The sequence below is a fragment of the Xiphophorus couchianus genome, chromosome 20 (assembly GCF_001444195.1).
Source record: "Xiphophorus couchianus chromosome 20, X_couchianus-1.0, whole genome shotgun sequence".
NCBI lineage: Eukaryota > Metazoa > Chordata > Actinopteri > Cyprinodontiformes > Poeciliidae > Xiphophorus > Xiphophorus couchianus.
Genome location: NC_040247.1, coordinates 8,251,188 through 8,379,389, shown reverse-complemented (window position 1 = coordinate 8,379,389; position 128,202 = coordinate 8,251,188). Strand labels below are relative to the sequence as shown.

Here is a 128,202-nt window from a genome sequence, read left to right as displayed (position 1 = left end):
ATCACACAGCTATTCGATTTCATTGCTGTATATAAATGAGTCTGAAAGGCCAACTTATAAAAAGAATTGTGTTTATGGGCATTAGTTTTCATAACACTAATGCTTTTAAGTAGTTATGATATGGTGTCTCTTGTATCGTACTTCCATACACGTTTGGTTTACAACTAGAGTATATTTTATATTGCACATATTGACCAAGTCAATCTAATAATAATTATTATCTTTTGTATAAAATTCAATTAGTGCATTAGTTGGTTTGTTGACTTAAAAACTTATTTTCCCAATTGAAAGAAATGTATGTTAACTATTATACTGCTAACGTGTAGTTTTTATTTCTGAAGATAAGTACAATTTAAAGCAACAAAAAATGGCACTTTGTATTCCCTAATTTTATAAAGATAGTTGATGAATAAATCAATGACATAGCCAGGCAGGATTCCAGGCTAAGCACTCCAGCTGATTCTTCCATCAGTCAAACTACCATTGTTGTTTTCAGAGTATCTTTATATTTTGAAATATCTGACAATTACCTGATTTTGGGTCAATCATTTAATCAGCTTGGATAGATCAGAAAATATGACAAATAGCTATACTGCATTCAGTAAGAACCTGTTGAAATTATCTTGAACTTGTATAATATCCTGATTGTCTTGGACTTTTTTATAGTGAGTTTAAAATGTGTGAATTGTGTTTTTCACTGTAGAGCTGATCAAGAAACATGAACTGGAGAAAGATGAGCTGCGGCCCCTCTACATGGACTTCCAGGCTACTACTCCTATGGTAACTGTTTCCTGTCAATTATTCAACAAGTTATGATGAGTTGTTTTGCCTTGTATTTGCATTTATAATTTAGTTCTGTATTTTGAAGCTCAATAGTCATGACTTCTGTTCATGTGGCAACAGCTTCAAAGTGCTAATGAGCAAAGAAGCTCTTAAAAAAAATCAGCTTCTCCAGCTAACATATCCCGGTAAGGTTTTCTTTGTGTGACCTTAACTTCCTAAACTTCTTCTTTGTAGTTGATTTATCTGATCATGTGGAAATCCTGTCCATCTTTACTAGGAACAAATTCACAGTTTTATCATTTGAAAGAGACTTGTGTTTCTATTAAAACCTCTCATTAAGATCATTTTTGAAGCAGGCTCAGCACACCATGCAGCTTCCTAAACTAATGGATTATGTGTGTGTTTAACAAGTTATTTTTGGTATATTTAGGATCCTCGAGTCCTGGACGCCATGTTGCCATTCCAGGTGAATTACTATGGAAACCCTCACTCTAGGACACATGCCTATGGTTGGGAGAGCGAGACTGCCATGGAGACTGCCAGGAAGGTATAAAGACTCTCACTCAGGGAGAAAGTAGGAAACAACTTGTAGTATGCAAATACTTCGATAAGAGCTCCCCTACCTTCTACAACAGAAAATTAATTTGGGGTACAACTTTGTACTTTTGTGACTATTCTTGTGCCCCTATCAAAATCTGCCACTGGATGGGCTGCAGGTCTGCTTGACATCTCTAAATGGTTTACTTTTAGCAAACCCTTTCTGCTAAATGCAGATTTTCCCTCTGTTGCTTTAGTATTATATCATGTTGTCATGTGAATAAATTGGAATACATTTATGCAGTCATTGGGAAAGCTGAGGAAACTCAGGACCATGTTGTGGAAAGTGGTACAAAAATATTGAAAATAGCCACTGACTTTGTGTGTTTTTCCATGAGCAGCAGGTGGCCGATCTTATTGGAGCCGATCCCAGAGAAATCATCTTCACCAGTGGAGCCACAGAGTCCAACAACATGGCCATCAAGGTCCAGTCTTTTTACTTTATTATTTTTACACACACAGACAACCTGAACTCACTTCTGACATGTAGTTTTGTTTTATAGTAAGGAAAAATAATTTTAAAAATTTTTATAACAAAATAATTGCTGCACACATATTAGCATGTACTCTGTTGTGTTCTCTTATGGTTGCAAAATGCTTGAATAGTATGGAAATAATTGATTAATAAGTCAAACTTAAAAATGATGAGATAAAATTAAAGCACACCAAAACCAAGCAAAAATAAAAAAAACATTTTACAAATTAAAATGCAAATTTTAATTAAATTAAATTTTACAAATTAAGACACGGCACCTCACTCGGTGTTGATCTTTTGTATTCCTCCCTGAAGGGCGTGGCCAGGTTCTACCAGGCCAAGAAGCGACATGTGATCACAACACAGACTGAACATAAATGTGTTCTGGACTCCTGTCGGATCTTGGAGGCTGAAGGATTTGAGGTCACCTACCTGCCTGTCCAGAATAATGGACTTCTGGACCTGCAGGTACACCACAACAGTGTTCACACTGACAATGTCTACAGTGGCTCTCAAATGTGCATACCCATGTTAAATGTCAAGGTTTAGTGTTGGTAAAATGTGAGTCTTTGAGAAGACTTTTTACATATTATATGAAATATATCCATGTGCAATTGAACTGAAAGGAAAAAATAGTCCAAAATAGATAAAAGGAAAAGACTAAAACTTCCCAGGTGGACCCTGAAGAAGAGTCTAGGAATTTCCAACTGCTTTTTTACAAATAACAGCACATACAAATGACAACACATACTCAGGGCAGGGAGAAAGTAGGAAACAACTTTGTGTTTGAAGTTATCTATGTTTTTTTCTTATGTACTAGCCAGCTTTGGTCCAATAAAAATAATGACATCTCGAGAGAAAAATTAGAAAAACTTTAGAACTAAATCTGACCATTTTTGTCAAAAACTAAAGACAGTAAATGTTATCACACTCTGATAGATCTGAAGAATCTTTAGAAGTCAAGAGGTAAGATGCTGTCAGGCTGCTCCAATAAAGACTGAATGCTAAAAATCAATCAGAAGCAATTTCAAAGGTTTACAAACTTATACAAAGGTAAATTAACCTTTTTTTTAGTTTTCTAACAGATCTCTTTGCTTTAGTTAACTTTTATATCACATTCATGTCACAGTATAAGTTTAAAAAGTGTTTAAATGATTTCTCATAGTGTCATGTTTTTACATCACTAGAATTTCTCTTGGTAACAGAGCGTTTGTAGAATTTTGATAGAGACTGTAGAACTAACTATAAAACCTGTGTGTGTCATTGCAGTTACTGGAGGCCTCCATCCGTCCGGAAACCTCACTGGTGTCCGTGATGACCGTCAACAATGAAATTGGAGTCAAGCAGCCCATCAAGGAAATCGGTAGATGTGGCAGCATATAATAAATGCTTGTTACCACAAAGTAAATCAGCTAACTGTCGTTGCTTGGCAAATGTTATTGGTCTGATCAAGGTTTACTCTTCATCCTGTTTTCAGGTCAGATTTGCCGATCCAAGGGAGTCTTCTTGCACACTGATGCTGCGCAGGCTGTTGGAAAGATTCCTATCAGTGTCTCTGACTGGAAGGTCGATTTGATGTCAATTAGTGGTCACAAGATCTACGGACCCAAAGGTTAGCATAATTAGCATTAGTTGGTTAAGATAATAATGTAAACAACCTGCTTCCATTTCATACCTGTAACAAACCCTTTTGTACCCATATACTTAAACCAAATACAAGTAAAGTATTTGTTTACTTCTCTTGTTCATTATGGGTTTTGATGAATTATGAGAGAGTAAATTGGTAACGTGCGTGTTTGTTTGCAGGTGTGGGCGCTTTGTATGTGCAACGCCGACCTCGAGTTCGTTTGGAGCCGCTGCAGAATGGGGGCGGCCAAGAGAGAGGTCTTCGCTCTGGGACGGTGCCCACTCCGCTGGCCGTCGGACTGGGAGCCGCCTGCAGCATATCTCAGAAGGAGATGGAGGTAAAATCAGGAAGAAAAACTGAGTGTTCAGACCTGATGATTACCTAATATTTGCTTATGTGTTTAGTATGATCATCAAAGAGTGTCCATGCTAGCTAACCGTCTGGTCCAGAAAATCATGTCTGAGATTCCTGACGTTGTCATGAATGGAGACCCAGAACAGCGCTACCCTGGTAATTTTTTTGCTACCCTCACTCTTCCCTTCTTTAATTCTTGTTATCTAGTTAGTCTTTTTTTCTAAACTTAAAACCAACTTTAAAGTTTTGCTCTTAAATTCGACCTAAAAGCCTCCGTTCAGAAAGTTTGAAAGAGGAGCATAAAAGACAGTTTTGAACTTAGAGCTTGTTTACTAAAAAAACTGAATGTGTGTGTTTACAGGATGCATTAATCTTTCATTTGCCTATGTGGAAGGAGAAAGTCTGTTGATGGCGCTGAAGGATGTTGCTTTGTCATCTGGAAGGTCAGACTGCACAAATATGAGTTTAAAACTGTATAATGTTGTTACTTTTTTAAAAGAGAATAGTGTTTGTGTGATTGCAGTGCATGTACATCAGCTTCTCTGGAGCCATCATACGTTCTCAGAGCCATTGGAGCAGATGAAGATCTTGCTCACTCTTCCATCAGGTATAAATACTAGACAAAGGAGATCTCCTTTTTTTTTGGTTATGGGACCTCTATATTTTAATTTCATTTGGGTTATTTATCTAGTGTCAATTCACCAAAAATCTATTAAGAGTCCTGATAAAAACCAGTCCTGTTTTTTATCAGATCCTGGTGTATAGAATCATTTATTATAGTCCAGTCATATAAACAGACCCAGACTTATAACTGTAGATGATAAGATTGGATTGGAATGAATTAATTCTGTATATTTACAGATAAATTGCACTGGTTAATCTTGTGAGAAGTCTTGGAATGAAACTGTGTTCATAAGATCAAATAGAATCCCTTTGCTGCAGGTTTGGTATCGGCAGGTTCACCACAGAACAAGAAGTCGATTACACAGCGGAGAAATGCATCCAGCACGTCCGCAGACTCAGAGAGATGAGGTGACCAACTCTTACTTTTCATCTGATTATTTCTTATTGTTGACTGTAACATATTTTTAAATAATTCTGGCTTTCCTAACCTTCCTCCGTCTCCTCTCTTTTCAGTCCTCTCTGGGAGATGGTTCAGGAAGGCATTGACCTGAAGAGCATCAAGTGGACGCAGCACTAGACCCCACCCACTGCTTGCCGATAACGATTACGGTTCCTAAGAAATTCTTGGGATGGTCCAGCTATTTTATCCTCTAAGCAAACACGCACAAACTTCCTGTCCAACTTGAAGTCTGTTTGTAACTGTAGCTCTTTGTTTTTGTACAAGTTCCTCAAGTTGGTCTCTTAGGAGACATTAAGCAACAACACTGCTGTGTCTGATAGTTGTATTCTACAAGGAGGCTTCCACAAAATGTGCAACTTTATATGATCTGAGATACAGCTTGAAAGCTGAGTAAGCTGAATCCTACAAATCATGATAAGGGATAGAACAATAGAGTACAATGGACAGAATATGTAGTTTGTGCCATTTTTGAGTAAGATGCAAGGAGAGGAAAAATCTATTACGTCATTTAAAATGAATAGAAGCAAAAGGAAAAACTGGCATATTATGCCAGCTGTTCTTATTTATTTTAATGTACTACAGTGAACATGCATCTACTACCGTTTTATATATAGATGCAGTCATGCTGCTTCAGTATGTATCAGTTAAAATTTTTTGATATAATATTGATGTAATATTAAAAAAACATCTGCCTTCAACTATGAGCAGTTTCACTGACCCTGTGGATGAAACGCATGCCCACCACATGACGCTGCCTCCTGTCAAGGTGAAGCGTTAATTAGGCTGCCCTTGATCAAATCGAAAAGGGATGAAAAGAAATGAATTTTTGTAAATGTTGATTTCAGTTACATCTGAAAGCAGGTATTTGTATGGGAGTGTTTGCACTCTTTAATTTAACTTTTTTTGTTTTTGATAAAGTAAGTGTTACATGAAAATGGCATATGAATAGAATAGAATTCAACTTTATTGTCATTGCACTGTCACGGTCCACTTCATGGGCAAAAAACATACAGTGTGAATCTAAACACAAGTGTCAGTTTGTCTCATCTCTTTTCTATGATCCATCTGAAGGATTATTCAGTTTTCCCATCAAATAAGCAAGTTGAACCTTCATCATTGGTTGTCATTTAAAATATCCACTTCATTAGTTAATGTGGAACATTCTTAAGACTGTAATTCTTAATAAATCAACAACTGTGATGAAATAACTTCCAAACAGAAATTTGACAAACATCCATATGAGATGATTAAAGAAATCCAGAAAATTGTTTTCCAAATCAACGTTAGGAAAGCAAATGTAAACATCTCTTTAAGAGATGTATTTTATTCCCAGGCTCCTCCAGCTGTTGTATTTCATTACTCCACAGTTTCTGTTGCTACACAGTGCTTGCTAGTACCCAATAAAATCACTGCTTTATGTTTATGCAATCAAGACTTTTACCAATTTGTGTTTTCTTTTATGCTATTTACACAGGAGGTCATATCACTCGTTCATGTTTAACTCTGTTAAAGAGTTAAAGGCTAATTCGAAAGGTCCAACCAGCTCAACTTTTAGCACCAGTACTTCACTTCCACCTGGCTGGTGTTTGAGTTGAAGTGGAACTGCAAAATATGCCAAAAAATGAGTATATTGTCAACGGCGCACTTGTTTAATAGCTTTAAAACCAAATGACCGATCAAATGACAACATTGAATATTTTAACACATACACTGTAGGTTAATGCACAGTTTATGATTAAAGGATTCAAAAGAAAAAAAATCAGCTTGTTAAAGAAGATGAAAAAACATTTTTTTTCAGTAAAAAATAAGTTTTTTATTGAAAAAAACTCAAGAAAGGGAAAACATCCATTGCTGTATTCACATTCTCCTATCTTTACCTATCCTTTTCTTTATCTGAAATAATTAAATATTTCACTTTCTAACACCATGCTGAGATACATGTTCACATTCCATATCATGCTCCAATATATCCACTATCTTTAGGGTGTTTTCTCAGGTTTTTTGTGTGATGAGATCAACATAAGGTAAAGGCAAAGTGCAAGGACATTTTTTAAAAGAATTGCAAATCTTCTTCATTGTCTCTACCAGTCTAGAGAATTAAATGTTTATCCATTCTTCTTTGTAAAACAGTTCAAGCTCAGTGACCTTGGGTGGAGATTATTTGTGAAAAATCAATATTTATATTTAGATGTATTCTCTATTGGTTTGGGTGTAGGCTTTGACTAGACCACTCTAACACTGTATTTCTGGCTCCTGTTTGTAGCTGAACCTTTGCTTCAGTCTCAAGTCCCAGTCTTTCCCCCAAAATTCAGACAAGCTTCACTCTCCTTGCAGAGAGCATATTTTTTATGTTCTATACAAAAAAAATAACATGCATTGAAATTTAAAACAGTTAAAGGAGTCTGAATACATACAATCTGGATTAAAGTGCAGTGAAATGCCTGTAAATTAAACAGTTTTACTGATGAATTGTACTATTTTCTGACACAAATTAATATTTTAGTTAATTGGCATGGTTTTAAATTTTTCAATAAATTAGAATTTATTTATTGGACGAAGTGAGTTTGCCTTAATATCAATATCTATAATCTAAATATTATAAATGAAATCCTTATGAACCACACTCCACTTATGGTGGCAGTAATGCCTACCCGATGTTTTTTTCTTCTTTTTTCTTGCCAGCCGCCAATAAAAATTAAGAAGAGTTTGCTTTAACCAGATTCAACCGGCAGGGGGCGGAGGCTGCACACTCTCGCGTCATTATTGCTTTTATCGCGGTGTTTGCGCCGACATTTCGTGCAGAACCACCCTGCAGAGAGAAGAAAAGACTCCCGTGTATGACTTAAACGTCAGTGTGTAAATTGACAAAATTCCTCGGTAAGAATCCACATTCGACAGGCCGCTTAATGACACTGTCCAGGCGGCTCGGAAAGCCCGCGTACTGCTCGGTTTTCAGCTCTAAAACACTCATTAACAGGTTTCACAAGCAGCTATAGCTGCTAATGGGAGGTTAGCCTCAATGGATGCTAATACAAATGAAACACGCTGGTTGGAATTAGTCGATAACGAGTTTTAGAAAATGTGTGCAGAGGATATGTGTCAAAGCTTTGATCAGTTTATACAGCATTGACTAAATATTTAGCATGGTTTTGCTCGAAATCTCGTATTTTTTGGTTGCCATTTACCGTTAGCTAGCTAGCCGAAATTCATTATTTTCTTCACGGTACAGCTCACAATGAGGTTAGCTGATTAACGTTTGATTCATTGTGTTTACAGCTGCATACAGGAAGCTGTAAACGCAAGCAAAATATTTTAAAAGTATTTTATTCCAAAGTACTTTCATTCAAGAATCCAGTTTGATTAAAATAAAAGTAAACTGGAGCAATGATACTGCGACAGACTGGCGACCTGTCCAGTTTGTACCCCGCCTCTCGCCCGGAACGTTAGCTGGAGATGGGCACCAACCCCTCCCGATCCCTCTAAGGGACAAGGGTGTACAGAAAATGGATGGAGCAATGATAATGGCATGTCTTGACTTAATTCATTACTTGAACTCAGACCAATTCTCTCAAGTAATTTATTTCATGTCGTATATGTACATGTAGATTATATAGGGGTTGTGGCAACATTTTCGAAACAAATTAGCATAGGGCTTCTAAACTAAGACTGTGTGTGTAGCCGAAGTCATTGTTTTAAAAGCTTGAATTCTGGGATAATGTATGTTCCCCCATTTCCATTGAGTTCTGTGAAAACGTGAGATCCTAAATCGCAGTTTAATAGATACTGGTTTATTTCTCTCTATTTACAAGATTTATCTGTTTGCCCTGAAAGTGCATATATTGCTTCTCATTAATATAGTTTTTTTCTAAAGCAGGACAAGTGCTCAATGCAGTGCAAAAAATACAGTTTGTTATTTTACAGTAAAATAACACATTTGCCACACATGCATTTTGAGTATGATGATACTTTAGCTGAAGAAAGTGGCCCTTGTGGTTCTGCATTCTTTTTGCTCATTTGTGGTGTGTTTGATGATTAATGTTTACTTGAAAGTACTCTTGTTGGAGAACATAATGCAGGTTCTGAATGGCTTTATATCTTGTATGCATGATTTCAGTTTTGTTTGTAAAGGGACTGAATTACTGAAGATTATTAAATATAACAATTATTTTTATGAAATCCTGTTCAGAATGTGGATGCCAGTGGAGCTTTGTACGAGCAGAGTCAGAAATGATCAGTGACTGCAATAATAGCAAGAGGTTGGAAAAGGCATGTTGATTTGACCTCAGATTTTTTTTGATGCTGTCTTATTGTTTTGTCAGAGATTTGGTCTTCTCCATGTTGCGTTGGCATGTCCCTCCTAATGATTTAGTTACTTTAAAAAACATGGGGAGTATTGTTTGTTTTGTTCTCTGATTCTGAATTTGCTGTTTAAAAATAAAAATCTGCATTTTTTTCTTCTTTTTGCAGGAAGTGGTTTTCTGAATCTTTCCAGCTTCATTTTGCATCGCTATTCCTTGAGTATCCAGGGTTGGTTGGATGGTTTCTTCTCCTGGTTTCTACTGTACTCTGGTCTTATTTCTCCTCTTTATGCTGCCTGTTTAGGTACATTGACACCAATGTGAGAGGATCATTGCAACTTCAATGAAGATTACTTTTCAAAGCATTCAAAGAATTGTTCTTCACCTCTGTTGTCTTTTGTGTAATCTGCAGTGTAGCACTTGGTTCTCTGGGGATGATGATGTTGAGCATCATGTTGTGTAGTACACTGCAGGCATGAAGCCATTTTGTATTTTCAACAATTTTAGCTTTGCTTGAGTTACGGAGGGCAGTTGCCCCTCAATCTTGAATGGCAATGCAGAGGATCTTACAAGTGGCAAGTTTACTCCATCTTCTGTTGCTCTGCGTGTTTTATTGGTCTTAGCTGCCATATTGCTCTGCTCTTTTCCACTATTTTTCTGTTCATCAGCTGCTATCTTTTGTTCTTTGCTGATAATCAGTTGTGAACGTTGCTGTGGTTTATATGATGCTTATGTTGCTCTGGTTGGCATGATGCTAATGCTGCTCTCAATAAATGTTCCTAAGATTTCTTTTTAAAAATTAACGATAATGCTTCTGTTGTCTACAGAGTTTCTCCTGCTGTCATAATATTAATGTTTGGTTGATATCATAATGTTTGCTGATTAAGATGGTCATTCTGATGTGTTGTACAAGGAGGAGCTAAAGTGCTGTTTGCTGACTCAGATGTATGAAGATGCATATCTGTCATATCTGTAAGATTTTGCTGAGTGCCTGACTGTGAGATAACTCCAGGGGATTTTTTGGTGTTGAGATCTGGTTTCATCAGAACTTTGCTGAGTCCTATGGATTTCTGGGGTAACTTTGTCTGTTGCTGTGATTATTTCATCCTTTACAAGTGTTTTAGTTCTTCCAGGTTGGGAGGCTTGTGTCATTAGTTGATTCTCAAAGTTCAGTTTTGATAAATCTTAGTATGTTTGTTCAGTTAAAATGTTTAGGCAATCATACATTAATATGGTATTTTTCACATTTTGAGTCTGATACAGAGTTAGCTGTTGACACTGATTAAATTATAAAATACATTTTGCAAGTTACAGAAACACACCTTTCACTTTTTTGCCCTTCATGTCATTTTGCTGTATGAACAATGTTTTGAACAGGAATGTTTGTTTCTCTGACCCTTTCACCAGGTTTCAGTGTCCTGCAGAAATCCTGTAACTCAGTGAAAGTATACACACTGCTTAGTTGCATTGGTGAGTTTGAACTGCATGAGATTTATTTTTGCACCACATTTGACTAGTTTGAGCAAACAAAGCCGATTTCTCTGCATTCCAAGGTAAACCCCCCCCCCCCCCCAAAAAACTTTCTCTTAAGAAGAAACAGTTAAGAGTTATTTTTTTAACTGAAGTCAGTAGTAGGGTTCAGAAACATCAAAAATGTTTAAAACTTTGATAAACCAATTTATCTTAGCTTGCTTTGCTGTATGAACTCTAATTATCAGCAATAAAAATAGATTTTTAGCACACTTTTCTTGAGTTCAGTTAGTCATTATTTATCAGAAGCAGAGGTAGCATCACACCATGTCTGTAAGAGGAGTTAATTTAAAAAACATACTATTTAAAAAAAGATACAGACAATATTATGTAGTTGATCTTTTAAGATGTCTTGAATGTTATATTGATAATCAGTTCTGCTAGAATGACTATTAAGCTACGCCTTCCTGGTATCTGTTGAATTTGGCTCAAGACTGTCTTCCACCTTTTGCTAGTTAAACTAAAAGTTTTCCAAGGTGGTTACAAATTGGTATCTTTTGGCAGAGGGCTGTTTCTCCTACCCAAAAAGGTTAAGTACCAAATCAAACAGCAAAAAAAGAAATGTTGAGCAAAATGCACAATAGGAGCTGTCTGTTGTAGCACTCTGACTGAACAGCCAATATGAATGCATACAGAGTACATTGTTCTTTTAAATTTGCTTTTGTGCTTCTGACTTAATTTCGGAACATCTCATTGATACTGTAAATGGTTAACTTGGAATCTTGCAGTAACATCTTGCACAACAAGTGTGGTTCTCAAAATCTGCTAGTTCATCAATATGAAGATTTTATAGATTGGAAAAAGAATGGACTTTTAAGTTTTGGATTGGTCAATGTTTCATTTTGGTCACTAGCTGATTCTCGGTACATCTCTAGTACAGATGTGTTCTCCTTTTCAGATGACTTAGTTCTCTATACACTGGTTTTGTAGCAGGTTTACAATCTGGAAGCAGCTATCTATTCTGGACTTAAAGGTAGGACTGGGCAATTTGACCTCAAAAATGATATCTCAATGTAATTGGGTTAAATCTCAATATACAGTACAGTATTTGGCCATGATGCCTCTTCTCACCTGAAACAGACACACTTGGTTTTCCAGATGAGCTGGTAGAGAAACATGTGAATGGTACCTTCAGGAGTGTATGCTTCCAGTGGCTTGTATGCAGAAGGGAAAATATTTAGAGCCATTTGAATAGCTCACTTGAAATTAATGTTTTTGAGTTATTGCCCAGCCCCACTCAAGACTTTTTAAAAAAAGTCAAGAACCAACAGTAGGCCAGATTGTTATTTTAATTTATTTTCACAACTGTCCGGTAGACTCAGTTCAGTTGGGGTCCGAAATCACAATACTTGTTACATTTTCATCTGGTGCAGTTCGATTTCACACTGCATTGTGTCAAACGAACCAAACCCTTTGAAAAACCTGTTCCCCCCTCGCCTGTGGTGACGCTGCACAAATAATCACTGAAGGAAACTGCACAAAAACCTCTGAAGAAGATACTGAGCACAACTTCCTTCTTCACCAAATGTAAATAAAAATGTAACGGTGTCAAATTTTAGTGGATGTAGTATTTGTCTTGTCTTTGATAAAAGGTCCCGAGCAATTTCTTCTACTACCCTAGATTTGTGCATTTGTTTTGGTTGTATTTACTCAGAATGCCTTGCACCACAGTGTGCTTCCTGCTTTTGGAGTGGTCTCCAGTCCGCTTGGCAATCGTATTTGAACTGTGCCTGTTCACGTCAACAAAAATGAGATCTACGTTTTTAGGCCAGCCATAGTTCACTCAGAATTCAATGGTGCATTCACCTCCCCCAAAATGAACCAGACTTTCTAAGCAAATGTACTACAGTTTGATTAGAGCTGACCAAACTGGGCTTGTGTCAATGCATCCTAAATGGACTAAGATAAGAAGACTTTTTAAAAAGTGTTTTATGGAGCTGAATGGTTGCTTTACAATGTTGAAAATAAGTTGTTTTTTTTAAAGGTGTCCAAGAAATTGATCCAGCTTCAGTTTAACTTTAGTACTTGAGGTGTAAAAATGTGTGTTTATTAGCAAAGTGTGACTATATCCTTCTGTTAATGAAATTGCGATTAAATGAGAAAATCTTACTTTGAAAGTAAGTTTGTCATTATTCGATGACCCATGAAACTCTTGAGTAAAATAGTACTATAGGTTTTTTCCCCCATTGTCACCAAAAAGTAATCTGTTTATGCCGCATATCACTTTGAGTTACTTTATTTTTGTAGTGTAAGCATCAGAGTAATTTGACATCAGAATTTTAATTTGTATGCTTTAGGTTTTCTAAAACACATTTACTGGATTAAACAGAAGGTACTTATTATCCAAACTGTCTTAAGATGATTTGTATTGTATGAAATGGCTTGTATACCTGTTTCTTAATATCAATTGATCACGGGTATTTGGCCTTTTTGTCTTAGTGTCTAGCCCCTGAACAATTCTAAACATGGCAACATTTTGGACTTTATTTTTAGCTTTTAAATTATTGATTTGATTCAGTTATTTGTTGGCATGAAACTACAGTGTGAAATCAGAGTCTTCTGAATATTGGCTTTTTTGAGTTTCTTTTTTCATGCTCATAGCCTCCATTTGTTTTAAAGAGCAAAAAAAAAATCTAATTTGCTTCTTAATTTGATTGTTTTTTTTTTCTGAATCAAGATTACCAAACTTGCGAGAGGTTGGCCTTTTAGTTTTTTTCATTTTTAAAGATTTTTTCAAAGTGATGCGTTTTTTTTAAAATTCAAAACACCTCTAGTTTCCAATATGAGAGGCCAAAATAACTTTGCAAAGTTTGAAAAAAAAAAAAAAAATGGTTTCTACATTATCAAAAATTTAATGTTACTTGCCTGCATAGTTTGAAGTCTGAAACATTTAGAAACTTCTCTGCTTCCCTCTGTTTTTCATCTGATGGTAGTATTGCTTTCTCCCCAGGTTGTAGGGCTGTTGTTAAACAGTCAATATGGCTGTAGTCATCAGGCTGCAGGGTCTGCCCATAGTGGCTGGGACCATGGACATCAGACACTTCTTCTCCGGCCTAACCATTCCTGATGGGGGAGTTCACATCGTGGGTGGGGAACATGGTGAAGCCTTCATTGTGTTCGCCACAGATGAGGATGCTCGACTAGGGATGATGCGTACAGGCGGGTCCATTAAAGGCTCTAAAGTGTCACTGTTACTCAGTAGCAAGACAGAAATGCAGAACATGATTGAACTTAGCCGCCGTAGATTTGAAGCTGGAGCAGGGCCAGTAGAGATAACAGCACCCACACCTGGAAATGCAAACCGTCAAGCACCGACAGCCTCCATACCCACGGTGCAAAGTGGGGCAGGAGGGAGATCTAGTAGCCATGGGAATCAGGGTTTTACAAACACCCCAGCTTCAGTGACTGCTGTAAGCTCATCACAAGACCAACCAACTAACAAAGCATCAGCAACCATGGCCAATGTGGTACCAAGCTTCCCCAATAACTATAGTTCAACTCCCACAATTTCCACAGCTCTATCATCACTCAATGCTGGTCCTCCACCCATCTCTGTTCTTGCCAACATGCCCTCCATGCCCCCAATGCCCACGCTGCCCACTATTTCAGTTCCTCCTCCAGTGTCCACCCTTCCGCCCGTTCCTTCTGTTACACCTTTATCCCAAGGTCCCCCAGTGCCACCTATAGCCCACCTTCCTCATATGCCCTCTCTACCTCCCTTCAACCCCTCTTTACCTCCCCCAGCAGGACTAGGCTCAGGTCTGCCTCTTGGAACCCCTAATCCCATGTTGTTCAATCCTCTTTCTCCATTGGCCTCACTTGGCCTTCAAGCTCATATGAAAGCTGCAGCAGTTGTTGCCACTGGAGCAGGGGGATCAAACCCTGATGAATTGTATGTTCTCCTCCAAAATCTCCCATTCTCCTGCTCGGAGATGGAAGTCAGGGACTTCTTTCGAGGTCTTGGAGTAGAAGGGGTTCGCCTACAGAGGGATGGGCAGGGTCGACCAAATGGAAGGGCATTTGTCAAATTCTTCTTGCCCCAGGATAGTTTTGAAGCTTTGAAGCGAGGTGGTGGCATGATGGGCCAAAGATTCATAGACATCAGTCCGGGCTCTGAGCATCAGTGGGCCAGCCTCAGTGACGGCAGGATGAGCCATGTGTCTCATAATATTAGTAAATTACATAATGAGCCCCATGATCATCAGAACCGTCGCATCAATGTTGGTCCTGGAGGCAGAGATCAACGAGAGAGGTCACGATCTCCTCACAGGCAGGAGTTTTGTGTCTATCTGAAAGGTCTGCCTTATGAGGCCAACAAGAGACAAATTAAGGAGTTTTTCAACAATTTGGCTATTGTAGAAGATAGTGTCTTTATTTCTTATGGCCCAAATGGGCGGGCTACAGGGGAGGGCTTCCTTGAATTTAAGTCAGAACAGGACTACAAGACTGGGCTTGGAGCTCACATGCAATACATGGGCTCCCGCTTTATCCAGGTCCATCCAATCAGCCGAAAAGGAATGCTAGAAAAGATTGATGCTATCCGCAAACGTGAAGCAGGACAAGGTGATGGCAAGAACCCAGATGGCATGAAAACACCAAGGAATTGTGTACACATTAGCAACATTCCCTACAACATTTCCAAGAAGGATGTCCGTGCCTTTTTTGATGGTATAGGCATATATGAGGAAACGCTGAAAGTCCTGACAGATAGTAATGGCAATGGTTTGGGGCAGGCCATCCTACAGCTGAGAACTGAGGAGGATGCTCGCAAAACTGAAAGGCTACACCGCCAAAAACTCAATGGCCGTGATGCCTTTGTCCATCTGGTGACCTTTGAACAAATGAAGGAGATTGAGAGAAATCCTCCACCTCAAAACAAGCGAGGTCAACGCAACCAAAGCCATCAGAACCAAAACCAGCACCAGCAGGCACCACCTAATCCCCAGCAGCCCCAGATTAATCCTTTTGCAGCCATGAGTGGTGATGAATTTACCTTTCTTAGAAACACGATGGGCAACCTCAACAGTAACCCTTTTGTTACGCCATTCTCTGCCCCAGGTAACGGGCTTGCAGGTCCTCCTCCCATGCCTCCTTTGGCAGCAGGGTTAGGGGAAGTAAATCTAGGTGTCGCTCCTCCTCTGGTTCCAGGAATACCTGGCACTCCTATCTTGGAGCCACCTGGTTTTCGCCCTGGAGCTACCGGAGGTGCTCCTTTTGGCCAGGATGGGCTTCGAGGCCTAGTACCTTTTGACAATGCCAATAGAAAGGGAGGTGGAGGAGGACAGAACCGGGGTGGAGGGCCTAACACCACCACCAATAACCAGGGACTTCCAAGTGGTGGAGCAGCAGGTGGACAGCAAGTGTTTACTCCTGGGAACGAAGCCCTCCGGAACCCTTCAGCCCCTGGAGGATCCAACAACCCCAACAATCAGCGTAGTGCTGCTGGTCCAACAATCGTAAAGCTTCAGAACATGCCATTCACTGTAACTGTGGATGAGATAATGGACTTTTTCTATGGTTACCAGGTAGTACCAGGCTCAGTCTGCTTACAGTTCAATGATAAAGGCATGCCAAATGGTGAAGCAATGGTGGCTTTCCAGAGCCAAGATGAGGCTACTGCTGCAGTAATGGAACTTAATGACAGGCCTATTGGAGCACGTAAAGTTAAAATAAACCTGGTTTAAATATTATTAATAAATGACTGTAAATAAGATTTTACATTCGTCTGGATCAACAACTCTGACTAAACCACAACCATGATTGATTCTGAAGTAAGCCAATTGTCAAGAACCTTGTTGAGACCTTCAGCTCAGTGACTGTCATTATCAAAACTCCTCCTTTGTGTAGATACCTACAGGTAAGCCCTGCCATTTGCAGGCTGTCCATAAAGGACTGTAATCCATATATTTTTTTGGTTATTTTTCTGCATTTGCTCCACTGACTTTGCTTCTACAAACCCGCAATGGTTGCGAATATGATGGTTATAATGATGTTGGCAGGATTTTGGTCCTTCCATATTATTTTCACTGAGAGTGTAGCTTTTTTTTTCTCGTCATGTTGTCTACAGTCATCTGTCTTTCTTTGCTATGATAACCTTATTGTAAAGTGTCAAACATTGTTGCTGTATGTGCTTAATGCTCTGCTGCTGTGGTTTGAAATATACATGCTCTGTTGCTTGGTAAGATGAACAACCACAGTATGATGCTGTGATAAAATGTTTGTTTTTTTGATATGGTAAAAAATTTACATGCACTGTCGCTGCATTCAAATCTTTACATCCTATGTTGCTTTGTTGAAATCTGCCGCTGCGTTGAACTCATAATCATGTTTAAATTTTGAAATTATGAGAAGCTTTTTTGCTGCGATCAAATGTCTGATCTGTTGCAATGGTGATTATGCTTACATCCCCTATTGTTTATTAAAATAATGCTGATTAAAACTGATGCATTGGTCAGTGTTACCACATAGAGGATGTGGGATGGCAAGACAGTGGAGTTGTGTTTTTCTTTTTTAACAGAGCTGCTAATTTTTTTTCTGTCACATTTATGATGATGCATTTTTTGAATTATGCTTCCCTGAATACCCCCAATCCCATTTTTGCAGAAAATGTTTTGTAGGTGTTTGGACTGTAGAGTGCTGAGATGAAGTCTGTAGTGTTTTTAGTTTCTTAGAATTATGTTGCTTGTAAGTTCTATCATGATTCTGATGTTTCCACCTTAAAGCTCCTATTTGTTTCTGATATTGCTGTGAACAAATTTGTATGATCGTATTACCATACCTGATGTGGAGTCTCCTTTGCTTTGGCTAATAAATGGACATTCTTCACCTGCATTGATCTCTTCCAACTGTCTGCTCTTCACTTTCTGATTATGGGAACTTGATTTAGCTTCTACTTGTCTGTCTTGAAATACTTAACACAATTCAATATTTTTACCATTTTAAGTCTTTGTTTTTATAGCTTAGTATTGTGTTCCTCCATTCAAAATACTTGCACCTCCTACCCTGGATGTAAACCTTGATTCAGTAAGCTTATCCAATAGATGCTTCTTGTCCTTTGGCTTTACTTTTCACCTGTTGCTTTAAATACTTCACAGCTATACTGCATTATAGTTGACATCTGAAAGTATAGAAAGTTAAATAGCACAGTTTATATCTGTGCAATTGAAGGAGTACTATACTAAACCTTACATTTGTTGGACACTTCATTAGGTTCCCCTGCACTAGTTTGCAATGAGTTCGTCCTTAAGGTCATGGATTCAGCATCGTCTTTGTTCTTTTTGGCTGCACATCCATAGCACAAATCTGCTGTTCACCACATTCCAACAGGTGGTGTATTGCTTCAAAATCTGTTGACAATGGGGGCCATTGGTATAGAGCAGGGGTGCATAACATAAACTTGTGGGCCATATCCTGCATACTTTAAATGTGTTCCTGCTCCAGCACAGCTCAAATGCTTGGACTGCCCTTTTAGTATGTCCTCAGGTTCTGCAGAAGCCTGGTAATGGACCTACGTTTCATACAGGTATGTTGAATCAGGCAGAGATCTAAAATGCGAGAAATCACCGCTAAAGGACAAACTAAATACCACTGGCATATAGGGCTGAAGATTAATTGAGTTTATTGTGATTAATCAATTATTGCTATAATTGTCAGTTTACTAATCGAATAATTAAGATACAGCCTCTAAAACATCCCATTTGCTGAAAGAACAGCACCTTCATAACAGTAAGCCAAAATAGTACAAAAATATATACATTTAAGATTAAACACCTTTGTCTTTAAATATTTTACCCAGAACTTCTGAAATGGCATAGTTTTAGCTTTACCATTTTGTAAAACAAACAAAAAAATAGCCCAACATTGTAATAAGTAGAAAGGGCTGAGCTTTTCACATGTTGGAATTTTCTTAGATACTGTTGCACACCTTGCCACAATTTATCAAGTGTATGCAAATGGATTTATATATTGCATGTTGGGCAAAAAGTTGTTCTCATGTTAAAGAGAAATTTATTTATTTTCATTTTTCTTATGCACTAATAGTGCATAAGTGCAATAGTGCATTTTCTAATAGTGCATTAAATAAACTTAAGCTATGAAAATTCTGCAGAATGTACAATTTTTTATCCAGTTAATCTATAAATATAAAAATAGCCAATAGAATAACTGATTACTGGTTGTTGGCTGCACATAGGCTGTTTTTTCCCCCCTGCGTTTGTGTTAGTTGTGATTTTCTTGCTGTTAATAAAAACATTATTTAAAATGAGATTACATCAAACCAAAATAAAATGTTTTATAGCACAGAAAAGTGGGTTTAATGGAAAACATGCTTAACACCAGCAGTATGTAACATTTACAAAACATATTTACTTTAATACTATCAAGATATTGTGATGGTATGGTGTGAGACAGATGATCTGTAAAAAAATAAATGGAGCTCCTCCCAGTGCTACTATATTACCAGCGCCGTCGGTATGCGCTGCTAAATGTGCTAATGCTGTTCTAGCCAGGAAAACTGGTTAACTGCTGTGATCAGTGGCCTTGCTAACTAACTCTGGCATTTGTGGCAAACTCCATTGTGGTGAACCAGCTGTTGTATAATAAAAAGGGAAAAGCTGTGAACAGCATGTTCATCAGGATGATTGACAGTGCTAAGACCTTCCTCTTGGCTGTGATTGGTTGTTTCTGACGACCAATCAGAAACAACCAGAAAGTATTTGTAAAAACATTTTTTTTTACAAAAGTTACATACTGCAGTTGTAAAAGCTATGTGAATCCCAGTAGAAGCATTACTGGAAATAGTTTGGTCTGGAGAAGACTCAAGGAGTGTTGAACCTTTAAAAAGATACAAGAGCCATGTCCAACTGACTATACAGTAGATGTGTGCATGGATTATTATTTTTTTTAATCTGTTTAATAAAAGTGAAATGTGGGGGTACAGATGATGCTCTGCTGCTGTTGTGGAAAGAGCAGAGTTTGTGTATTATAGTAAATCCAGCTGGTGGACTTTCAGGATATGACTAAGCGGTGAGTGAGCTTTATTTTTTTTAATGGGACCAGCGAGCTGTTGATCATGCAACTATTGAGATTTAACAGAAGGCATATCTTACAGGTGAGTGATGGATACATGAATTATTGAACAGCATTATGATGGTTCTCTTCAGTTGTCAAAGGAAAATTCACAAACAACGTTGAACTTGATCTTGTAAGTGGCAGCCCTGCTAATGTGATAAACAAGCAAATAGGGAATTTGACTGGATGGGACTTAAAAAAGGTGATCTGTAGTTGGCACCCTTGATGTGTTAAAAGTGGAATATGGATTTTAATACTTGTTGACAACTTAAGATCTGCTTACAACCAATGAGAGCTGTTATTGGTTGCTACAAATAAAAACATACCTTCAAATTTATAATGGGAACTGTCAAAAATGCATTTAATGTGAATGAAAAGTTTAACTATACTTTAGAAAGTTAGCTATTAAGTTTAAGTTTGCTATATATTTTAATACCTGGAAAGTATCAAAAAGTTAAAATTATCAGAGGAAAATTATTTTATTTTTCAATTGGACTGCTAATAAACATATAAATATAATTAGATTCAAAGTAATTTTCTGTATTGGATTAGAAGTGTAGAGTTTCAGTTATTAGAAATAATTGAGGAGAAACGGATGTATTTTAAATCATGCTTCATGCTTGGATCAAATTTTCTTATTTTGACAACTCATCAGTGCTATGCTCTTACTTGTCATTTTGAACTTAAACTACAATGCCTTGCAAAGATATTCATAATTATTTAACACATTTATTCTACATGTATTTTTGGGGGGGAGTTATACAATAGATCTGGACCAAGTAGTGCATAATTGTGAAGTTAAAGGCATAGAATAAATTGTATTTAGGTCTGAGCATTTTTAACATGTGGGTATGGTTTGATCTGAAGCATTTTTGTTGATTTGTATTTTAAGGTGAGCTCTCATTCTATTTCCAAGTTTTTGAAGTCTAAAATGGGTTTTCTTACAGGAGTGTCCTGTATTTAGCACAATGCACCTTCTCCTCAACTTTGACCAGCTTCCCTGTGCCTGTTGAGGAAAATTGTCCACATGGCATAATGCTGCAACAAGAAGATATTCTAACATGGGTGTGGTGTGTTCAGGGAGATGGAGATTAGTTTTTCTTCACACATAGCTTTTTGTAAGCAAATCTAAATAAATTACTCAAAAATTTAATTATGGTGTCAATCGAACACATTGTTCCAGGTGTTTGCTGTGTCAGTTGAATGTTAGGTTCAAACTTACTTGTGATTTTCAATAATAGTTTTCTCCATTCCACTTTTCCACAAAGGGTAGATTTGTGAATTGCGCAACTAATTGCTGCCCTGTCCACATAAGTATATATATTATTATATATATTATATATATTAGTGGAGTCACTGCAGCTTCTCCAGAGATACCATGGGCCTCTTGCCTGCTTCTCTGAATAATATTCTCTATTAGCTGACAGCCATGTCTTGCTAGGTTTGGATTTGTGCCTTATTTCTTTTTTAGGTGATTGAACAGTGCTTTGTGAGATTTTGAAAGCTTAGGATATTGTTACATAACCTATCTCTGCTTCACAAAAACACTAATAACTTTTCCCCTGACTTTTGTACTGTGTTACTTGGTCTTCATGATGCTGTTTGCAGATTAATGTTCAATAAAGTCCTACATCTGTTTCCCACCACTTTCCTATTATGCTCTACTTCATGGCATAACAAGTACATTAAAATGCATTGAATCTTGTGGTTGTAATGTGACACAATGTGGGCAATGAAAATATCAAATACACCTCTCAATTTAATATTCGCAAATATATTTCTATGATTAATGATTAGCCTGTTGTTAGGTATGGTGCAATAATGATGTTATGAAAGTATGGAACTGACTTTGAATCTGTTTATATGATTGGATTGATTTGTCTGTATATATATAAACTGGATTTGTTTGTTTTTTGAAGTGCCATAAGACAATAAATAAATGAGCTGGATTGAATTAATTGGAAAAAGACATGTGTTTGATTATATTTTGTAGGCTGGCTGTTGTAATTGGTAAAGATGGTTTCCAGCAGATGGTTTTTAAAAATGAATAGTGAGTCACTATGGCTAAATGTTAACATGCAACTGAAAACAGCATCAGCTAGGAGGTAGTGTTTACAGGAAGTGGCATGCAGATTGAGGTATTCATAGTGGGTAACTGGCACGCGTAGCTTTTTCTTAAGCAAAGATTTTGTACTTTTGTCTATAAATTAGATAATCTCCTAATTTATTTTTTTTAAAAAGATAAATGTCATCATTTGTCAAAATCATTGTATTCAGGTGCAATTGTGATGATGGCCTGTTGGATGTAAAAGTTTTGAGATTCTCATGTTTAATAAGGCAGATGATGCTACAAGTCTTTTGTGTGTCTTTTGTTGCTGATATGTTGTTCAAAGTGATTTTAAAACGCAGAATGATTTAACCCTTTGAATGAGCTTGGTTGGTGCTATGGTAAGACATATTTTCCATCGACATGTGCTTTTATTGTTCTGTATTATCAGCCAATGGACTAAGTATGGTTTTTTGTTTAAAAGCTTATATTGTTAAGATAATTGTGTAAAATGAAAGGTAAGGTAGCTGTGACTTCTTGTGCTGGAAAAGAAAATGAGCAAAACTTTGCTTGTGGAGTAACTTGAGGTTATGTTGAAAATATTTCACTATGATCTTGATTCTATAACCTTACATTAGGACTACTGCAGCGAGTGAATGTTTAATAATTCAGATCATTAATTGCATTGAAGGGGGATGTAAATTTGTAATGTTATGTTGCAGATCATTGATCATTTCAACCTGCTACTTTTTTTTTTTTAGATATCTTACATGTTTTGTCTGTATGCTGTGATGGACAGTTTTCTAATTAGGTGGTTTATGCAAATTAAGTAAAGGATTTTGTGCTTAATTTGTAAAGTGTGTCGCCACTTTTATTGTGAAAGACTGTGACCGTCTTCTCTTACATTCTAACTGACAAACAGTTTGTCCAATCAGAGCACCGCTTTGCATCAGACTGACCAATCAGAGAGACTCGTGTTTTTTAATAAAGCATTAGCTTAACTTGCTGGAAGTTGAGAGCAGAGCTAGCTGTCTTGTAAGTCTAATATTTGCAGCAAAATAATAAAAAAAAAAATCTCTCGTCTGCAAATATTTAAGTGACTGCTCTAGTAGAGAGGTTGGTTAACTTTTAGTGGTATTAAGGCAGCTGCAACAGCGGCGCTGTGGGTGTGGTTCTTTCATCCGCCTTGGTGTTTGTTCCTGTGGTTTGGAAGAAAAAAAAAGCGCCCTGAAAAGGTGATTACTTTTAGATTTACTTCACTTTGTGTTTCTATTTCTGAATTGGTGTGTTTGTGTAGCTATAGTTCCTGCTTATTCAACTGGCGAGGTAATTTTTTTTTTTTTACTATATGTGATTAATTATTCTTTATCATGCCGTGCTTCCTTGTTCTCCAAAAGAGTGTGAAAGAGGGTATAGTGTAACAAATACTCATGCATAACAGATAGTAGAAATTGTATTTATTTAGTTAAATGACACAGAGTCCGTCTATAGTTGTGCAGCAGATGGAGAAAACTGTGCAGTGACTCATCAGAGAATATCGTCGTAAAACCGGTTTAGCGTGCTTTGTAGATACTTCGAGTTGTGTAATTGCTATATGAAGTTTAAAGAATCGTACAATATATATTTTTGGGGTCTTTATAGTCGGACCACAGTGAAGCTGCATATCTGGGTTGATTTGCATGTCTTTGCCTTCTTGGACGGCTTTTCCTCATCATGGTGAAGATATCAGATTATAAAACGCAAAGCTTGAGGTTTAAGTGAATTTTTTTTTTATATATGGATGACAAGTTTATTTGTATAACACCAGTAATCCATAATGTAATTCTAAGTGTGTTACAGGAAAATAAAATAACAAGTAAAGAAATTTACAATGAAGGCAAGAGAGTGTAAGAGGCATTATATAGTTTAGGACAAGTGAAGTCTATATTTGACCAGCAATTTTGAAATGCAATTTGGCAAAAATCTATTTAGTGCTTTATAGAGTATTAACACAATTTTAAAATTCAATTCTATCTTTTTATAAGGAGTAATATACATATGAACAATATGATTTGATCCTTTTGCTTGTGTTAGTACTCTTAACACCAGTAAGGGGACTTGGGATGAGCTGCAGCTGCTTGATTTATCGATTTTTCCCCACTTAGGTACCAATACAATAATCTAACCCTCTGAGGCTAAAAACATGTAGTTCCTGATGTGACAGCAAGCCCTTTATTATGAGTGTTGTTTACATAGAAAGCTTATTTAGCAATTCTTTATGTTAATGTTGAAATTTAGGCCAGTATCCCTAACTCTACGTAACACCTTTCTGGCATGACATCTGGTCTTTTTTCCTAGATATAGTTTAAAGACAAGCTCTAATCTTGTGTTTTTTGTGCATTAAGCTTGAGAAAATTCTTACCCATCTACTTATTAATATTTTGGACACTCTTATTTGATGACTTTGGTCATAGCAGAAATATAAATGTCAGCCATCATTATGTACGGGAGATTATGATGCGGTATAATTTCAGCGAGGGGGATCAAATAGATGTTGAATAAAATTTTCCTGAAAGTGAAGTCTCGAGAAACACCATATGTTTACACATGAGCTGAAATTACATTTCATGCTCTCATTTTGTAGTGTTACAGTAGTGTAGTAGTGCTTCTTTTACTGGTATTAAAGTTGTACTTCACTTTTGTAACTTTGGCTGTAATAACTTATTTGATTGTATTAAGTGTATTTTTTGTGGTTTGGTTGACCTTAAAGAAATATGCATATAACTTGCGTAAATGTATGCTCCAACTTTTGCAGAGGAGCACTATCATTAATTTAAAGCTATATTGCTGATTTATGCGACCTTGTTCAAATCTTTTTCCTAAATGACCAATTTATCTGCCACTTTACATTTTCTACTTGTCATTTGAAATATAATTACACTATGTTGAATGTAATAGCCTCTAAACATTTAATGTTTGGTGGAAAAAATGATGTTCAGGTATTTAAAAAAAAATTTTCTTTTATTAATTACAAATTCAACCGGAGATGTTTTATTTTCTGGACTAATCAACACACTCCTATTTGCTCTTTTTCAGATGGCAGACTGTGTCTCTAAGGTTGAGCTGACGGTTTCCTGCGCGAACCTGCTGGATAAAGATGTTGGTTCAAAATCAGACCCTCTTTGTGTACTGCTGCAGAAAACAGGAGACCAATGGACAGAGGTAATAGCTCTTTGCTCGTTACATTTAGTTTTTCCCCAGATTCAATTCATATTTGAGGTAAACCCACTGCACCTATCTCTTCCTGTCGCTTTGCGCTTTGTCAGCTGTGTCGCACTGAACGTCTGAACAACACCTCAAGTCCATCCTTCAGTCAGCGCCTGAGGGTGGATTATCACTTCGAGATGGTTCAGAATCTGAAGTTTGGGGTCTACGACATTGATAACTCCACTTCTAATCTTGCCGATGATGATTACCTCGGAGGGACAGAGCTGACGCTGGGACAGGTAACCACCATACAAGGCAGATCTTTTACCTGTTTTAGTGGTAAAAGATCTGAAAATGTTAAAGTTTTAAGCATGGCCTTGCATCGTTGTTTATGCCAACATTCAGTTATTGGTTCATGAGAATCAAGCCACCCTTTTCAGGCCAATTTTTGGTTTCATAAAAGCTTTAGATTGAATATCAATGAGTGATGTCAGTAATGAAAGAATTACTTTTCATTACTGGTTTTCTTTAGCTAGCACACCGATACTGAATTTTTGTGTCACAGAGTAGAGAATATCAGGAATATTATAAACTTCTTAGCAATAAAAAGCTAAGTTAAAGCTCATGATTTCTTTGTGTTTCTGTGTGTTCAGATAGTTTCCAGCAAAACTATAACCAGACCTCTTCAGCTGAAGAAAGACAAGCCAGCTGGGAAAGGAAGCATCACAGTAAGTAGCCTGAATTTTATTGAGCAAAGCATCTCATTGTACAGTTTGTCCTTAAGGAATCGGTGATGATGAAGCATTATTAATGTCACTGTCTGTAGATCACTGCAGAGGAAATAAAAGACAACAGAGCCATTGTGTTTGAGATGGAAGCTAAAAAGCTTGACAAGAAGGTAACAGCTAAAACTCTACTAAGATTGCTGAAAAGTTCAATTTTATTAAATCAGAGCAAGAGCAACATGGTCTTATTGCTTTGCTGTGATAAATGAACAAACCTGTTGCTTCCATAAACATTCAATTTTGTCTTCTTTGTTCTTCAAAACAAACTTGTTGAGAAAACGGATTTTTTTTCTGCAGGATACATTTGGGAAGTCTGATCCATTCTTGGAGATTTTTAAACAAGGAGAAGATGGGAAATGGCAGCTGGTTCACAGAACAGAGGTAAAGATTTTTATTCATGTTTCTGCAGCTTTCATGGGCAAAGTTATCATAATTTCCTCTACATCCACCCATTTCTGGTCTTCTATGGTAAAAAAAGATGTGATGTGTGTTTTTGTGTGCAGGTGGTGCAGAACAACCTGAACCCCAGCTGGAAAAAGTTCACCGTTCCACTGCAGACCTTCTGCTCCTGCGATATGGAAAAACCTTTGAAGGTTTCACCAATCATGATTTAAGTTCCCCCATAACAACCAATCAAATCTTCATTGGTTTCATTAAATCCTTTTCCTCCTCTGCAGATGGATTGTTCAGACCACGACAATGACGGGTCTCATGATTTGATTGGTTCTTTCACAACAAAAGCCTCGGAATTGATGAAAGCTGATGGTGGCTCACCAGTGAGTTCAGTAAAAGTAAAACTTGGAAGTTCATTTGTTTCTGTTTGCCAGTGGTCATTAAGTTGTCCACTTTGCAATCGTTTAGGTGGAATTTGACTGCATCCACCCAGAGAAACAGAAGAAGAAGAAAAGCTACAAGAATTCTGGGGTTGTGTCAGTGAAGAGCTGTAAGGTACGGACTGCAAGAGCTCAGGATTGTTTTTATTAGGTTCTATAAGAATATTTGTGATTGTATAAGCATTGAAAACTGTGTTGTGTTTATTTCTTAGAATTAGATTTTAAGTTTTCAATCATCTGACTTTTGGTTCCCCTACAGCTGATGACTCAGTACACATTCCTGGACTTTGTGATGGGTGGCTGCCAGATCAACTTCACTGTATGTCCATATACACTAATGCACAGATTAAATTTAATATTTGATTTTGACCAGTTTCAATTACATCACCTCTGAATTACTAACTTCTTGGGATTTAATTTTTTATTGAAATAAATCAATGTTTGTCGACACATTAGGTTGGCATCGACTTCACTGGCTCAAATGGTGATCCTCGCTCGCCCAACTCTCTTCACTACATGAGTCCGGATGGGCTGAACCAGTACCTGTCTGCTCTGTGGTCTGTGGGGCAGGTGGTCCAGGACTACGACACGTTAGTACACAACGATCCACAAACTATACCCGTACAGAGTCAGGACGTGAAACAGACTAATCTCAGCAAATTAAAACATCATTAAGTTTATGTCTCCATTGATTCATCTAAAAGAAACCCCAGGTGTTAAGTGCAAATATTAAATAGTACATGGATATACTTTCAGTAGGCTATCATTCTGTTGTTAAAATCCTTTTTATTTTATAATTAAGTATTATAACTTTCCGAGAAACAGAAACTGTGTCTATGATTGAATTATTCATACAGCCTAATTCATCAAAAATAACAGAAATACAATGATAAAATTAACTTTTGATATTTTGATTTATCTCCATCCATCTTTTTACTACCTAATTGTTTCTGCTTTAGAACCTTTCTAATATCATTGTTAGAACAGCTGCTTTATTTATTCACATTTCCAAACCTCTGTAGGAAAGCATAATAATTAACGTACATTCAGATCTTTTGCATACAGCTCCAAGTTTACCTGGATGATAATCTAAAACCGACACCTAGACTAAGCTTTCAATCTACACCTGCATCCTGAACTCAACGGTCTGCAGCTTTTTCATAGTCTTCTAGATCCAGTATTTCTTTGTTCAAAATTTCTGTTTGGAAATACTATTTCCCCTTTCTAGTCCTGTTGGTTGCAGATTTTCATCTACAACCAATTCAACTTCCCCATATTGCACATTTGCTTTCATTATTATAATTTCTGCTTGTTCAAAAAAATTCCCAGTTAGAACTGTTTGAAATTATTGAGGCCGGTTGTAATTTTTTTATTTTTATTTTTTTCAACATATGTGACTCTAACAGCAGGTGTGTATTCTGTTGCAGTGATAAACTCTTCCCAGCATTCGGGTTTGGAGCCAAACTGCCTCCAGACTTTCAGGTCAGCTTTTATAACCAACCTGTTAGCTAGAATCTAAAGTACAGCCTCATGCATGACAAACCTGCATAGATTGTAATCAGCAATAGGAACAATTGTGGCAGCATTAACAAGCTAATATTAGCAGTGTTTTATTAATGATTTATATTTATTTTATTGTTGTGCAATCACTGAACTGTTGTATTGTTGGTTTCACAGGCGGCCCATCATGAGTTCGCTCTCAACTTCAACCCCACTAATCCATACTGTCAAGGTAAAGTAACACAGATGCAACATAAAGCCAGGGGATAACATGGAGGGCTGCTGAACACTAATCCTAAGTATAATACTAATATAGGGTTGGCAGAAATGAAGCCATTTCAAATCACAGGTTATTTTCTAAGCTTTGTTTGTCTGCATTGATTGATTACTTCCTCCTCTGCTCTGCCTCTGTGTCTCCCAGGCATTCAGGGGATTGTGGATGCTTACAGAGCGGTTTTGCCTCAAATTAAACTGTCCGGACCCACAAACTTCTCTCCCATCATCAACCACGTCGCTTCCATCGCCTCCAGTGGCGCTCAGGCTCCCACCGCCTCTGTGAGGAGCCGCAAACATCTTAAGTACACAAAAATCTAATCTAACGAGCGCAATCCTGTAGAGTCTGATCTTGTTTTGTTTCTGCAGCAATACTTCGTTCTCCTCATCCTCACTGATGGCGAAATCACCGACTTGGACCAGACCAGGGATGCTATAGTTCGGGCATCCCGGCTGCCCTTGTCGATTATTATTGTGGGGGTGGGGCCGGCTGATTTTAAGGCCATGGAGCTTCTGGATGGAGACAATGGCGTCCTCAAGTCCACTGTTGGCGAGGCCGTATCCAGAGACATCGTCCAGTTTGTCCCATTCAGAAATTTCAAAGATGTAAGTCTCTTGATAAATGATGGATGCACATTTTCTCAATTTTGCCATATAAAACAAAAACAGTGAAACTTCTTTTGATTCTCAGTCTCATTAAGTGGAAATGACAAACATCACTTTATACAGGAGTGCCTTGTCGCTGTGGTTCTCAAGCTGTGGTACACATACCAATGGTGGTACTTGGGTTTCCTTTAGTAGTACTGAGAACATATTTCATCAGTTTTTGCAATATAAATAGATTAGCACTGATGTAGAACTGAGTTGTTTGCGCATGTCGATCTTTGCATCATCAGAAATTTCTCAAAAGAAAGGTCAAGTGGAGAATATTTTGCAAATTCTAATTTCTGAGTAAAAGTAATGCACATTATTCAATAGTTTCCTTTAACTAAATCATAAATGTCCAGTTGGTGACAACAAACTAAAAAAAGTAAATAAACCATCTTGTGTTAATACTGCTTTTACATGTCAATATCGTGGAAAGTTTTAGTATTTATGGAGATAATCCAGGTTCTTGAGAACTATAGCATTTTGTGAAGTTTAGGTTGCTGCTTCTTCACAATATACTCAGTTTAACTTGCCTTGACATTAACAATCTTTACACTGACTAAAGTTAGGAAAAATAACTATTTTCTGAAAACTATATGTTGAAATTAATACTCCTATTGAGTGTTTTTAAGGAGACTGGTTTACTGGGCTTCCTTAGTTTTTCTTTCATGGATGTCTACAAATCTGTTTTAATTTGACATGTTTTTTAAAAAAAGCTTTAATGTTTCATTAATATTGAATGGAACTTGTACACAAATAGAAATTGTTGCACAAATATTTGCATCAAGTCTAAAACCCTATAGTCATGGTTAATAAACATCATATTTGTTTTTTCTTTTTGTTTGTGCAATGTATTCCCTTATGTCAAAGTACTGCAGAAACACAATTTTAGATCTGAAAGACTTGTGTTATGCTTTAAGAACTTTTACAATTCAAGATAGGGAGAGTTTTTATTTTGTTTGTGCCAGAAAAAGATGAATCATGCACTGTTATAAAAAAGTTATTCCAGTGCATGATTGGAATAACTTTTTTTGATTAAAAAAAACAGACTTGCTATACATTGACATCTGTCTCTTTTTGCCCAGGCTCCCATAGCGACGCTGGCTCAGGCTGTTCTCGCTGAGGTCCCCAACCAGCTTGTGTCTTACTTCAAAATGAGAGGCCTCGAACCACAGAAACAAGCTGCTCCCAAATCCTAAATGTCACCTGCGTTCCCCAAGCCTACACATCAAACTTCAGTCTAATCTCATTCCACATCACAATAATGTAGTTATATGCGTCACACAATCAACCAGTCATTGATGAGTAGCATGAAGTATCTACCAATTGCAAAGCAGTACTTAATCTACAAGCCTTTTACAATAATTCTGGGTAAATCCCCTTTTAAAATAGCTTTATTACTACATACTTTACATATTTATCTCTCTAGCACCTAAATGATAATAAGATAGATTAGGACTTTTGCTTCTTTATAGCTAACTATGCATGTTTCGTGTCAAGTGTGAAACACTGAGCCACACACAGGAAAATTTTATCACTCTCTCTAGTGGACATATGTGGAACTACAGTAGCAGGTATCTCACCACTCTCAGTATTTTCATTCCCAGTTATTACCAGAACTTTTGCACTTCAACCAGCTGTGTTTTTGTGGTCTCTGATGAGCTTTATTGATTAGGTGCCAACACTTTGCACTTTGCCTTTGCCTAAAATGCTGGAAAACTAGAATAGAATGAAAGATGCAATCAGCTTTGCACCTGAAGCCTTACTCAAAACATTCTTGTTGCCTTATTTTTGCAATGCAGCCGTGCCTGTAGGATGCTTCTCAGCCATTATAGCCTGAGGTTAGCAACATAGCTAACATTAGCTTGTTGATGACGCCATGATTATTCCTATTGCTGCATATTTTACTTTGTTGGTTACCAGGTCATAAATCGTTAAGTCTACTATATTTGTGCAGTTGTAAACCTTCGTTGTTGCCTCCATCATGATGGTCATCTCAGTGCTTTTTTTTTTACTTTAAATGAGACCAAAGCATATGGTCAGAATTATTACATTCTGAAAATGCAGTGTAAAAATCACATTATCCGTAATAACACAATAGAACCAGAACGGAAAATGTTCTTAAATTGTCAAAACCCACATTTATTGTCATTAAATACATTTATTATCTGTAAAGTGCACTGTTGCCAACATTTCCAACAGTAATCACTTAACTAGTACTTGTGCATTTATTCCCAGTGATGGTCACTTAAAATCACATTTAACCACTTTAAATCACCACTTAAAAAAACTTTCTTTACATTTTGGGATAAAAATTTAAAAAAAAATTAAAAAAAACTTTCTTTACATTTTGGGATAAAAAGAATAATGTATTTTTTGTCTTTTGTTTTCTATAGTTTACTTTTGAACTTGTGCAGAGGAGAGTTGATCATGTTTGGGAACAGTTTAAATAAATGCCACATTTGCACAAAATGTGTTTGCTGAAAGTCTTTGGGATGGTGCGGAAAGTGCTAAAAATAGCTTGAAACGCACACTGATAGTTATTGTCTCCTCTTTGAGCAAAACTGCTACATCACATCATTCTCACATCAAAGATAATTCTTTGCATAGTGTGCCTTTTTAGTTTATAAAACTGTTTTAGTCAGGAGAAAAGAGGTAGCTGCATATAATCCTCTTAAACAATCTTTATCTTTAGCATATTCTATATCAGCATCATGAAACAAATCTTTCGTTTACTTTCAACGGAAGCTATTTTTATGCTTTCATTTGGTTCTTTCACCTTTTGTCGTGGTTTAAATATGCGCTGACGTTCATCTTTGGGATTAGTGGTTAATTTCCTTGTCTAACCTCTTGAAAAATGCCTGGTGTCTAGTAAAGGGACCTTCAGTAGCTTCTAAAAGTAAACATTTGCTTTTTAAAATAAAATAACATATCTGCTAAAGGAATAAAAGCAAGCATTTTTGATATCTTTTTTTGTTACCTATTCGACTGCAAATCCAGATTTTTTAGTTTTCATGCCAAATTGCAGTTTAAAATTTAGTTTAGCTTCTCTCAGGTTTTAAACCCTTTTGGTTTAATTGATGAATTGGTCTTGAAATAGTTTTCTTTAAAATACCTTTTAAAGTAAACTCTAACTCTGTTAAATTATGCAAGCTGTTTTTCTCTTGTCTTTTCATTGTAATCTTGCCAACATGTCATGTGATATGATGCTGGATTCTCATTAAGTAAAGTCATTCCTGCTACATCATTTATAACCTGCAATTATTTGTTTTTAACATCTGAACAAATGCTCCAGTATCTATCATGGTAAAACCAGTATATCAAATAACATGTCTCTTCCAATAGTGCATGTTTGAATCAAAAAATAAAGCAAGTTTGGTAAACAAAGATTTCTTCATGTGTGCATTAATTGACTAAAGTGAGTTATTCTGGTTCCCTTTGTGCCATGAAATTCCATCTTCAGATACTTACAATAATTCAGTGGAGGTTTTGAAAAACATAACACTAAAATGTGCAAAGGTTTCCATGACGGGTAGAATAACAGATGAAATTCAAAAGCATACTTTTTCTTTTCTATTAACAAGGGCTATAAATGTTCCATAAAATAGACATATCTGTTATATACTCTACATTTTAAAGAACCTTCCATCATATTTAATCTGAATTCCAGAATTAAATTCAGCATTTTAATTTTTTTAGTCATTTGCCTTTGTAGTTATTGACAGCAGTTTTCACAAGTGTAACAATTTGTTGGATAAATGCTTGGGAAACTTCTTTTTGATTAGTGTGACCTAAAAATAATTTGCTTCCATGGAAAATTCTTTAAAAGCATATTGATGAATATAACAGGAAAAACCACTACAAAATGTTATGCAAAATTAAACATTGATCAAATGCAAAAATAAAATACTTTTGTTAAAATACTTCAGCCAGTGTTGAGGCTGCTGGAAGTGGGGGTCCACTGTGACACTTCGAATCTGGTCAGAATGAAAGTCTGATCCAGCAGCAGGAAATAAGATCAATGTCCAATAGCTTTGCTGCCAAGTATATTGAGTCCAATTTCAGAGACTTTTGAAGGTCTTATTTTGCTAGTGTAAAATTCAGCACCACACCAATACTGTATTATTGCACAAAGCTTAAAGATGCAGAAATGCAGGTTATGTCAGTTGATTCACGACCCTGTTGCTAACCTTACTAATTCAAGTCAAGTACCGGTTTAAGTGTTACGTTTTGTAAGGCTCAGCCTCTGTTTGTACGTGTGTTTTCTAAGGAGGAAACTAGTTGAGCCACTATTTGCTTTATCAAACATTAGAAAGACCTGCCCAAAGACACACTTTAGTAAGCCTACACGTACAGTCACAGTCACACACACTCAGAGCAGACTCTGGTTGTTTCTACCAACACTGAACAGAGGAGACCTTAAAACATGTAGACGTAATCCTAGAAAAACCAACAGGAGAGCACAGAGGTGAATGCCATCATGTCCATCAGTGTGGATCTGAAGAGGATCTTCAACCTGCCAGGACGTTCAGACAGAAAGGTTGAACTCTCCTTCAGAGGTAATTTGTACAAATAATGCTCCTCTCTCTGTCTTCACATTACTATGAAGACAGAGCTTCAAAGGGACTCCTAACAAATATTTCCTGGTGGTTTCATCTGTTCATCTAGTTTAAGGCTGTTTTGATGTGGTAGACAGTCAGATTGAAGTTCATTTAACACTTTTTACACCCTACTAGATAGTTGTTTGTTGGTCATTGCTTTAATTTCGACATTTGAATGAATGCAATTAAGGTTGAAAGTGAAGGAAGTATGAGGATCTAAGTACAATTTTACCCACAACAAATGTGTCTTAAATCTAACCTCAGTCATTTTCTCTTCTCAGGATTAAAATGTAATGTTTCAGACTGTGGGCTTTTTAAGGCTCATGAGGAAGGTTCATCACAGTGTTATTACATTTCCACATAATACACAAATAATTAAGTTCCCAGTTGCAAGAGCTATGAAGTGATCATGTATGATTGTTTTCTTTTTTGTCATAAGAAGTTATTTTACTCCAGGGACAACTACTGTACATCGACCATATGTTTTTTCCAAACCATTAAAACAGTTTGTTGGTACATTGCCCTCATGAGGTACACAGGTTATTAGACGGGACATCTGCAACACTAGTAGCTTTAAGGCTTTAATAGCATCAAATATTTATCTAAATTAAGAGAAAGTACAAGAAAATTAACTATAAATCTAGTTGAAAAGACAGAATTTCAGAAAATAACCCTGAAACACTGCTTCACAGTTTAGAGCAGGGGTCTTCAACTGAAGGCTGGTGTCCTGCAGCCTTTAAATGTGTCCCAGGTCCAACACACTTGAATTAAATGACTGAACTACCTCCTGAGTATGCGGTCACGTTCTCCTGGGTCCTGCCAGTGGCCTGACTACTTGACTCAAAAGTGTTAAAGCAGAGAGAAATCTAAAAGTTGCAGGACATCGATTCTCAAGAACTGGAGTTGAAAACCCGTAGTTTAGAGTATGAGCCCAATCCAGTAAAATGAAACAGATTTCCTATCCTTCATTTAAAAATAGAATAACAATTGTGTTATTTAGATTGTCAGTCCTCTATAATGTAAAAGGTTTTATTTCATCTATCCATAAAGGTCTATTGTTTTCCATCTATTCTTCCTATTCCCCTTCCACCTAATAACCAGATAATCATTAAAGGATAAACACTGGTGTTGCCATTGTAACCTGTTTAATCTATCTATCCTCCAGGTTTCACTCATAAAACCAGAGCCCCACAGTGTGAGAATGTTGCCATCTTCAACGAGGTCAGTAACCGTATGAATGCTGCAGAAACAGGAAATTTATTTGAAGACGAACTGAGGCAGCTAAGCATACAGGCTGATTTCAGAGAATAAACAGCTGTGGCTGAATGTCCAGAGTCATTTTCACCTTCCACCCCAATTACAAGTCCTTTTGCAGCCTCCAACATACATGTATCAAACTCAAGGCCTGGGGGCCAAATCTGGCCCATAGACACTTAAGGGACACATAAACAAAACTTTCAAGATAACATTTGTGAGCTTAAGTATTATTTTATCAGTCAAATCAAATTAATCATGAATTCCCTTTGAGGACATTAACGATTCATGGGCCAAAATGTCCCAAAAATTCCAATGAGTTTGACACCTTGACGGGTGCCTAAATGCCTATATGCACAAAAGTGAACTTCTGACTCACAGAGCACCCCTTTCCAACTCCTTCCCCACTCAGCTCCTCCAGACTAGTGGCAGCAGCAATTAGCAAACACCTGGTGGACCTGCCAGTCTGCCAAGTTCATCATATAACCTACTTCTCAGACCGACACTTCTAAGAATGGTTGTAAATGGCATAATGGAAAAGCACTGTTGTGTTGATGTGCTGGAAGTGGAGTATCAGGAAGAGCAGGAATTTCTCTAAGAGAAAGAGACTAATTTCAACATGTCAAATTGTGAAGTCAAATTTCTTAGATATAACAAAGTTATATTTGATATACATAGCATTTTAATTACAACTGAAGGTAACATAGTTACTTGATTGAGCTATAAAATGGCACTATGTGCCTGGAACATAGATTCTTTTTTTTTTTTTTTTTTTACAAAACATGGAGATCAGCAGTGACAATGCTGGTTAAGTTTAACATTTTATACAAAAATGCTTTAAGATGTTTGATGCATTAATTGCGTACTTTTTAAAAATTTTATGATATGTCATATTGTTCACAGAAGGGCATGAGTCTGATTGTTTGGTTTCTAGAAAACAAATGTTTTAACTTTATGACCAGAGGCAATATTTGTTGAACTGGTGACGCTGCACCTTTCATTCTGTCGTCTGGTGTTTGTTGATGTGAACATGGCATATTGTAGCAGTTCATCTCTGTGTGACGTGAACAGACACGGGGTTTCAGAGAACCTACTGTATGTTATATTTCTTTGCTTCTGAGTCAGTCAGGTGTTTGTTCTTTAGGTGTTACCAGGTGAATGTTTGTGTGCGTGCCTTCCTCTAACACTGTAGTTAATGATTGTTCTGGAAAATGTCCAAAGTAAAGATAGAAACTGTCTTTTCCTACTTGTTCAGGTTGGATGTTTTTCTGTATTAGAAACAGATTTTTTTTCTAAAACTAAATTTTGCTCTAAGATTGGTGGAATAACCAGAAGCAAACTGATTATGGAAGTTCCTCAGAGTCTGGCAGGAACAAAATATGCTGAAATGACAAAGTGCTATGTTATGGTCCAATGAAACCAAACTGGAGCTTTTGGTTACTTTAGATGAAACTTAAAGTAAAACAGATCTAATCAGCATTTCTGGCTTAATATCTTGCAAAGTTTAAAGTGTTTGGGATTAAATCAATTTTGGATTTTCACTCGTTCTTCTGATGTTTCATTTTTAATGTATACACTCATCCTTCATTATATAGTCCCAGTAAAAACAAGGGTAGCATTAGGAAAGGCCCTCAACAGTGACACATTAACACATAATGTTTTCAAAAATCTAGAAGTAAAATAAAAGGTGCTTCAGCTTTGATCTTTGTGTAATTCTTTGCATGCAGCATTTCCGTTGGCCCCATTATGGTAAAGAGATCACAGAAGAACTTTTGTCTATCAGCGTTTACAACTGCAGCAAATTCTTTTCCAACAGGTAACACACACAAACACCCCCCCCCCACATGAATCCAACCTCGCTGCAAACAGTGAAACAACCTGATGTTGCATTATATTTATTGAGACACAGTGTTTTATTAGATAATAACTGTCTGTGTTTTTGTAGACTGCTCGGTCAGCTTGTTATTAGTCTGCAGCATGTAGTTACCTCCGGGAGGTTGGTGCTTCGAGAACCTCTGACTGATGCCAACTACAGCCTGACTGATGTAAGGCCACATTAACATAATCTGTAACATGTCTTGAGTTCAGTAGCAGCCATATTGGTTACCTCTCTGTCTCTGTAGATTATTATAGAGCTGGACATTCGGTTCCATCCACTGGAGGGAGTAGCAGGACAATGGGAAGGACTGGACTTTTTGGAAGTTGAAGACAGTGATGAGTAAAAACATATCTAAGTTTTTCACTTAAATATACACAATACAAAGTACAGTTTGAGAAAAATACTTGCTTTCTTACTTATTGTTTTTGACTCATTTACATGTTTCTCTCAGACATAGATAACCTGAACAAATTCAAAAAGCAATTTCTAGATGATGATTTTATTTAGGAAACAGCTACTGTATCTTAACCAATCAGGCACTATGTGCACCTTGATCAACCTTCAGGACCTAATTACACCCAATCTGTAGAAAAAAGAAGTTACTAAAATAAAAACTATCTGACAGCATGAAGAAGGTGAAGTATATTTTGGGGTGTTGTCTATAATTTGCCTCTGTGAGATGAATAAATTAAGATTCTGTAAGACAAACTTAAGTAAGCAAGCGTATTTAGTAAGCAATACAAATATATTTACAGATTGAGCAGGCCCAGAATGCAGTGATTAAGTGAACCAAAATTTAAAGACCGGTCGAAGGGACAAAGCTATTGCACAAAAGTCTCAGCTTGGGTGTGTTATCTAATTTCAGATACTGCATATGCTTAAAGATCTCAAAATGCTACATATCCTGCTCCTGTCTTGAGCTCAGAAAATTCAAGAACAGACAAAAACAATGTAATTGATATTTAATATCTTTAACTTAAAAATGATTGACTCTTGGTAGGAATTTTAAAAAAATCTCAGATCTGAGTCAATCCATAATTTTCCTCTTGGAACAATTAGCCTTTTTTATGTTTTTAAAAACTTAATTTGCATAGGAATTGTGTTGATTGGTGTTTAATAGGTCTTTCAACTTTGCACAATGTATATATGTCATTTTCAAAAAATTTAACTGGAGCTTTTAAACCTAAAACCGAGTAATTTGTAGCTTTTAAAAGTATTTAATAAACAAGCAATTATACAATTTAGCCCTCTTACTGCAGCTTAAATTTTTTTCAATGAAGAAATGAAACCAAAGCTGTCCTTCTTTTGTAAACATTAAATATTACAATTTTGAAAACTAACACAGCATAAAAACACACCAAACATATACCCATATGTTGTATACCCATAGAAAAAAAATTAAGCCGACAGTCTTTTATAATGCCTGTACTGTCTTTTTGCAGGATGTGATAAACCATCCATTTTTTCATAGAAATCAGAAATTTTCTCTCTGGCTTCCTCTTACAGTCTAGAGGGTGTGGAAATTGCTGTTGCACACTTTTACATGACCTAAATAATAGATAACTGGAATACCACCTCCTGCACCATGTTTGATACTGCTTTGCACAAAATACTGGAAGAGGGAGATTGCCTGCTTGGCTGTCTGTAAAAGATTAAGAAAGTTTATACACACATTCACTGCAAGGCAGAGAGTAGGGGTAGTTAATACTTTCTTTTGTAATTTTTTTTTATCCATTTACAGATCAGCTATGGTCATCAGGAATGATGGATTTGATGACATTGAGAGGTGAGACTTTACTATAACCACGCACATTCATCTGTTCCTGCCTTTGCAGACCTTTACAAGGTTAAGCTAAATATTTTAACCACACATTCATTTTGCTGAATATCAGCAACAAGACAGCCAGAACCTGGAGTATTTTACTTCAACTACAGCATGATGCAAAAGTATTCATACCCCTTAATTATTTTGATGTTTTGTGACATTATAACTCATAAAAATAATGAAAGTATTTTCTGTATTTGTGCTCAGCTCAGTTTTACTCTTTTACCCCCAAATAAATTGCAGTGCTACCAACTACCCCAAGGGTCCACTCGTTTGTAATTTAATATCAGTAAAAATGCAGCCATTCTTTGAAGGCCTCAGAGCTTCATTCCAAAACATTCATGAATAAACATCATCAACTCCATATTTTAAGATGCAATGTCCTCCATGTTTTATATGCATCAGGTTTGGAAAGAAATGTAAAAACCATGTTGTTGTTTTTCTCTTTCCACTTAACACAGATGTGCTACTTTGTGTTGGTCTAGCACCTAAAATCCCATTACAATAAACTGGAGGTTCTGATTGTAACTTGACAAAATGTGAAAATGTACAAGACGTGTAAATACTTCTGCAAGGGGCAATGTGTAGCTGCTAATGAATTAAAATGATTGCTTTTCTTTATTTATTTGACTATAAACCTCTATTTTCTTCCGTTTTAGTAAACAATCTCCACTCTGCTTTGTCTTACTTATTGCAGCTTTTAAAACATTTATCAACTATTTACATAACCTAACCTTCATCATTTTTGTAATGCATTTTCTTATCCAGATAGAAGCAGATAAACCTATGATTGCCTAACAATGACTCTTCATTTGGAAACTTTGCTCCTGAAACGAGAACAAATACAGAACCTTGTCTTTCCTTGTCATTAGAGGGTCCATGGTGTCTCGCAATGATCAACTGGAGAAAGATGCTCGTCGTCTTGGTCAGAGCCTGATCCGGACAGGCGATGAAGACGAGGATGATGAGGATTTTGATTATGATGATGACCTTGTGGAGATGGAGACCTGTGACATCACTTTAACTCCTCTCAGGAGGTGAGTTGGTGTGACGGTCTCTTTTTTACCCATTAGGGTGCAGAATCACTGATCTGCTGGGTGTGTATGTGCAGTCGTTACAGACCCCTGTCTAGAACTGCTGTTGCAGCGATGCCCAGAGTCCAGAGCTTTCAGGTGAGTTCACTCAGTGTTCACGTTAGAATTTGTTATCCTGCCAGCTAAAGGTAAATCCAATAAACACTCCTGTTAAATCTTTCTGAGGCTCTTCTAAAGTTTATTGAGTAAAGCTCCATAACCGTGTGTTTGACTGTGGGCGTGTGCAGGTGAATGTGAACATCCTGGAGGCTCAGAAGCTTGTCGGTGTGAACATCAGCCCTGCAGTTTTTATCAGAGTTGGAAGTCAGAAAAAACACACAGCAACACAGAAATCCACTAACTGCCCATTCTACAACGAGGTACGAAAGAGCTGAGAATTCAGGAGAAAACTGAGAACCAAATCAGAGTCTGATGTAGAAATCTAAATTTAAATCAGGGAACTTAGATGAATGTATGTTTTAAAAGAAAGTGAAAGTTGAGTTTGTATTTATTTCTATGTTGATTTGACCATATTATTGCAGATTTTGGATCATTATCATCAATGAAAGATCCAAACAGATTTTCATTTAAACTTTGCATGAACGTTCGAAAGAGTTTGTGACATAATACTCTTAATGAGTCCTTGGAAGAGATAGGGGCCCACTGCATCATAGATCCTCCACCATATTTAACTGTGGAAATTAGGTGCCTTTCCATGTGTCATGGATTACATATCAAGCAAGAGTAGAGTAAACTGAAGTTGTTTCTTCTTTTCCTCTTTTCACTTTTTCTAGAATTTCCAGTTTGAGTTTCAGGAGGCTCCTCAAATCTTCTTTGATGAAGTCATAGAAATAAAGGTTCCTCAAACATTTATTTATTTATTTATTTATTCTGCCTTTCAGAGATAAAGGAGTCATCATGATCACTTGTAACCTTATCTCGTCTCAGGTATTCCATAGACGGACCTTGGCCTTCCTGATGACCCACATTGGGACCTTTAAGATTGACATCTCCACCGTGTACAGTCAGCCAGGTAGCAGTTCGGCTTACGTACTCTGACCCTATCTAAACCCTGAGGTACCCCCCAACTCATCATCTGTTTCCTGCTCCAGACCACCGTTTCTATCAGAAGTGGGCTCCTCTCACCGACCCGACCGACACCAGATCAGGAGTGAAGGGCTATGTCCGGGCCAGCCTTAGTGTGCTGATGAAAGGAGATGCACTTCGGATGCCCAGTTTATCAAAGGGCTCCTCGTCTGGAAGCAGCGAGGATATAGAAAAGTCAGCGAAATTAAGTATTGTCATTATTTTAAACAGATTAAAAATACCAAGGAGATGTTTTGTTTGAAATAATACACCTGTTGTGGAAATTTGCGTTGCAGCTATTAAAGCTTTTACAGGCACCACAACATTACTGCTTTCTCTGTTCATCTTGGTCAGTACACTTCAACAGTACTCCCATTACAACATGGGATCCCTCTAGGTCCTCTTCTGTATATTTTGATTATGCTGCCTCTTCAGTCAGTATATTTCTTTTCATAGGTGTGGAGATGCCATGCACAACATATTTACAATTCTGAAAATTAAAAATTAGAGAATTCCTTTCAGATTTTACATTACGGTTGGAAATAAATTTGCCAAGTCTCAATGTAAATACAACTGAGATCATTGTTTTGGTTAGATAATTGACCTCTAACTTCATGCTGTTACCCTTTTATGGGAAATCTGGGAGTAATTCTTGAATATCTTGTTTAAACCATATTCATGCCTAAAAGAACCTTCCACTGAGGTAAATTTAACATTTTTAATGCTTTGTTTTAAAGACATCTGTTACTTCCTCGTGGTATGCCGTCTGAGCGTCCATGGGCTCGGTTTCGTGTTCGGATCTACAGAGCTGAGGGTCTCCCAACCATGGAAGCAGGACTGATGGCAAAGATGTCCGTCACTGATCGGGCGGTTTTTATTGACCCCTACGTACAGGTGACCTTCGCTGGACAACAGGTACACAGATGAACAAATACAAATATTCTTGGCATAAAATATTTAATTGACATCATTTTTGCTTGTATGCTGTTATAGCACATTATAGCACATACATTTAAGCTTTTAGTGGAAAAGGGGTAATTTAATTTGGTAAATTTTAAATTTTATATCGGAATGCTTTTTGTTTTTAGGGGGAAACATCAGTCGCCAGTGCCACCAGCTACCCAGTTTGGAATGAAGAAATCTCCTTTATTGAGCAGTTTCCTCCACTGGCACAGCGAATCAGAATCCAGCTCCTTGATGATGCCAAGATGGGAGACATAGCTTTAGCTACGCACTTTTTGGACCTCCAACAGATATCTGATCCCACCAGGAATGGTATGAAACTGAAATAGAGCATAAAACATTTCTATTCCTTAAATGGAGAAAAACAAAATAAGATTAAAACTGCCAAAAGAATTGTGTATTAATATCTTATATCAAAACAATGGAAAATCTTACTGCCATTAATGTATTTTATCTGATTTTATTTCAACCTTTGTTAGCACTTTGTTAGGATACCTTGAAATCATGCCCAAAAAAGAATGAACTTGTATTTTTTTTACTGATCACACCCAGGCTCTGACAAATCATTTGTGTACATTGTGATGTAAGTAAATCATTTTACAAACCCTGAGTCACTGCTCACCATTTCTCTTTTTGTTACTCCTACTCCTCTTCCTCCACAACACATTGCTAAATATGATGGCTGAACATCCCTTTGGCAGTGACAAATAATTTTTTTTAACTGCATTTTGAAAACTTTAAACTTCTCTCAGTTTCTCAGCAACCAGCCTACAGCGGAAACAGATGAGGTCCTGTTTTAAATTTTGGTAATACTGATATGCTACCTCTGCTGCTACCAGACTCCATCATAAATCACCCAGGATATGCTGCCACTGCCTTACTAAACCACCAGACTCTTAATCCCAAGGTTTTGTGCCCACCCAAAAGTTTTAAGGAACTCTCACACTTCACCATGCCCAATAGTGGAATGCCATCATAAAAATTTTAGCTGATTTTTACCATCGTGGTTATAAAAGTGACCTTTTACGTTCAAACTATTTGTGTATATGTGCTATTTTATTAATATGTTTTCTTGAAAAACATCTCTTAGCAGACCAAAAAGATATTTCATTAGAAAAGAAATAAAATTGTTACCCTGAAAATGTCATTTTAATAATTAATTCTAATTTTTAATACTCCTGATTTTTTCCCATTTCCCCTTGCAGGATTTAACCCAACCTTTGGTCCAAATTGGGTTAATCTTTATGGTTCTCCTCAGAACTCCACCCTGGGAGACGTCCACCAGGTAAAATACATTCAGATGAACTAAGTATTTACTACAAGAATGAAGAGTTTATGATGCATATTTAAATTAAAGCTACCAATTCCTGTTATATTTACATGGAGATTATAGACATAAGCATATTAATTTAACTTGGCCAAAAATAGAATGAAGGGTAAGAATTTGTCAGACTCATCAAACTTTAGCTGATTTTTCATTATAATGGAAAATGTATTTACTTACTTACTGAAAAACAAGAGAAGCTGCTACTTGTTAAACATAGTTACTTTTTGACAAGGTCAAGTTATGTTGAGAGAGGGTTTTTTCAGCCATCTTTTTCAAATAAAACAGGAAATATATAAAATGTAGTCAAGGTATAAATAAATATAGGTATAAAAAAAAAATACTTTTTTTTCAGGCCTTAAATGAGGGTTTGGGCGAAGGGATCTTCTATCGAGGTCGAATCCTCCTGGCTCTCTCCATGGATGTTTATTCCTCTCCGTCCGCCATCTCCAGAGATACAGGCTCTGTTGCAGCTGTAAAGGTATCACTCATGAAACACTGTGGTTATAAATAACAGCTTTATCAACTGTTTGATTTGAATATATGACACTTTTATTGTATGGGCTCTTGAAGGTGAAAGGAGTGCATGGCAAGTTTGGACGAAAGAAGAAAAAGAGCAGCAGGAAAGAGAAAAAGGAAGGTGAGATTTTATAACACATTTAGTGTTACCCATCAAAAGATTTCACATGTTGGTATAAAATGGGTCATCAGCCATCTTTGATAGATGCAACACTGCAATTATCACTTTTGATTGGATAAAAAGAAGAAAACAAAAAATATTAAAACATTTTTTTGGACTTTTTGTTGCCAAAGCAACTTCAGCTCCGAGTGGATTAGCTGATGAGGCTGGAGAAGCAGGAGTTGAGGTACCAGAGTCTGTCACTGTGGAAGTTGAGGAGATCCATCCTCTGCCTGAGGTCAGTATGGTCATTCAGTTTGGTTTAGTTTGTTGATGTTGTTCCACTTTACAATTGTGTTAAGGAACTATAAGAATAAAAAGGTAGAAGTACTATCATTATTATCAGGGGTTAATCAGCTAAATAAAGAAGGGGAAAATTAACAGTGTTGAATAAAGTTAAATACATTTCAGTAAACTTTATGTATGAATTATTTATTCAACACAATATTACATTTCTTGCTTCCATCTGTCTTGACTTTGATTCATTCATTTTAATCTCAAATTATTTTACACTACAATTAAGAATAAAAAAGACAAATCAAAATTCTGCACAAAAAAGCGTTAATGAGTTTTGGTAGTTAATGTCACTTACACTTTTGTGTACCAGAGTCTGGTACCAGACTTACACTTACACTTTTGTGTAAGTGACATTAACTAAGTGAATTAAACTGTTGGAACGTCGTTATATTTTTGGTTGTATTATAGAAGCTATGTGACACCTTAGTGAAATCTGTTATTGTTCACAATATATTTATGTTTACTTCAGGGTTATCTGGGACAGAAGGAGGAGTTTCTGCTGTTTGCATCTTTGTTTGAAGTGACAATGATAGACCCGACAGTAGGGACAAAACCACTAACCTTTGAACTCTCCATAGGTAATCATTGTGTATAATATAATATATGTTTTTTGTATTACTAATGCATTATACACTGGGATTTATCGCAGTCTATTATGCACAAACTCAATTTCTTATCAATTATACACCGTCAGGTTGAAGTCGGCTTTTGTTTTCTGACAGCTAATCCCAGAGGCCTCTCATCTTTTTGTATTTGGCAGGAAATTATGGCAAGGCAGTGGGAGTTGGGAGATCTAAGAAAAGCCAGAGCAGGGAGGAGTTGAGGAGGAGCAGAGAAGATCTGGCTGAGGAAACACATGGTTTGTTGGAGTCAGAGGATGAGCTGGACAGAGAGGAGATGACAAATCCTGAACCTGAGAACAGATCTGTGTCTTCTGCCATGACACCTCAGCCTACTGACTATGACAGGTACACGGTCAAAAATCAATCCAGCAGGTCATTTCTTTGGACACGCTTCATCCCCACAATTCAGGAAATGTTCTAAAAGTTATCCAACTTCATAAATTACTTCCAATTTAACCTGGAAAAATCTTCTTTCCAAAAGGTTTGTTGTCATACTTGTAATATAAATTTGCAATGAAGAATAATCAGCACCAATGCTAAAAAACTCTTTTTTTTAGCAAGTCAAATTTTTAGTATTGTTAAACTAGATGAGATATTTCCTTATTTCCATGCTTATAAAGGATGAAGATGATTTAAACAAACCCTTTGAAGAATGAAATATGTGTGATGCGCAGATGAGGAAGACCAATTATAATTTAACACTAGATTAAATTATAATTTAACCTGGGTGAGTGGATTAATAAACTGGTAGTGATTGTTAAAAAGAAACCAGATTACATCCTACAACTATATGCCCTCGTGTTTGTCAGCTTCTGTATGTCTCTTTCCTTGTTTTTAGGTCATTTAAGTGTATTCAGCTTCAGGCCCCGTCAACGAACCTAAAGCCTTGTCTGTATGTCTGGAGTCAGTTTGAAGATCACAGTTTTCGTCTCTATCAGGCCAACTGGCTTAGCAAGATGGCCGACAGGCTGGTAGGAGTCAATTGCTTTGAATTTGTTCTCAAAAATAACATTTAATGAATCATTCAGTGTCTCCAGGCCTCTTCTTCCATATTTTAGGAGATTGGTCTCACTCAGGTGGAAATTTATCTGCGGAGGCCAAAGAGTAAAGCAAAGGAGATTTTGACTGAGGTGTTACTAGAGCTGGTGACGCGTTGCAAGTGAGTTTCAATCAGAAAGGTTAATCAGAAAGGTATTTGGTTTATTATCTGATTGGTGTCTTCCTTTGTCAGACAGTTCAGCGCTTTCTCAGACAGGAGATCACAGTCCCGTCCCAACAGCCTGGATAAATGCAGGAGAGAGTTTATCAAAAAGAATTTGGTGAGTTTATTCTCAGCTTTGTTTCTGCCTCTGACAATGTGATTGTCTGTTTCTAACTGACTGGTTAATTGTTTGTAGGTTGTACTAGCCAGACAGGCAGTCAGAGTCAGGCGAAGGATTACCAGAAACAAAACCAAAGAGCATTTGATGGAAAGCTGGAAAATCCTAAGGAAGCTTCGGCAACTGGCTGCAGAGGTTAGGCAACACTGAAAGGTCATGCAAACTGTAAATCACCACAAAGACTGGACCTTCTTTGACTCAGTGCTGACATCTCTTACCTGCAGCCCCAGAGCACCATCCCAGATGCTTTTCTTTGGTTACTTAATGGAAGCAAACGACTGGCTTACGTCAGGATTCCTGCCCACTCCATCCTTTTCTCACTGGTGGAGGAGCAGAAGGGGCGGGACTGTGGCCGCATCACCACTCTCTACATGAAGGTTATCTGTCTGCTTTTACATATAATCTTAAAGTTGCCCTTCTGATAGGTGTCATTGTTATACAAATAAAGCAGTAAGGAGGACCAGGTGTAAATTTAAAACCCCTTCATGCGGTCTCAAGACTGCAGCAATGCTTTTAAAAAACAGACATACTATCGATGGTCTATGTAGGATCTTTGTGAGGACTTTTTGGATGCTTTGAGCTGTACATTATGTGGTTCCTAGACAGTACAACACATTTGTATTAAGACACTTAAGGTTTAAAACAGGGTTTGCATCCCAAATCTTTTTTTCATCATTTGCTTGCGATAGCTTGTGAAGTTTAAGGAATTTAAGTAATTTTTCTCATTGTGCTGTAGTCTCCAGGATGCTCCCCAAGTGAAACCTTTGCAAAGCTGGAGGTGTACCTGTGGCTTGGTCCTGTCAAGTACAGTAAAGAGGCAATCAACAGCCTACCAGAAGAGTTCATGCCAATCTACGAGGAGATGGAGGAGGAGGAAACACAGAGACAACTTCCTGTGGAGGGAAGGAGAAAGTTTCCTGCCAGTCTGTCCTGCCAGGGTGAGTCAACTGATAATCAAAAAAAGCAAGAGATATATAGTTTAATCAGAAATCTTGTTCTAGAGAACCTTTGAATATCTCTGTCTTTACAGACAGCAGGTACTTCCAGCTGCGGTGTCACCTCTACCAGGGGCGTGGCCTTATGGCTGCAGATGACGACGGCCTGTCAGATCCATTTGCAAGGGTGGTCTTCTCTACGCAGTGCCAGGTCACCAGGGTATGTCCCACTACTCTACTGGTTTAAAGTCTTTATTGCTCTGGCACCAAATAACTTGGTCTGTATCTGTATGACTTTGTACAGGTGTTGTCAGACACTCTCTCTCCTTCCTGGTGTGAGTGTTTGTTGTTTGACAAAGTTCTACTGGAAGGAACGAAGGAGCAATTTCAGCAAGACCCACCTCTCATTATCATCAACATCTATGATCATGACACAATGGTAAATCTACAGCTCTTTTCTTCTGATGCTCTACAGGTTAAACAGTTGCTTCCAGTTCAACCATGAGTTCAAATGACTTTTTTGCAATAACCCAATTAAAAACAATCCAAATCAGTCGTGTTGGAAATGATTGATGGGTCAGGTGATAATTGTTGTACCTATTCATTTTAATCTCTAGATCAATGAGGAAACTGTTAGAAAATCAGTGAAATAAATATGTGGACAACTCAGCAGAGTGACAACTTGATTTCAAGCAGTTTGTGAATCTCTGTGTTTATGCAGGGCAGCCCAAAGCCTCTGGGCCGAGCTTATGCAGAGCCTGAGTTTAAAACTGTGGAGCAGTTTTATGAAAAGCCCAGACTTCAGTTCTATGATGTCAGCAGAGGCCGGGTTCCTGCTGGAGAGCTGTTGGCTGCCTTTGAGCTCATTGAGCTTGACTACTCTGCTTTTGGAGAGGTAAGACTAGTAAATCAATCAGTCTAAAGCTAAATGCTACATTTGCATCATATTTTGTTACATTAACCAAAAGCATAATTGTACTCTGTCAGACTTTTATGTGATACACCAACACGTTGTAGAGCATAATTGTGAAATGGAAGGGGAAATGCCTGAGTTTCATCATTTGGACCAAACTGGGACCAAAATCTAATTGGGTATTCATAGCCAGACTTCATGTTCACAAATATAATCATTTAGTCTCACCAAATTTGAACTATTTTTCAAAGTAGAGTGGGAAAAGCTTATACTTTCTAGATGTACTCCATTTGCAGGGCTGGTGGAAACATTCTCCAAATAGACTGCTTTTTGTGTTGGCCAGATCCACAAAAGTCCAATAAAATAAACTGAAATTTGAGAAAATGTCAACAGAATACTTCAAAAGGCACCTTAAAATATGCAATCTCACTCTGGTGAACACAACTTAGGTTTGTCATTAGTCTGTGAATGGTAAATGCTATTAACTTGACTATTTTATATAATTGTAATATTACAAACAATAATACTGTATAAGATTATTGCTATATTGAAAGCTATTTTTTAACCCAATCCCCTGAAGCCTCGCCTCCCCGTCAGTGTGGATCCTCAGGAGCTGACCTACAACAATGAACAGAAACATTACATCATTCCAGAGGGAGTCCGACCTGTTCTGAAGACCTTCAGAATCGAGGTGAAGCTCGCAAAAGCATGCATATTCTGTTTAAACGTTTAAAGATGATGACTCTGCAGTTTTTTGCTATTTTTCAGGTGTTGTTCTGGGGTCTGCGGGAGCTGAAGAGGGTGCAGCTGTTTGAGGTGGAGCGGCCACAGGTGAGGGTGGAGTGTGCAGGACAGCAGCTGGAATCTGAAGAGATTCAGAGCTACAAGACCAACCCGAACTTTAAGGAAGTGGTCTGCTACATCGATGTGGTCTGTTTCTTTTTTGTTGCCATCAAATGTATTTAGATTTATTTAAGATAAATTGTGATGAATGTCAGCAGCACCAGATAGTCTTTTTAGAGAACAAAGCTGAACATCCAGCTGTTTTCTGCCTTTGGTTCTATCAGGAGCTTCCAGAGGAGTCCTACCTTCACCCTCCTCTGACGGTGTTTGTGGTGGAGCATCGGGCATTCGGTCACCTTGCTCTGGTTGGGTCCCATGTTGTCCAGAACCTCATGAACTATGCTCCACGGGAATGTGGAGAGGAAGAGGAACAAGAAAAAGAACCAAAAACAAAAGGTAAAATCATTACATGTGGTACACTCTGCAAAACAAGTTAGAATTTACTATATTTAGAGATTTTAGATATTTTTTCAGAATATAAAAATTTTATATATTTTTTTGGAAACAGGAAACTTCCTGTAAAGTTTCCTGTTTCTTATTTTTGATATCCTATTTTACTGTATGTGAATTTGTGTGCTTGTACTTGCTTACAACTTTGCTGCTGGTTACATGGATTTCTCCACCGAGGGTCAAAAGATAATATTTCTTCTATTTTGTCATTTCAGTATGCACTACTAGTTATCTGCTCTGCTTTCAATCACATCCGTTTTATTCTGTTTTACTTTAAGCAAACCATATTTAGACTGACATTGGTCTAAGTCAGTATCCTGTGGTTTCCGATAGTCTTGGAACAAACACCGGTTGTGAAACTCTTCTGAGACCCACAATTAAAATAACTGCTGTTTTTTTTCCTAACACTTTTGCATCTGGTGGGTTAGTGACAAATCCCAAGTACTTTTAAATGGAGGATGCCTTACAATGTGTTGAACGAGAAGATAATTGTAGTTGATAAATGTGGTTATCATGGATTGTATGGGGTTGAGCTAGATGAGATTCAACTGCAAATTAAATTACTATATTTTTCAAAAAAGCTGAATTTGAAGCTGTTCTAATGTGAAATAAGGTTCCTCTACAGCATGCTGCTCTGAAATGTCCAGATTTTTCAGTTTAAAACTTTTTTACAAGCTTTGTATGTGCTTATTTCTAGTGAGGCATAATTCAAAGAAGATAAACCCTTTGACTTCAGTGAAGAACATGAGACTCAGCGGATTGCCAGTCAAACAATCAAAAATTCCCATTAACCCCATGAAGATAGTTAATGTGAGTACATTAATTTCCCTCTGCTCTGCTTGTGAGAGACACAACAACATAACATTATATTTCAGCTGCCTATAACAAAATACAAAAGTCTGGCTAGTTGACTCTTCTGGTTGATGTAAACTCCTTAAGGCTCCCCTGAAGAAGCTGAAGAGAAAGGCAGAGGAGCTGGAGGAAGAGGCTCCTGAGAAAGAGGAGCTGGACTGGTGGTCCAAGTACTATGCATCACTGGACGAACTGGAGAAACTGGTGAGACACAGATCATTCACCCAGCTCAGTATGTTGTGTCCTGTGAAAGTCTTACTGCCACTTGTACGTTTTTACATTTTTTTGCATTTCAACTGTAAACTTCAACATATTTTGTGCAAGTTTTATGCAAAATGCCAACAGAAAGTAATGCATAAATGTGGAAAAAAATTGGAAAAAAGTAAATGGATTTCAATAAAAATCTGAAAATTGTGGCATGCTGTGAATGTTGAGCATTTTTTTGCAGAGAACATCAGAGAACAAAAGGCATCTTGAAGTCCAAATACCATGCCATCAAACACTCTCACCTGCATCCCACATTTCTCCAATTTTTATTGTATGAAATGTTTATATTTATATATGTTTTATTTTCTAAAGTCATGCATTATTTTTCTTTTACATCATATATATATATGACTTTATGTTGGTAAATTACATAAAATTCCAATAAATTTGAGTTTAATTCTACCATTAAAAACTGAACCCATCTGGCAGCTCCCACTATAAAACAAAGATATTATCTCACTATATACGTACATATGTAAACATAAAATACAAAATGAATAGATGATGTGATAGCATTGAAAGGTATTGCCAACACTTCTTTAGACATTCAGAATAAATGTTGACTGCCCATTCAGGGAAACCTTTGTGCCTCTTTTATGATCCATCAAGTCACCTAACACTGATTTATAAATAATTTTGGTCTTTAACCAACAAACTCAAAGGAGAACAATAAAGTATTATTTTTCATTAAGGGGATTAAATTAACAGAGATGGTTTAATCTCTGAAAAACCTGTCAGAAAATGTTCTTTGTTTTGTGCTTGATGCATTAAATAATTTTCTCTCTTATGATGTGTTCTTGTGTGCAGGCTGCAGAGAGAGAACAATTGGAGGAAGAAGCAGAGACAGGTACAGATTAACTCAGAATGACAGATGAACAACCTGCCATGTTGTTATTTTCTCCTTATTTGACCCAGCTTTAAACAGAAAAAATGGATATGAGCCTATGCAGTTTAGTTATTATTAAAACAGTCTTGTTTATGTTTTTTGTGAATAAACCCAGGTTTGAACATTATTCTTCTCAAAAAACAAATTTCAGTCTTATTTATTTCTTTGGTTAAGTTTTGATTGCTGCCAGTGAGTAAGAGTCAATATGAATATCTAATAGGAATATTATAGTAGGATTAGATAAAAAGAGGATGACAAAAGGTATATTTTGGAGAAGAAATTTTTGGAGTATTTTAAAAAAACTTTTCTGCTTTGAACAGACGGAGTAAATCTGACCATGGCAAACATTGAAGAAGAGGAGGAAGAAGCTGATGTGGAGGAGATCGAGCCTCCTAAACGCAAAAAGATTGCCACACTAAAGGTGTTCAGTAAACCTTACTCTTCCAGGTTTTATTTAATTTTCACTCAAAGACAGGCACTCATCATTTCTTTGACATGATCAGTACTAAACCGTATCAACAGATAAAAAAGCAGTTTGGTTAAAAGTGAGCTTTCAATGATTTTCACCATGCCAAAGATTAGGTTTCTATTCAAGTGTTTAATTAATGTTTTATCAAACAACTACACACTCATAATAAATAGTCATCTGTATTAATTTTTGCACATCTAATGCAATCTTAGGACCTATTTTAAATGGGTTCTATTTCAATTACTGTCCTTGAGATCTCTACCAGAGAAAATCCCATTACCGTAATTACATTTTCAGTTTCTATAGGTGTCATAGTTTTTATTATTTCCAAGTTAAAAATCAAAAAGTAATTTAAACAAACTATCAGTCTCACAAGATAATAGGCTAAACTTGGAAGTGTTGGAACTACTTTTAAACTCTATGTTAAGGCTGTTAAACTGAAAGTTGCTCAATCCACTAATGGGAAGTTGAGTGGAAGAAAAAAGTGTGGTAGAAAAAGATGCACAAGTAGCAGGGATAACTGCAGTCTTAAAAAAATTGGGGCACAAAGCTCATCAGAGAATATAGGGGAGATTCTTTATTAGTACACTAATTTATTGAACTATGTGGCAGTAAAATAAAAAATACATAAATTAGACTGAATACTTCCTGAATAATTCAAAAACAAGTTATTTAGTGAAACAACTTTGTTTGTGTTCAGCTGTATGAGGGCGATCTGGAGTCAGAGTTCAGTGACTTTCAGGACTGGCTTCAGATCTTCCCCCTGTATAAAGGCCAAGCCATCACTGAGGACAATGAGGAGGGTGATGAGGAGAGACTGATGGGAAAATACAAGGTGATGCTAATGGAGCTCTTGATTTATATATGACTGTGTGTCTGTAGAATAGCTTTTTATTGTTTCCTGCTTTTCCTCCACAGGGTTCCTTCTTGGTTTATCCCATCGATGTGGAAGACAGAGATGACACCACATGTCAGATCACCAAAGGAATTCCTAAAAATTCACCTGCCAAAGTTTTGGTCAGAGTTTACATCGTCAAGGTACTGGTCTGTTTTTGTCTGTCTCATGTACAGTACAAACTCTGCAGCAAATCTCATATTTGAATTAGTTATTCATCAGCTGGTACAGTGTTCTCTTCTCAACATCTAATTCAGGTTTGTCTTACAGGCCACCAGCTTGGCTCCCACTGACCCGAACGGTAAAGCTGACCCTTACATTGTTGTGAAGGTGGGAGATCAGTGCTTGGACTCCAAAGATCGATACATCCCCAAACAGCTCAACCCAATGTTTGGAGAGTCAGTTTCTCTTTCCATCTCCCAGTTAGCTTGCTCCTGTCTGATCCCTGCCTGCCTTAGAGCCTGTCTGAATGTCTAACTCTTTATTTTAGGGTGTTTGAACTCACAGTGTCTTTTCCCCTGGAGACGGAGTTGGTTATAACCGTCATGGACCATGATCTGGTTGGGGCAGATGATGTTATTGGAGAGACTCGGATTGATTTGGAGAACCGGTTCTACAGCCGCCATCGGGCCTCATGCGGTCTCGCTCTTTACTATGACACGTTAGTATCACTTTGTAGGCTACTGTCAAGAGTCAACAACATATTAGCACAAAGACATATATAGCTAACATTTTGCTCTTTTATTTGCTCTTTTAGAGACAAAACTACCATACATTTTCACCAAAACCACACAGAAGTGCTAAAACTTGAGATAAAATCTTACCCTGACAGCTATACATGTACAATAGAGTGTGCAATGTCTATAACTCATTCAATGTGTACTTTTCTCTCTGGCTTCAAAGCGATGGTTACAATAAGTGGCGTGATGCAAAGAAACCATCAACAATCTTGGCTGAGCTCTGCAGGAAGAATGGCATCCCATCTCCAGAGTACAGAACGTCTGAAGTCAAAGTCCTCAGTATGATCTTCAAAATACCACCAGATGCCGTACCTGAAGGTGGGACAGAAAATGAAGGTGGACAGACAGAAATAAATAGACAGAATAGATCTTAAAAGGTTCAGTTAGTAAGTAAGAGAGTTTACATCCTGAAGCACTATGATGTACTGTATATAGAAAGTACATTTGTGGGAGCGAGCAGGTTGATATCTTGCTGAAAGCCAAATTATATATTACTAATATGAATTTATATGAATGCTGTAAACAGAATTAAGGATATTACAATAAGCATCAGGATGGAAGATATAATAAAATATAGCAAAAACACTTAAAAGGTGAGAAATGAGAAAAAAGTAAAACTACTAAAAACAATATATGAACGTGTTATTTTCAACTGGAATCAACTGCAAAGGAGACAAGATAAGTCACAATGAAAAGCAGAATCAGATTGTTATTGTTTCTGGAACATTTTTGACAAACTCGAACAACATCCACATCCTGGTCTAACCTGGATGTGGATGTGGTGAGGATTGTGGTGAGAAAGATCATCATGCACGCATTTCATTTTTAAAAGCAAACAGTAAAGTTATATGCTATGCTTTGTGTAACAATTAAACAATTTGTGAAGAATGTGAAGCGATTCATCTACACCAACATATGAATATATATTATCGTAATCTGGTTGTGAGGTAAAAGAGTGAAAAACTTTTACTTTTGCTCTTTATTGTTATTTAGGTCTTTACATTTATAATCTCCATCTAAAATGTTTCTTTTGAAGCCGTGCCTTTCAAAAGTATTCATACCATGTGACAACTAGAAACGTCAATGTATTCTGTTGGAATTTTATGTAACAGGTTAACAATAGTAGTAGTAATTTGACTTTATTGAACATAGTGTGTAATGAAAGAATAAACAAAGTTATATATAAACAAAGTACATTTAAAACAAAAGCAAATAAAACAAAAGAAGAAAAGTGATCAAGTATATTTACGTGTTCAAAGGAGTGGGTAGGAGTATGAACTTATTTTTACACTAACCTCACTTATAACAGTAAGTAGCACATGATTGTAAAGTGAGAGAAAAAAGAGACATGGTGTGCACTTTTTATGCAAAAAAGAAAGATCTGAAAAGTGTGATGTTCTTTTTGCACAGCCACCTCAGACTAAATGCATTCTGAGATATCTCACTGGAATCAAACCTTTGAGTCATTTGGTATTTATCTCTAATGCTTTTGCACATCTACTACACATCTACAGAAACTCCAGGTCTATTTTCAGTAATTTAAGAAAGCTTCTTTTCAGCTCACTGACAAATGCCTGACTTTTGAAAAAAAATGATATGCTGGATTTTTAATCAGACTGAAAGCAGGAGCAGCTCTGATAGAAGTGTTGTTATTTTTATCAGGTCTGCTGAAGAAGAATGAGCGGTCTCCAGAGGAAGAGGCAGAGATAGAGGAGCATGCATCCCTGAATGTGCTGCAGCGCTGGGGGGAGATGAGGGAGTTCCTCCCTGGAGCCGTTCCTTTGGTTCCGGAACATGTGGAGATCCGGTCCCTGCAGAACCAGGACAATCCTGGACTCCCTCAAGTTCAGAAACGCCCACAAAGCAAAAATTAAGAACAAGTCACTGCATATGGTGTAAACGGTCACTCGCAACAATGTTTTTATGTCTGCTGCATATTGCAGGGGTATCTTCATATGTGGGTGGACATGTTTCCCACCGATATCCCAGCTCCGCCTGCTGTTGACATAAAACTTCGTCTACCTGAACTGTAGGTGGACATACAACTGAGAGTAAATCAACAGGCTAGAAAGAAAACTACAATAGTTCACATTTGTTTGTTGTTTTGATTGTGACAGGTATGAACTGCGTGTGATCATCTGGAACACCGATGACGTGTTTCTGGATGATGTCAACCCTTTCACCGGCGACCCGTCTTCTGACATCTATGTTAAGGGGTTAGACTTACACTTCAAAACACATGTTTGCAATGCTAGACCAGTTACTCCAGGTTTCCGCAGTCTGACCAACCACCATCACATTTCTTTTATTATTTTTGTAGCTGGATAAAAGGCCTGGAAGGAGATAAACAGGAAACTGATGTCCACTTTAACTCCCTGACTGGAGAAGGAAACTTCAACTGGAGATTTGTTTTTAGGTTTGATTACCTTCCCACTGAGGTTCGTGCATGTTGATCCTAAGGTCCGTATTACAAAGCTGGGGTGCTTAATTTATCCTGATGTTATCTGGCTTTAATAATCAAGCAAACAGAGTATTGAAGGTATATTTTGCTTAACTGAAAATTCTAGAGATGTTGACAAACCTTTTGTAACACATGAATAAACTCAACTAAACAATTTCAAATTGGTTCATAGTTTCAAATAACTCAAATGCTTGCAGAAACACCACAAACAAACATTTGAAAATACCTTAAATACAAAAAAACATTATATTGTTCAACTAAAAAAATTCCTTTCTGCCCCTGTAGAAAGAAGTGGTGTACAAAAAGAAGGAATCCATCTTTTCCCTGGAGGAGTCGGAGTTTCGCCAGCCGGCTGTTCTGACGCTTCAGGTGTGGGATTACGATCGCATCTCAGCCAATGACTTTCTAGGTAAGACTAACGTGGTCAAAACTCTTTGCTGTCTAAGAAAATCATATTTAGCCTGATGAATGTTCAGAACTATGGAAATACCTCAAAAGTGATAGAAAAACAGAAGGCAGCATTCTTTGACATTCATAAAAAACAAAGACAGCAGAGCGACATCTGATACAAGACAAAGGTTTTATTCTGCTCCAAGTGAAAGGCAAATCTCCACTCAATAGCTTGATTCTTTCATATTTTAAAGATTTCTTGACTTTGTTAACAACAATGTTACATCCCTAGTGTGGTTACAGAGGTGGCTCAACCAAAGACATCCCCATCATGCATGTCCAATGTGCCACATGCATATTTTAGCATGATGTAAAGGTACTTTAAGTACTGACTCCTCTAAAGCCTTTTAGGAAGTACCTATTCTAATTAAATTCAGGTTATGTTACCAAAATGCTGTGTGATTTTTATGATTCAGGGATTTTGTTTCTCTAGATTTTAGCAACTAAGACTTACACTTATAGTAGACACATCAATTACTACTTCAAGTTGTTAATTAGTGACATTATATGTGACTCAATTATTAATTACACACAGAAGCAATACGTTACAATTTTTATCTTCACTGAAACATATTACATTATATTTAGAGCCTCTGTGACTTCTGAATTGCTCTCTGTTACTTTTAGCCATGCAGATTTCATTCACAAAACAATCATGCCCTGCATTCTTTGAGAGTTTAAAACATTTTGGCCAAATATTTCATTGAAACATTGTTTGAAAGTTATAGAAGAAATTAGTAAAAGTAAAGTAAAATATCACCATAATTTGTGTTTGCTAATTATATCTGTCAACATCTTAGAGTTTTGTTCCACATATTCAGGCTTGATTCAGTCCTAAATGTCTGTATACTATTATGTCTACATATGCAGTAAAAAGTATCACCATCCATGTTCTGATTCTCGTTCAGGGTCCATAGAGCTTTCCCTCAGCAGCATGGTGCGACCGGCAAAGACGTCCAGCAAATGTACGATTGAAATGGCCATGGACCAGGCCAGTCCTCGCTTCTCCATCTTTCGAGCTAAAAAGATGAAGGGCTGGTGGCCACTGGTCCGCTTGAAGACGGCTGAGGACTTTGAGAAGGAGGAGAAGGAGAAAATGGACGCTAAAAAGAAGGGACACAAGAAGAAAAAGACCAAGGACAAAAGAAGCCAGATGAGCAAAGAAGACATCCAGTACACTGACAGTTTGGGCAACACTTACTTGTTAATGGTACAAAAAAAGATTGATTGTTGATCATGTTTGTTGAAATTAATTTGAACATGAACACTGAAGAGCTGTTATTGTATTTTAAAAGCAAAGGGATGTTGAAATTCTTACTACTAGATCTTCAGCAGACTGACCTTATTATTGCAGTTACTGATGCAATACATCTGCAACTACTTATAGCTAAAGTTGGACATCTGTAATGCTCCAATTGTCTCTGTGAAGGGAAAGGTGGAGGCGGAGCTTCAGCTGGTGGCGTTGGAGCAGGCGGAGGCGAACCCTGTGGGGCGTGGACGCAAAGAGCCAGAACCTCTGGAAAAACCAAAGTAACATGCAGTCACACACAAACATATCAATAATATAAATGCTACAGTAAATATGGACTTTAAATTGGAAGATCAGGATTGCACAAACTGACAAAAATGAGAATGCTGCCTGACTATATTCATATTTGAGTATGAGTAGCCATTTCTCAGTCTTCCAGAGGGGCTGCTGCTTTTTGGATCACAGCAGCAGCCTTTGATCCATGAAGGTTGCTCCTTCTCTTCCAAGAAATGTCTAACAATGCAAAACATATGTAAAATCAAGATAGCACTGCCTAAAAAGGTTTTGTGACTAAAGTAGTTATTTAAAAAGCAGTTGTTTATGTTGAATTAAGAACTTAAGGAACTACTAATACTGTTAACACATGAATAATATTTTAGGGTTTAAAGGCAAACTCTAATGAGAAAAAAAACAACTTCCAATCTAAATCCTATCAGAAATTATTAAACACAATTCAATGGAAGTGCATCCTGTAAAAGATGATCACTAGGTGCTAAAACAACAACAACAACAACCACAACCACAACCACAACAACAACAATAATAATAACAACATGCACTGTATGAAACTAGACAGGACAACAGCTAAAAATCTATTGTGACTGCTATATTCAGACTGATTTTTTTCCATCTTGTTTTTACATTTTAGTCTTGGTTTCAGAAATATTAAGATACAAAATCAGGCAATTTATTTCTCTGTTCTTCTTCATAAATGATCTCCAGAATGCTTCAGAAATATTCTGACATAGAATACGTCAGACAAATATCCTGCTGTGCTCACAGGCATCATCTACGATGTGATCAGTTTGTATTACTAACTGAAGTCTGTTTAGCTTAGTTTGGCTGCCTTGTAAAGACTGAGGCTTCAACATGAAGAAAATCTGAGTTCCTGGCCTACTAAAATTAGATCAAACCTTAAAACAATGTAGTTTAAGTCTTTAACAAATAAAACTTTAACCACCTAAATAGTTTATGCTTAATTGTTTTGAGAAGCCAAGATAGGGTGCTATTTAAAGTGAAAAAGTAATTTGTGTGTCTTTAAATCTGATTAAAAAAGTACAAAGGCTTGAGGATATGTGAGAACCTTGTGTGGTGAAGTCTGAGGTTAGAACATTTTGTCTCATGCTGACTCTCAGTAAAGTTGTATCAGGGCCAGTGTTAGCTGACAGGGCTTCCTTTAGCAGTTTAGTTTTAAGCTTTGTAGTTAAAAATTCAAGATTCCCAGTTTTGATTAAATATAGAATTATTCCCTGTGACCCAATAAGTCAGGTAAAACTTGGTAATCAGATGTTCTTGGTAACATACAAACTTAGATGTGAGTCTTATTCTTCTGAAAGTATATCTGTTTCTATTATCTGTTGAAGTTTTCTTTGCCTGTCAATAAATGTTTTTTTATCAGTTGTACCATTTTAGGGATTTGAGCTGAAATCTGGAAGATTTGTTTCTTGTCATGTAAACCGAATAAAACCCCATGTATAAATGCCCCAACAGAAGCTACTGTTTGCATTAATGTTAGATTTTACTGTTTTAGAGTTTGCTGACAAGTTTTTTTTTTTGTCTTTGCAGCCGTCCTACCACCAGCTTCAACTGGTTCATCAATCCTATGAAGACCTTTGTCTTCCTAATCTGGAAAAACTACAAGAAATACATAATAGCCCTGGTCATCCTCATCATCCTGACGCTCTTCCTTGTCCTGATTGTCTACACGTTGCCAGGAGAAATCAGCTCCCTCATCGTCAACGGATGAAGAAACCTGCTGGGACTCACTGTTGCGTTGTGCTAAACTCCAAACAGTTTTAGGTTTCATTCTCAGACGGATATATTTAACCTTGTTGTCTTTTATAGTACTGACAGAAATTGATAGAAATTGATCATCAAGAATTTGTTCAGTGTTGGAATAATCTGTCACCAGAGCAGCAGACAGTGATTAACTTCATGTTTTAGGAAAATAAAGTTTTTCTTAAGTAAAATGTGATGTATTTTCTCACGTGTCAGTTATGCTGATGTTCTTGTCTATATATTAAAAAAATATCAAATATATGCTATATATTAAAAAAAAATAATTTAATGCACTGATAATTATTTCTGAGTTGTTTTTTCAAATAAGGATGTTAAATTTGTTTCTTTGAATAAATTTGTAAATATTTTTTCATCAACCTCTGTAAGTGGCTTATAAGGTGGAAATTAGACAGTTGCTAGTCAAATGGTTTATTATTTTAAAATGACAAGAAGGCATTGATTGTTTACTAGAGTACAATGATCAAGAAATTGCACATTATTCAGTTGCATGGGAATATTTAAACACTGATGGAAAATGAATTAATGCTGACCAAAAACAATACTTTCACAAATGATTATAAAACTGTTTTTTGAGGAAAACGTGAATGTAACAACATCAAAACAGTCAGCGTTGCTTTTTTTCACAATTAACCTTCATCAAGAATGAGTTCCCGTTCACTACTGACTGTCATTACAGTGATTACAGAATAGATCTCATGATCTTCACTGAGTGGGCACTGCACTGTGCTTTTTGTTCACTAAAAGGTCATTCATTATGACAGTGTCCCATTCACGTGGGGCCCAATATATTATGTTGTTATTTCATCAAAGGGTAACCAATTCACCATATCAGCATGTTTCAGCATATCAACCTCCATCTTACTCCATTACAAGGACAACTCAGTTTTGTTATCTTTTCACTGTGTTTTTAGAAAATTTACCGAAATCTTCAAAAGGTTTTACATATTTGATGAAATGGTGACTGGGCTGCCCTTTGAACTTTTCCACCTTTTTTCTTGTTCCAATCACAAATATCAATATATTTTACACAAATGTGATGTAATAAACCAATACAAAGGTACTTTTGATATGCAATAGTGCAAATCAAACATATTTATGAAAGCTTTTTTTAACCAATAAAAGCTGAAAAGTGTGGTTGGCCTCTTTTGTTCAGACCACTTTAGTTGATCTTTTTAACCATCCTTTTCTACAGCTACATCTAAAAGCTTTTAAAGGTTTGTCTGTAATCCTTTTACAGACCAAATAAAACATCTCAGAATCAGTCAGAATGGAAGAATAAAATTTGTGAAAATCTTTTCTTTCCCTGTATCCTTTATTTTACCAGGTTAAAAAACCCACTGAGATTAAAACCCTCTTTTTCAAGGGAGTCCTGGAAGATTTTCTTCATTCTCGTGTTTTCTGTCCCCTAAGGCTTCTGGTAAACTGCAAACAGAACTTTGTGTGGCTTCTTTTCTACAGCTCCTTTCTTTTTTCCACTCTTCTTTAAAAATGTTATTTTCAGAGTTCAAGGTTACTCTCTGCTGCTCCTCCAAAAAAACAATGTTCCTCTTTTCAGATGCTGGATTAAGCCTGCCTTAGATTTTTCCATAACTTAATTCCTGACCTATTTGTTGAGTTCATTGGTTTTCTTGCATGTTCTCTAATGTTCTCTAATAAATCTGAGGCATTTATAAACAGCTGGGTTTATATTGGGGTTAAATTGCCTAAAGCTGGACTTTACTTAACATTGTTATTTATTTCTGAAGGTAATTGGCTGCAGCAGATTTTGATTCGGGTCATCAGGTTCAAGTTGTGTTTGTAAAACATAACAATTGTGCCCTAGTTTGAGTCAGCCAATTAAATAATCCTTTGCAAACAAAACTTGATTTTTTTCAGTTGAAACAGCAAAATGTGAAAATGTTCAAAGGTAATAATACTTTTGCTACCCCCCACAACGTTTTGTTGTCTTTATACTCCTGGAACGACCCATTTGTTGTCCTCTGGTTCATTAGCTGGTCTCTAAAGGTGAAAAGAACTAAACTCAGAGCAAGACTCTACAGTCAGACTTTGTTCTTGTAATCTATTGGTGCAACAGGAAGTTACAAATAGTTTGTTTACTGTCCAGATGTTTGCTGCGATTATTTCCTCTGAGATTGGCAAAGCGGGTTCAGTGTGAGACTCTTTGGCTTAGACGCTACAAGGGAAATGATGTCAGATGACGAGTATGAAGCGTTTGCCAACAACGGTTACATATTATGCTTAAGATCACAAACTGTTTTAGAGGATAACTAAAGGTTGGTGAGTCACCTGACCTTTAGAAGGAGGGGCTCTTATCATGTGAGAACAAAGCATGAATGTTTCAGTGTGAGGAGGAAAACTAATACTGGCACATCTTCCTAAATGTCAAATTAACTTCTCAATAATTACATTTATTATTATTATTATTAAAAGAATGTTCCCCAGAATCATATAATCTACCATGGTGGATATAATGGGAGTATATTGATGATTGTGTGAGCTTTTGCAGGGAATGATCCACTGGTTGAAGTGAAGTGTCAAACTGATTCCCATTACTGTTTAGCTGTGATTTATTTTGTTTAAGTTTATATACAGTGTTTGTCTTGTTCACGTATAGGCTACACACTGACTTTGTGATTTTACTGAATTCAGCCACCATATTGATGTTAAATAAGTATTTCTAAAGCAGGGGTCTCAAACTCCAGTCCTCGAGGGCTGCTGTCCTGCAGTTTTTAGCCATTTCATTCTAAAACCCTGGAATGAAATGGCTTAATTACCTCCTTGGGTAGATCAGTTCTCCAGAGCCTTGCTAATGACCTAATTATTCTATTCAGGTGTGGTGCAGCAGAGGCACATCTAAAAGTTGCAGGACAGCGGCCCTCCAGGACTGGAGTTTGAGATCCCTGTTATAAAGCGTCTTCTGTCCTTCCCTGTTTTTGTCTCATCCCCAATGCCAGATGGTGAAAATCCCTTGATTATAGAATCATCTGTAGATTTACACTTTGTTTTAGAATGTTAGATTCTTGAAGTTTTCTTGAAACAGAACATAATGTTGCAGGTGGAATATTAAACGACTAAACATGCGTATCAAGTGTTTTTAATGGAAACGCTAATGTAGTCACGACATATTGAACACAATAGTTCCTCAAATTGTGAATTAAAAATATATATGAACAGAAGCTGTTTTGGTTAGAATCCAGCTTTTGGAAAGGTTTTGACTCATTTTCAAGTGGCACATTTCAGAGTTCTCTTTGAAAATTAGGGAGCTCTGTAATAACATCAAGCTGCTGTAACTAGGAGGGGGCCTGAAATTCCCAGTTCTCCCAGTGCACCCAGTGTAAGGCTCGGTCAGCAGTGCGCGCCACCGCGACAGAGGGCTCCACCGCTGTTCACCGTGAACGCGCCTCTCCATGCGGGTTCAATAAAGGGAGCAAAAGCGGTTAAAAGAAAATGAGATGCTGCTGAAGAGAAATGACGGCGGGGCTGGACGGGAAAGCTGAGACTGGTTTGATTCCCCTATCCGAACCCGATCTCTGGGTCCACTTGGTCCGGTTCTCCGCACATCGCCTCCAGGTCTTTGTCAGCCGGTTCGCACACGGACAGCAGAGTGCTTTTGTGATTTTTCTTTTTTCTAAATGAAGACGCTCATCAGATGAAGGTTGTTTTAGCTTTAACCCAGCAGAGAAGCGGTAGTATTAACATTTGAGGGATCTTGTGAAGTTTGTGGTGCTGGGATTTATGCTTTGCATGGACTGAGCCACCTTTTGTTCGGAGAAAAGAGGCGTTTGATGCAGCGGTTCGGTCACACTGAGGCAGTATAACTGAGCAGGTCCTTGATTACAGCACATCTCCCATTAATTATCATTTTGCTTTACATAGCCGAGTGAAAAGGGGCGTGTGAACATTCCCCCAGCCTAGATATTTAAATTATTACATATTATTTATTTATTTATCTGTTCATTGACTCTGCGCCCTGCGCCTGGTGTCCACCTTCTTCTGTCAGTCCCGGACTGCGCTCGACTGTCCCGGTTCTGCCCTTTGTGTTCCGGGGTTGACAGGATCACCATGCCGGAGTGCGTGTCGGTGTCGGAGTTTGTGCATGAGGTTCAGGAGGACTGGAGCTCTCCCACCACCTCCTCCTTCACCTCCAAGATGATCAACTGCAGGAACACCATCTACCTGCTGGAGGAGGTGAGTGCTGAGAGGGAGTGGAGGGGAGAGGGTGGGATGTGGTCGTAGCGGCAACAGCAGCAGCAGACAGATGTTCATGTTTCTCCTGAAACCAACATTTAAAGCTTACCCAATATCCACAGTGGTCATCCTCCCCAAAGACAAAGAAAAATGTCTTTGACCCCTTTCCGTTGGTCGCCCTTAGGTTTTTGTATAAGGTTAAGTTGTCATCATTTGCATCTTCTAAATTATTTTGTAATGCTGAAACTACAAATCCCTTTGCATTTATTTTCCCTCCTAGTTTCTATGCTTGACTCAAAGAAAGTAAAAAAAAAATAAAAATCTGCATTTGTGTTATTCTTATTGGTGCATGGACTGTGGTGACATCATGTAATAACTCAGCAAGGCTCTTATCACAGTGATCAGGACTCAATCAGTGTTAGCATCTGTGTGTAGGTCCTGGGATGCTGATAAACATCTGTAAGCTAAATAATAATCAAGTTCAGCTAATTTCAATTTATCTACATTTGCAATAATATACCAAAATGCCGCCTCATGGCACTTCGCAACACAATTTAAATAAAATCTCAACCGCTCCATGTTCAATTCAGATCACTCCAACTCATTTCTATAATATATTTTCAGAAGTGAGAATATGTAATTACACATAGACTACAGAGTCTAATTAAAATACAGTACAGTCACAAAATCATTCTCTGTGTTAGCAGCCATCTGGTGCAACAGGGGGTTGAGAGGACAGGAAGAATACATAGACTCTGGATCAGAAGTACTTTAAACAGTAAACCAAAACAAAATCAAGGTACACAAAGTTAATGGCAGCAACAGCTCTGTCAGTGGCTCTGTACTCAAAGGAGGCACAGAAGAATCTTAGTAAACTGTAAATAGGATAGGAAGCAGACATAGTGCTTGGCTATTTTCTGCACGTCTCTTTAGTTCTGTCTAGGAAAGAAAAAATCTAAAGACAGAGGCACTGGACCAAATACTTTCTATGAAAAACATATGTAGTGCACAAAGTTAATGACAGTGACTCCTTCCAGGAAAGAGACACAGCTGATCACTGAAACACTGGACCTGGGGTACTTTTTTCAAGAAAAGAAGCAGAGAGAATACACAAAACTAATGGAACCTGGACTATTATTAAAGAAAGAAACTAAACACAAAGTAACTGGGCAATATGTATTTTCTACAAGAATGAAAGTCAAGAAGAGTACAATATGCTAATATGGATCTGTCAACAGCTCCATCCAGGAAAGCTAAAGTTTTCACAGGAATGAAAACCAAAGACAATACACAACGATCATTTCAACAATAGATCTCTGTTGATGGCTCCTGAAAAGAGACACAGCTTAACAAAGAATCACTTTCTGTGGGAAATAAAACTAAAAGACAGAACATAGAGTCAATATAGACAATAATAAAAGCAGAAAGAGAAAATATCAATGCAAAGAAAAGTGGCCAGTATATTCCCCAGTAGCCTACGCCTATATCAGATCATCAAACAGAATAATGTTGTGAAATGTTCTCTGATATTCTACCAGCTGATTTGCATTAATTTATCATAGAACTCCATAGAGAGAGATGAATTTCACAGTAAGCACACAAGCTTATTCTTTTACTTGAAAAATAAGTGGGTAAGTTTGTTGCAAAATGGTTGACCGTAAAATTTATTAATTGTTTTTCACCTTTTAATTTACGTTGGCTGATATATGGTCTAACAAGAACTAGAATTTTGACTTTTGGTGGGGGTTTTTTAAATCTCACAAGCTTTTATCACACTGCAATCTGTAGGAAATGCTTTATTGAGTTAAAATGTAATCAACTGATCTAGAATTTGATGTGTGCCTGTTTGACCTGATGGAGCTGATCAGTGAGGTGAGACTGAGCCTTTCAGGAAGCAAAGGTTCACCAAATTGAGTTGTTCACCACTGTGGTAGAAGAGTCACTTCATCACAGGTGAGCTATGCATCACTTACTCTTTTGAGTGAGGCTATGAATTGATTAAAGCTCACTGATAGCAGCAGAGAAGTGTCAAAATGTCATATTTACCCAAACTGTATAATTGATTTTACAAAAACTATCAACCAACTCAATATTTTTACATTAATCTTGTTATTTCATGTTCTTCGAAGTCTGAAGTAAATTCCAACGTTAACTCTGTTTTAGGTTTCATTCTTCAAGACTTATACTCTATAGAACATAATGTACTGATAAAGTACATTTTGTAATCGTTATGCCTCTAAATAAAGCCATGTGTGGCCTTTATGTGAGCACCCTCTTTCTGTACCAATAATAACATTTTCAAAAGCTCACATGACTTTTGGTCAAAATCATAAATTCAGTTTGTATTGCCAAAAATTTGGGTGCATGAATCAGATCATTTCTTGTCTTCAGTGTTCAATATCTGTCAAATAAAGGGATGATAATGTCATATGAATGGGTGTGTGCCAACCATTCATATTTTAATAAAGGGATCTTTTCATTTTGTATTTACAGGTGTGAAAAAAATCATCACGACTTTCTTTCCAAAAGTTGATTTCGACAAAAAAGATCTCTTTTGACACAAAATGACTTAGGCCATTACGTTAGGAAAGCGACAACATACAATAGTCTCCAAAATTTCAAAATTGAATTTGTACAGCACATTTCAGCAGTGAGGCAGTTCAAAGTGCTTTATGTCCTAAAAACACAAAATTACAAAGTTAACAGTTAACAATTGAACAAAGATTGCATTTGATGAGTGCCATCACCAAAATCATACACATGAAATATGTTGGTCAATGTTTTATTTATTATGGTTCAAATCAACTCTTAACAAGTGGGTTTTTTAATTTTGAATTAGAGAAACTCAGTTTTTAATTGATATATATACTTCACATGCTGAAATATCTGATAAATAAAAGTTATTTTATGGTCTATGACAGTTTTGTCTGTCTAAAACAATCATATATTTTGGACATCTTATACATCTTAGGCATATTAGACATCTGATGGGAAAGGACATCTATTGCATCTCCAAACATAGCAGAGTAGAAAAGAGAAATTTGATAGAAGTAATTAATTTAATGCAACTGAAAGTTGCACCAGATTTTTCTTTGTCTGAGAATATTTTTGGCAGCTGAACAGAATTCCTTCATTTTTCAGTTCATTTTCTGCCAGTTAACAAATTAACTACTGTGAACAATTTGTGTAACTGGCCCACTGCTGTGTGGGGTCTGTGTATTTGGATGAGGATACGGTTTAAAGCAGCATGCAGCAGAACCCCCGCTTTCCATCCCTCCACAATGGAGTTGTTGACCTGGAGAATGGCCTGAAAAACATGCTCAAACTGAACCCTCCCCTCGGCCCCCATCATGAACCCCCAGCAGGGCCGACATATGTTACCAAGGCAACAGATTACTGGCCATCATCATTCTTTGTTATTGTTTTTTTTATGGTTATGAAAAGAAGCCAGAGAGATTAATGTTAATGAAGATATTAGCTAATCTGCAAGCTGGTTTGGGATAAAGGCAGACAGGAGAGATGTAAACTAGAGCTTTTTACAGGATATTTTTATGCATAAAATCTTGTTTTCCTTTTGTCACAAGGTCTCATCTGTTGAAGTATTTAGTCCTGCCAAATTTTAGATGAAAATTTTGATAAAGTAGTCACTTTAAAGGGGGATTCGAAGCAACGGGTCCTTAAATCAATATGATCAGATCAAACTTAATTTTCACTTTAACCATGGCACCCAAATCAAATGGAGACTTTCAGGATACAATGACTTTTATTTTTTCCAGAAAAATGAATTTGCATGAAGGAAAAACTTAAATTCGAAGAGTTAAATGTAGAAACATTGAAAGTTACAAAACATTAGATTCTAACTGTTCTGGTCATCATCTGCTGTATTCACTTAATAAAGTTAATCTTTACACTTACACTGTTTATTTTCAGTCTACTTCTTGAGTCTAGTGCATAACTATTGTCGTATTCTTTTCAGAATTTTGTAAATCATTACAATTATGCCTAAGTAGCCATAAGAAATGGCTCTGGAGGTGTGTTGTACTTATGAATACTTTTTTAAACCTTTTAATTTTTTCATGTCACATCCATAAACTTTTAGAAATTTTGAGGAAATAATATGTGGTGGAAAAACACATCAACTTTTCGTATCTGGATATTGAATTTTTGGTCCTCCTTTTTGTAAATTAACTCACGTTCAATCAGAATGAATAGAAAGCATCTATAAACTTTTCCAGTTTTAGTCTGTATTTACATTAAGCTAGTCTAATTAATTAATTGTCTAATTAATTAATTGTTTAAAACAGCCACATTCAAACTGAGCTGCTGCTTCATGCAGTGAATTTTGACCAATCAAATGATGGTTTACAGTCATAAAAAGCAGCTGTCTATTGTCCAGCAACAAAGCCTGCTGCCCCCTTGCACATGCAGACTCAGTCATGCAGACAGCAACTACACCCACTTATCATTCATGCGTGTGCTTGTCCAGGCTCTGGACAGCGACCGGTTGGTGTTGCAGAAGATGAAGAAAGCTGCAAAGGCCAAGTATGCTTCAGGGCAAGGTACACAAATCCACATGCAGACAAACACAGATTACATTTAGATTATTCCCCAAACTGACGCAATTTTTCTTTGTTAGATCATGTATCTCACCTGGAGCAGTACATCAACTCGATGGAGAAGCTCGCAGTAAACTGCCACTCAAATGGAGAGACGGAGGTCGGCTCGGCCTTCTGCCGCCTGGCGGACTTTTCCAAAGAACTTCTGTCTCCAATGAAAAATCTGGTAAATGAGAACATCAGATAAACAACTAGGAGGTCAGGAGCCACATCGACTATTCCTGGGCTAAAAATGGTTTTATTCCCTTGACTGCAATCTTCAACTTCTCCTTTATGATCAGAATGAGAAAGTATTTTATTGCCAAGCATGTGAGGACATGCTGGAAACTTGTTTTGATCACTGAAGTTTCAGGACTTGCACAAATCCCATTGAACAAATATGGACACAAATTACAAACAATTAAAATCACACAAAAAATACAGTGCTTTCTGACACTATAAAAGCCTGATCTATAAGATATTTTAAATATGTAATAGTTGTCACTTTTGGAAATTGGTTAAATTATATATAATTTAATTAAATATGTAATTAATGTCTGGCCATGTTGTTATTTACAAGGTGGGATATATAGAGATGTTGGACAACAGAGAATAGTACAATACAAGAAGTACCTGAACTGAACAATAAGACTGAGAAACAACATCCAAGTTGAGATTGTATTTTGCTTGTTAGGACTTGCATGTTGTTCAGAGGTTCATGACGTAGATGGATTGTGTGAAAGAAGCTGTTTTTATTCTGTGCTGCTTTGGTTTGCATCACTCTGAGGCGCTAGCCTGAAGGCAGCAGCTTACACAGTCCATATACTGACTGTGAGGAGCCAGAGGGAGTTTATTTATTTGTTTGCTTTTGCTTTCTTTTTTTGTCTGTGAAAAACACAAATTCTGGATGGGGGTCTGTGAGGCATGTATACATCTCTTTCTGTTGCAGCCGTCTTATGTCAGGGTTAGTGGCTGAAAACAGTGAATTATAAAAGTTCCCTAAACAGACTCTGACAGCTGATTAGAACTGCATCAGTATCTTCCGAGCCAATAAAAATCTCCTCAGCTCCCTTTTCACAAATGAGTTTATTTGTGATATTCATTTCAGGTCTGGTATGATGTGATCCTCTGAAACTTAAGATATTACACCTTAAAAACATGCAGTTTTTATAATCTATAAATCTTGACTCATCTTGGAAAATGTCAGAATAAAATGTTCAGTCTTTTCTCCACTGGAATTCAACATATAAAACATGAAATCACAATTACCGTAGTTACTGTTAATTCAGATGATCAATAGTTGTGAATGATAACCTCTAAAAATACATATAAAAAATGAGAAAAAGACTTTTTGCTGCCTAATTCAGCATATGTCTGAATGGTTCTATGTTTTAAGGGCACAAGCCCATTACACTTATGATTGGAACAAGAATTTTTGTAAAAGGTAACATTTGCAAACTGCTGATCAGAGCAAAATCTGCTTATTTTGCTGTGTGAGCTATTATGAAATGTTATGCAGAGTACTAATGTCTCTTCAAGAGTTACAATGCAACCCTAAGAAATGCCAAACGCTCTAGAGAAGACAAATAGCGTCATACTCAGCTCCCTGAAGCCATCTGCAAGACAAAGGTCTAAATGCAGGGTGGAAAAGTACTCTATTTAATTTATTTACATATATTACATATATTGCATGATGACATCTTTTTCATTTATTGCATCAGTAGTAATTAATTGCACGATAGCATTGCCAATGCATCAACCCACATTTGCTTTTTCCAGTGTAGATACTGTATATGATTATAGATCCTGAGGTTTAAGCTATAATACTGTATATGTTTATACACTTATAGTATTAAGTGAGTAATCTAATATCAGAATTAGAAGTGGTTAGTCATTTTCTGTAGTTCTGATTAAATAAACGTTTAAAAAAGGTTAAAAAACGTTCAAGTATTGATCTCCCCTAACAACTGAACACATCTCATTATCATTAGGCAAATATCTGAATGCTCAACTCCCAATTAATATCTGGGCACATGGTTAGCTTGTGTTTTCTAGGATGTATTTTTCCTAGAAAATGTGTTTTTCTCTTAAACTACCTAAACCAACTTTAGTGGAGAAAGACATCAGCTGAAGTCTTATATTTAACAGACCACCAGCATGTTTCTGTCTCAAAAGGCTAAATATCTGCTCAGACAAAAGACCTTCACTCCAAATTGAAAAATGTGTCCTCCATTGCTCCTGACTTGCCTGAAATGCCTGGCTGGTTGTTGTTTCTGGCTTTTTTCTCCTTTGATTTTGCAATGAAACTCATTTGCATAACATCCGGCAAGTGACAAGTGTGCCACACTTCAAACAAAACAAATTGCAGCTGCTTCCATCGTTTTCCCCCACATCAGCTGACCAATTGGGGCAAAGCAAGTTTTTGCAAGAAAGAGGATGTCAAAGACGGAAAAAACTAGGAAGAAACATAAAATTAAGAAGAAAATCTCTTTTTTTTTTATCATTACTGCATGTCAATATGATGTAGCTGTTTTAATCAGTTTTTCCATTGAATAACTCAGATCTAAAAAACACAAATTTTCAAAACATTGATTATGCAACCCAATATGCCTTTTAGCATGTATTTATTTTATTTTTTCTGTGTGTGTTCAGCTGAAGAGCATGCTCCACAACATCAACTTCTTCCTGGACTCTTTGGTTAAAGGAGACCTGCGGGAGGTGAAGGGGGTGAGGACTTTTGATATTCTCATATCAAGTGTACTTTAGGAATAAGTTAAGACATGAGTCATCTGAAATGGTAAAATGAACAGAAATCATTTGTGTAGATCTAAAGTAAACTTTTCCTCCTCTGTCCCGCTACAGGATCTGAAGAAACCATTTGAGAGAGCATGGCGGGATTATGAAAGCAGATTGTGAGCGACGATCCTTTTAAAGCATCTGAGAGAGTTTACATGCTGTCTTGCATCTCCTATTTTTAGGATACCCTTGTTACGTGTTTGTGCATGTAAAAAATAAATTACACCTCTGCATAATTCAGAAACACGGTCTTGTAAGCAGAAGTGAGCTGGTGAAACTGTCAGGAGTCGGATTAATAATTCAAAGCGTGCGTGTGTGTTCAGCAAGCAGGTGGAGAAGGAGAAAAGGGAGTTAGCGCGACAGTACGGGATGGTTCGGAGCGAGGTGAGCGGAGGAGAAATCGCTGAGGAGCTTGAGAAGGAGAGGCGCTCCTTCCAGCTGAGCATGTGTGAGGTCAGTGACCCCAGCTTTTTAAAACCAGTCTATTTGTGCTAACTCCCCTTGCTGCTCAGCACTTTACATTACCTCGCTATATGTATGTCCAGTTAATAGATCAACTCTCTATCTCAGTATCTCATTAAGGTGAACGAGATAAAAACAAAGAGAGGAGTCGACCTGCTGCAGAACCTCATTAAGCACTACCACAGTCAAAACAAGTAGGTTCTGGCTCACACACACTCAGACAACATAAACATCTTGCAATACAGTGACTAAAATGGATTTACCATAAATGTCTTTGTGTAGTTTCTTGCAGGAGTGTGTATCCACCACTCAGAGGCTGAAGCAGTACATCGAGGAGCTGAACATTGTGCTGAACATGGTATGAATATTGGCAGAAGCCTACAGCGTAGGCTATTAAAGGGCTATTAAAGATTTAAAAAAGAGGCTTAAATTTGAGTTTGGTCAAACTCAGAAATTTTGAGATTAATCTAAAACATTTTCTAGAAAAAAATGATGATATGGAATAGGTGCTGCAAAAATACAGAGGCGATGTAGGGATATCTCTGTTTATTCAGGTGTTTAGTGAAAATTACGAACTGTGATGTGGTGTTGGTATGTACAGGTGAAGCAGCGTCAGGAGGAGGAGAAGAAGCAGCTGTGCAACATCAGGGATCAGCTTAGGCCAGTCGTCCACACAGAGCAGGTCTGAGACTCCAACCCTAGCAATGACTCAGACTGAGCTACAGATCAACTGATTCAGAAATGGTTTGTTTGTGTCTTCAGGACTCGTTACCTAAGCAGGTGTACAGTATGCATCAACTTCTGGGAGATAAACAATACGGAACAGAGAGAACAGGATTCCTCTACAAGAAGAGCGACGGGTAAAAAAACCACAAAGATTACAAGCTTGCTTATGTTTAATTTAGGAGTTATGCAAGAGGACATATTTAATTAAAAAACCAAAGGACCAAATTTATAATTTAGATACTTCTGTGCTTATCATGACATATGACAAGGTGATGAAAAATGGATTTTCATCAAGTACAATATAAACAAAAATAACTTAACTTGTCCTCATTAACAGTAAATGTTCTAGAGAGGTAATAATTCATTATATTCTTATGTGCAATGTAATGCTATTTTTTGTACAAACTTTTCATGTGGAAAATTCTTGACTTCTTTGAGTCTGAAAAGTTATATGTCTATAACAATGTGCATGGTTTGGATTAGTGATTAAATATTCTGGGCAATATGATGTATGTGACACCTGCATTATGGCTGTTCCCACTTTACAACTACTCATGAAATCGGCTGTTTGATAACCTCATTTCAAGACTCAGATGAATAACAATGATAGGTCATTTTCAAAACCTGGACTGGTCCTTTAATAATAACACACAGACCACATCTGAAAGAGACTTCACTTTAGTGAATTACATGAAATTCAGTCAGATAAACTAATGTTAGTTGATGGTAAAATTAGGGAAAGCAAAAGTGTGTGTTGTTGTTTACATAACCTATAATGTTTTGCAGAAATTGATTTGTATCAAACATTTTATATAACCTTTTTTCTTAGTGACAATACATATCTACAAAACCTGTGTTCACTCAAACCCTTAAAGTCTTGAAAAATGGGAAGGAGTATGCCCATGTTGTTTGCTTTGCTAAAATATTGTGTTTGTGTTGCAGGTTGAGAAAAATGTGGCAGAAGAGGAAATGTTCAGTTCACAACTGTTACCTGACTATTGCACATGCTACAGTGAGTGTGTGTTACTGCAAGTTACTGCATCCTCTCACTTTTAATGTCTAAATTGTCATAATTAAGATTTCTTTATTGATGCTGTGACTTCACTACTTAAAAAATAAATAGATCTAATTAAGATTACTAAGTATTTCTGGATTTCAAGGTAATTATATTTCCACACTAGCAGAAAACTCCTAATTCATTTTAAGGAACACATTTGTGAATCAAACAGATTAAAGTACCCACATTCTTCACAGAAAAGATATTCAACCAAATCTACTCTTGTTAGTGTAGAACCTTTAATTATCTCACTTCAGTTAATGGTTAAGTGTGTATTAATTATTGTTGATTTCTTGAGCCACTAATTAATTGAAATATGATAAATAATTGCCTTTATTATATAACTTCTAATGTGGTGCCTTATCCCATCACTGAATTCATTTGAATGTTTTTGCTTTAAGTTTTTTTTTTAAATCCAGCTGTAGAAAACATGTAGGGTTTAAGTATTTGCATCTTGTCAATTCTTTTTTCTGTCTTTCAGCCAAATAAACCTCCGACCCGACTAAACCTGCTTACCTGTCAGGTGAAACCCAGCGTGGAGGACAAGAAATGCTTCGACCTTATCTCCCGTAAGACACGTCAAAAAGGGCACTTAGCATAAAATGAAAACTGTTCTGCAGTCCAGACTCGAGTCCAAACATAATTGTTTTGTGTTAAATATATTAATTAATTTCCCGTTGTTTAAATCTTGACTAGATTTAAGTGACACATTTTTGTAAATTTATTGTTAAATGTTATAAATATAATTAGAAATGTAATGAATAAGCATATATACAGTATATTCAATATGGAATGAAAGTGAAATTGAATGAATATTAAAAGTACATGGATATTTACATAAATGAAAGTAAAAAACATTTTTTTATATTTATTACATACTTGATTAAAAATGTTTTTCAACTCTCCTTTAGATAATCGGACCTATCATTTCCTGGCTGAGGATGAAGCTGAGTGTGTTGCGTAAGTCTTTTTTTAATATATATTTGTAACAAAAAACAAAGACAAAACTTTATTTAAGCATTATTTTATGATCCCATTATGTTTGAATCTTCTCATCTATTATTAATCTGTACATGTTTTTGTCTAAAATCAACAATTGTTCATTATTTGAAATACCCAGCATGGCTGAAAGTGAGACAGTGAAACAAAGCAGAACCTGATATTTATTTGCATAAAAGATTTAAAATTCTACTGTCTGGGGTTTAATATGAGTGATGTATGCCTTAACTTTTGATTAAAAATCATAATATAAGTGGAAAAAGATAAACATATTACAGGACGCAATGTTAATCTTGGGTGTTTTCTTTTGTATATAGTACTCTAACTAATGTCAGAAATCTACATCAGAATTATCTAAATAGTGTTTGAGGAGAACTGTGGATTTGTTTTTGTTGTGAATGTTTAGATGGATCTCGGTACTCAGTAACAGTAAGCAGGAGGCTCTCAGCATGGCCCTGGACGGGGGCAGGCAGGGGGGCGGTGGGGGTGAAAACAGTGTGGAGGATCTGACCCGGGCCATCACTGATGACATCCGCAGAATGCCGGGAAACAACTACTGCTGTGACTGTGGCGCTCCAGGTAATCTCTGTCTGCCAATAAGTATATCTTATTTGACTCTCATTCATTTCATTTCAAGTGTAAAAGGTCACATTTCTCCCTCTCTGAAGAACCTGGATGGGTCTCAACAAATCTAGGCATCCTGACCTGTATCGAATGTTCAGGGATCCACAGGGAGATGGGCGTCCATGTGTCCAGGATCAAGTCTCTGAGCTTGGACAGCCTGGGAACCTCAGACCTACTAGTAAGGAACATCTCTATAAATCATTGATCCTCTAGTGACCTTTGTGGGTCTGTAGGTTACGTTTTTGGCCCAAGTTGACATACATAACTCTCTGTTGAAATCGATAAAGTCAAACATGTTTAATGTATTTATATTTTAGGTTAGTTAACTGTCCATCAGTGAAACCACCCAATGACCCAGCCTTCTAGCCAATAAGGCAGTTTTGTGGTTGAACCTACATTGTGCTTTTGATGTTTGCAACTGAAATGTACAGTATTATTTCCTGTTTGATGAGCATAAAATGATATAATGGTAAACTGCTGTTCTCTGTTGTTTATTTCAGCTGGCCCGAAATGTTGGAAACTCTGGCTTTAATGACATATTGGAGGCAAATCTGATTAGTCCGTCACAGAAGCCCTCCCAGCACAGCCATATGTAAGTTACACCCACTATTGTCCACTATTAGAGAAAATACACATTTGAAAAATTGTTTGCCTATAACAGGGGGGAGCGCAAGGATTTCATATTGTCAAAGTATCAGGACGTTCATTTTGTGAGGAGGTTCGGCAGTTCTTCTGCAGCGCTGCGACTGGGCCTGCAGGAGGCAACCAAGAGCTGTGACATCTACAGCCTGATCCAGCTGTACGCTCAGAGGGCGGAGCTAAGCCAGCCCTTGCACACCCACATACAGGTAACCACATAGTTAATGATCTACATCAATCATGCTTACAAGTAAAAAAAAACTAATACCAATAGTATGTAGTATGTTGCTGGTGTGCAGTCTTTTTTGTAATCCATAATAGTTCTAATAATAGAAAGTCTGGAATAGTTCTCCAGACTTTCATAATATATTTCAAAATCTTTCTTGAGCTTCTGCTTTGTCACATCCTTTTGTCTTGTACACACACATGCACACAGATTAAGAAATTAACAAGTGTAAACATCTACACTTGTTACACTTGGGTGAACCCAACCAGAGACAATAATGCAGCTTCCTCCACTTGTGTTCCTCCATGTAAAGATGAGTAAAACAAATCCACTGAAATACCTGCAGTAGAAATAAAATAAGAATTTTGAGAGAAGTTTAAAATTCAAACTTCTCAGAACATTAATTCAGTGAGAAAATTTCACAAGTTCTTTGCAAAAAAAAGAAATATTGCCACACATTTTCACAGGTTGGCACCGCTGATGTTAAATCTTTGAGAGCCGATAGAACAGAACCTCCTGTTGGGATTTTTGACGATTCCTCTTTGCACTCATTATCAGTTTTCTATCTGGATTTTTCAAAGAGTTAATAAAACTGTGCATTCTATGAAGGTTCTCTTTGATTTTGGAAGAAAAATAAGGCCACAGCATCACAGTTGATTTTAGTGATTTTATTAGTTTTACTGATTTGTGATTGTAGATTTTTTTCAGGTATTCCTCCCAAATAATATTTAGGTATGTAGATAGCATCTAATTGTTGTTTTAGATAGTAAACAACAGCTATGTAATTTATAAAAAAAAACTATATAGATGTTACAGGTTGTTTGGAATAAGGGTTAGGATTAGGATTGGAAGAAGGGTTGAAGGAGGATTGGAATTATTTTCAATTATTTCAACCCTAAAATTCACACTAATTGTGTAAATGCCTTGTAATGTTCACACAATTAGTTGAATGACATGATCTTTTGCCTCTTGGTTTTGAAGAACTAGGATATTACATGCCATACATGTCAAAAAATGTTTTCTAAAGATCTTAGGTACTCTTATTAGCTGAAAAGCCTGAAAAATAGCAATAGCTGGGTATTTTGTAACAAAAAAAATCTCACTGATATTTCTGAAATTTTCCTAAGATGCCAATAAAAAGGATTGGTATGTTTCCACACCAACAGGAGAAAGGGGAGACAGCTCTGCATTTAGCCGTTCTGTTTGCTGACAGGACATCGCTGCACATCCTGGATTTTCTGGCCCAGAACTGGTCAGTCTGCTGTGATGATGCTGTTTAGTTGTTATGTCTCAGAGTGGTAATGTTCACACCTGCATGTTTACTTGCATAGGTTTTCTCTTTTTTCCAGTTCCAATGTGGATGTACAAACATCAGCAGGAAACACTGCGCTGCACTACAGCTGCCTGCATAACAAGAGTGACTGTGTGAAGCTGCTGCTGAGAGCCCGAGCAAACATACACATCAGTAATGCAAATACACTCCCATAGTGTTATAATGTGTAGTTTACACAGGATGTTTCATTAAAACAATTATTGGAAAAGTATTTTCCTTGTTAAATATTAATACATTACCAGAAACTAGATAGGAATTCAACCGCAAGTTACAGATAGCTATTAGGAAAAGCTTTAGAATAATTTAGTTTTCTAAACCTCCTGTAAAATAAATGCAATCTTTTTCTAACCCAAAGAATCACCATTACGTAACAACATAATTTTTCTGTGTCGCAGAGAATGAGTTGGGAGAAACTGCTCTGGATGTGAGCCGCCGACTGAAGCACAGTGAATGTGAGGCGCTGGTGAGATCCTCAATCTGATTATAGATTACTTTATTTATTTTAATCAAAATATAAATTATCTTGTATTCTTTGTACATCTGGTAGCTATTGTAAGCCCTATCCAACTAAGAGTAAAACAATTTGAGACCAAAGGAATCAGAAATTTCAATAATTGCAATCATGAATAAATTAAATCAAATAATGTCCAATCAGCCAAGGTAATAAAAAAATATATATATATACATTTCCATTCCATTTTGAGAGGCCAAGCAGCGTTCTTCATTCTGACAAGATGGCTTCCTTTTCTCCTACTAAATGACTGAGTTTTGATTGCAGCTGCAGCAGGCCCAGTCCAACCAGTTTAACCATCACGTCCATGTGGAGTATGAGTGGAGGCTTCGTCATGATGATCTGTACGACAGTGATGACGACTTTGATGACAGGGTAACAATGACAACGGCGTGTCTGCTTAACTCAGCATTAGTTCTTATTTAGTTTTTTTTTTCAGATTTTGCCATTAAAGAGTTGAAAATAGAGATTTAAATTATTTATAAATGACCTGATTATATTCTTAAAAAATCTATTTCTGAACTTTGCCGCTTGTGGATGATGGTAGAAACTGTTACTTTATTTTGGTTGTGTCCAATAACTTTATTTTCTCTCTTGTTTCAGAATGGTCCAGTAAAGAAGGAGCGCTCCTCATCTTCATCATCCTCAGTCTTCACCCCGTCGTTCTCCTTCTCCTCCCGTCCTTTCAGCTTCAGTCAGTCCTCCACCTCCACCACCTCCTCCTGCTCCGTTGCCGCCCCGTCCTCCGGAGGACCAGGAGCCGGCCTCCTCAGCGTGGGGAGGAGGCTGGCCATGGCCATGGATCTGCACAGCCGACCAACTGGCTCGGCCCCCAGCCCTCCACCTCCGCCTCCGTCCTCCCCCGCTCCTCCACTGCCGCCCCGGGTCAAAGGTCAGCTCATTTGTTTTGAATTGTTTTGGTGATATCTTTGAAAACACAATAAATTGTTTTGGAGCTATACTTTTATTTAATTCCAAGCTGTTTATGTGTTTTGTTTTAATATCAGATATTTGAAGATAAAAATATTTAAATACTTCTACTATCTAATTACCCTTGGAAACAGCTGGAGCTATTACACACTGATTTATGTCTATATTTCCCTTGCATTATTTCCATAATTACTCATCTGGAAAATATGACTGCTGTTTTTATTCCCTAATTAACTGAATTTGCACTCCTCATGCTGAGCTTTCAGTGAAGAATGGCTTCGAGAATGACTTGCAGAAAAATGTTATTTCTGCTGTAACTCAAGGTTGCAGGTCTATTATTTTGAGCTGACAATGCCTGTATTGTTGTCAAAAGTCATTCATTGTTGTGGTTAATTATCGTCCAATTAAACAAAAACAAAACACAGTCTTTCTGCTTATCAGATGTCGACACAAAGCGATTGCAATCTGGAGAGCTCTGGCAACTAATTTCATCTCAGTGAAATTTCAGCATATAAAGCTGAAGCTTTTCTGGTTGAATCATGAGTATCTTTTTATCTTGTAGCCCCTTGTATTCCCCCTCCTCCGCCTCCGGCTGGGGGTGATGGAGTGAGGGATGAAGAGGAGGAAGAGGCGGAGGTTTTCTTCCCCACGTCAGGAAACAGAAAGACAACACCTCCCCCTCCCATCGCTGCCCGGCACAAGAGGACCTGCTCTGAGTCTAATAAGCAGGGTAATATCTGAGAGACACCCTGCAGTTAGTCTGTCAGAGTAACACTGTCATTAGCTCTGTATGTCTGTGTGTTTATGTGTGTGTGCACAGATCATGGGTTGCCATCCAGTCCCAGGATTTACAGTGGTCCAGACTCCTCCTTCAAGAAGTGTGTGTGAGTATCTGGGATATAATTACACTGTATTTTAACACAAACTGGATGAGATTTTTATGTCTGCTCACAAAACGTTAGGAATATTTGGCTTTCAGGTGAAATTTATGCAAATTGTTAAAATCAAAGCATGTGTTGGTGATTTCTTAATGCTAAGCAATGTTTGGCAGCAAAAGCAAACAACTGAAATTTAACTCCAAAGCTGAATAGCACATAATTAGTGGGCCAGGTGTCAAAAAACATAGTAACTTGATTTTAGTTCTGTTTAAGTAGTAATTATACATTAAAATAATCATATATTTAATTGACACTAGGGAGCATCAACGAGCTGTTCTGTATGAAGCATTATACTGCCCTCTATTGGTCGCAAGGATAATAACCAGATAAATTCTCTCTCTCTGACTACAGTCCATCTTCTCCTCTCAGCTCGCTGACGGAACGACCAGACAGAGGTACCTGTTCTGCTCAGGGACATTCACTGCACTCTTTATTTATGCCTGGTCTATCTGTCTTATGCAAATGTTACCATTTTTAAATTAATTCAATTTTAAACTAAAACCATTCCACATTGAGATAGATGCTACAATATCTGCTCCAGCTCTCACTGACATTGTTTTTCTGATCCCTACAGCTGTTGCGTGATTCTTACAGATTCAGACAGTTTTACTCATGAGGGAAAAGCAACGCCAAAGTAATGTTGTTGCTGTGCTCCTCATGTCTCTTGGACCTAAAATACAAGTTCAAAAATAATGCTACACTCTAGAAAGGATGGATTGTGGATAAATTAGAAAGTCTGTTATCTCCTTTACTTTTAGCTATGACTTATAAGTCCAAAAGTAGTCACATATGCAGAGACAAATCTGCCCTCAACTGTTTACTTTCCCAGTTTTTCTGTGTTTGCCTGGAAGGTTTTATATATTTTCATATTATCACAAGCAATGTTGTACAACAGTGAATGCATCTAAACTTTAAAATTAGTGGCATAGAGATAAAAATCTGTTTTAAAGCTTGAAACAGCAGCTGAGAGAATATTCCTCCAAAATAAACAGGGTTGTGCCTTTCTCCTTGAATCCTTGGCAAGGCTTATTTGAACATGTGAAAATATGATCAGTCACTTAGCATTCCTCCTCTTTATTTCACAATGTAAGTATGTAATTAAAATTTTTCCAGTCTTTTTCTAGCGGTTTTTGCTGTTGGACTGAACACCACGTTGTGACTGCCACCTGCAAAAGAACAACAGATGTTTTTTATTTTGTAAAATAAAAACACATCCTCTTTAAAACAACTAGACATTCTTAAATTAATTTCTCTTTGAGGTTTTCGACGGACAGAAAGTGAAGGTAGCGCCTCGCATTTCCTGTACCCGGCCAGTAAAGCGCCTCCGAATGGATCTCCAATCAGCCAGCGCTCTCAGAGCTTTGAGAGCGACGGCAGAGGCCCCACCCCTCTGCCGCTTCCTCGCAGATCACTGGTGAGATCTGGTTGTGTGAAGGAGCTGCTTTAAATTCTTACAAAGTTCAAACCTCTATTTAAGACTGTTTGTTTAATAAGAGTAACATTTTGTCAATCAGCCTCGTGGATCAGCCAGTCGGCGGGCTCAGGCTCTGTATGACTGCCAAGCAGACCACCATGATGAACTGAGTTTCTCCGAGGGTCAGGTGTTGGTGGTTCTTGGGCAGGAGGACAGCGAATGGTGGGTGAGTATTGACATTCTTTATTTTTTCTGATTGGCTGAAACTGGTGTGAGAAATTCTCATGAATTTTTGTTACAATTAAAAAAAATTTTGAATCAGGTATTCTTACTTGCAGTAAATGTCTTTATTCTGTGTGTTTTATATAGCATGGCTATATAGAAGATGAACCAGACCAAAGAGGTTTGTTTCCAGCCTCTTTCGTCCAGCTGCTCTCTGATTGATGTAAACCCGATCCAGATCCTCAGGCCAGCACAGATCCGGATCACATCACTACTTATGGAAACTGAACTGGGCTCTCATAGGAAGCAGGCCAGGTGGTAAAACCTAACATTTACTGGATCAGGTCAGACTTTTGGATCTGATGTCTAGCATCCTGCAAGTTCTTGAGATCTTGGTCCAGCTAACCATAACAACCTCAGGTCTGGATTTACTATGAGCACATAATGGACGGCTCTGGACAGAAAACTTTATTTATGTGACTGAAGTCTGGGAGTGTTGCCAAGCTGAACAATCAGCTATGACTCATGACTTATAGGACATTTATTTATTATTCTAACAAGCGCACATTTGGCAGAAAGTTAGACCAAGTGACAGCCACCCAGCAGGATTTTGTTCTGAGACTTGGATGAACTGCTTTCTTCATTTTTAAGAGACATTTAAATTAATTACTTTTGTTGGATTTTTGTTGCCTGTAGGACACCAGCAAAAGCTGCCACAATTTAAACTCCTCTTCCCAAGGACTCCTGGATACTGAAGACCAAAGCTCTAAATTCAGTTGAAACCAGTCATCAACACAGAAATAGAAACTCAGCTTTCTTTATTTACAGGTTTGGTAAAATGAGAAGCACTCTATGCTGCCACTTAACTCAGTGTTTAGTTGAAACAAAAATGTTATTATTTTTCCTTAAAGAACAAGTAAACTATTTTTCTCCATAGACAAGTGATGAGTTGCGGAACTAAGATGTTGAAAAAAGCACCACTGGATGATGAGAGGATTGATTTTTCAATTAAAAGTTATTTTTAATAAAAAAAAAAATAGCTTACAAAGACCAAGCAATGGTTAAAATGTACTGTAAAGGTTACTGTGTTTTTATTTGATATATATAAAAAAAGAAAAATTGTTGGTGTTTAACAGCACACACAAGTGAATGTGTCAATGTTTTATTTATTTTTAATGACTCTTCCTGTAGCTTGTTTAGACATGTTTATAATATTAAAAAAATTGACATCTTTTCTCCATTCTCTTAGAAATATTTACTTTGTTAAGCAAAAATTACCTATAAGAAGCTATTGCGAGTTCAGTGTCAAGTAAAAATTCAACCATAGAATGACTCAAGTGTAAAAAAGAACTGCTTACCCAAATACATTTTTCTGTGTAGTTTGGGCTGCATAGATTAATTCAGAACATGCTTATCAACATGGTCTGCTCATACAAAATTTAACATCTAAAACATTTAAATATGCTTTAAAAAAAAGGGAGCTTTACAGTGTAACATTCAAACTAATTTCACAAGGATCCTTGTCAAGATGTTAATGAACTATTTATTCATCGCCCTCCATACTCACAGGCGCCCCTGCTGTTAAAAGTTTGTACAACCCCTTGTACAAATAGGACAGCACCAACTCTCCTGTAACATTTACAATGTTGGACCATACAGGCAGAAGGACCTTTGACCCTTTTCAGTTGGATTTAATATCCTGTTCCAGTCTTCTGGCAGTCCTCATTTTTGTTTATCATGTTAAAGTTTAAGAGTTAATGATCCCGTATACTATAACGTAGCATCCTGTTTCTTGTCAGCTCACAGAACCACAGCTCCTCCTCCAATTTGCTCATTTTATTCTTTTATTGGGCCAATCATCCTAGAGGTCCCATTGACATTCAACTCATAGCATTTACTTTTCCCCCATAAAAGTGAGTGTTGTTGTGCAAGGGCTTAATACCTGGATTTACCCAATCCATCTATGAGGTGCCTTTCCACATATTATCTGCCTAACAGATAAATCTTAGTCCAGCTGAAGTACATGATTTCAGTAAAAACTTAACATTTAGAGTAGATGTTTGCATGCGTTATGGTCAGACAGAAAAGCCTCTTTTCCTGCTATGCTTCCAAAACAACCAGTCGGCATACAGATAGCATCTAATGCCAGGATGATACAATTTATTCCTGCTTTCCAACAGTAAACACTGGAAATTGTTTTATCTTCCTTTCTCAACTGATGATTTTGTAAAGAATGATATATGGTATTTTGCCCACTTAATAAATGTACACAAAATGCTTGGATTTTTCTCTTTATTTCCTAGTATAACTACTGCTATAAATTATGGTGTTATTTTCACATTATTACTAGTGGAACCAATAAGTGTGAAGAGCACTGAAAGCAGCAATCGGTCCTGAAATGCTTGATAGAATGTTGAGACATCTTGCATAACAATAGTGTGAATTAAACATATACATATACTTTATGATCTCCTGTTGATTATTAGAAAAAAAAAAAAACGGTTACACGACTTCACTTTATTTGTACAAAAATACTCTTGTAAAATTACCAAGAAAAAACGTTTTAAACCAGTTTGTTTACAATTCCTTAGTTTACCAGTTTTAAGTCAAAGTCTTATTAAAGTTGAAGCTTAAATGTTCAACCATGAATGTAATTAACCAATAAAAATGTACAAAAGAATGCAAGAAAAAAGTCAACTTCTTAAAAGTTATATTAACTCAGCATGTAACATTATTTTAGGTGGAAAAACAACATTATGAAAATATTTTGATAGACATTCAAATATGATGGTGTAAAACACACAGTAAAAACAGCAACAAAACTATCCAAAAGAACAAAACCAATTGTATTTTGGTTTCATTTGTTTTTATTTAAGTCAAAGTGATGGTGGGTACATGTTTTCTGCGGTTTTGGCTGAACACAGTGCTCAGTTTGGCATCTAGATCTTGCTGATCGTAAACTGGTGAGTGACTGGAAACCCAACACTGACCATTTCAGTCTGAACAGAAAGCCTAATTAAAGCTGAAAACACAATCAGGTCCTTTGGATTAAATCCGTTCATCCTGTATGGACTTTTATGAAAGGAAAAAAGATCATTAGAAGATGCCCCTTTATTTAAATAAACTTCTCACTCCCAGAATGCAGTGAGGAGCAGAAATTTGGACTCAAAGGCACCAAAAACACTAAGTATAATAGGGTATAATTGTTTGCAACAACTTGACATATTGGCAGTAAAGATAGCATCCAGATGTTAAGTAATACTCAGGCCCTGCTGCTCTGTCATTAAGTGTCTGGAAACTGCCAGAATAGCTCGTTTCCCACTTTATTGGCAGCAATTTTCTGTGACAAAGCAAAGTGTTAAAGTCTGCTGTTTTTTTATTTAAAAAAAAAACAGCAGATGTTTCTTATTAAACTGAGATTTCAGGCAGTTTTTGGGACTGAATGAACCAAACAATGAATGAACTGGTAAAAGTGACAGAGCAACAGCTTACAGATGAATATCCAGCATTACGATGATTTCTGAGTTTTCCATCTGCTTCGAACAAAATAATTAAAATAATGGCAGCGGATTTCTGAAGTCTTAAAGAGGATAATGAATAAAGACCACAAGCTGTCTCTTTGGGTAAACTTTCAATGTTTTCAAGTTTTCTACAAAAGTCATGTTTTCAAGGAGAATAATGTTATATGAAGCAGATGGAGCATCTCAGCCAGCATAAGTCTCAGGGCAGTTTTACACATTGATGTATGGATTTAAATCTCAACATTCTCAATAAAGCAATTGTAAAAAATAAACATTTAAACATTCAAAACTCAATTACACTCAAGTTGAGCCTGCAAAGGATCAGTGTGCCTGTAATCAAATAGTAGCAAATGATTTTACTTAGTCTTATTAATAAAGAATGTGTAAATTTACCATTTTATCTTCTAAAACATCAAAAATGTATTGCTTAATCACAGAAAGTGTAAAATGCAGGCAGTTTTCCATTGCAGCTTTGAATTTAAATGCCGTTTTTACAAAACACAATTAGATTTATTTTAATGTGCACATGCAACCTACTTTCTAATCCTCCATCACTGTTAGTTGGCCTTCGATCATAAGTCATTTTCAATAGGACTAAAAAACAGCAACAACAACAACAAACCTGTTGAATGCAGATATATCGGCACTGAGGGGACTCTAACCGTGATTATAGTGTAAACCAAGACGCAAACATTCAGTTGATTATACAAGGCAATCAGCATCAGATAATGTTTTTGTACATTCACAGTGCAGGTGCAGCAGCTGTCATTGCCGCCTGCTGAACTGGTCGGTGCCTCTTTAGCGAGTCTTTTGGTCGTTCCCCAAACTGTTCTTAATTTTTATGTCATCCATTGAGTCCACATGTCATGTTACTAGTTAGGTTTTATTTAGGAAATCTTCATAATTATGTTGGTCGTCATGTTTGTCATCATGATCAGGGAAGAATCATGAAGTTCCATTTGGCTCAACTAAAGAAAGAAAAACAGGGTTCTTCCACAAAACACAACTGATATGTTGCTATAATTACATAGCAACATATCAGTTGTGATACTAGTAGTATCAGCAGTATGATACTGTTTTATGTCCCATTAAATAAAAGGCATCCGTCACACTGTGGCATTGCTTTTGCTGATTGTGACCACCAACTGGAAGACAATATCCCGTTAAAAATAAACAGAAACCCTGCAAGGTGTTTAAATTAGTTAAATTCAGACTGTTGGCTAAATATAGGCTCATCTGATTCTCTGTGTATAAAAAAGAAAATATCCCAGGATGAGTTTATAGTAAAAAAAAAGAAAACTAAATGCAGACTCCATTTTTCTTCCAGTCATGCTTCTATAGAGGACGGTTTTAAAGGACCTTAAAAAGAAAGGATTATAAATGATACAATCCTAGAAATATTCATTCATTGGCACCTGTGGTAAAGGTGAGTAAAAATCTTTCAAATAAATTAATGTTTTATTGTGGCATGTTTGTGCATAATTTCATATGGTTATGGGAACTAAAAGTCTAATGGGACACTTTTCCCCTTGCAGTCTGACCTGACATTTACCATGCTCCTCCTAAACATGCCAAGACCACAGGAGGGTTAAGAAAAAATAATTTAAATAGCCACATGGATTAATTAATGTGGGCATAACTGTCACAAATGTAAACAAGTAAAGTTCGCTAAACTGCTTGAATTAATTGGAACTGTCTGCTTTGGACAGATGAGAAAAAGAGATTTTTTTTCCCTGCAATAGACAGTGTAAAAAAAGGACAGGGGTGTGGAAAAGCACTTCAATGAAACTTTTAGGTATGGTAAAGGATGTGTGTGTTTCTACTGGGGGCCTTTTCTCCAAGCACTCCAGGAACACAGTCTGGGAACCTTGGTAGCAATGCTAATTGTTCATACACTCCACCTCTTCATTAATTTGTTCCCATCTGTCATTAATTTAAAAGTGGATTTTCACTGAGTTTATCAGCAAGATAATGATTCAAAACACATGGCCAGATGAACACAAAAATCCCTCTCTGTCTGGCTGCTCCAGCTTTGTCAAATATGGGATTTGACTAAACCATGTTTTTTAATCAAAAAGGGTTTGTGCAAAATGGTCACAGCTGGGTTGATTTTGTTAAAATTATTTATTTCTTGACTGGGATTCTCACCCCCAAAGTGTGAATACATAATGTCTCAAATGAAAAAGTTGGATTTTTCTAAACTTTCAGAGTGAGATCACACTGCTGCAGTCAAAGATTAATTTATTTCATGATTTTTACTCATTCAAACAACAGGTGCCAATACATCTATCCATGTTTGTGTGTAGTTAACGAGCAAAGCGATCATCTTACCATTACCCAACATTTCCTCCTCATTAAAAAAGTGCTTTTAATTTAAAAAAAGAAAGAGGTTACCCCTTTGTAGTGTCTACAGAATCCAATACAAAAGTCTATGTTACAAAAAATTGGTGGTTGATTCCCATTCAGAGCAAAATGCATGGTAGGCAATGGCATCAATCACCAATGACAGGACAGTTAGTAAAGGGATCAAAGAAGGCTGATCGTTCAAAATGAACATCTTTGAAGCAGCAGAAGTCTGTAAATACATCTTTGCTGCCCAGCAGGTTTGTTGTGTTAAGTCAGTTCACTTTCATGCTTGGTGACTGAAAATAGGCAAAACAGCAACCAAAAGGAAGCTGCTGAAGGCAAAGTGGTATCAGAAAAGAGAAAAAACAGCTATCTGATTACGGTCCCATTATTCCTATGTTGGAAAAAAAACATATGCAGCACACATCTGGCTCAGATTTGGTTATTCAGTACCAGATCCTTCAGTCTTCATGTAAGTGTCAAGGGTAGAGCTTGATCTTGCCCTCTTTGTTGAGTGTGTGGATGACCTCTGTCTCGAAATCAGCACTGTGAACACCAGTCTTCCTGAAGGCTCCAGCGTAGCGGTTCTCCTCCCAGTAGTGATGCCAGTTCCCCTGCTTATCAGCACCATAACCAAACACTGACACCTGAAAATGGACAAAGTGCATCATTATTATTCAACATCTGGGTGTCTGAGGAACATATACATTTTTTCCAATAAATTTTATGAAATAATTTAGATTGACATTTGTGTTATGTTTTGGTGGCACATGGCAATTGTAAATATCACTAAAAGGTTAATTTATTTCAGTTAATTAAAACTTGACTATATTGATTCATTACATAGCAAACTGACGCATCTCAGAAAATTTAAATAAGACTGAGAAAATACAGATTCTTAATTCAGAAATGTAGGTCTGCTGAGAAGTTTTTTATAGCCCCTTAGGCAAAAACTATTGCTTCAATGCAGCATGGCATTGAGAGGATCATTTGAGGCCCCTCAGTTTGTCTACATACAGTTAGGGCCAGAAATATTTGGACAGTAACACAATTTTCGCGAGTTGGGCTCTGCATGCCACCGCATTGAATTTGAAATGAAACCTCTACAACAGAATTCAAGTCCAGATTGTAACGTTTAATTTAAAGGGTTGAACAAAAATATCTGATAGAAAATGTAGGAATTGTACACATTTCTTTACAAACACTCCACATTTTAGGAGCTCAAAAGTAATTGGACAAATAAACATAACCCAAACAAAATAGTTTTTTTTCAATATTTTGTTGCGAATCCTTTGGAGGCAATCACTGCCTTAAGTCTGGAACCCATGGACATCACCAAACGCTGGGTTTCCTCCTTCTTAATGCTTTGCCAGGCCTTTACAGCCGCAGCCTTCAGGTCTTGCTTGTTTGTGGGTCTTTCCGTCCGAAGTCTGGATTTGAGCAAGTGAAATGCATGCTCAATTGGGTTAAGATCTGGTGATTGACTTGGCCATTGCAGAATGTTCCACTTTTTTGCACTCATGAACTCCTGGGTAGCTTTGGCTGTATGCTTGCATCTGTACTGTGAAGCGCCGTCCGATCAACTTTGCAGCATTTGGCTGAATCTGGGCTGAAGGTATATCCCGGTACACTTCAGAATTCATCCGGCTACTCTTGTCTGCTGTTATGTCATCAATAAACACAAGTGACCCAGTGCCATTGAAAGCCATGCATGCCCATGCCATCACGTTGCCTCCACCATGTTTTACAGAGGATATGGTGTGCTTTGGATCATGTGCCGTTCCCTTTCTTCTCCAAACTTTTTTCTTCCCATCATTCTGGTACAGGTTGATCTGGACTTCAGTTGATGTTGTGAACGGGTTCTTCTTCACCAAAGAAAGTATGCGGCGATCATCCACCACCGTTGTCTTCCGTGGACGCCCAGGCCTTTTTGAGTTCCCAAGCTCACCAGTGAATTCCTTTTTTCTCAGAATGTACCCGACTGTTGATTTTGCTACTCCAAGCATGTCTGCTATCTCTCTGATGGATTTTTTCTTTTTTTTCAGCCTCAGGATGTTCTGCTTCACCTCAATTGAGAGTTCCTTTGACCGCATGTTGTCTGGTCACAGCAACAGCTTCCAAATGCAAAACCACACACCTGGAATCAACCCCAGACCTTTTAACTACTTAATTGATTACAGGTTAACGAGGGAGACGCCTTCTGAGTTAATTGCAGCCCTTAGAGTCCATTGTCCAATTACTTTTGGTCCCTTGAAAAAGAGGAGGCTATGCATTACAGAGCTATGATTCCTAAACCCTTTCTCCGATTTGGATGTGGAAACTCTCATATTGCAGCTGGGAGTGTGCACTTTCAGCCCATATTATATATATAATTGTATTTCTGAACATGTTTTTGTAAACAGCTAGAATAACAAAACTTGTGTCACTGTCCAAATATTTCTGGCCCTAACTGTATTTAGCAAGGTAATTTATGTTCTAAAATACAACATGACCTTTACAATTCTGTATTAAAACTTTTACATGTCTTCTGTAAAACTCAGATTTTAAAAAAGTGGGGTTTTATTAGCTGTGACCCAGAGCTAAAATGATTAACAAAAAAAACCAAACAAAAAAACCTAATGTATCATTGTGTCACCGTAATATCTGGGTTTCACTTTTTGAATTAAATTACTAAGGAGAACTGTGTCAATGATATGCAAATTTACTGAGTTGTTCCATACTGAGACCTCAGAAGAAACAAAATAATTTCTAAGAAATCAATTTCAAATGTCTTTTATTTTGTGCAATGCAGCAGGTCTAAGCGGAAATCACTTGCCAAGTTTCTTCCCAAAATTTGGTATTTTAACAAATTTCTAAATGGGGTGAAGAAAGGAAAGGAAAAAAAAACTCAGTTTAAAGCATCTCACACCAACTGAAAATGTTTGTAGTTTATCTGAGAAAAGATTGGGCTTTGGTTTGACTGATATAAATTATAATCTGAACATAAACCAGCATTTACAGTATATGTGAAATTAAGTAAACGTATAGCTGTGCTTTCTTCCTACCTGGTCACATGTGTGCAGCGCAAAGACGATTGCCAGCATGCCAGTGGACGGATAGCGACCGTGATGCTCTGTCCAGTGATCATGGACATACTTAAAGAAGACTGGATTCACCACCAGAACCTACGTAAACACAGGGTTTCAATGATAAGAACTGACTGGCCAAGAAAAAACAAACAAAAAAACTAGATAAACTGATAGTCTCTTCACTGTTGCCCTCTGTAGCAGTGAAGATACAGTGATGAACTGTATTGATGAACAGCTCATCACTGTACTGATGAATACAGTGATGAACTGTATTCCAGAATATATTGAAATAAAACTAACTTTTAGGAGCAGGACCAAATCTGAACCTGTGTTTTTTTCTACTTTGTTGTGCCTCATGTTAAAGCCACCCATAGTCTCCCACTTATCTGAGATTGGGTTGTGTAGGTAACTGACCCAGGAAGGCATCCATCAGATATCCATCTCCCCCACGACATTCTCCGGCTCATTCTGGGGAATTTCAATGCATTCCCAGGCCAGACAGGATAAAGAGTCCCTCCAATGAGTTCTGGTTCTTCCTTGGAGTCTTCCCTCAGTGGCACATGTCCAGAATATTTGCAAAGGGAGGTGCCAGACAGCAATTCTAATCAAATGGCAGATTCACCTTTACTGAGTCCTTTACTGAAGCACCAATTCTTCTTTCAGCTCCTCAACCTAGCTCTGAGGTTGAGTTCTAGATCTCATTATTTTGGTCAAGGTCCATATTGCATGACAATAGATGAGGTAGGGATAGTAGATCGAAATTTAAGCTTGGTTATGTTGCAAAGATAAAATGGTAAAAGATAAAACTCTTATCCAAGTGGAGCATTGAGGTTTGGTGGAGTCAGCTTTGTTGAATTCCCTGCATAGTAGCATCTCTTGCAGGTCAAAATATATTATCAATGAGAAAAGAAAAGAAAAAATTCTGAAATTCAGTGTTTATTTACCTTGTCTTTATCAGCCCCCACTCTGTCTTTGACCCTCATGTAAGTCCTGAAACACAATTAGTGGTTGTGTGAACATTAAGTTACTTTTATCAATTTATGTATTTAAATGTTTAAAATCAAATGAATAATTCTGGTCAGAAATTTACATGCACTCGTCCCGGGGATGAAAAACAATATATTGGAGTTTTAAATAATTTTATCTTTTCTTTTTCCAGGGCAGAATGATTACATGATGTATAACATCTGTATTTTTTACAGCATGTCTAAATTGTCTAACCTCAATCATATTAGGATGCATATTGCCTAGCAAGTTGAAAAGAAACCAAATACTTTGTGTCCATCATCAAGATTCTGGCACAATTCTGCTGGGTGTTTAATTTGGAATAGGCTCAGACATCAGCATTGTTGAAAATGTTGGGTTTGTGCCTAAAAGTTGGGTCCATACCAGCGATCCAATTAGTTTAAATGATCTGTGTCCATTTTGCCAAGATGATGGCTTAAAAATGGACCTTGCTGATGGATAACAAAAACTATTTGATTTGTCAACTGCTTTATGCAGAATATTTATCTAAACTTTACAAAGAAATAAGGTATATAGTCTATACCACATTGTGTAGATCAAACATAATGTGGTTTGATAAAACATTACGTGGTTTATGAAAAAAACAACATTAAATTCAAAGTTTATCTAATTTCTATTTTTAAAAATATTGTAAAAACTTAAAAGATTTATAGCTGGAGCTGAATGATAGCTTTACACCATCTCTTGTGCAAATATCTTTGTACACTAGAAATATGATAAAATGAGCTTAAAAGCAACTTTTCAGCGAGACAGGAGTTTGTTTTAAGTCAGTGATTCATTAACATTGATGGAAAAGTAGTAGTTCCATTAGCAGATAAATTAATTTATAACAAGCTATCATATCTTAACATGTCAGTCTGGTTACGGTCATTTTATGTCCAAATGCCTCTTTCAGTAGTTCTGTTCACATGATTTATTCGGTCGATTTGCGAAATCAATTGTGAGACCTTCTATAAAAACTCTTCCATACTTCATGTGCTACAACTTAATCCCTTAAATACAGAAGAGAGCTTTAAATCACAAAGAAGGTTAATTAAGCTTTTAAAAGCTCAAATGAATCTCAGAATAGGAACAAAATATTAGAGTTATTGTGCATATAAGGCACTTGACAGACCAGGATTTCAGAAATATCCTTTAGTCAACACTGAAATAAATAGCATGGGTTTTACAGACATTTATAAATTTAAGTTTAAGTAGGAGCTCTAAAAGTAAGTCAAGGGGCATTAAAGTCCATACAGTGCATAATAACTAATTAACCAAGACAAATACAAAAATAGTTTATTGTAGAAATATTATGGCCATGATACTTTGTGCTGTATATTTTACTGCAGTAGATTATGCTGTTTTACAATTACAATTTATATCACCGTGCCATTAGTCCACAGAATGTTGCTTAAAGTAAACATGGAATAACTATGAACAGTTTTGTGCTTTCGCCATTTTATTGCCTTTTGACTGCTGACTTGACAGCTGTTCATCAACACCCTCCACAAGGAAGTTATCAATCAACTGAGCCATGCTGCAACATTAATGGGAAGTTCAGCTGGAGGACAAAGTATGGTAGAAAACAAAATGGAGTATTGAGAGAATAAACTGTAAAACGTTAAGCAAACCCAATATTTCTGTAATAAAAATATATTATTTTCACTTTTTAATGTTCCAATTTTCCTAGAAACTTAATTTGAGGTTTGTTTAGCTGTAAGCTATAAATCAAACTGAACAAAAATAAAAGTATGAAAATTATAAATCAAACTTATAAAATATGATTTAAATGTCTTACATTCTGATATGGCCGGTTGACAACGCACTGGTCAGCCACTCCAGGTCCCTCAGCTTGAATGGCAACAGGACGAGGTTGACTCCATGTTCCACATCCACAGCACTCTCTGGGTACAGGAAGTGATGTGTCGTCCTGTTCCCAACATCCTTCTCAAAACCTCGAGTCACTGCCTTGTTCATTCTAAGCAGGAAGCAGAAGTAAGACTACTGAGAACCGAGGCCGTATATTTACATTTATCTGTGTGCAACCTTGGCCATACAAACCGAATTATGAAGCTGTGCGAGTCGATTAATTTGCCGAGCCCGGACCCCCGCAGGTTGCCCGAGTTGCCAACAACTGCACATTTACGGCAACGTGTGTGTACTGGCCCGGTGTCCACAGTGGGTGGGGAAATTACCTGGAACATTTTTTCCATCACTTCCTCTAAACTCTGATCATTACCAGACCGCTGAAGACCCTGTAGAAAAAAATAGAACTGTAGTAAATAATTTAGGACCAGAAAGTAGGAATATAATGGTTACAGACTGCTGTAAGAAAACAAACAGTGAATGTACAGTAATATAAGAAAAAATAAAATACTGTAAGGACTTTTTGCTGTGAACCTCTTCCAGTTATGTTTCTGCCACAGACTGCATTCTGTAAACCTGAGTAATGATGTTAGCAGCTTTGGTACTACCCCCCTCCTCCTTTTAATCTACTAATGGTATCTGCAGCAAGACTTAATCTATAAATGCAGGAAAAAGACTGAAAACATTTGTCTCCATTAACACACTGCAGATATCAGCTTCCATAACAGGAAACCAGAAACATTTTTAGGACTGCTTTAGATTTTTACAAAACTTTATGCACTGTTATTGCATTCATTTTCTTTTTTAATACCAGCCTGTCATTTTTTTTACATCTGTTTTGCAGTGTGCAAGGACTTCTAAGATAAATTACACTGTTGTTCCTCTTCATCCACATACTGAAAACAGCTACATGAAAGCTGACTTTCCATAATTGCTGATATTCTTCAAACTTCATATTTGAAGAATTTTGTGAGTTACTTAATCTATATATTTGAGCAAATGGTAATTCTACATCTATGATTAAACAAACGTTCTTGTGTTTATCAATTTACAGACTTTTCCAGCCTACACACAACAAGTTTGTTATTTTAATGATGAAGCATCCACAGGATAAGCTAGAAGGCACACTGAACAAAACAGGAAACTGTTCAGGTGGTTAAGTCAAACCTCAGACATGCAAATTAATTTATGAAACATTTAACTCAGAATAGTAACATCCACAAAGATTCAACTAGAATTTCTCCTCACCAGCCACCATGCAAGTGAATCAGGGTCAAAGTTGTTGTTCTTGGCATGTAGGATAGGTTGCTGTTCGGGGTTGTAGCGTCCGCTGAACCAGATAGACCCCTTGGGGTCTGAAATACAACCATCTGAGCAACTGCATGGCCTGAAAGAGGAAGATACAGAGTCATGCAGGAACTGACAGAGAATTAAAGGACACAGCCTCTACAGTCCTGTCACTATGAATTTTCCTCAATAATAAATTGTCACAGATGTTATTATGATAAACACTAATATTGTTGTTCTGAGACCATTTTTAGGTAATGTGGTGGTAATGGCATAATAATGCAAGTGCACCCTCCTAATGATCAGTAAACATTCATTTCTAATTAACATTTAAAACAGAAAAACATGTTACATAAAAAATAAAACAAACAAAACAACTTCAACAAATAAAATGATGAAGTTGGTAAGCAAAACAGGGCTTGTAGAGACCAAAGCACCAGAATGTAGAATTATATCATCCAGTTTTTGGAAGAAAGAGAGACAAAAAAAGAGAAAAACAAATTAGGTAAATGAAAATTATTGAGCTTATTAATTTATCATGAGATTAATTGATTTATTGTGACATGCTTAGTTACAAAATTACTTTAAGTTATCTTCAGGGTGCTTCTTGACTTTCTTTTTATTGTCTTCCTTCTTCTCCGCCTCCTCTTCTACATCAGCCTCAGGGAAGATGGTACTGGGAGGAAGAGGGGGATGAGACAGGACAGCAGGGGCCACTGTTGGTTTAACCACTGCAACCAAACAAGTTTGAAAATAAAAACTTAGGAAAATGATGCATAATGGTAACTCTCTGATTTACATCTCTGTGAAAAACAGACTATAAGATGTTGTGAATACGAACATCTGAGATTCCTGTCTTATCCCAGTGTATTGTGCTAATGAAATCTGACCTGGACCAACTATGTTAAAGAGCATTTACAGCTTCTCATCCTAAGACATCAATAATTCACCACAGCATTCAGTCTTGCATAGCTTTTCCTCCTCACCAGAGTCTGAGCTGTATGACTCTTGAATGTGGATCTTCTTGGTCCTTTGGCTTATAACAGGACGCCAGACCCATTTAGACACTTTACTAGGCACATCTGTTCAGTTACTTGTAATTTACTGCATTTAAGCATCCAGACTCTGGGTTTTAACTAAACATCAGAATGGACAACATCCACTGGGATTTTCATGTAAAACCATCTAGCTGATTTACACAGAATGGTAAATTCTCCAATTCAATCTAGGTTCATACTGCTCCTCATGTCTTCCTTTTCCATAAGGAATAGGAAGAAATTCCTAAATTTATTAGGAAGAACAACGACCAAACACCATCTACAAAAGCCAGAAACAGCAGCAAAGATTTTAAACTACCTGCTAACCTTCTAATCCATTCTGACTTGGACAGTAGACGCATTTTCAGAAGATACCAAAAAATAAATAAATAAAAAAACCACAACACTTCAAAACCTGGAAGTATTGACAGAAGTGTATTCTTCATTCAGATGACCAGATAAAACTTCCAGTTTAATGCATATGCCCTGAACAGCTACTGCAGGTCTCCCCACATATATTACCAGGGCAATTCTGCTGTACGACCACACAAACAAACCACTTTTGAAGCTTCCTCAACTGGTCACGTCCTAAAACATTGTCCTTGCACAAATGACTCTAGTATTGTGGAAACAGAAAATGCTACTCCCAACTTCACATCTACTTTTCAACTCGACTCTGCCTGAAAGATGTAAGAGCAATGGTTCAACATTAAAATATACCACCAAGGTGGGATGAAAAAGTCTCACACCCAGATACTAAGTCATGATGGGGACTTCTAAGGTAAGGCTTCTAATAATACAACGCTTCAAGAACAAGTTAACTGATATAATAATGGGATAATCTTTCATATTACATTTCATACTGAATGCACAACTGATATTGTTACCATTGCAGAGACTCATTTGTACAGTTCTTACCAGTGTCCCTGCTGGAGGCTGTGGCTCTGCTGTTGAGTTGGGCTATTGACAGTGGCAAGATGCTGTGGCTTGCGAGCATCAGGAGGAGAACAACAGCAATTGCCACGACAACGTAAAGCTTCCTCCTAACCAACATGGCCGGACGGACGATGGGGGTGGTGATAGTAGGAGGAAGGAAGTGTTGATGAGCTGATAAATCGTTTAGCTATGTCAGCATAGTCGTTGTCATCTGGACATTTTTCTCTTTACAGTCGTCTCTCCTCTCTTTTTTATTTCCATTAAGCTTGAGTCCAGTGCTGCTTTCTACACAGTGGGTACATGATCTGTTGCAGACAGACAAAAATATGAACATAATCTTCAAATTATATTTGGGCAAACACTTTGGTTAGCTATTGGACTGCTGCAGTTAAACATCAGTAGCTTAGGAACTCTTGTCTATGGATGATTTACTAACATTTAATAGGGCTGCATTTGTAGTGACAAGTGATATCAGGAGAAATAATATACCAGTTTCCAACATGTCTCATTTCCCACGCTCTACAATCTCTCTTTGGCACCATCATCTGTATCACCTCCAAGTAATTTCATCAGTGAGACTAATCAATAGGCTGAACATATTATTGGCAAGCAAAGTGTGAATTCCTTGCAAAACATATTGTATTCCCAACAGCTCTTTGCAATATTAATGAGGCACATTTTTGTTCAGATGTCCAATATATTTGCAATATATTGTGTGTGCCAAATGTTGTCCAAATCATGTAGCTATTTTTCCACAAACTATATCTCTTATATGGATTTCAGGAGGTTATTTATATATATAAAAAAAGGAATGGTGAAACATCAGAAATTACAGGATGAACTCATGTTCAAACATTTCTCACTAACATTTCTGACAACTTTGAACATTTTTTTATTATGACTCAAATTATGAAGGAGAAAAAGACAAACTGACCAATAAAAACAGAATTGATTGGATTCTCTCTTTAGTATTATCTCAAGCAGTAATTTGTAAAAATTTAACTACTTGTCAAATCCATCATGAGCTCAACCAGCTAGTAAAACTCTTACAATATTCAAAATGATTTAATAAAAACCCATGATAGTAATTCAAAAGAAGAGTTTGTAACAATACATTAATATCAACACACACACACGTTCCACAATGTTAAACTAGAAAATACATGGAAAGTCCAAGTTCTTGATCTTTAGAGAACAATGGAGTCACCAACTCCCCTCCTTCTTCTCCTGTACATCACCTTCGCTCTGCTCCAGCAGGAATGTTTCCCTGCAGACAAACGTGGTCTGTGAATACCAATCAGATCTGGATTTGTTTCAGCTACTCCTGTTTCAGCTTCCACTCTGCTGTTAACTTCAGTGTGCCTCTAACTTTGTTATGTTCGCAAGAGTTTACATTTGTGAAATTTAATCCTCTAATAGTTTTAAAAATTTTACAGTTAGAGGTGGATGTCTAACTTCAAAGCTTAGTCTGCAACTTTAGCTCTAGAAGGGTTAAACTGATTATTTATGAACAATATACATGGAATAAGTAATAGCAACAAAAATAAAAAAGAGAAGAAAAGCCACTTCCCATCTTAAAGTGCTCGGTAACACTGATTACCGAGCATCTCCACCCTAAACCACAATGCCCATCATTTATTTAAACGAGAACTTCAAGTCAGAACACATAATGGTAAACATACAACCACAGTCATGTTTGTTAAAGCTTCCCATTTCCACTCTAATTGGGAAATGTAGAACTTCTTAATCACCGCCATCAGGCACCCACTGATTACTGTTTTAGACGAGTCTTTGACTGATTCAGGCTCTGTCCACACTTAGGAAAACAGTTTTTCATCTGCGTTTCCCTAACGGTGGTCCTCAAGGCACACTTACCCTCATGTTTTAGAGGTTTCTCTGCTTCAGCAAACCTGATTTTAACTGATGGCTGATAAACAGGCTTTTGCTGAGTTTCTATCATCTGGATTATGCGTGTTAAAAAAGGGCAACATCTAAAACGTGCATTTAAAATAAACATGGTCCCATGTGCTTATTGGACCATGTTGGGAAGCACTCACCTACATAACCTATTTATTTAAAACTAAGCAAGTTAAAATAACTTTGCCCACTGAAGTCCCCTTTTTTTTAGTCGTTGCATGCAACTTATGTTTTTTATACCTATACTGTAAGTTAACCAGCTTTCATGCCTTCAAAACAATATAATGCAAGGTTCTTAACAGTAATTGATAGATAAAAATTAGCAGGAAAAAAATAATCTTTGAGCTTAACATTTTTCATACAGAGTGCCAACAAACTAGTGAAATCTCTCCTCCCCACCCCCCAAAGAAAACCAAATTAAATATTTTTGTTATGACAAACAAATCTTCCTGTTGAGTTGTAAATACTCAACAGGAAGATTTGGTTTTCCTTCCCTGAAGAAGCAATAATTGGTCAGAGTTTAGAGGAGAATAAATTCCTTCTAGAAGGGCTACTAACTGCCCTGTGCAAAGTGCTGTACAGTTTTGTCAAAGCATACTGCCTAGACTGCTCAGCAAAAACCATAGGGAACAAACTGAAAAAAATAAGAAGTCAACAAAATAATGGAGGACTATGCAGTTCGACAGTTAGCCAAAGGTAATTTCAAACTTTGTATTGGAAATTCAGGGATATATCTGGCATTTTAAAAGCTAAAGTGAAGGTTAACATTTTAATACCTTAAATCAACGGTAACAATCAAGGACTTACACATTCAGCAGTTTTAATCAGGCCACTCACTGATTTTGGTTTGGGATCAAATTAGACAAAGTCCACATCATGATTCTTTATTCTGGGTAGAACTGAAAGTTCAAAGGTCTTTGCAATGGTGCATAAGCCCCGTCCTGCTAAATGCAGAACTTGAATATGCAGCCCGACAGTGTAGTCGTGATCTCATTCCAGTTGTCTTTACGTTAATCTGCTGCCAAAGCAGGTCCCTCAAAGACAAGAGGCATGTCACTCCATATCCTGCAGCAACAACTCAATTTTTTTTGCAGAAAGCTTTCACTGCAGCTGGTTAGACAACCAATTTCCTCTCAGAGTAGAAAACACATGTATTTAGAAGCCTGTAAAAGCCACACCTATCAGAAAGAGTTGAAAGAAGAGGGGCGTCATAATGACCATCAGCTGAGTCAGTCTGTATGTTATTTTAGAATTAGTGGGCCTGACATGGAGGAGAGCGAGTTAGAGGTCACATGGTTTCCTGTGCTGAGAAACCACAGCTCCAGTGTTTCTTGTTTTTTTCCTTTCTTATTGCATGCCCCTTACATTTGGTTTTCATGTGCGAACAGAAAGCAGCTGCTCTTATGGCCTGACGTTATCAACTGGAAAACAGCAACAGCACAGAGGAAGAGTGATATCACTTATCAGATGAACATTCAAAATTCCTTTACTTAGTTTGGTATGTTGTAAATATAAACAAACGTGTACCATTCATGTGAGGAAACAAGAGGGACTTGCATCACTCAGAAAATTTCATCTAAACCTCCCAAAACTACTTTCTTTTTTTGTTGTTGTTCAAAAATCATTTTTAAGTTTGAACACCCAATTTTGCTAATGCACATTGTTCAAGTTTTAATAACTTAATCGAAAAAATGTCCCTTAAGATTAAAAGGTTTTTTCAGAACCTGCAACTCTGTGCCAGGTTTTCCTAATTTTCATTATCAACAGATAAATGGTTAAAGCATGGGGGCAGTCTGGACAATACAAAAGGATAATGATCTCAAAAGCAAATAAAATCTAGTTTTGAAATTAAAAAAACAACAAAAAAAAGGGCTAACCAACTTCCAAAATGCCTCCCAACCTCTATCCCACAGATGATATTTGGACTACATTAAAAAAAACAAACAAAAGAAAACTGTTCTGTGCCAGGAAACTAACCAAATCAATATCTAAAATGTATCTCAAATTATGCTATAAGCTTGCTAATGTGCATAAAAAACATGTGGTATTGTTGCAGTTTGCTCAGAAATCTTAACTTCAGATATTAATGGTGACATTTGAGGTTCACCACAGGTTAGAGCTGTATTTAGAATTTTGACGAACGAAGTGTGAATGAGAGAAAATATACACTAAATCAAACATACTGGATTTTGCTTTTAAGTTGTATTGAAATATTATCATTTCTCCTTACCAAATGCATGTCTTGTTCAAGTAAGATCAATAAAGGTCCAAAATTAATAGGATACTCAAGATGGTGATGAGTGTCTCTAAACTTAAGACCAGAATGATAACATCTACAGTTGACAGATTCATACCAAAATGTTCCTTTAAATAACAGTTTGAGGTGTGGCCATTTTTTCTGTAAATAGAATCTTATTTCTGTCTGACTGACCTTTTGTTGCCTTTCAGTCAGTTCAGACTTCTGAGGCTAATCTGTGGTTGTGGGCCAAAGAAATGACCCTGGTTGAAGTAGACAGTGAGTCTGAACAATCTGTTTCTGTAGTGAAGATTGAGAGTAAGGCCTCTATAATTACATCTGCCTACGTACTGACTCAGATGACACAACCTGCCTCTCCATCTGTACATTAAGTGTCTTCAGTGTCTTGTTTCAACCCCATGCATCAAACACAGGACCTTTAATTACATACTCAGAGAACTCACTGAACAATACTGCAGACTAAGTTGTCTTTCCATGATACCAAGTACAATTGTTACCAAATCAAATATAGCAAGACTATGACACAGGAAAAAAAAAATTAAATTGGAAGGATTTATAGACGAGACCAAAAATGTCAAGTAATCATAGAAAGTTTAAATAATCGTTCTAGAAATTTTTAACAGTCAATTCTATTCAAGTTAAAGTGGAAAAAAGCTACAACTGTTCTAACCAAAGTTTCAAAGAAGACGAAGAAGCATGACAGACAAAATACCCTCAATATTTTTGACATTTCAAAATAATGAGGCTTCAATTGCCACAACTTATTTTATCCTTATTACCCGCACAGTGTAAGTATCAATAATCTCATCCATCTCACAAAGTCTACAAGACAACACAGTTCATGTCTAACAGCACGTTTATGGCTCTGCTTTGTTAGACTAATTAGTCATAATCATAAAGACATGCAAATCTTTTGTCACAGCTCACTGAAAGTGTTCTTGCTGTGAACCTCACACAAAATACATAAAAGGGGAAACACAAAAAAGGTTCCTTGATAGTCAATGTGATTAGTTATTTAGATTTTTTTTTTTTAAACTGAAGTGGAGGAAATCATCTTTCGGCACAATTAGTCTGACACAGATCTTTGGTTTCAGTTTTTAGTGCTAATGCATGTGACAAAATTTTACAAGTCCTCTCTCACATGTTCTGCTTATTTGTTGTGCTTCTTCTAGCTAGACCCTGAAGTAATAATCTTCTGCATTAGCTTCTTTAGATGCTAGCTCAGACAAAACTATGCACACCCAAGCTGTTCTGCAACATTTTTTTCCTAAAGAAAAAAAGAAGCCAAACACTGTTCTTCTGACATCCATGCAGAACAAGTCATTGTTTTTTCTGTCTTTTCCTGCCCCAATTGTCATGTGCCTCAACTTTTAACATGCTAACAGAGAGTCTGAGATGTAGCTCTTGGATATTTTCCAGTTGCTCGGGGTGAACTCGCTGGGACGTTCACTCTGCTCCTGGCAGCTGGCTTGAATATTTTTAAACTTGTAGAATGATAGACTCCAAAATAATGTTCAGCTTTCACTCGTTGCTTTGGCAGGGTGGCATAATTTTTGTTCAGCAACTACATGTGGGCTGTTCATTTAAATTTGCCTAATTTTATGACCAAAACATTTTTTAGATCAAGTCCTGATAAACCTCACACTTGAAAGATGAACCTTTTAAGAATTATTTTTTAAATGATCAATACATAACCTGCTCAAACTTAACAGCACACTGATGATATTTTTAGCTTTTATCATAAAGCAATATGGGAAGTTATTGCTTTATGATATAACTGTCCACAAAGACTTTTCTTTATTATTTTGCCTTTTATTTTTCATACAACTCAGTAAATGACTTGCAGAGACTTAACTTTCATTTGGGTTTACATAGATATCATGCAATCCAAATCACTTCAGTTGGTTACAAAATTTTCCACAAGCAGAAAATAGCAAAGGTTAGGATTTAGTCTGTCACCAAATATTTTGCCAGATGTCAACACAGAAAATCATGCCTGGAAAACATGCAGATAATTAGGTCATTTCCAATCTCACCAAATTCACATTCTTAGATGTTTAAGACCAAGCGCAAAACCTCTCTCTCCCTTTTTCTGCAATTTCAACACTATTTAGTGTTGTTTCCAATCGTCACAAAACACTTGGAAAGCAATAAAAAGCTGAAAAGGGTACAAAGAAAATACTCCTGCTTTTTCCACTGAGACATCATCCCCTTTTAAAACCATGTCTAACACTTTCCAGTGCTTTTTTTGCCTTCCATTCAAGCACCTTTTGAAGTTACAGCCACAGGAAATGCAGCGTCTCAATATTTTCTACTGATATTTGCTTGAAAGATCAGCACAGTTGATTACAACTGTTTCAGTAAGTAGCAATCTACTTAGCAGCAAGACTATCAAACCATGCAGTGAAATAAATTATGTAAATAATGTATTTTTGACAGCTGCAGTTATTAGCTAGCCAATAAATTAAGCTAAGCCTCATAATGTTTAAATAATAAGCTGTGGCTGTGAAGACCATGAAAATTTGAAACTTTTAAACACTACATCTTGTTAAATGGCTCAAAGCAGACCTCAGAGATTGATCCGTCAGTCTGTGTGTGCAGCTGGAATTCTGGTGAACCTTCAATCGGCAACATCATAGAGAGCAATAAGTTTTCAACAGCAAATAGAGGAAGTGGTTTCAACCTTACAAGTACCTGATGTTCGCTCTACCTAAAGGTTAGCACTTCTACAATCCAATGCTTGAGTGATCTGAAAAACCTCTACCACAGAAGCACACAGTGAGAAAGTAAAAGCTGCTTTATCCAGCTCATTTCAGACAATTAGGAATTCCTTATTATTGCAACAACAAAAAAATAAGAACAAATGGTGATCTCAAAATATTGCTGGACTACAATAAAACATTTGCCTGACACTTTGCTACCGACACACCTGAATGTTCCCACTGAGGAACAAAGATAATTTCTATTCAATTCGACATAAGTCATACTAGAATATTAGTCATTGTCGACTAATATTTCAATACTGACTATGAGGAAAAATCATCATCTCACCTCAAAGTAAAAATAATTTTTAAAATGCTGTAATGAATTTGTTACAGTGAAAACATGACTCCATGTGTCGGCTGCCAGTTCTTGATTAAATATTTTGTATGATGAATTTATTTTACATTGGGATTTACCATCTTTGCAAGAGTTTTAAGTCACTGTATTTGAAGTTAATATGTCACAGTAATGTAAAAAAAAAAGGACTTCTGAAGACTTGTGCCCACTCAAGGAAGCAAAATTGAGTAGAGTCTAAGAAAAAGAAAGAGCCTTTTTTCATAGAAGGCCTTTTTCAAAATTTTATAAGATGGATGACATAAATCAGGACATAGCTTTGATACATTGAACCAGAACTATGAGCCTTTTCAACAAAATTCTTTAAAAACTCCAGATATTGTACAGAATGCAGATGCTTGTATTACACTGATGAATGAGACATATGACATTGGGTGAGAGCCATCTTAAATAGAAATGATTATAAATACATTTCAGAGAAAACCTCTACTAGAGGTACCATTTCCTTAGGTACAGGCTCCTTAGCAGTTACCAGCTCTAATGTTTTCCAAGGGTGAGCAGTGGCAGAAGGAGATCTTGCAGTCAAATTAGTTAAAAGTTAAATCCATGATGGAGACAGTTGCTCGACATGACAAACTAAGATAGCCAAGGTAGCCATTAACATCCAAGTAAAATGTTTCTGACACCATCTACTTCAAGACTGTTTTAACACAGGGAAAGTGAATTACTCAATAAAATCATCTGTCCTCCATTTCCACACACTTTATTGGGAGAATGCTGCAAAATGAATAATTTGATGCAACTGGCTGCATTTGCTTTGATAAATAACATGTCATTAATTGTCAATATAAATTGACTGGAATATCTAATAAATAGAAACCCTTGACTGAATTTGAATCTATCCCTGCATTTGAATTATATCGAATTTGTTTCTTCTGGATATGAACTGGATCAGTTTGTTTTTTGTGTCATCAAAAGCCATTTTCTGTGGAGAGGTGTTAAACAAATAAACTGAATTCAATACTTGTTGCTTTCTTTTCCATCAGACTTTTTGCTTCCACTTACCTTTCTGTTAAAAGGCTTAGATAAACCCTCCAATGAGTCTTTTTTAAGGACTTGTCGGAGGGTTAAAATGACAATCTTCTTTATAATTATGTAGGTCGCAACATTTCTGAATCTAAACATTTTTTAGTCGTTCTTACACTATACTTTCCTAAGAAGGTGAAATTTTGAATGTGGTCGAACTTTATAAAAAAATAAGAAATCAATTCTTGAGGTATATCACCAAGTGTAATGTGTCTACATTATGAATGAGTTTAACATTTAAACTGAAATACGGATGGATGGATGGATGGATGGATTTAAACTGAAATACGTACATAAACAAAATTCGACGATATTGTAATTTTTTGGGATGCACCTGCATGTTAAATAGAAAGACTTTCGGCAGTGAAATGCACCTAACACATACTTGGGCAAGTAGCCGTTTTCCCATGGGAAACTGTAAAATTGCTGCTACGACCCTGCGAACTAATTTGACAGACAGTTGGTGAAGAAAGTGCAGACCAAGTCTCCAAAGTATTGTGTCCTCCTCCGCACACTACTTTTCTTTCTTGTCGGTCTCACCCACTCCCATCCTTTGGTAACCCAAATACACAAAACAACAACCAAATACCACAAAGAGCAAGAAAACCATCAGGTACTAACCAAAACTTTGGATTAAAAAAAATTATAAAAATAAATCCAAGAAAAACTTGCTCGAAAGTTGCTCGCCTGAGTCACCATCACACTGCGACACATTCAACAAATAAAAACAACCGCTGAGTGCGAGTACAGACATTTTTTTAGGTCCAACCAAACAGTCGACAAGATTCTTGAAAACCTGGTGGGAACACACCGAGAATGAGAAACTTACATGTAGCGGCAGCAGAAGTAGCGGTGCAGGCCACAGGGTTTTTTACTTCGTCTCTTTGTGAAACCGCTGTGCTGATGGCATTATGATGCACAGCAGAGGCTCCGCCCAACGGGGAGGGGAGGTTATTTATTATCGGTGCGGTTATCAGTGAACCTTGGGGTTTTTTGCCCCACTCCAAAAACAGTACAGCGTGTTTCACAGCACACTTTACTTTTCTCACTCTGTCTTTTGATTGTGCTTAACCCTTATGCTGAGTGAGTAGCAGTTAGAGCTCCCATAAAAACATTGTGCAGTTTGTGTGAGATGTAACATTAGTCACAGTGCTAACCATATAGCAGTGTGTAAACACACTAAAAACGGACAAATTGTGGAGCAAAACCACAATTGGCAACAGCAAATTAAATTTCACAACCTATTTTGATGTTTGTTGTTCTTTTTACTCTTGATACTCTGCAACCTCTTGATAAGGTTGAAGATCTGTTTCATAATTTAGATTTTTCTCAGAATGTCAATTCTAGTCTATAACACGCAGTGACAGTTTCTGATATGAGTGACATGGATAACCGCCCAGGGTGGCAATTTGTGGGGGGCAGCATGCAGAAGCAATTCCCAAAGAAAAATTGCATTTTGGCATTTTGGAAAGTAAAACCCGTCCACAACTACACAGAAGGGTTCACCCAGAAGGTGGTTCGCCCAGGGCGTCAAACAGGCTAGGGAAGCCTCTCATAACATGTATACACCAGAATCTGAGAGCTTTTGTGAAACTCAAGCTTGCTGTGTAGATTTTGACAGGTTTCTAGTCTGCTTCTTGATACTGCAAAGCACTGTAAAATCTTGGAGAAAATATTGGTAGTTATGGTAGATACATGGTGACAGCTTTGGACACCAGGTTCTTGGGAAAGATCAAATCAGATTCTTCTTAAAATTTCCAAATCTTTTCTTGCTTCTAGAACATGCATATAAAACACAGAAAGCTCTCAAAACATTTTCTTCCACTATGTTGTCCATAGCAACTGGCACTTGGTATTTTACAGCATTAAATCATAAACAAATGCTATCCCCCTCACCACTAGGCCTACCCTTCTTCTCCTGCCCAGAAAGTTATATTGAGTTCAAATGAAGTTCATATCACAATAAAACAAAAGTAGGAGAAATTTTTGACATGTTGAAGACTTTTTCTCAGCTCTGTTGTTGAATTAAAAGTCATTTCATATTCTGTTTTCACATTCCACCGGTTTCACACACGATTGTTTTTCCACTTGAATCAGAGTCAAACCAAGTAGGTTCTTATCTTGTCCACAAAATGTCTAATTTCACAGATGAGTGCTTCCTGTTATGTTAAAATACTGCTTATGTAGGCGGGGAATCATCTTCCGTCAGGCCTGTAAAAGGTTGTGTCTCACACAAGAGGAAAAGTAAAGGATATTCTCTATAATCTCCAAGAAAGTATTTTGAAGATAACTGGGCCACAAGGAGAATTCTGGGAGCAATGTACATTACATAATATCACATAATCCCACATGATGTTATGGGAAAGCAGTTGTATATGTTGTAGACTGTTGCATAAGAGACTGCTAGCATAATGGTCTATACAAAAGAAAGCTATAAATCAGAGCCATTCTGAGGAGAATAAGTAATAAAACAAACAAAATAATTTGAACTCACTGACTATTTTATTAGGAACATCTATTCAGTTACTTCTCAAAACTCAGTGAATAAGCCAAAACCAAAAGCATACCAGCAACTTAATACATTTAGGCATCTGGAGGTTGTAAACATGGCTTGCTAAAGTTAAGGCTGAGGATCAAAATGAAGAACACTTTTGAGTCATTTTAATGTGGTAATGTTTTTCTTTTTTTTACAACACTGCTGACCCTTTTGAACAGTAAATGAACAGGAAATAGGGAGAAGAAAGACAGGAAAGCATGCAGCAAATAGCCCGAGAATAGAACCAATGACAATTAATGTAGGATTACTACAGCCTCTGCACATGGTACCAAATGAGCCTCTCAGCACCCCAGCATGGTGATTGGTCCTGGACTAGTCAGAGTATTTTGGGAGTTGGTGATCTTCTGAGATTTTCAAAAATAGTAATCTGTTGTTGGATTTACAGAGAATAGTTTAAGCAAGCAATTGTACCGGTAAAAAAGAAAAGTATTGCATTGCAAAAATGTTTGTGTCAGAGATAAGAGGACATTGTTTAGACTGAGCATTTGCCTAAATAATCACTTGGTAAAACCAAAGAAATCCAGTCCCTAGCAAACTAAGAACAAGTAACAGAGAATAAAAATCACACAGGTTGAGCAAAATTGAACAATGATAGATCAGAAAAATGTTATCTGGCTGGATGAGTCCAGAATTATTTATGACAGTCAGATAGGGTCAGAAATGGGTGTAAACAACATGAAAGCTTGCATTCATACCGACCCTCTTGACACACTTCATGCTGCTGCTGGTGTTGTCATAGTGTGCATAATTATTTCTTTACACAGTTTTGGCCTCTACAGGCCTACCCGAGTATTGCTAATGATCATACAAGCCAATCCCTTTATTACCGCAGTATGCTACAATATGTCCTTATGGCTACTTCTAGCTGGATGCTGCATCCCAACAGTCTCTACAATCACCAGCTCTAAGTCTAACAGAGCACCTTTGGGATCTGGGGAAGCATGAATGTGCAGCTGATAGATCTGAAGCAAATATACAGCATAGCAATGTAGCTACAAACCAAAACCTCTGAGGATTGTTTCTGGGACTTCTTGAATCGATCCCAGAGAATTAAGGAAGTTCTGAAGACAAAAAGGGAACCAAGTCACATCTAGTAAATTGAACCTCGTATAGTGACTACGGAGCAACGCATCAATAATAAAACAATGAAAACAAAATGTGTTTCTTGTCTAGGATATAATGATGTTGTAGAGTTTTCCTTTAAATGTTAGAAGATCAGTCAGCTCTTGGATGCTGTCACCTCATCTGATGGTCAAGAAGCAGGAGGTTAAATCAGTCTAGTGCAACTTACAATAATGTCCATTCAGCAGTCCTTGTGAAGTCTTTATGGTCATCTCCTAATGGCTTGGCTGATTGGTGGTGAGCTCCATTACCTTCATTACTTCATGGCATTTCAAATCAAACATTTACCACAACGTTAAGATATGTTGCAGCAAATCCACTTGTTTGGCATCAGGACATGAAGATATTTATAGTCACCACCGCTAGTATTTCCTGCTATATATACTGCTTCTTACTTTTGGGCATACATGCTGCCTATGTTCTTGCAACTATGAATAATCCATCTTTTTATCAAGGTAACGAACATGATTGGGAAAAAGACAGACGGAGTAGTTGGGTGTCTGTTCTAATAGTCTTTGGTCATCACAATGGGTGAAGCATTTTTCTTACTTTTTTATGAGTTTTTCCAATAGTGTTTTAAAACTGAAACATCTTGTTCTGACATGAAAATATAAAGTCTCAGATATTTTAAGCCCATATTTATCTGCTGTGCTTAAGTGCTGTCTTTCAAAGGGATTCTCTGCAGGAAAATCATTCATGTCACGTTTTTCTATGTGTGGCTTGTCAATCTCTTGCTACTGCCAAGGCTTACATTTTTGCTATTATTCACTTTTTTTGTGCAAGATGAGTTAAGCACATGCACTGAGTAAAGTCTTCCTGCTCTTACTCAAGGTCGAATTCCCCTGAATAAATTCTGAACCTTAGTCTGTAAAACGTTGCTTATTTTGGAGACTGGTAGATCAAGTCAAATCAAAGTTTAACTTAGAGAATTTTAAAAATATTGAGATAAATTAGGCTCTTTAACTATAGATAACTGTGTTCACATAGTTTTTCATGCTAATCTTTTCCGAAAAACAAAAATGGATGTGCAAACTGTGCACATAAAGTGCTGTTATGTTTCACAGCACTTTATTTTTAGCCTTATATCAGGAAGATAGCTAAAGCTACCGTTGACAATATTGACATAAGTGCAAATTTTTTACCGTCACATTTCTAATATGCAGTCAAACTGTAACACCTTTTGCTCTTATCCTTAAATGTGAAATCTTCACAAAGTCTGAAAAACTTCAAAATAGTAAACGCATATGTGAGGAAATAATAATATTAAGAGGTTTCTTCATTGAACTACAAAAGAAATAGCTTGCTCTGTTTTAGCCTGGAGGAGCGCATTTACCGTTTATCTATACTGATAAGAGTTTTGAAGTCAGACAGACTGCACTCAATGTCTCACAGCTGCAGTAAGCATCAGACAGATTGGTAGCTTGTTCTTTATCTTGTCACTTTTCTACAGTGCATCCAATGCTGAGCTCCAGTTACAAAGGGCATCTCAGAGTTGATGTGATTGAAACCTCTGGATAACATCACAGAGTTGAGAAGGACAGGTTCAACCTTAATGGATTTTCTTGAGACAAAGATGAGCCGAGGCACTCACCCTTTGCTTGTTGTTTGCCTGAATAAAATACATACAAATACATTATATTTTAACATATTTGCAACTTACTGAAGTGATAGACTTTTAACCTGTCTAGGGACTGATGTACATCAGGTATCTAGTCCACTCACCCTGATCTGGAAAGCAAGAACAATGATAGATGAATTAAGCCAGTTTTTGTGAAATAACTAACTGCTTGCCTTGAATGACTGCAAAACAGATAACTGAAGCAAGAAAAGTTTTTTTTTATTATTATTTGAATAAGAGAAAAACATGCTAAATGTTACTGTCAGAAATGATTGTTAGTCACAGTGCTGTATTTAAGGCATTTATGAATCAAAAGATTATCCTAATGATTATTGTTCACAATGTTGTAGCATGTACATGACTGATGTGTTTGCAACATAGCACCACACAATTTTACAAAATGAATGGTATAACAGCAATAGGTCAGTCATTTTTCCTAAAATGCAAACAGATCCCATCTCATTCAGTAAAAACTTTAGCGATACAAAAATCTAAAAGTAAAATAAATTCATGCAAGGTTGGGTAAATATTACTGGTAAAACAATCAAACAAACCAAAAGAAAACCTGAAGTGCCTTTATCTGACATATCATTGACTGTAAAACAATGTCAGGTATGGGTTACTAGATGACTTTTTTTTTCAGAAAAAAACAAAATACAATCCAGTAATAAAAGCAGCAGAGGGAAATATACAGTACAGTACAGAACAGAACAAGCAGACAAAGTTAAGAGACTAATGATTTTGCTGTTAGTATTCAATGAAAACAGTCCACCCATCATCGTGCGAAGAGATCTCAGGGTGACTAGATATTTCACACAATTTTCACTTGAACATATAAGATGGCTCAGTTTGTAGTAGATTCATGTTAAAACGGACTGATTCCTGTTGATCCATTAAATCTCCACAGATCACTGAGGTTTGCGACCTCCTGAAGAACAGAAACAAGCCAACAAGCAAAACTGGATCTGGTTCGGGATTCACTGTACTCCTGTATTCACAGAAACGTGGCATTTTCTCATGATCATGTATAAATGCACTTATCACTCCATTGATTACAAAGATATTTACTTCATAATGAGAGTAAAATTATATTGTAAGCGGCTATTATAAAAACAAACATTCATGTTACATACAGTATATGAGGTATAAGTGTAATAGTCATGATATGAAGATAGAATTCATTGACACGTAGGTCAAGTAAAACTAATAAAAAACAAAAGCTGGACGGCCCAGATTTAAAAAAAAGAGAAGATTTAAAAGACAGAGACTTACCTTCTAGAGTTAATATTTTTTTTCCACAGAATTGTATTGTAAAACAGAGTAATATAAAGATAAATGATAAAGCATCAGAGCTTCTGCCCAACATCTTACAATATTATGAATGTTACTGTAAACCACTGGTTGTCTGCAAACACAACCAGTTGAAAAAAATATTGTAGATTTAAAATGTATTAAGGAATATTACTGTTGAAAGAAAATGAAGTATACATTTGAATTTAAATTTTTGTCTACAGGATGACGCAGCAGCAGGTTTCTGGGTAGTTGTCAGTGTTAACCTTGTTTTCCTTTCCATAAACATAGAAGATGTGAATGCTACTTTTCCACTTGTAGTTCACCTTAGTAACGGGGATCAACTCAACAGTCTGCCTCTGAAAGAAACAGATAAAGTTATTTTATTGTAAAAGACGAAAACACCTAACAAAATACCCAATAAATTAAAAAAGCTCGAAGATTTAACATTTCAGGTGGTTTTATTTAGATTAGAACCTAAAATAAAAATGTTGCCTGCAGTGCTCAGTCTGTTGTTTCTTTTTAATGCAAGTTAGGTGTTTACTCATGTTTATTATAAACGAACCTGCTGCAGGATCCTGGATGTCTGAGCATACTTGGATTGATGCTCTTTGATCAGACGGTCAGAGGCCTCAACGATGGCTGGATTTGGGAACCCATACAGCGGGTAGACCTGTGAGGAAACACATGGAGCTGAAAACCTGAGCACCAAACACCCACTACTATTGTGTATATGAAATGTACAGGCACAAGTTTTTGTTATTATTCCAAGAGGCTTGAAAAGTATAAATTATTAAAATTATGTTTAGAATAGTTGAAAATAATATGTATTGTAAAATCACTAAATGAAACACATTTGCAAAAGTAAAAGTAATGAATATGATTTTAGGAATATAGAAGTTAACCTCAGACAAAAATAGTTGAGGTAGAATCTAATTATTGTCTTTGAGAAGAGCCATAAGAGCTCTTATAAAAAAGTTAATTTCTTTATTACATGAATTTAGATACTAAACATCCTAAATTATGCTTTAATTTACGAACATTTTCAAGAATCCTGCATAATATGCAACAGATATGAATACAGTATGTCAGAATTTCATATTTGTATTACAAATCAGCCAAACATCTAGAGATAATGTTCGTCACAGTTTCTCATTTACTAGAGTTGCCCGTTTTCTCCTATTTTCATTTGCTCATTGTTTTATTATCATCGATTCCTTGTTTTATCTAATTAATTGATTTGGTCATTTCTACTGAATCAAAACAAATTGATGTCTTTATGTTTTTATACCTAAATTACTTTCATCCACTGGAAAAAAAAGTATGCATCAAGAGTGTGTGTGAGTGTGTGTATATACCATGATCTGCGTCATCTTATGCAGCTCCTTGCCATTCACAGAGTTCAACTCTTCAGCCTTCAGGCCAGAGTTTTGCTCCACCACATGGTTGTCCACATGGTTAGCCCTAAACAGAAATCAGCAAATTCAACTCATGAAGCTGGCTGTTCAAACGTTACACATACCCTGTATTCTACTTAAGCCCCAGGAAAATATGTGCAGTATTTCCTGCAGTGTATAATATGCAAAATGCGTGAATATGATAATTTTTTAGCAGGAGTGTCAATCTCCTAAACAACAGTGTCCTGGAGGATTCAGATATGTCTCTGGTCTGATTCTGACTTCGCAGTCAGAAAAATCAACTGAAAAATTGGATTTTCCACTGGAATATTGGGAACAACTCTGACAAACCCCAGATACCACTTATAAGGCCTACTTTGCATTACTATATGATCACTCCTCACATCAACAGTAATAAGATGTGGTACAAACATGCTTATTTTCCAAGGTGCAAGCAAACACCTTCACATATTCAAATATGTAAAATTAAAAGCACTGCAGGGTTTGCTTCATGTGTGATCCAACATTCTCAATAGTATTCAGACTAAAAACAATAATTAAAAAAAACAAAACATCTTTTTACTTCCTTGGGAATCGATACAAACAACACTGTTACATGATTTTTCATGTAATTAGTGAAAAACTAATATTGAAAGAACAAACAGTTCAGGGTCTGCTACAGCTTCTTCAAGTACACTGTGAATTATTAGGCAGTTTCTTTAGAAAACAAAATAAGGAATTGATTATTTTATGTCAGGTAGCGTTTAAAACGGCTGAAGCTTTAAAATATAGAAACAAAAGGGAGTGAATTTAATGTTGTCTAAATCCACTATGTAACCTTGTAAATCTTTTCCTGTTACAGCTGTAGGGGTCTAGGAAACTTACCACTCCACTTTGAGTTTGATGAAGGTCAGCAATTTTTTTTTTCCTTTACAGGTTTCACACTTCTTTTTTCCCGCACCACTGCACTTTGAACACCTTCACAAAAAAATACAAACCCAGTCAGAAGCATATCACACTAAACATATGAATTAAAGATTATATTGGTAAATTTTAGGCCCATAATTGTTTTGATACTTGATAAAAAAAAGAAAAGATAAAATAAATAGAATCTGTTAAACTTAGTCATTTACCACAACAGATTCTCTCTTGTTTTGGGCCCAAACTGTACCCTTAGATCATTAAAAAGGCATATTTCTTATATTTAAATTTTTTTTTACAATAAACATTTGCAACTATTGCATACTGCAAAATAAATTGGAAACAAAGATTTACACTTTAAAGTATGATGCATTTATGTGAAGAGTGCAATGGAAAATTATATAATGTGTTCCTCACCCCTCTTCAGCTTTTGGTTATCTGCATTGTATTTATCATACTGGTCAAGCTGCTTTCATTCACCTAGACCTCTACAGTGTCATATAACAGCAGGAGAGAGGTCCTGATCCTGGAGACTAAGTGTTACTTCCCCAACCCAGAACTTATCTGCTGGTTAGTGATGGCATAGTTACTTTGAAAAAGTAACTTTAATCGAATTACTGATTACTCCTTGAAAAAGTAACTGATTTAGTTACGTTCAGCAGCTGCTAACAACAACGCTCCACCACCTGTGAAAATTATATTGATCTTTGCCAATACTTAATTGCAAGTTATTGTATGATGATGTTAACATCAACAATGTGTCTCCACTTATAAGGTTGAACTGAAGGGGAGATTGTTCAATGGATACAACAGTACAAAAAAAACTTCAGTAATTTGTGCGTGTTCCACTATTGTCTGGAAAACTATAAATAGGATTTTAGCCTCCTGCCCCATCATCCAGGTTCTGCGTTACGGCCCTGCGTTTGGTGTCAGAACACAGCGCACAGAGCTCCTCCTGTGGCTCCACAACTCGGATGTCCCGCTGCACAGATTTGTGACACTTATCTTAATATTAATAATTATAATGCCGTTTAGAAGCACAGCTTTACGGACACGTTCATTCCTGGCTGTTTTCACGTTTATTGCACTGTTCATATTAGTCTCGATGTTTGCAGTTTTTTGGAGCGCAAAGTGAAGCTTGACGTCATTTAGAGGTAATGTATTAACTTGACATTAACAAAGACACAGCAGGAGAGATCATCTGGGAAATGATAGACAGGGAGAGCCTGAAGTAAACGACCTGGATGTCGTTTCCGACATCTGGGGGTTTATGTCTGCTATTTCCAAGTCCAAACATTTGCAGATTTAATGAGTCCCGCATCTCATTAAATCTGCAAGCGACTTTAGAAAAAAAAAAAAAATAAAAACCAAGCCCAAAGCTGCTCAATATAATAATCAGACTTGGCAAGTGAAACTCAAAATAATTCCTGTTTTTCCAGCAACAAAATGCACATTTCCCTCTTCCCTCCACTGTTTATGTTTCTATCTCTGATGAAACAGAAACGGTGGTCACTCCCCAAGACGCGTAGAGGAAATTTAATTAAATTACAAAAGAAAATAGGAATGCACAGTAACGCAAAGTGATTTCGATAAGTAACTGTAGTCTGACTGCTGGATTTGAAATAGCAACGCGTTAGATTACTCGTTACTGAAAAAAGTGGTACAACATCAATAACGTTACTAAATAACGCATTACTGACATCATTCAAAAAGGCTGATTATTACAAACATAAAATATGATCAGAATTAATTTTAAACAAGCCATGTTTAAGTCATTTGCAAGTCTAATGTTTCAATTAAAATGTAATAATAAAGTTGTTTACTGTTCTAATCTTTATTAGTCAAATGACACATTACATATTTGCTACCAATTCATTTGCCACATTTATATCAACAAGGCACATTGAGCTCGATTACCTGTCCTTTCCTGTTCCATTGCAGTCAGTGCAGTTTTCCTCCTCATTCTTACCAGAGCCATTGCATTTATTGCATTGTTTCTAAAGGGGACATATGAACAAATATTCGCTGGTAATACAATAAGGCCTGACCAATTTACTTGTTTAATTAGCCAGCAAATCAATTGATTTTAAAAACTCAAAATGTTATTACTGATTTATATGAATATTTGAAAGATTTCTTACATATCCTTTTGCCTCGCAGTCTTTGCAGGACACTGTTCCTTCGGCATGGCAGGCGTTACATTCCTACACACAAACAGGAGTTCAAGAATTACCTCACTACCTTTTAGAAGCACACAGAAACTCAGAACACTAGTCACAATTTAAAGCTCTGGCAAAAAGCAAGTGGCCTTTTTGTTTACACTGTTCATCTTGTCAGATTTTGAAAAGCACATTTATTGAAATTAAATATAATGGATAAATTAAGTAAATATATACCTTTAATAAAATGTGAACAAAAAACAGTTTTTCTTCCTGGGGGAGGGGAAATTTATACACTTTTTTCCTGAGAGATGCCTGCTTTTCATTTTGTAATAAACTTCTTGGATGGCTGAAAATTTCTTTTTCATCTAGATCTGCCAAGAGTATGAATCATAAGAGCTTAACTGTACTTTTTAAAACATGCATAACCCCTTTGACTAGGCATTAAATTGCTACAGAATAAATATTAAATAAATGGCCCCATGGGACTTTTAAGACTATACAAAGAAATTTAGACTGTTCGGTCCAAATGTACCTCAGCCTAGTGATTCCTCAACACTTTGGCTTCTGATACATTTCAAATAATACCTCAAAAACTTCCTGAGTAACTTCCTTACAGGATATATTTGGGTTGAATAATAAAAAAGAAAAGCAAACTGTATTGCTAAATTATATTTCAGAGGTGATTGATGAAGACTTTTATAAGTCTTTTATAAGGGTTAAGACTTTTGTCATCGCTATGCTTTGGCTCTGGATTGTCAATTGAAAGATTTTAAGTCCAATTTGAGGACAACTTCAGTGGTTTTAAAGTGTTTATTGCATGTAAAACCTCTTGGAAGTTGGTATAGCTGCAGCTTAATTCACTGAAAAATGTAACAGTTCATGTCTTTCTGAATGAAATCATGATGCTGCTCAAAAAACAGGACTGATAACCTTAAGATCACAGGCAAAAACTTGAACATGGATTATCAAGCGTTCTCTGAAGTTGTGTAGCTTATTTTACAGAAATCTTAGATGTATCAACATTTTTTTCAGAAAGCTGGAGTCTACAAAGCCACTCTCCTCCGGCCACATCCTGTGACCCATCTTGACATCAGCTGATTTGCTTCCAGGAAAGCTTGATTTCACATGCAGGATGTTTAACAATTTTGCAAAGAGTTTGAGTTATTCTTAATTTCTAACTTCAAAACCATAGTGCTGCACAGTAAATTGGCAAGTGAAGCAGAACAATGAATAAAATGGTCCTAAAAGTTGAATCTGGGATCAAGTAAAGAAATCAACAAAGCAGCAGGATAAACTGGCTGACTTGAACTTGTGTCCTTTAAAAAACAATCACCTTGATATTGGAGGTGTATGGCACTCGGACCTCCTCGGTGTGTTTGGTGAAGAGCTCAGGGGTCTTGGTCTGGACTTCCCAAGGTGTGGGGGCAGGCTGAGTGTAGAAGTCAGCTGTTTCCCCTGTTAAGGAAACAAAACAAGTAATCTGTCCTAGAAGCTTCAATGAGATAACATTGTGTTCAACTAACAAAAACTAAATGAAGAAGTTTTAAATATCTAACATGAAGACTGGGTTTAGGGGACACGAATACTGAGCTCCTACCTTCATAAGGTTTCTCGGCCATCTCAGTTGATCTGGACTCAGTGAATGTTTCCAGACGCAACTACAAGACAGACAAAATACTTTAAAACTTTATTCTGTGTTATTAAAAAAATCCTTGTATAGACCCGATTGGGGTGTACATTTACAGATGGAAGTTTGTTAAAACACAAAGCACCCCCAGTCCTCGAGAGCTGGTGTCCTACAACTTTTAGATATGTCCCTGCTCCAACACGCCTGAGTCAAATAATTATGTGATTAGCAGATCTTTGGAGAAACCTGACTGCATACAGATATCAATCAGCAATTTTAGTTAAGTGTGTTTGACAAAGGACACATCTAAAGGTTCCCTCAAGGACTGGAGTTGTCAATCCCTGAGTTAAATGGGCCAAGAAATGTTGTCTTGTGCTCTAAACTACTGGCTCTAATTTGAATAAAACATGATTGCACCGGTTTGGGTAATTGGGCGGTTTTACCTGGAGGAGCCCAAAATGAACTAAATCACAACAATTGACCAAAATTACCTTGAACATATACAGGAAGATTACAACAACAGAGCTGTGACATTGCAAAAAAGAGCTGTTTGCAATCCTCCACCTTAAACACAGAAGCAGCAAATGGCAGCAGAAGTTTTTATAATTTCATAAGCTATTATTACACATAAGGTGTGTGGTGGACATTTTGTATGTTTCTCTGTTCAAAATAAGTGTCAACAGTCAATAGTATGACAGTTTAACCTCTTAACATGGGTTAGATAACTTTGAGTGAATTGTAATTTAATCAATGAGACAATGTATGGCCAGAAAACGCGAAGAGGAAATTGCTGGAGGAAGCCATTTAGTTTGACTTGCAAGCCTGAACAGATGGATTCTTAATCACATGGATTGAGAGTTTCCACAGTGTTTTACACTGATGTGTATTGGGGATTGTGAGACTGTGTGGGTGTGTTTAGAGCTTGAATTCTTCTTAGAAGAATGCTTAGGGATCTGATGTACTGTTTTCCTTTATGCAGCAAGCAACTAAGTTAAGTTAACTTAAGTCTTTCCATGTCAAGATGGATCTTTGGCCCAACATAAAACAGTCCCAAACTGTGACACACAGATAAAAGAGTACACACCATGGAATAGAAAACCAAGAAATATAAAGCTACAGATGCAAAGCAACAATGGTGTCTTTCGTGCACAGTGTTGGGAACATGAAACCAGACATGGGAAATGTGCTGGTGAGTTTTGTGGCTGTGGTTTTCTGCACTAACTGACATGTTTATTCACTGAGAATCTATGGGGGGGATAAGGTTGTTAGCGTTAAGAAACTGTTAATGTGTTGGAACTACTAAGTGTATAAAATAGCAATTTTGTTATAGCAAGTATAATTAAATTGTTAAAAAAATGTTTCAAACATTGATAAAACTGCCTTGTTTTTAATTTTTAATCTTTGATCATCCCAGAATAAACTGGTGCGTTAAGGTTATGTCCTGATATCGGATCTCCAGACAAACAGATAAAAGATCAAGAAGTTTCTTTTAGGAAAATAATGGTGTAGACCAATTTATTGCAAAGTAATAAGTAATTTAGTTTTGTTTTCTTTTTGGCATTCACTCATGCATATCACATTAAGGATGGGCCCAAATGTGTATATGTGTTCAAGTAAGCTTGGTACTAAAATTCAGGCGATTATGATGTTAAAAACTTTATGTCTTTTTTAATTAGGACAGCTAACTGAAGCATGAATGTTTAGTAACAGTTTACTGGCAAATGACAAAGTCTAAAGGTTTTATTAGTAATATAAAATGCAATCACCCTGTATGTGTTAAATGACTCCATGTTGGTGATAACACCCTCATTGGCTGGGCCTGATTGGTAGCAGCACTGAGATTGCACATAGTCTTTGAATGCCTCACGAGCAACATCCTCTGACAGAGCGGGGATGCTGAAAAAAAAAACAAAAAAACATACAAACAAACACAAATAAAATATAAGATGGATGCAAACACAGATCAACATGTGATTCACTGACTGTTCAGCGATGCAAACGAGATCTTACTTCCATTCTTCAGGAGTGGGGCCAGGTTGGGCTGGAGCTACAGGCTGTAAAGGTACAGGAGGAGGCAAAAAACCACCTGCAACAACAACGGAAAGTTAGATGCCAATGTGCTGCAAATGTACAACTGAATTAGTCGGACTCTCCTTACCTGCACCAATTCCCTCATAGCCAGGCATGCTTGCGAACGGGTTGGCTGCAGGGGCATGTTGAGGCGGATATATAGCTAAAAGAAATAGTGAGAACAGATTATTCCACTCTTGATTCCTTAAAACTTCTTTAAGCTGGTTTTATAATTTCTGTATCATACCTTAAAACGTGTTTAGACTTGGCAAAGTGTTTGAATGTCACTTTGGTGCATATTTTCACCGCAGAACAAAAAAATGGTGCAACTCAAAACTAAGCACCAGGGCTTTATATGCCCAACTTTAGTCCCAGTCGGCATCGGCGTTGGGCTAGATCACGAAAGAACAATCTATTCAACCTAATACAAAATCTAGACGCTTCAACTAGATTTTCCTTAGCAACTAAATACAAAAAAAAAAAAAAAAAGGATAGTAGATGAACATTACCACCCAAATAACTGGAACATATTGGCTGGCTGTGCCTTAATTGTTCAGTTTTAATCTGTTTTCTGGGATTTATCAATTTTTAAATTTTTGCCAGATCATCAGTGAGGCTCTGCTGATGAGTCACAGTTTACTTTATGTTGTAGCTCATAATTCATTCATCATTTTCAAGAAATGAATGCATCCATACATATGCATTCATTATAAATAACTATAAATAAAATAAAACATTCAGAATATGTTGCAATTATTTTGTATTTTTAAATCATATAATGAAGGGTTTATTAGCCAAATTATTTTATTCATTAGTATTATTGTTGATTGTTCCTTGGATTTGCACCAACTACCAGCATAATCCTCTCTTTTAATGTGCGCAGAGAGTTTTTGATGTTTTTGGACCATCAAGAGTGAACAACACAATTCCAGTTATATCTAATTAAATTGTGAGCTACAATTAAGTGGATGACATTCTCATTCCCTGGAAATAAAACAGTCACCAGTGGAAGCATTGGATTTTATTGGCAGATAGTTTTTATCTCTTTTTTTGTACATATTAAAGTCATACTTTACTAAAGTTGTTCATTCACTGCTTTAGAAGAAGTGTTTATATTTAAGTATTTAACAAATTTAACATGTTAATCAGACTGCATTTAGTTTTTCCTAATAAAATCTCCAGTGGTGGGGTTTAGACTCCATGTAGCAATGGCATGTTATCTGACAACTATTCAAATGTTGATTGAGGGAAGAAAGGGGAGAGCACACAGTTGTAACTTGTCTCACACCGCCCCCACAGCGGTAGTGGTAAGGCAAGTTTGAAAAGCTTAGGAACATGATTCCAAGGAATCCTTAAAAGAAAAAGGCCCCTTAGTAGTAAAATCTTTTAAAAGGTGCCAACTGTTTTTCAGGCACACTTTGTTCCTCAAAGGTTTAGGAAGATTCACAGAGGTCCACAGTACAATCACATAGTTTAGAATCTGTAAGTCCTACAGTCCTGGCGGTTCATGAATGATCTTTTAGTTGCACATTTTAATCAGAAACCAGTTTTGAAAAACGGTATCAGAAAATAAAAAGTGCTTGAAAATACTTCATAATGGACTGAAACACATTTTTATGATATATAAACACTTACATATTTTAATTGGACATGATTTTATTTTAATACATGAAACTAAAAAACAAGAACACAAAAGAGTGATAATGTTATCATATTTTTAGACAAAAATGATGCTGAAATCACAACTGTGACTGTAGGAGATGCTAGTTCTTTTGCACACCTTGAAACGTTAATTTTACCACAAAAAAAGCAGATGAACCCGAACACATAAAGTAAATACAAATCTTTGAGACAAAAGTGTTGCATTTTTAATTGTAGTATGAAATGCCCACAAATGGGCAGTGACGTCACTGGAAGAAAACCTCTGTGTTGCCTTCAAGTTAGGAGGTCAGACTCAGATTATAACAGTTGCATCTCTGAGTAGGGCAGCTTTATTTACTTGCCAGTGATTTAGTTTTATTTCTAATAAATAAATAAATCATGACTATAAAATCAAAAGATTATTGTTAAAATTTTATAGCACGCCTACTCAAGAAGATCTCTCATTTCAAACCTAATGGACGGTATGCTGTTTTTACTTCTCAGTTTTCCACTTCCTGAGTTTCACAATCACTTCTGATTCTATCTATTCATTGCTATAGATTTCAGATAAAATAAACAAATACATAAAAAGGTCAAACACACCTTTAACAACGTCTAAACATGCCAAGGTCATTTCTCTATCATGTATTGTCTGTGTGGTCCTCTTGGGCACATTGTAATCAGATGAGTGTAGCCAGCACATGGTTGACCATTTAGGATGGTATTTCACCATATTGTTTAGACACTGGTCATTTACATAAAATAAAAAAAAGAAAAGCTTTAACCACACATAAAGTACTTTAGCAGTAGGGAAAAGCAATTGCAGCCTGCAGTCGTCATTCAAGGCTGGACATTATGAGACAGACTGATAAAATTCCCAATGATTGGAAGTCTAAAATTTGTACTCTAAAACCAATCCTTTAAAATACAAAAAAAAGCAACAAAAATAATAAAAAATAAATAAATAAATGTTTTTAACACCTGAAAGAGTCTACTTTTTAAAAGTTAAGGCATTTAAGAAGTACAAAGTAAAAATAGTCATAAACTGAATGTGTAATGCATTTAATGAAGAAAGGGAGACTTCTAAAATAGCCCACTGTCTCTAATTAGACCAGCTCCCAATGTTAACCTCGGTCGTAAAGATTATAGCTGTTTCCTATTCAACCATTCACAGTGAGTCGACAAGAAAACTGATCTGAGAAAAATTGAAAAAAATGGGCGTTCAGATGAACTCATCTGGTCCCTTCACTCGCCACTGCAAACGGACGCGTCAAACTGTAAAAAGTTAATTAACCAACCTGCGTTGTACATTTTGTTGCTGTTCAACGCTTTGCTCCTCTCTTCCTCTTTCGGTATTGTGTAATTTGCAAAGATTTTCTCTGAACGTTTAAAAAATGTTATGTATGAAGTCACTCCCACTAATTTAGTCCCGGAAATAACTTCAAAATAAAAGAATTGCCGAGTTTCCACGTAACGACTTAGTCGATTTTAACAATGAATATTTTCAAAACTGCAAGAGGCCTTTTAAATATGTATTAGTATTGTGTCTCTTATTCATTGCTTTCCTGTATCAGGAACATAAACCTGATACATTATTTAAATAAATATTATTTATTTATTATTATGCTGGACTTTCCTGCAGCAGCTCACGTTTAATTTTGCACTATAATTTATGATATAAGTAAAAGCAAAATAAAATAAAATAAAAAAAACAAAGATGAATATTTTAAATACATACATCGTTTTCGAAGTCTTTTAAAATCTAACTGGAGATCTTCAGGGAAGATAGTTTTTTCTTGTCATTAAAATGATTTAATTCCACATTAAAAAATTAAAACATAGCTGCTCAGTTTAACTTGTTTGTCTATCAGAGTCTATAGTGCAATTTGAATGTGTTTTTAAAAAAATCATTATTGTATTCATATTTGCTGTTCATGACTGTTCATGGGGCTTTTATTTTGAACGAGTTTGTGGAAGCTGAGGCTGCTAAACTGAGGCTATTTTTCTTGTAATTCGATTAACACAAATTCCTAGGAATGTTGACCACGCCTTTCCTATGATAAATCTGAGGGGGTCTTGACCAGCAAACAATTGTAGTGGCAGTGGCCACCCAATAGGGGGTGAATACTACAAAACAAACGAGATAAAAACGTTGTATACATTGGAAATGTGCTGTAAAACATTTAATTTAATTTTATTTTATGTCTTTATTTTATTTGAGCAGACAAGATAAAGAAAAACATACATTGTTGCATACATTGGCATTACATAAATTGCTCAAAGGGAGTAGGAGGAAATAATTTTTTTATGTTCCTGCCTCCTTTTATCAGTAAACCTTTTGGAAAATACAATCAATATGAATAAACATAAATGCGACTTAACCCATAGTGGAGTATGATTCTGAGTTTTTATTACTGTTAGAAATGTATCTTTCTTTCTTTTTAATAAACATGGAAGGAAATACCAACAAAATAAATTTTTTAAGCAATCATTATATAATTCTGCAATGGAAATTGTGGAGGAAAAGAACTCCCAATGAAAGTAAATTTGAGAATTTCACACCTTTCTCTGTAAAAATTCTTCTCTATTCTTTATGTTTGTGATGTTAAAACATTAGAAACTGGTCATTTATGCATACAAATAAAAATAAGGAAGAATAATAAAATGCAACAGGCACTAAAATTGTTGGGGGTTTTTTACAACCTGCTGTTTGTCAGGTTTTTTTTTAAAGGCTGACACACTGATCATCCAATCAAGTTAGTGATACCTTGATTGATAATTTGATCTTTGAGAATAATAAAATTACAAATGATTGGTTCAAGTCTTTTATTTAGAAATCTTTGATGAATCCTTTAAAAATACCCAAAACACCATCAAACAATGAGACATTTTCATCAAATGAAAAAGTACACTTTCTAAAAGTTAAAGTATTTAAGAAGTAAAAAAAATAGAAAATTTAAAAAAAATGGTTGTGTAAAACATAAGCACAGTAAAACTAAAAATTATTTATTTCCAAGGCCAAATCCTTGATGTAAAAACTAATCAGACAAAAAACATCTTTGTGTTGGCAGGAAAACAACTTTCCATGCACAGTTCTAGCAATTAGGAACTCTATGATGGCTCTGTCAGTTTGATTTTTCAAGCCTCGTACCTACAAGAGACTGGAACATAAGGTTTTTCAGCATAACTACTGTAGTTCATTAACTGACACAATGACAGGACTTTGAAAAAGCATGTCTAATTAGAATAGAGTGCTATTATGACAAATTAAACAATGAATACCACGGTTAATAATTTCACAATAAACTTCACAAGTTTTACCTGTGATTCTTCTCATTGGAGGGTGAGGAATTTACCTCTGACTGGTGGAACACCTGGGGACATGTAAAACCCAGCCAGATCGTAATGGAGACATGTAAAACCTGGCATTGTCTCTGGAGGCATCTGGGTACCTAGTCAGATCGTCTCTACTTTCCTCCGAAGGTATGTCGCCACTCTTTATTCCTCAGGTTTTTGTCTTTTCACATTACAAAAGGTGTACCTACATTCTCCTCTCTCTATTTGTTTTTACACCAAACACCACTGACTTCCAATACTTTCTCACCTTATTATAGAGACATTGATTTTAACTTTATTTTAAATGTTAAGCACTTTAAACAAAGCGTGTCTCCTTTTTTCATGTTGCCATTGAGTAAGATGTTCTTTAATTACTTGAATTCTTCTACACTTGCAGGATCTGAAAAAGAAAATTTATATTTTTTTCTGGACTACATCTTATTGAAATGAGAGCTTTCAGTTACAAATGTGTAATTTCTTATTCTGAAACATAAAAAATAATATTTGTGTAAGCTCAAAATTATTATTTCAGTTCTTCACATTAAATCAGATGTACTTTTCTTTAAAGATAAATGCTTTGTAATGCTATAAGAATGGTAGAAAAATGAAAGACAAATACAACTAATAACCATAAAATAACCTCAAACAATACAATTTATTTATCTCATAATACTTGGCAATAGTTAAACATAAATAAATGTAAAACTGATTTCGTACGAGAAATTTGACGAATGTTATGTTTACTCACTAGAGGGCGCCAAACACTACACACACTACAAATGCACACAATACCTTGCATTTACACTAATTTGCATCTTTACAATAATGCTCTTTCTGTGTTGAAGTCTGTTTGGTAAAGATAACAAGCACAATGTCTCCATCCATAAAAACAAACAACTAAACGAATATATTTATAGAAAAATCAGTTCAACACGGCATCATCATCCTTGTTTCTCCTTCTACTGTGTTTACATGTAGGTTCGGTTTATTTTGTATCTAATCCAATTTAGTAGAGGAGATAAGAGGTTAAGAAGCGAAGTGCTGTGAAAAAAGAGCAGGCAGTAGGATGAAAAAGTTGATTGAAAGGACAGAAACCTCCAGTAGGGGGAGCCAGAGTATTAAAGACTCAAACCGAAGACTTCTACACTGGTTATCTGGCTGAGGCAAGGTTACTGATGTCTGAACGACAAACTGAGTCAGAGATTGACAGAGCAGAGACTGTGCCCTTTAAATAAATACAGCCAAATGTTTGACTTTCTGTGTTTGCTGCTCTGTCTGTAAATCAAGATCACCTCAAAGAGGCTGAAATGTTTGAAAGGCTTTTGAGAATGATGTTCAGGTCAGTGGTGAGTACATGCACAAAAAGAAATACGAAAGACACTTTTTTACAGCTCACAATGAAGCAGTTATTTGTTTAAACAGTTAAGTGTTATTCATTTGAATAATTACCATAACTACAGATAGGACAGGGGTGACCAGTACATTAAAGAACCAAGATACCAAACAAATGAAATAAAGTTTCGCTGGCTAAGTATTTAGTGCAGAAAGGCCCACAAAGAGATTCAAACCTTCATTCTAACATTACTATTAATAGGGCTTTACTGTTTTTTTTTTTACAGGACAGGTTGTCAGATCAGACCATTACTTTATCTTTTGGTGCTGAGACACCAGCCCAAAGAGGTTAGTGGAATAAATACAGTATAAACCTGCAAGAAATTTCCACCTGGAAGGGAAAAAGTGGTACAAATCTTCACACTTTTGTTTGACACCCCTGTGACATTGTTTTCACAATGCACTACAGCTCGGGGATTTTCTGGACACTTTACTATGAGGGTACGTCCCAGAATACAAATGTCAGTGTTTCTACATGCGGGAATGAACTTCTGTGGACTTCCTGTGGAAACTAATAGCTCATGAAACTGCCTTTGGTCAGCATCAACAAGAAAAGATGGAAAACATCAGCTTTACAGAGATAGTTTTTTTGATGTGCCAACATGGCGTGACAGCCATGTAGAAAGGGTTAAGACTTATGGCCTCACAAGTCAGCTCATCTGTTTCATGAAAAGCAAAAAGGAAAAACAAATAAACCGAGGCATTCAGCTATCTGTCTGCTTCGACTCTAACTGGATTTTTGTGTACAAGCCAAGAGAAATAAACATATAATCAAACAGAAGAATATGTGATATGTTCCTTCAGTCCTCTAGAACTTTCTTTCACTGGCTATTATTGCAATTAACTTGATTTCATCTGTTTGGTTTAAAAATACAAAAATAAAGAAAATGATGGAGGAGTTTGACTGTTAGCAGCTCTAAATGTCTAAATTTTGCTGAGAACATCGGCCGCCCGAGCAATGAAAACATTGTGGAGCCACACATATGCTGGTGACTCATCTATAGAGTGCTTAATTAGATTTTCTGGGGGTTTTTTAATTAGTATTATTTATTCATACTTATGTTGTGATGTTAAACTATAAAATGTTTTCCCAGAAAAATTTGCTGTGATGGTGTGCTTTGTTTCATTTGTTTAGCTAAGATTTAAGATCGTTGACTGTGACCTCATTTTGACTCCTGTTTCTAATCCTGCGGTATTTTAACTAAAGGTTTATGTGACATATTCTTTTAAACTCGAGGATAAGTTTGCACAGTGCTGGTGAGTTTGAACAGACTTAACATAATGATTTTGTCAACATTCTTTTTTTAAGAAGATGAAGAAAGATTTCTCACAAAGAGTGAAAGGTTGTTGCAAAGTATTGTTTTGTGGTCATCAAACAAGAAAACAATGCATGAGTGTGAAGTGTACATTTGTATTCCTCTCTGTTGATGCTTACATGCCTAATTAAAATACAATCAATTGCTTTCAGATGTAACTTTGTTAGTGAAGTCCACTTGTGTGTAATTTAATCTCAGAATATATGCATATTTTCTCTGAAGGCCAACCAGCATCACGAAGACCAAGGAACACAGCAGTCAAGTTAGTGACAAAGTTATGGCTGAGTTTAAAGACAGGTTAGCTGATCCGAATATTTTTAAAATCTTAAGTAACTCTGTTAAATTCATCATTTGAAGAAGGAAAGACGATGGCGTGACTAGAAACCTATCGAGACAAGGCTGTCCACCTGAACGGACAGACCGCATAATCAATCAATCATCCATTATTTATAGAGCACATTTCATGCAATGAGGTGTAACACTAAAAGAGTTTCCTGGTTTTATCACTGTTATTTATTCTTGATTATTTTTGACGATATTGGATCAGCACTTTATATGAAAAATACACAGTAAAATTTAGCTAGAAAGAGCTTTAAATTGTCAGTTCTTGTAAAAACAAATTTCACCACCCTCTGCACCTCAAACTAAGAAGAAATCCTTAGGAGGGACTTTTTGTCAGGCTTTGCTATTCTTAACAGATTCAGGAGGGAGCTGAACTCACAGCTTTGAGTCTCTGGTCCTCCTCCACTGAGAGGATGTTTACACATCACTCTGTGTGTGTGTCACAGGGGTTAAGCAGAGTCAGGCATTCTTTCCATTACCCTCATCAAATCAATGTTTAACACTCCTCCATCTACTGTCCCTGCAGAACACAGTTTGTTTGTGAGTGTGCGCTGTACATGTGTGTTACCAAAATGCCTGATCAATAAACAGATAGGGAATTTGATCAGTAAAAAGTGGGACAGCGAGGCTGTCTGATGTGGGCTGGAGATAAAACTGGCACTCACCCAAAGCAGCTTGATGTCATTTCACAGTAGTTCAACTTCTTTCAAAGAACCAGACACCTCTCCCCCCCTCCTGCATCCCCAGCATCATCTGAAGGCTGGCATCTGCAGCACTAAGGGAAATGTGGAAAATACAGCAGTA

General features: G+C 36.6%; 7 protein-coding genes across 12 annotated transcripts in view; 5 read left to right on the top strand and 2 right to left on the bottom strand.

Annotated features, from left to right (window-relative positions):
- nfs1 (NFS1 cysteine desulfurase) overlaps positions 1–5,618 on the top strand; it is a 6,114-nt gene extending 496 nt beyond the window's left edge. The window contains exons 2-13 of the mRNA XM_028003701.1: positions 704–780; positions 1,214–1,330; positions 1,722–1,805; positions 2,171–2,323; positions 3,125–3,218; positions 3,333–3,467; positions 3,662–3,819; positions 3,887–3,992; positions 4,198–4,279; positions 4,360–4,443; positions 4,779–4,868; positions 4,974–5,618. Of these exons, the coding sequence (XP_027859502.1) occupies positions 704–780; positions 1,214–1,330; positions 1,722–1,805; positions 2,171–2,323; positions 3,125–3,218; positions 3,333–3,467; positions 3,662–3,819; positions 3,887–3,992; positions 4,198–4,279; positions 4,360–4,443; positions 4,779–4,868; positions 4,974–5,037 (1,244 nt within the window). The 3' untranslated portion in view covers positions 5,038–5,618. The remainder of the gene's footprint in view (positions 1–703; positions 781–1,213; positions 1,331–1,721; positions 1,806–2,170; positions 2,324–3,124; positions 3,219–3,332; positions 3,468–3,661; positions 3,820–3,886; positions 3,993–4,197; positions 4,280–4,359; positions 4,444–4,778; positions 4,869–4,973) is intronic.
- A 2,028-nt stretch (positions 5,619–7,646) lies between these two features.
- On the top strand, positions 7,647–17,583 carry rbm12 (RNA binding motif protein 12). 2 transcript variants are annotated; one of them, XM_028001871.1, is made up of 3 exons: positions 7,647–7,797; positions 10,626–10,688; positions 13,699–17,583. In XM_028001871.1, the coding sequence occupies exon 3, from the start codon at positions 13,727–13,729 to the stop codon at positions 16,430–16,432; it is 2,706 nt and encodes a 901-aa protein (XP_027857672.1). In that variant the 5' UTR covers positions 7,647–7,797; positions 10,626–10,688; positions 13,699–13,726; the 3' UTR covers positions 16,433–17,583. The 2 variants fall into 2 exon arrangements, with proteins under 2 accessions (XP_027857672.1, XP_027857674.1); XM_028001873.1 differs by lacking the exon at positions 10,626–10,688 and having other exon boundaries at positions 7,681–7,797.
- A 5,268-nt stretch (positions 17,584–22,851) lies between these two features.
- Positions 22,852–32,478, top strand: cpne1 (copine I). 2 transcript variants are annotated; one of them, XM_028001874.1, is made up of 16 exons: positions 22,852–23,099; positions 24,940–25,065; positions 25,170–25,349; positions 25,704–25,778; positions 25,877–25,948; positions 26,133–26,216; positions 26,339–26,428; positions 26,513–26,611; positions 26,697–26,783; positions 26,928–26,987; positions 27,125–27,258; positions 28,096–28,150; positions 28,346–28,400; positions 28,590–28,723; positions 28,811–29,047; positions 30,175–32,478. In XM_028001874.1, the coding sequence occupies exons 2-16, from the start codon at positions 24,940–24,942 to the stop codon at positions 30,286–30,288; spliced, it is 1,602 nt and encodes a 533-aa protein (XP_027857675.1). In that variant the 5' UTR covers positions 22,852–23,099; the 3' UTR covers positions 30,289–32,478. The 2 variants fall into 2 exon arrangements, with proteins under 2 accessions (XP_027857675.1, XP_027857676.1); XM_028001875.1 differs by lacking the exon at positions 22,852–23,099 and adding an exon at positions 23,120–23,190.
- Positions 32,479–33,432: 954 nt separating this feature from the next.
- Positions 33,433–60,693, top strand: fer1l4 (fer-1 like family member 4). 2 transcript variants are annotated; one of them, XM_028003898.1, is made up of 49 exons: positions 33,434–33,648; positions 34,856–34,911; positions 36,672–36,760; positions 36,890–36,989; positions 37,068–37,162; positions 38,565–38,609; positions 39,521–39,685; positions 39,760–39,820; positions 39,970–40,101; positions 40,516–40,578; positions 40,670–40,754; positions 40,834–41,002; positions 41,545–41,722; positions 41,896–42,082; positions 42,976–43,055; positions 43,450–43,575; positions 43,668–43,734; positions 43,908–44,011; positions 44,540–44,648; positions 44,831–45,038; positions 45,532–45,664; positions 45,752–45,852; positions 45,925–46,012; positions 46,091–46,207; positions 46,297–46,449; positions 46,809–47,010; positions 47,103–47,227; positions 47,312–47,446; positions 47,729–47,902; positions 48,501–48,611; positions 48,689–48,850; positions 48,988–49,159; positions 49,911–50,023; positions 50,153–50,269; positions 51,140–51,179; positions 51,539–51,639; positions 52,388–52,522; positions 52,606–52,725; positions 52,853–52,980; positions 53,073–53,243; positions 53,486–53,640; positions 54,985–55,166; positions 55,266–55,351; positions 55,440–55,538; positions 55,643–55,760; positions 56,069–56,192; positions 57,142–57,443; positions 57,663–57,763; positions 59,328–60,693. In XM_028003898.1, the coding sequence occupies exons 1-49, from the start codon at positions 33,570–33,572 to the stop codon at positions 59,506–59,508; spliced, it is 6,144 nt and encodes a 2,047-aa protein (XP_027859699.1). In that variant the 5' UTR covers positions 33,434–33,569; the 3' UTR covers positions 59,509–60,693. The 2 variants fall into 2 exon arrangements, with proteins under 2 accessions (XP_027859700.1, XP_027859699.1); XM_028003899.1 differs by lacking the exons at positions 57,142–57,443; positions 57,663–57,763; positions 59,328–60,693 and having other exon boundaries at positions 33,433–33,648; positions 55,643–55,782; positions 56,069–56,181.
- Positions 60,694–62,628: 1,935 nt separating this feature from the next.
- Positions 62,629–84,613, top strand: unm_sa1614 (un-named sa1614). 2 transcript variants are annotated; one of them, XM_028002542.1, is made up of 28 exons: positions 62,629–63,749; positions 68,236–68,308; positions 68,386–68,531; positions 70,997–71,071; positions 71,207–71,256; positions 71,464–71,593; positions 71,711–71,796; positions 71,885–71,960; positions 72,204–72,284; positions 72,365–72,462; positions 73,271–73,340; positions 73,867–73,954; positions 74,297–74,345; positions 74,791–74,963; positions 75,053–75,186; positions 75,509–75,600; positions 75,670–75,856; positions 77,040–77,125; positions 77,205–77,338; positions 77,602–77,669; positions 77,985–78,092; positions 78,321–78,609; positions 79,210–79,377; positions 79,468–79,531; positions 79,937–79,980; positions 80,845–80,999; positions 81,100–81,225; positions 81,369–84,613. In XM_028002542.1, exons 1-28 carry the CDS (start codon positions 63,624–63,626, stop codon positions 81,441–81,443), a joined length of 3,051 nt encoding a protein of 1,016 aa, XP_027858343.1. In that variant the 5' UTR covers positions 62,629–63,623; the 3' UTR covers positions 81,444–84,613. The 2 variants fall into 2 exon arrangements, with proteins under 2 accessions (XP_027858343.1, XP_027858344.1); XM_028002543.1 differs by having other exon boundaries at positions 62,631–63,749; positions 77,223–77,338.
- st3gal8 (ST3 beta-galactoside alpha-2,3-sialyltransferase 8) lies at positions 84,047–105,539 on the bottom strand. Of its 2 annotated transcripts, XM_028002544.1 has the most exons (10): positions 105,437–105,539; positions 96,273–96,595; positions 94,900–95,048; positions 94,567–94,574; positions 94,279–94,417; positions 93,226–93,419; positions 92,963–93,142; positions 91,101–91,146; positions 90,133–90,252; positions 84,047–87,735 (listed from the first exon to the last, which is right to left on the bottom strand). In XM_028002544.1, the coding sequence occupies exons 2-10, from the start codon at positions 96,406–96,408 to the stop codon at positions 87,568–87,570; spliced, it is 1,140 nt and encodes a 379-aa protein (XP_027858345.1). In that variant the 5' UTR covers positions 96,409–96,595; positions 105,437–105,539; the 3' UTR covers positions 84,047–87,567. The 2 variants fall into 2 exon arrangements, with proteins under 2 accessions (XP_027858345.1, XP_027858346.1); XM_028002545.1 differs by lacking the exon at positions 94,567–94,574 and having other exon boundaries at positions 94,901–95,048.
- Positions 105,540–110,106: 4,567 nt separating this feature from the next.
- LOC114135856 (protein SSUH2 homolog) lies at positions 110,107–122,433 on the bottom strand. Its single transcript, XM_028003511.1, has 12 exons — positions 122,311–122,433; positions 119,460–119,534; positions 119,312–119,387; positions 119,068–119,197; positions 117,272–117,332; positions 117,008–117,129; positions 115,654–115,716; positions 115,430–115,509; positions 113,477–113,569; positions 112,553–112,658; positions 111,760–111,867; positions 110,107–111,553 (listed from the first exon to the last, which is right to left on the bottom strand). Exons 1-12 carry the CDS (start codon positions 122,321–122,323, stop codon positions 111,413–111,415), a joined length of 1,068 nt encoding a protein of 355 aa, XP_027859312.1. The 5' UTR covers positions 122,324–122,433; the 3' UTR covers positions 110,107–111,412.
- Positions 122,434–128,202: the final 5,769 nt, after the last annotated feature.

Bases quoted from the DNA above. Each gene is read 5' to 3' on its own strand.
- rbm12 (XM_028001871.1), top strand. From the start codon at position 13,727: ATGGCTGTAGTCATCAGGCTGCAGGGTCTGCCCATAGTGGCTGGGACC.
- cpne1 (XM_028001874.1), top strand. From the start codon at position 24,940: ATGGCAGACTGTGTCTCTAAGGTTGAGCTGACGGTTTCCTGCGCGAAC. The intron at 25,066-25,169 runs GTAATAGCTCTT...GCGCTTTGTCAG, and splicing joins CAGGAGACCAATGGACAGAG to CTGTGTCGCACTGAACGTCT. The intron at 28,724-28,810 runs GTGAGGAGCCGC...TTGTTTCTGCAG, and splicing joins CTCAGGCTCCCACCGCCTCT to CAATACTTCGTTCTCCTCAT.
- fer1l4 (XM_028003898.1), top strand. From the start codon at position 33,570: ATGTCCATCAGTGTGGATCTGAAGAGGATCTTCAACCTGCCAGGACGT. The intron at 39,821-39,969 runs GTGAGTTCACTC...GGGCGTGTGCAG, and splicing joins CCAGAGTCCAGAGCTTTCAG to GTGAATGTGAACATCCTGGA. The intron at 51,640-52,387 runs GTGTTCAGTAAA...GTTTGTGTTCAG, and splicing joins AAAAGATTGCCACACTAAAG to CTGTATGAGGGCGATCTGGA.
- unm_sa1614 (XM_028002542.1), top strand. From the start codon at position 63,624: ATGCCGGAGTGCGTGTCGGTGTCGGAGTTTGTGCATGAGGTTCAGGAG. The intron at 63,750-68,235 runs GTGAGTGCTGAG...GTGCTTGTCCAG, and splicing joins CCATCTACCTGCTGGAGGAG to GCTCTGGACAGCGACCGGTT. The intron at 74,346-74,790 runs GTAAGTCTTTTT...GTGAATGTTTAG, and splicing joins GATGAAGCTGAGTGTGTTGC to ATGGATCTCGGTACTCAGTA.
- st3gal8 (XM_028002544.1), bottom strand. From the start codon at position 96,408: ATGTTGGTTAGGAGGAAGCTTTACGTTGTCGTGGCAATTGCTGTTGTT. The intron at 93,420-94,278 runs GTGAGGAGAAAT...TTTTTTCTACAG, and splicing joins ATTCACTTGCATGGTGGCTG to GGTCTTCAGCGGTCTGGTAA. The intron at 91,147-92,962 runs GTAAGACATTTA...ATTGTGTTTCAG, and splicing joins TCAACCGGCCATATCAGAAT to GACTTACATGAGGGTCAAAG.
- LOC114135856 (XM_028003511.1), bottom strand. The intron at 117,333-119,067 runs GTGATTGCATTT...TCTGTCTTGTAG, and splicing joins AGTCATTTAACACATACAGG to TTGCGTCTGGAAACATTCAC. The intron at 113,570-115,429 runs GTAATCGAGCTC...TTTTTTGTGAAG, and splicing joins AATGGAACAGGAAAGGACAG to GTGTTCAAAGTGCAGTGGTG.